Source organism: Dendrobates tinctorius, unplaced genomic scaffold (assembly GCF_039654945.1).
Source record: "Dendrobates tinctorius isolate UK_male_01 unplaced genomic scaffold, ASM3965494v1 ptg000134l, whole genome shotgun sequence".
NCBI classification, from domain to species: Eukaryota; Metazoa; Chordata; class Amphibia; order Anura; family Dendrobatidae; genus Dendrobates; species Dendrobates tinctorius.
In genome coordinates this window covers 20,111,993-20,256,171 of record NW_027361802.1, presented here as the reverse complement: position 1 = coordinate 20,256,171, position 144,179 = coordinate 20,111,993, and the positions used below count along the sequence as shown (strand labels likewise).

Here is a 144,179-nt window from a genome sequence, read left to right as displayed (position 1 = left end):
CTGCACACACTTTTGGACACTGGACACTTTTGGATTGTGTGAGGCCCACTGATATCTCAGCGCTATGTGACAGGCTCAATGGCACTGCTGTGACAAAAGTGACTAGAGGATAAGGGAGATTTTGAATATCTGCACACACTTTTGGACACTGGACACTTTTGGATTGTGTGAGGCCCACTGATATCTCAGCGCTATGTGACAGGCTCGATGGCACTGCTGTGACAAAAGTGACTAGAGGATAACGGAGATTTTGAATATCTGCACACACTTTTGGACAGTGGACACTTTTGGATTATGTGAGGCCCACTGTTATCTCAGCGCTATGTGACAGGCTCGATGGCACTGCTGTGACCTAAGTGACTAGAGGATAAGGGAGATTTTGAATATCTGCACACACTTTTGGACACTGGACACTTTTGGATTGTGTGAGGCCCACTGATATCTGAGTGCTATGTGACAGGCTCGATGGCACTGCTGTGACAAAAGTGACTAGAGGATAAGGGAGATTTTGAATATCTGCACACACTTTTGGACACTGGACACTTTTGGATTGTGTGAGGCCCACTGATATCTCAGCGCTATGTGACAGGCTCGATGGCACTGCTGTGACAAAAGTGACTAGAGGATAAGGGAGATTTTGAATATCTGCACACACTTTTGGACAGTGGACACTTTTGGATTGTGTGAGGCCCACTGTTATCTCAGCGCTATGTGACAGGCTCGATGGCACTGCTGTGACCTAAGTGACTAGAGGATAAGGGAGATTTTGAATATCTGCACACACTTTTGGACACTGGACACTTTTGGATTGTGTGAGGCCCACTGATATCTCAGCGCTATGTGACAGGCTCGATGGCACTGCTGTGACAAAAGTGACTAGAGGATAAGGGAGATTTTGAATATCTGCACACACTTTTGGACACTGGATCCTTTTGGATTGTGTGAGGCCCACTGATATCTGAGAGCTATGTGACAGGCTCGATGGCACTGCTGTGACAAAAGTGACTAGAGGATAAGGGAGATTTTGAATATCTGCACACACTTTTGGACACTGGACACTTTTGGATTGTGTGAGGCCCACTGATATCTGAGCGCTATGTGACAGGCTCGATGGCACTGCTGTGACAAAAGTGACTAGAGGATAAGGGAGATTTTGAATATCTGCACACACTTTTGGAAACTGGACACTTTTGGATTGTGTGAGGCCCACTGATATCTCAGCGCTATGTGACAGGCTCGATGGCACTGCTGTGACAAAAGTGACTAGAGGATAAGGGAGATTTTGAATATCTGCACACACTTTTGGACACTGGACACTTTTGGATTGTGTGAGGCCCACTGATATCTCAGCGCTATGTGACAGGCTCGATGGCACTGCTGTGACAAAAGTGACTAGAGGATAAGGGAGATTTTGAATATCTGCACACACTTTTGGACAGTGGACACTTTTGGATTGTGTGAGGCCCACTGTTATCTCAGCGCTATGTGACAGGCTCGATGGCACTGCTGTGACCTAAGTGACTAGAGGATAAGGGAGATTTTGAATATCTGCACACACTTTTGGACACTGGACACTTTTGGATTGTGTGAGGCCCACTGATATCTCAGCGCTATGTGACAGGCTCGATGGCACTGCTGTGACAAAAGTGACTAGAGGATAAGGGAGATTTTGAAAATCTGCACACACTTTTGGACACTGGATACTTTTGGATTGTGTGAGGCCCACTGATATCTCAGCGCTATGTGACAGGCTCGATGGCACTGCTGTGACAAAAGTGACTAGAGGATAAGGGAGATTTTGAATATCTGCACACACTTTTGGACAGTGGACACTTTTGGATTGTGTGAGGCCCACTGTTATCTCAGCGCTATGTGACAGGCTCGATGGCACTGCTGTGACAAAAGTGACTAGAGGATAAGGGAGATTTTGAATATCTGCACACACTTTTGGACAGTGGACACTTTTGGATTGTGTGAGGCCCACTGTTATCTCAGCGCTATGTGACAGGCTCGATGGCACTGCTGTGACAAAAGTGACTAGAGGATAAGGGAGATTTTGAATATCTGCACACACTTTTGGACACTGGACACTTTTGGATTGTGTGAGGCCCACTGATATCTCAGCGCTATGTGACAGGCTCGATGGCACTACTGTGACAAAAGTGACTAGAGGATAAGGGAGATTTTGAATATCTGCACACACTTTTGGACACTGGACACTTTTGGATTGTGTGAGGCCCACTGATATCTCAGCGCTATGTGACAGGCTCGATGGCACTGCTGTGACAAAAGTGACTAGAGGATAAGGGAGATTTTGAATATCTGCACACACTTTTGGACACTGGACACTTTTGGATTGTGTGAGGCCCACTGATATCTCAGCGCTATGTGACAGGCTCGATGGCACTGCTGTGACAAAAGTGACTAGAGGATAAGAAAGATTTTGAATATCTGCACATACTTTTGGACACTGGACACTTTTGGATTGTGTGAGGCCCACTGATATCTGAGCGCTATGTGACAGGCTCGATGGCACTGCTGTGACAAAAGTGACTAGAGGATAAGGGAGATTTTGAATATCTGCACACACTTTTGGACACTGGACACTTTTGGATTGTGTGAGGCCCACTGATATCTCAGCTCTATGTGACAGGCTCGATGGCACTGCTGTGACAAAAGTGACTAGAGGATAAGGGAGATTTTGAATATCTGCACACACTTTTGGACAGTGGACACTTTTGGATTGTGTGAGGCCCACTGTTATCTCAGCGCTATGTGACAGGCTCGATGGCACTGCTGTGACCTAAGTGACTAGAGGATAAGGGAGATTTTGAATATCTGCACACACTTTTGGACACTGGACACTTTTGGATTGTGTGAGGCCCACTGATATCTCAGCGCTATGTGACAGGCTCGATGGCACTGCTGTGACAAAAGTGACTAGAGGATAAGGGAGATTTTGAATATCTGCACACACTTTTGGACACTGGACACTTTTGGATTGTGTGAGGCCCACTGATATCTCAGCGCTATGTGACAGGCTCGATGGCACTGCTGTGACCTAAGTGACTAGAGGATAAGTGAGATTTTGAATGTCTGCACACACTTTTGGACACTGGACACTTTTGGATTGTGTGAGGCCCACTGATATCTGAGCGCTATGTGACAGGCTCGATGGCACTGCTGTGACAAAAGTGACTAGAGGATAAGGGAGATTTTGAATATCTGCACACACTTTTGGACACTGGACACTTTTGGATTGTGTGAGGCCCACTGATATCTCAGCGCTATGTGACAGGCTCGATGGCACTGCTGTGACCTAAGTGACTAGAGGATAAGTGAGATTTTGAATGTCTGCACACACTTTTGGACACTGGACACTTTTGGATTGTGTGAGGCCCAATGAATATCTGAGCGCTATGTGACAGGCTCGATGGCACAGCTGTGACCTAAGTGACTAGAGGATAAGTGAGATTTTGAATGTCTGCACACACTTTTGGACACTGGACACTTTTGGATTGTGTGAGGCCCAATGAATATCTGAGCGCTATGTGACAGGCTCGATGGCACAGCTGTGACCAAAGTGACTAGAGGATAAGAGAGATTGGATTGCTTTTAAAAAAGCAGTTTGCGGAGCAGTGCGAAAACAGCAATGCCAGCCTGTCAGGAAGCCTTAAAAGGCAGCCCAACAACCAACACCACTGATAAACCACTATATAGCCTCCCCTTGCACTGCACACACAGTAACTGGTGTGTTGTGCAGGCCAAATTGCTATCAGCAGCAGAAGCAGTTTTTTTTTCTTCTCAGCAGGACAAAAAAAAAAATTGGGATTGCTTAAGCAGTTTGAGGCCCAATGAATATCTGAGCGCTATGTGACAGGCTCGATGGCGCAGCTGTGACCAAAGTGACTAGAGGATAAGGGAGATTGGATTGCTTTTAAAAAAGCAGTTTGCGGAGCAGTGGGTAAACAGCAATGCCAGCCTGTCAGGAAGCCTTAGAAGGCAGCCCAACAACCAACACCACTGATACACCACTATATAGCCTCCCCTTGCACTGCACACACAGTGACTGGTGTGTTGTGCAGGCCAAATTGCTATCAGCAGCAGAAGCAGTTTTTTTTTCTTCTCAGCAGGACAAAAAAAAAAAATTGGGATTGCTTAAGCAGTTTGAGGCCCAATGAATATCTGAGCGCTATGTGACAGGCTCGATGGCGCAGCTGTGACCAAAGTGACTAGAGGATAAGGGAGATTGGATTGCTTTTAAAAAAGCAGTTTGCGGAGCAGTGGGTAAACAGCAATGCCAGCCTGTCAGGAAGCCTTAGAAGGCAGCCCAACAACCAACACCACTGATACACCACTATATAGCCTCCCCTTGCACTGCACACACAGTGACTGGTGTGTTGTGCAGGCCAAATCGCTAGCAGCAGAAGCAGTTTTTTTGTCTTCTTCCCTGCCTAACGCTTTCCCTACAGAATCAGCAGCAACCTCTCCCTATGCTAAGATCGGCAGAAGTAAGATGGCGGTCGGCGTGCACGCCCTTTTATACCCCCTGTGACGCCCACCAAAGCAAGCCAATCACTTGCATGCCCTTCTGAAAGATGGTGGTGACCCGTGCCTATGTCATCACGTTGCCCACAGTGTCCGTGGATCATGATTGGCTGAAAAAGAGCGCAAAACAAACTTTTGAAACGCGACTTTGGCGCGTAAGTCGCCGACCTCGTGGCCGACCTCATCCTAGGGTCGGGTTTCGTTTCATGAAACCCGACTTTGCCAAAAGTCGGCGACTTTTGAATTTTTTCGACCCGTTTCGCTCAACTCTAGTCGTGAACAACAAAACGTCTTGATGAATTGGGCCCAAAGTGTTTAGTGTCATGGAAAAAAAGAGTCATCTCACCTATGTGGAATTCAATCTTTAAAGAGATGTCCAGTACCAAAATAGACACAAAACTTGCAGGCTACATCAATAACGCCTTTTAAAATCCGTAACACACTGACAATATATTACAATGATATTGTTTTTAGTCTTAGCATGAGCTAAATAAAATATTAACTGTTAAATGTCCCCTTGAACCAATGACCAGGATTTAGAGGAAATCACATTAAGAAGTAGACTATTGACAGCTTCCTAATCCTGAGCGCAATTAGTAATGACATTCGCAGCATATTATGGGAAAGTAACCACTATTCATATATACTGCGTTCCAAATTATTATGCAAATTGGATTTAAGTGTCATAAAGATGTATTTTTTTATTTTCTCTTAGGATCACTGAAATCAATCTCAAAAATGTGCGATAATTAGTTTGCCAGGTGAGCCCAATTAAAGGAAAACTACTTGAGGAGGATGTTCCACATTATTAAGCAGGCGACAGATTTCAAGCAATATGGGAAAGAAAAAGGATCTCTCTACTACTGAAAAGCGTCAAATAGTGCAATGCCTTGGACAAGGCATGAAAATGTTACATATCTCAAAAACTTGTGTGATCTTAAGAGTGAAATTTGTGACTGATACAGAACACAGACGGGTTTGTGCAGATAAAGGCAGAATGAGGAAGGATTCTGCCAGGCAAATTCATTGGAATAAAAGATCAGGTGCTGAAATACTATTACATAGTAGCAAACAAGTATTTGAAGCTTCTTCTGACTCTGGAGTGCTGTGAACCTCAAAGTGTAAGATCCATCAGAGGCTTACAGTTGTGTATAACCCTACATTCTGGCCTCCCTTAAACAGTGTGGAAAAGAAGCAATGGTTGCAGTGGCCCATATATAAATGAAGTCTGATTATAAAACAGTCTTCTTTACTGATGAGTGCCGTGCAACTCTGAATGGTCTAGATGGAGGGAGTGGTGGATGGTTGGTAGATGGCCACCATGTCCCATTGGCTGTGACATCAGCCATGAGGTGGTGGAGTCATGTGTGGGTCAGAATAATGAGGAGAGAGCTGATAGGCCTTTGTAGAACCCCTGAAGGTGTGAAAATAACCTCAATAAAGTATATAGATTTTATTACTGACCACTTTCTTCCATGGTACAAAAGAAGAACCTTGCCATAAGTAGCAAAATCATCTTCATGGATGAGAATGCTCCATCTCATGCCGGAAAGAATACCTTTGAGTCATTGGCTGCTATGGGCATAAAAGGAGAGAAACTCATGGTGTGTCCACCATCCTCCCCTGACCTCAATCCTATTGAAAACCTTTGGAGTAAATTGAAAAGAAAAGAATGATCTATGAGTGTGGAAGGCAGTTCACATAAAAACATGAGCTCTGGGAGGCTATTCTAACATCTTGTAAAGAAATTCAAGCAAAAACTATCCAAAAACTCACAAAGGCAGTAGATTCAAGAATTGTGAAGGTGATATCAAAGAAGGGATCTTGTATTAACATGTAACTTGGCCTGTTAAGATGTTTTTGATTGAAAAAGCTTTTGATTTCAGTACAAGTGACTACCGAATAGCTGCTCGGGAACACGGATACCTGGAGCGCTCCCGATGATCAGTTGTTCAGCGCTGCAGCTGCATGTGTCGCGGCTATGTCACAGCAGTCGCAACACATGCATGGAGAGCCTGTGTCTTGGACTGTCCATGCATGTGTTGTGACTATCACACAGCCGCGACACATGCAGCTGCAGTGCCGAACAGCTAATCAGCAGGAGAGATCCAGGTATCCGGGTTCCCGAGGCAGCTATTCGGTAAGCACTATAGCTATTCGGATAAGGAGTTATCCGAAGCTATTCGCTCATCCCTAATCAGGCCACATTTCAGAATCTAAATTGTTTGCGCTAATAGTGTGGGCCAGACCCAAGGCCACATTTCAGAATCTAAGTCCTTGCTGCTAATAGTGTGGTCCAGATACCAGGCCACATTTCTGAGTCTAAATCCTTTCTGCTAATAGTGTGGTCCAGACACCAGCCCACATTTCTAAATCTGAATCCTTTCTGCTAATAGTGTGGTCCAGGTATAGGGAAGGTGACCTGACGGACGGACTTGTCTGTAGGTGTGGGGAGGAGGACCCCCATATAGTGATTGGGCCAGAACCAAGGGGACCGCCATCAGAGTTATTGAAGGAATCACATCAGGAGGATTACAAAGGGAGACATGCGACTGAAGTTGTCAGGGCAACAGGGGGCGGGGCTAGGGTAAAAGGAGCAGGGGACGCGCTGAAGTGGAAGTTAGGGAAGAGAGAGAGTGAAGGCAGGACGCAGGGTGACTTGCAGGGGCACCGAGAGGAGCCTGCGAGGACAAAGCTGGACATTTACCGACAAGAGAGACGTGAGAGACTGTTCCCAGAGACTGCTCCCCGCTCCCGTTCTGAGAGAATCATCCCCGCTACCCCCCGCCTTGGCGAGAGAGGAACTTTACCTCAGGTTGTGGCCGTGAGTACCCGTAACCAGGCCACAGAGGCCTGGGCACTTCCCCCCAGCCTTCCCCCATCACGCCGACCCGGCCGTCACCGACCTGAAGATACGCCACCTCGTCACAGGCGAGATAAAAAGCTCGCTACCCTGGCTTTGGGAGAGACTCCTTGATAAAGGACAGCTACAGGTCATCTGGGGAACTGCGTCATCATCGCGCGCCACCTCCATCATTTTCTTCAGGGCCTGTTGCGCCCCAACGGCATCGCTTTCTTCAGGGCCTGTTGCGCCCCAACGGCATCGCTTTCTTTAGGGCCTGTTGCGCCCCAGCGACAGCACTTTTTTCAGGGCCTGTTGCGCCCCAACGGCATTGCTTTCTTCAGGGCCTGTTGCGCCCCAGCGGCAGCGTTTCCTTCAGGGCCTGTTGCGCCCCAGCGGCAGCGCTTTCTTCAGGGCCTGTTGCGCCCCAACGGCCTCACTTTCTTCAGGGCCTGTTGCGCCCAAACGGCATCACTTTCTTCAGGGCCTGTTGCGCCCCAACGGTATTGCTTTCTTCAGGGCCTGTTGCGCCCCACCGTCATCACTTTCTTCAGGGCCTGTTGAGCCCCATTCCTTCCCGGGGAAGCGAGACTTCAGGACAGCCGTCTCAGCGACCTCAACGCGGTCACGCTCACGAAACCAGCAGTCCCTGGAAGGCTAAGTGGCATTAGAATTTGGATAAGATTGTTGAGTCCCTGCGTGGACTGTTTGTTTTGTTCTTAATTGTATGTTTGTTCAGACAAGCCCAGTGGCTAAAGCTAGATAAAAGTTATTTTGCAAACCATCAGTCGTCTAGTGTCTCGTCACTGCATCCTGCGAACCTGCTCAACCCTACACTTGGCGTAGTCGGCAGGATGCAGTGACGAGACACTACTCTACTTCTGCCCAAACTACCGGACACTTTGCTACCAAATCTCCGGGACGCCGCTCAGAGCCGAAAACCACAACTAGGGGTGGTGGAAGTCCCGAAGATTTGGTAGCAAAGTGTCCGGTAGTTTGGGCAGAAATAGAGGGCCGGGCCGTCCGGTGTCTGGTGGACACGGGGTCACAAGTAACCACTATGCCCGCAGCGTACTTTCAACGAAACTTTCCGGATGCAGCAAGGCCTCAGTGGGGGCCCATGATTAGACTAGTAGCCGCCAACCAACTGCCAGTCCTGGTTGCCGAGGTAGTATGGGTGCAGGTGACATTGTGCGGTAAACCCCTCGGCCGCAGAGGGGTGGTGCTGACTCAAGGAGAAGCTGATCAACAACACCCCGTCACCCTAGGCATGAATATTTTAAAAGAGTTTGGTAACCTGTTGCTTAATGATCCCACACAAAGGACACTGAAGCAGTGGGGTTCTCGCACAGCTCAGGGACCGGTATTCCAGCAGCTGGTGCGAGGTGCGCGGGTGCATCGGGACTGCCAGGAGGGTGAGGCTCTGGGCCAGGTCATCACGTCAGCGGCACCCCTGCTTGTGCTGCCTCCTGGACAGACAGTGGTGGCCCTGCCAATTCGGGCCCCGATACCTTTGGAGGGCGTAGAGGTGCAGGTGGAGCCGTGTCACTCAGAGCACTTACCTCCTGGCATACTGGTGGCCCGTTCCCTCGCTACGGTGCGAAAAGGAACTGTCCTGGTCCGCTGCGTTAACCTTGAAGACCGAGATACCATTCTGAAAGCACGGACTGTACCGGCCAAACTAGTAAAGCCTTTGGAAGAAGTGCTGCCCGCTCCTGCGGTTCAATTACGAGTACACCCCGAGGATCCTTGGGAGGTAACAATACGAGCCTTACAGGCCCACGAAGTCTCGACACAAGAGAAGGGCCGAAATATTTTGGAGCAGATGCGGGCCAAGCTTTCTGGACTAACTGCGGCCCAACTTTCACAAGTAAAAGCATTGCTGGGACAGTACCATGAAGTATTTGCTAGCCATGAGGACGACTTTGGGTGTACCACCGCCATCACTCATGAGATCCCCACAGCAGGAGCGGCCCCTATCCGAGAACGATATCGACAGATCCCTCCACAACTCTATCAAGAGATGAAAACTTTGCTGGCTCAGATGCTGCAAAAAGGGGTGATACGGGAAAGTCAAAGCCCTTGGGCGGCCCCCATCGTGTTGGTCCGGAAGAAAGATGGTACACTACAATTCTGTGTAGATTATCGTAAATTGAATGCTTGCACTATTAAAGACTCATACCCACTGCCCCGCATAGAAGAATCTCTGTCTGCATTGGGCAAAGCAACATATTTTTCAACCCTGGACTTGGCCAGTGGGTACTGGCAGGTGCCCATGTCAGAAGAGGACAGAGCTAAGACGGCGTTCATAATGCCCATGGGACTGTTTGAGTTTAATCGAATGCCATTCGGGCTGGCCAACGCCCCCGGGACCTTTCAGCGATTTATGAAGCGATGTCTAGGGGATCTCAATTTTGAGGCCACGTTGATCTACCTGGACGACATCATTGTCTATGCCGCCTCCTTCGAGGACCACCTGAAGCGGTTGGGACAGGTACTCAGCCGGCTGCAAAAGTACGGGTTGAAGGTGAAGCCTCAGGAATGCCACCTATTTCGCTCTCAGATTGAGTATCTGGATCATGTCATTTCGGCAGAGGGTGTGAGGCCATCCCGGGAGAAGATTGCTGCTATTCAGGAATGGCCTACCCCCGAGACGGTGAAAGACGTGCAGGCTTTTCTGGGGTTAGCTGGATATTACCGTCGTTTCGTAAAGAATTTTGCATGTCGAGCTCGAGCCCTGCATGACCTGCTGAAGGGGGCTCCCGCTGGGGCCAATGGGTGAAAAATCCAGTGGCAACACCCTCAGGAAGAGGCCTTCTGAGATCTCAAGGCTGCACTCTCGGATGCCCCAGTGTTGGCTTATGCCGATTTCTCTCAGCCGTTCATCCTGCACACTGACAGGAGTCTTCACGGGCTAGGGGCTGTGTTGTCACAGGTTCAGGATGGCCGGGAGAGGGTGATCGCATATGGAAGCCGTTCACTCCATGACTCCGAGCGTAACCCTGACAATTACAGCTCTTTTAAGCTCGAGCTCCTCGCAGTGGTGTGGGCTATGACGGAGAGATTCGCAGAGTACCTAGCGGGCTCCGAGGTGGTAGTGCGAACTGACAACAACCCACTGGCTCATTTGGAAAACGCCAAGTTGGGGGCTTTGGAGCAGCGATGGGTGGCCCGAATGGCGAAGTACAATTACAAGATTATTTACAAAAGTGGGGCCGAGAATGTTCATGCAGATGCTCTCTCCAGGATTCGACATACAACTCCCGGACAGAATCGAGACGAAGAATTAGAAGGAGAGGAAATACCATTCGCTCTTACCGCTGCCGTGCTCACCAATGTTGATGCAAAAGTATCTTCCCCAGAGGCCCACAGGGGCATCCTGGAACAATCTCGGGATAAGTGGATACAACAGCAACAAGAAGATAAAGAAGTTGGACCTCTCCGGACATGGGTCGCCGCTGGTCAATTACCCACTGATACTCAACGACAAACTTTGACCCAAGACCTGTCGCTGATGCTGCGACAATGGGAGAGACTGATTATCCGAAAGGGACTACTGTACCGTAAAATCACTTCGCAAACAACCTCAATGACTGTTTGGCAGGTGGTTACGCCCGGAGCTCAACTACACGAACTGGCTCGAGAGGCTCACGAAAAAGGGGCCCACTTTGGAGTCAAAAAGACTTTGCAATGGTTACAACAGAAAGTTTTTCACCCACGCTTGTCGGCTGTTGTGGACGAAGTTTGCCGTACCTGCCACTTATGTGAATTGGCCAAACCGCCTGCTCAGAGGGCCGCAACACAGACGATTGTGACTTCAGCACCCTTTGAGCTCCTGATGGTGGATTATCTGCACATTGGTCCCGCATTCCAGGGATACGAACACTGCCTCGTCATGGTGGATCATTTCACCAAGTTCGCTGTGGTCACCCCTACTCGAGACCAGACCGCGGAGTCAGCCGCCTCCTCAATTTGCAGAAACTTTATACAAGTGTACGGCTGTCCTCAACGTATACATTCCGACCAGGGAGCATGTTTTTTGGGGAAAGTTATGGAGGAACTACATCATCTTTATGGGATTGATAAATCCCGGACCACACCATATCACCCGCAAGGGAATGGGGCTTGTGAGTGATTTAATCGGACATTGATTCAAATGCTACGCACTCTGGAGAGTGACAAGAAAGCTCGTTGGCCTGAACATGTTTCTGAATTAGTATGGGTTTATAATAATCGGGTACATCGAGTTACGGGCTATACTCCTTATTTCCTGCTGTTCGGACGAGAGGGTAAAGGGATCACGGAGGTAGAGTCGGCCCTGGACCGGAGTGTCGTCTTGGGTCCGAAATCATCGCCACAGGCTGCAAACTCTTCACCGAATTGTACATACCAAACTTCAAGACTGGGAACACCCAGGGAAGAATACAACCTCCCCTCCCCATCTCCAAAGCGGGGACCGTGTGCTTGTACTAGATCAACGCCCCCAGAATAAACTGGAGTCACGTTGGGAAGAGAGTCCTTATCGGGTACTACGCCGTATCCATCCAGAAGGACCTGTGTACGAAATACGGCCCGAGCAGGATGAAACACTGCCCACCCGCATTGTGCATCGTAATATGTTACGCCCGTGCATTTCCACCGACCCGAAGCAACTGGAACCCGACCCGAAGACATCCGAACCGTAGTCCATATGCTGGGACTCGGACGACGAGGATTTCCCTCCAGTTCCCAAGGGCCCTCCACCCAATAATGAGCCAGTTGACACAATTAACCCACCGGCATCTTGCAGCCCACCGACGTCCACCACCCCAGAAGATTCCACCCCAGTCGAACTTAGACGCTCCGAGCGGTCAACAGCCGGCAAACCCCCCGAACGGTATGAACAAGACCAGTTCGTATGGCAACGAATATTGACACCTTTACAGGCCAATCTCAATAGACAAACTCCCTCGCCCGAGGACTGGCGAGCTTACAGGGTGGGGGAATGTGGGGAGGAGGACCCCCATATAGTGATTGGGCCAGAACCAAGGGGACCGCCATCAGAGTTATTGAAGGAATCACATCAGGAGGATTACAAAGGGAGACATGCGACTGAAGTTGTCAGGGCAACAGGGGGCAGGGCTAGGGTAAAAGGAGCTGGGGACACGCTGAAGTGGCAGTTGGGGAAGAGAGAGAGTGAAGGCAGGACGCAGGGTGACTTGCAGGGGCACCGAGAGGAGCCTGCGAGGAGAAAGCTGGACATTTACTGACAAGAGAGACGTGAGAGACTGTTCCCAGAGACTGCTCCCCGCTCCCGTTCTGAGAGAATCATCCCCGCTACCCCCCGCCTTGGCGAGAGAGGAACTTTACCTCAGGTTGTGGCCGTGAGTACCCGTAACCAGGCCACAGAGGCCTGGGCACTTCCCCCCAGCCTTCCCCCATCACGCCGACCCGGCCGTCACCAGCCTGAAGATACACCACCTCGTCAAAGGCGAGATAAAAGGCTCGCTACCCTGGCTTTGGGAGAGACTCCTTGATAAAGGACGGCTACAGGTCATCTGGGGAACTGCGTCATCACCGCGCGCCACCTCCATCATTTTCTTCAGGGCCTGTTGCGCCCCAACGGCATTGGTTTCTTCAGGGCCTGTTGCGCCCCAACGGCATCGCTTTCTTCAGGGCCTGTTGCGCCCCAGCGACAGCGCTTTCTTCAGGGCCTGTTGTGCCACAACGGCATCGCTTTCTTCAGGGCCTGTTGCGCCCCAGCGGCAGCGTTTCCTTCAGGGCCTGTTGCGCCCCAGCGGCAGCGCTTTCTTCAGGGCCTGTTGCACCCCAACGGCCTCGCTTTCTTCAGGGCCTGTTGCGCCCCAACGGCATCGCTTTCTTCAGGGCCTGTTGCGCCCCAACGGTATTGCTTTCTTCAGGGCCTGTTGCGCCCCACCGTCATCACTTTCTTCAGGGCCTGTTGAGCCCCATTCCTTCCCGGGGAAGCGAGACTTCAGGACAGCTGTCTCAGCGACCTCAACGCGGCCACGCTCACGAAACCAGCAGTCCCTGGAAGGCTAAGTGGCATTAGAATTTGGATAAGATTGTTGAGTCCCTGCGTGGACTGTTTGTTTTGTTCTTAATTGTATGTTTGTTCAGACAAGCCCAGTGGCTAAAGCTAGATAAAAGTTATTTTGCAAACCATCAGTCGTCTAGTGTCTCGTCACTGCATCCTGCGAACCTGCTCAACCCTACATAGGGAGAAGGGACGGTTGGTGCACTATAGATGGACGTTTGTCATAATAGAAGGGAAACAGCTGGGGAAAATGGAATAGGAGCGAAGTACCTAAGTTTGACCACAAGATGGCAGGGGGGAGCGTGAGAACAGGACTTGACAGCAGCTTAAGGCTACAAAAACGCTTAGACATGGGGGGCAGAGAGATAGGAACCCAGGAGGGAAATTCCCGAGGAGGGAGATAAATAGGACAGGAGAGGGTTCCAGAGGGTTCCAGTCCCGGGAGGAGCTCAGGAGGAGAAGAGACAGTGAAGGAGAACGAACAGCAGTGGAGAGCTCGACCAGGGGACTGAGGAGAAAAGAAGTCAAGGGGGTGGCCACGACATGAAGAACCGCAGAACAGATGAGGCCCCGGGGGTACCAAATTGACGACCACCTCAGACTGGTGAAGCGCTGGCGGTAGATAGGCCTAGGGCAGCCCCAGTGAAAGAGCCGCGAGGAATGTCACTACGACAGAAGGAAGGTGCAGGTACCCGGGCCTGAATACGGAGAGCTGTAAAGGTGCTGCGGTGTATTGCTACGGTCGTCAGGAGGACGGCCAATAAACTTGGACCTGTTGTACCCGAAAATCTGCCTCCGTCTCGTCTCTGTGTCGTCTGTGCGCGGTAAGCAGAGGACCACCCTCCAGTCTGGCCCTTACTACACAGACAACAGGCCTCATTTCTAAATCTGAATCCTTTCTGCTAATAGTGTGGTCCAGACACCAGGCCGCATTTCAAAATCTGAATCCTTTCTGCTAATAGTGTGGTCCAGACACACTATATTAGCAAATAAATACTGATTGTTAATTTAGTGATAGGTAACTGACAGGACTGAGCCTAGGGTTGTGAAACAGTTGGTTAAAAGAGGACAAGGCTGCATACAACATGCGTGGGAAAAAGCAAGGTCATGGTGTAAGGGGGAATAACTTGGTGTTCAAATTATATGTGGATTAGGTGGTAATGTTACTGAAAGCTCTACTGAACACACACTGTCTCGTCCTAACTAAAGACAGCTGACAACATCTTTTACAGGACGGACTACTAGACTCACTTTCTTTGGCAGCCGCACAGCAGTACGCCTTGTAGATGATGGACAGAAAAAGCATGTGCTCCAGTGGATGGCAAGCGCTGCATAAGGTGGCCTCACCTTTTTTCCCCCATATGCCAAACTCTCTAAACGCACAACTGAATGTGGGGGAACACAGATGGCCGAGTCTACAGAGCTGTTCCCACATTCTATTCCATGGACATCAGAGGTCTGCTTCAACAGAACTAAGAGGAGGAAAGCATGTCCACCGATGCCCAAATTTTTTTTTCAGTTGGATCTGGGGTCGGATGAAGTAGGGTCAGAGCAGAATCCAGTCCCTCACCACCAGAGGTTAACCCACAGGGTTGGAGGTGATACTGATGAGACTCAGATACATGAGGCACACACGTACTGTACTGTGCTGTCAGGGCATAAAGAGGAGGAGGTTGACTTTCAGGGTGATGGCACTTTAGTGGTGTGTGGCAATAATGTTTGAAAATGTGGAGATTCCAAGTTGGGTCTCTATCTGGTGGGTTGCCTGTAGTGGAAGGGGTGTCAGAGCCCCATTATACTATTTCTACTTTGGGAAAATTGATACCACTCTAATGTTGTGTGGCAATAATTTTTGGAAATGTGGAGACTCCAAGTTGGGTCTCCATCTGGTGGGTTGCTTGTAGTGGAAGGGGCGTCAGCGTCCCTTTATACTATTTCTACACTGAGGAAATTGATGTCACTTTATCAGGCTGGTAAGATTCATGGATACTGGATTCTTACCAGCCTACAATATCAGCCCGCAGTACTCTGTTTTACCCTGGTTGGTAAACAAAAATAAGGGGAGCCCACAAAAAAAATGATGTGGGATTCCCCCTATTTTTTTTAACAAGCCAAGGATAAAGCAGACAGCTGCAGCCTGGTATTATTAGGCTCGCAAGACCCATGGATATTGGCCTCCCCAGTCTGAAAATACCAGCCCACAGCCACCCCACAATTGGCACATCCATAAAGATGCACCAATTATGGCACTTTACCCGTCTCTTCAGACGTGCCCTGGTGCGGTGGCAAGTGGGGTGATAGTTCGGAGGGTTGATGTCACCTTTATATTGTATGTGACATCAAGCCCAGAGGTTAGTAATGGAGTGGCATTTCCATGACATAAATTGACATGCTGTGGCTCATAAAACCACGCTGCTGGTGAGTTTTACGCGGCGTCAAATAGAAGCACAGTGGGCATGGGATTTCTATAAATCGCATCCACTGTGCTTCTAATGCTAATGCTTACTGATCAATGTTTAAGCTAGAAATGCTGGTTAATTCCCTGTCCCAGGCCTTGTCCCATGCATCCATGCTGCGCAATTATACTATTTGTACTCTGGGTCAATTGATGCCACTTTTCCTGGTGTCTGCCCCTAATTTTAGCTATTTTGACAGATTTTTTGCCCCCCCTGAAGATGTTGTCTATGCTTTTGATTTTGACTCCCATTGAATTCAATGGGGTTCGGATATATTCGTCGAATCATTCGTTGAGTTGTTCAGTGAACATCGGGACATTCGCTAATCCAAACTGAACCGAACTTTGAAAGGTTAGCTCATCACTAAATGTGACCTCTTCTTGCTGCAAATTCCACATATTACCATTTTCAGTTCTTTTCAACCTTTAAAATGTTTGGAAACTATGTTGTGCAAGTTTTGAACAGTGCATTTTGAGTTCATTTTTTGTTTTGAAAAGAATATTGTTATCATTGGGAGGTTTGTCCAATAAAATGTGATTTCTACTCTAACGGTTCATGATTTGAACATGATATTGACCATTTAGGAAAATCAGAGAAAAATAGCATTTGCATAATAATTTGGAACGTGGCGTATTTGTCTATGTTTCTGTCTAAATTTTGTGCAGATGTTACATATGTAAGATATTTTGTCACATAGTATTTCAAATCCCAAATAAAGACTCACATTGCAAATTGCATAAAATATGAAGTTAAAGCAAATCTGTCACCCCCTGGGACATATATGACCTATTCATATGGGCATACAGGTAATAGAAATGTTAAACTACTCCTACCTGTATGCCTCATGTTAACCCCTTCATGGCCCAGCCTATTTTGACCTTAATGACCTGGCCATTTTTTGCAACTCTGACCAGTGTCCCTTTATGAGGTAATAACTCAGGAACGCTTGAACGGATCCTAGCGATTCTGAGAATGTTTTTTCGTGACATATTGGGCTTCATGTTAGTGGAAAATTTAGGTTGATAATTTTTGCGTTTATTTGTGGAAAAAATCAGAAATTTGGCAAAAATTTAGAAAATTTTGCAATTTTCAAATTTTGAATTTTTATTCTGTTAAACCAGAGAGTTATGTGACACAAAGTGGTTACTAAATAACATTTCCCACATGTCTACTTTACATCAGCACAATTTTGGAAACAAATTTTTTTTTGTTAGGAAGTTATAAGGGTTAAAAGTTGACCAGTGATTTCTCATTTTTACAGCAAAATTTACAAAACCATTTTTTTTAGGGACCACCTCACATTTGAAGTCACTTTGAGGGGTCTATATGGCAGAAAATACCCAAAAGTGACACCATTCTAAAAACTGCACCCCTCAAGCTACTCAAAACTACATTCAAGAAGATTATTAACCCTTCAGGTGTTTCACAGGAACTAAAGCAACATGGAAAGAAAAAATGGACATTTTAATTTTTACAACAAAAATTTTCTTTTAGCATCAATATTTTAATTTTCACATGGGCAACAGGATAAGGCCGGTTTCACATTCGCGCTTTTGAGCGCAGCGACGGCCTGCGCACGGCCGCCGCTAAGCCCCGCCCCCTGCCCCGCCTCCACCAGTATCTCCGCCTCCGGGCGCATGACGTTGCATGCGTTGTGCGTCCCCTATCTTCATCACAGAGGGCGCAGGCCGTGCACAGTCTGCGCACAGTCTGGTTTGGTGGCGCATGCGTCCTTTTGACGGTGCGCCGAGCACAACCAAAATGCAACAGGTTGCGTTTGGCGCTGCTCGGCGCACCGTCAAAAGGACGCATGCGCCGCCAAACGCAGACTGTGCGCAGACTGCGCACGGCCTGCGCCCTCTGTGATGAAGATAGGGGATGCACGACGCATGCAACGTCATGCGCCCGGAGGCGGAGATACTGGTGGAGGCGGGGCAGGGGCGGGGCTTAGCGGCAGCCGTGCGCAGGCCGTCGCTGCGCTCAAAAGCGCGAATGTGAAACCGGCCTAATATGGATCCTCAAATTTGTTGGGCAAATTCTCCTGAGTACACGATACCTCATATGTGGACATAAACCACTGTTTGAGTACATGGCAGGGCTCAGAAGGGAAGGAGCGCCATTTGACTTTTTGAATGGAAAACATGCTGGAATAATTAGCGGTTGCCATGTCACGTTTGGAGAGGCCCTGTGTGCCTAAACATTGGAGCTTGCCCACAAGTGACCCCATTTTGGAAACTAGACCCCGCAAGGAATTTATCTACATGCATAATGATCACTTTGAACCCCCCAGGTGCTTCACAAGTTGATCGGTAAAAAAAAGTACTTTTTTTTCACAAAAATTTTCTTTTAGCCTCAGTTTTTTCATTTTCACATGGGCAACAGGAAAAAATGGATGCTAAAATTTGTTGGGCAGTTTCTCCTGAGTACACCGATACCTCATATGTGGTCATAAACCACTGTTTGGGCACACGGCAGGGTCCGGAAGGGAAGGAGCGCTATTTGACTTTTTGAATGGAAAATTAGCTCCAATCGTTATCGGACACCATGTCGCGTTTGGAGAGCCCCTGTGTGCCTAAACAGTTTAATCCCCCCACAAGTAACACCATTTTGGAAAATAGACCCCTTATGGAACTTATCTAGATGTGTGGTGAGCACTTTGAACCCCCAGGTGCTTCACAGAAGTTTATAACGCAGAGCAGTGAAAATAAAAAATCATTTTTTTCCTCAAAAATTATTGTTTAGCACGCTACTTTTTATTTTCACAAGGGTAACAGGAGAAATTGGACCACAAAAGTTGTTGTGCAATTTATTCTGAGTACACCGATACCCCATATGTGGGGGGAACCAATGTTTGGGTGCACGGCAGGGCTCAGAAGGGAAGGAGCGCCATTTGACTTTTTGAAATGAAAATTACCTCTAATCATTAGCGGACACCATGTCGTGTTTGGAGAGCCCCTGTGTGCCTAAACATTGGAGCACCCCCACAAATGACCCCATTTTGGAAACTAGACCCCCTAAGGAACTTATCTAGATGCATAGTGAGCACTTTGAACCCCCAAGTGATTCACAAAAGATTATAACGCAGTGCCGTGAAAATAAAAAATATTTTCTTTTCCTCAAAAAATTATTTTTTAGTGCGCAATTTTTTATTTTCACAAGGGTACCGGGAGAAACTGGACCCCAAAAGTTGTTGTCCAGTTTGTCCTGAGTACGCTGGTACCCCATATGTGGGGGGGACCACTGTTTGGGCACACGTCGGGGCTCGGAAGAGAAGTAGTGACATTTTGAAATGCTGACTTTGATGGAATGGTCTGCGGGCATCATGTTACATTTGCAGAGCCCCTGATGCACCTAAACTGTGGAAACTCCCCACAAATGACCCCATTTTGGAAACTAGACCCCCTAAGGAACTTATCTAGATGTGTGGTGAGCACCTTGAACCCCCAAGCGCTTCACAGAAGTTAATAACGCAGAGCCATGAAAACAAAAAATCATTTTTTTTCCTAAAAAAAATGATTTTTAGCCAGAAATTTTTTTTCTACAAGGGTAGCAGGATAAATTGGACCATAAAAGTTGTTGTCCAGTTTGTTCTGAGTACGCTGGTACCCCATATGTGGGTGGGGACCACTGTTTGGGCACACGTCGGGGCTCAGAAGGGAAGTAGTGACATTATGAAATGCTGACTTTGATGGAATGGTCTTCGGGCGTCATGTTACATTTGCAGAGCCCCTGATGTACCTAAACTGTGGAAAGGAAAAAAGAGAAATTCCAGCGCCAGAAATGGAACATTAAAAATCCATTTTATTGTGCCAATGCATATAAAAAAATTCCAGCAGGTACAGCATATCAGTCGGATGACTGCAAAACTGTTCTACCCTAACCCCAACACACCCCTAACCACAGCCCTAACCCCAACACATCCCTAACCCTAATCCCAACCCTAACCATTACCCTAACCCCAACACACCCCTAACCCTATCCCTAACCCTAATTCCAACCCTAACCCTAATTCCAACCCTAATTCCAACCTAAACCTAGTTCTAACCCTAACCCTAATTCCAACCCTAACCCTAATTCCACTCTAACCCTAATTCCACCCTAACCCTAATTCCAACCCTAACCCTAATTCCAACCCTAACCCTATTTCCAACCCTAACCCTAGCCCTAACCCTAGCCCTAACCCTCTTTCCAACCCTAACCCTAACGGAAAAATAAAAATAAAAATAATTTCTTTATTTTATTAGTTGTTCCTGCCTATGGGGGTGATAAATGGGGGGGTTATTTACTTTTCATTCTATTTTGATCACTGTGATAAACTCTCACAGTGATCAAAATAGAATGAATAAATCTGCAGTCAGCAGGCGCACTGCGCATGCGCCCGCCATTTTCCAAGATGGCAGCACCCATGAAGCAGGACCACAGGACACCGGGAGCAGGAGAGGGACATCGGAGGTACCAGGGGGGTGAGGGGGGGTCGGAAGGTGGGGGAGCCTAGAGAAGGGGGAGGGGAGCAGATGATGACGGCGGCGGCACATTGCCGCCATCAGTCGGTATCGGGGCTGGGGGGTCAGATCGCGGTCTCCAGCCATGTCCAATGCTACTGCAGCATTGGCCATGGCTGGATTGAAATATTTCATCAATTTTCATTGATGAAATATTACTATCGCTATGATTGGCTGTTTCACTTCTAACAGCCAATCAGAGCGATCGTAGCCACGTGGGCGCAAAGCCACGCCCCCTATGGTGAAGAACAAAGCCCCCTGTATCTGCGGGTCGGGTGACCTTTCAGTGACCCCGGTCACCAGACCCGCAGGGGGGCTTTAAAGTCATGACTAGTGTTGAGCATTCCGATACCGCAAGTATCGGGTATCGGCCGATATTAGCGGTATCGGAATTCCGATACTGACTTCCGATACTAATGTCATATCGGATTCCGGAATCGGAATCGGAAGTTCCCATCATGCTATGAGCCTGCTTGCTTTGATTAAGCCAATGGGAATCCTCCGAAGTGTGGGCACATCCTGTTAGGCATGTAGGCATGTTAACTATTGGCATGGCTGTGATTGGCTGCCAAAATGATGTCATGATGCACTATAAAAAGCGCTGCAGCCGCCATTTCTGGTTCACTCTGCTGTGAATTCAGTTAGGGACAGGCTGCTGTTGAAGACTGTGAGGGACAGTTAGAAATAGCGATCATCAAACATATCTATTGCTCTACCCAGGCTACATAATCCACCACAGTAGCATTTTTTTAGCCCAGCAGCGCTGTTTTAATAGCTGTCTGCAAGGGCTGTGTGAGTGCAGCTCACGCTGTGGAGTGGGTCCTGCAGCCACGTCAGGCTGTAGGCCACCCAGTGTGATCACTGCTGCCTCATACATCTTTTAATTTTTGAGCTGCATTTTTTACATAATTTCTATCTAGTGTGCTTCCATCCGTATCCATATACGTTGGTTGCAAACACTAGTAGTAGACAGCGGAGCCTTTCTGCAGCCTTTCAGTGCTAGTGTCCACTTTGCTGCACTGTTCACGGCTGTCTGAGAGGTCTCTGACTGTGTGTGAGTGCAGCTCACGCTGAGTAGTGTGTCCTGCAGCTACGTCTGGCTGTAGGACGCTCAGCGTGCGTCAGTGCCTCACACATATTTGTATTTGAGTGCAGCTCATTTTTTCTTCTATTAGTGTGCATCCATCCGTCTCCATCTACGGTGGTTGCAAACACTATATAGGAGTACACAGCGGAGCCTTTCTGCAGCCTGTCAGTGCCAGTGCCCACTTAGCTGCACTGTTGACGGCTGTCTGAGAGGTCTCTGACTGTGTGTGAGTGCAGCTCACGCTGAGTAGAGTGTCCTGCAGCTACGTCTGGTTGTAGGACGCTCAACGTGCGTCACTGCCTCACACATATTTGTCTTTGAGTGCAGCTCATTTTTTCTTCTCCTATTAGTGTGCATCCATCCGTATCCATCAACATTGGTTGGTTGCAAACACTATATAGGAGTAGATAGAGGAGCCTTTTTTTCTGGCTTGTGCCCTGCCGGCGCAGCCAGATTAGTATTACCCAATTTTTTTGGAGCCTCATCTTTTGCATTGTAGGTTACCTGCCTGCATTGTAATAGCTCCAAAAAGTTGGTGATACTATCAGTTTCAATTCTTTGTTCACATACTTTGAGTTTGTTTCCAACAAAGAAACCACAAAAAAAGTTCACCAAACACTACATTTGGAACTTGTGTAGGCCACATCAGCTCCTATTAAAGTGTAGTCCACACACACACACACTTCATAAAATTAGTGTTTCTTGTACCTGTAACCAGCTGTTCAGGAATAAGCACACTAAGGCCCCCCTTTGTACTTTTCTGCCTATCTTAAGCAGTCTTGCAAGATGAAGAAGGCAGGGAGTAAGGCGCGTGGGCGTGGGCGTGGAGTTTCAGCAGGGAGAGGACGTGGGGATTCTGCAGGGAGAGGATGTGGGGATTCTGCAGGTAGAGGACGTGGGGATTCTGGGCCAGGCATGGGATAAAAGGCGCCCTTACTCGGCAAACCATCCCCGAGCACAGTCTCTGAATGCTGGCATTGCCAAACTTCTGGCAGTTGAAATGCTGTCATTCAGGCTGGTGGACACTGACACCTTCCGGGACTTAATGGCATTGGCAGTCCCCCAATACAACGTGCCCAGCCGCTTTTATTTCAGCAGGCGAGCCGTCCCTGCCCTGCAGAAACATGTTGAGGGCAAAATAAAACATGCGCTACTAAACGCCGTTAGTAGCAAGGTCCACCTGACCACCGATGCGTGGACCAGTAACCATGGACAGGGACGATACCTTTCCCTCACTGCCCACTGGGTCAATGTTGTGGAGCCGGGTACAGATCTGGAGAGTGGCGCTGTACGTGTTCTTCCAACGCCACGGATTGCAGGACTCCAGTCTGTACACATAGACTCCTCCTCCTACTCAAGTTCCTCAGAAACAGCAGAGCAGGAGCCTGTTACGACCGATATGAGCACAGCCGTGGCCAAACGTCAACAGGCTGTACTCAAATTAATTTCTTTGGGGAATCGAAGCCATACAGCGCAGGAGCTCTGGAATGCTATCAAGCTGGAGAGCGATGTGTGGTTTGGGCCAGCGAATCTCCAGCCGGGCTTGGTAGTGTGTGACAATGGCCGAAATCTGGTGGCAGCTCTTGGCCTAGGCAACCTCACACACATCCCATGTCTGGTACATGTGCTTAACTTGGTCGTGCAGAGCTTTCTGAGGGACTATCCGGATCTTGATGCACTGTTGCACAAGGTCCGCATAGAGTGCGCTCACTTGCGGCGTTCCAGCACGGCAAGATCGCGCCTCGCTGCTCTGCAGCGACGATTTGGCCTTCCGGAACATCGCATCATATGTGACCTACCCACCCGGTGGAATTCAACGTTACATATGTTGGAGCGGTTGTGTGAGCAGCAGGCAGCAGTCATGGAGTACCAGCTGCATCAGGCGCAAACAAGTCGCACTGTGCGCCGTTCACACTTCAGCACCATTGAGTGGGCCTCTATGAAGGACATCTGCCTCGTTTTGCGTGCCTTCGATGAATCCACGCGGATGGCGAGTGCAGATGATGCACTAGTCAGCATGACTGTCCCCCTTATCTGCCTGCTTCAACAAACACTGCAAGCACTAAGGGATGAGGTTTCGGAAGAGGTGGAGGATGAGGAGTCCCAAATGCCATCTGCTTCTGGACAGTCTGCGCTACGTGTTTCCTCACAAAGGCCTAGGCAGGGGACACTTTGTGAGGAGGATGAGGAGGAGTCGATGGAGGAGGAAGACATCTCTCCAGAGGAGGGAGGTACACAAACCTCTACTCAGTATGTACAGCGAGGGTGAGGTGATGCAGAGCAGGCCGAGGTCACGCCTCAAACAGGGGACAGCGGTTCTTTGGCAGTTGGGAGTCTGCAGCACATGGATGATTTCATGCTGCAGTGCCTGAGAAACGACCGCCGCATCGCCCACATTCTCGTCTCGGCTGATTATTGGGTGTACACCCTCCTAGATCCTCGCTACCGGGACAGCGTACAAAGGCTCATACCAACGTTGAACCGGGAGCGTAAACTGCGGGAGTACGAAGAGTCACTGGTGCAGTCCATAATGTTTTCCATTCCACCCGACAGCATTGTTGCTAGTGCTTTACAAAGCAGCTCTGTGCGTCGAGGCAGTGGAGGAAACTCTGCACAAAGAGGGAGCAGAGGCAGCGCCGCAGCACAAGGCAAGACCACTATGGCCCAAATGTGGCAAAGTTTTGTGTGTCCACCACAATTGTCTACACCATCAGCGACGCCTCGAGTCAGCAGGAGGCAACGCTTCCGTCAGATGGTGTCAGACTACATGTCTTGCCCTGTCACTGTACTCCCAGATGGCTCTTCCCCCTTCAAGTTTTGGGTCTCTAAGCTGGATACATGGCCAGAGCTTAGCCAGTATGCATTGGAGGTGCTGGCTTGCCCTGCTGCCAGTGTATTATCGGAACGTGTCTTTAGTGCCGCAGGTGGTGTACTAACAGACCGTCGCACGCGACTATCTTCCGATAATGTTGACCGGCTGACTTTTCTGAAAATGAACAAGGCCTGGATCTCCAAAGACTTTGCCATTCCTCTTACACACTAAATTAGTGGTTGGCAACTGTATCCAGGTCTGCTGGTGTGTTCATTTTTCTACCACCTGAACTATAATCCCTGTGCTTCAACACAGCCAGTTGTCGCTCAGATGTGTCGTCTGCACAGAGAAACACACTAGCTCCTGTGTTAGTGGGGTTCAGTAACGCCAGCTGATCCCCTGCTGTGTGGACGGCAAAGTCACCAGCTCCATCAACATTCAAACCACTACTGATTTTTAACCGTGCCCAACTTAGGTCTCTGGCTCCACTGTCTCTACTATTTCCCCTGACCTCCAACCCCGCCATCTACATCTCTGAAGTGGCGTCAGCACAATCTACACTTGTTCCTGTGTTCCTGTGGCTCAGTCCCATCAGTTTATCCCCTGATGTGTGTCCGGCAAGGTCTCCTGCTCTGTCCACATTCCCATAACCAGTAGTGGGAATGAGGACAGAGCTGGCGAACTTGCCGGACAAACATCAGGGGATCAACTGACGGGACTGAGCACCAGTAACACAGGAACAAGTGTAGATTGTGCTGACGCCACTTCAGAGATGTAGCTGGCGGGGTTGAAGGCCAGGGTAAATAGTAGAGACAGTGGAGCCAGAGGCCTAAGTGGAGCATGGTTAGAATCAGTAGTAGTCAACAACCTCCATAAAAACCGCTGCCCATTCGCCTCTGCATGCGGCATGCGTAATCCTGGGCTCCAACAGTGTCAGTTGGTGTTCAGAAGTGTCGTCTCCACAGAGCCAAACACATTCGTTCAAGTGTTAGTGGGGTTCAGCACTGCCAGCTGTTCCCCTGCTGTGGAGATGGCAAGTCTCCTGCTGCCTTCACCTGCCAAAATCCAGTAGGCCCCAGCCTGCTCCACGCCTAATCCTGGGCTCCAACAGCGTCAGTTGGTGTTCAGAAGTGTCGTCTCCACAGAGCCAAACACATTCGTTCGAGTGTTAGTGGGGTTCAGCACTGCCAGCTGTTCCCCTGCTGTGGAGATGGCAAGTCTCCTGCTGCCTTCACCTGCCAAAATCCAGTAGGCCCCAGCCTGCTCCACGCCTAATCCTGGGCTCCAACAGCGTCAGTTGGTGTCCAGAAGTGTCATCTCCACAGAGCCAAACACATTCGTTCGAGTGTTATTGGGGTTCAGCACTTCCAGCTGTTCCCCTGCTGTGGAGATGGCAAGTCTCCTGCTGCCTTCACCTGCCAAAATCCAGTAGGCCCCAGCCTGCTCCACGCCTAATCCTGGGCTCCAACAGCGTCAGTTGGTGTCCAGAAGTGTCGTCTCCACAGAGCCAAACACATTCGTTCGAGTGTTAGTGGGGTTCAGCACTGCCAGCTGTTCCCCTGCTGTGGAGATGGCAAGTCTCCTGCTGCCTTCACCTGCCAAAATCCAGTAGGCCCCAGCCTGCTCCACGCCTAATCCTGGGCTCCAACAGCGTCAGTTGGTGTCCAGAAGTGTCGTCTCCACAGAGCCAAACACATTCGTTCGAGTGTTAGTGGGGTTCAGCACTGCCAGCTGTTCCCCTGCTGTGGAGATGGCAAGTCTCCTGCTGCCTTCACCTGCCAAAATCCAGTAGGCCCCAGCCTGCTCCACGCCTAATCCTGGGCTCCAACAGCATCAGTTGGTGTCCAGAAGTGTCGTCTCCACAGAGCCAAACACATTCGTTCGAGTGTTAGTGGGGTTCAGCACTTCCAGCTGTTCCCCTGCTGTGGAGATGGCAAGTCTCCTGCTGCCTTCACCTGCCAAAAGCAACAGGCCCCAGCCTGCTCCTCGCCTAATCCTGGGCTCCAACAGCGTCAGTTGGTGTTCAGAAGTGTCGTCTCCACAGAGCCAAACACATTCGTTCGAGTGTTAGTGGGGTTCAGCACTGCCAGCTGTTCCCCTGCTGTGGAGATGGCAAGTCTCCTGCTGCCTTCACCTGCCAAAAGCAACAGGCCCCAGCCTGCTCCTCGCCTAATCCTGGGCTCCAACAGCGTCAGTTGGTGTTCAGAAGTGTCGTCTCCACAGAGCCAAACACATTTGTTCGAGTGTTAGTGGGGTTCAGCACTGCCGGCTGTTCCCCTGCTGTGGAGATGGCAAGTCTCCTGCTGCCTTCACCTGCCAAAATCCAGTAGGCCCCAGCCTGCTCCTCGCCTAATCCTGGGCTCCAACAGCGTCAGTTGGTGTTCAGAAGTGTCGTCTCCACAGAGCCAAACACATTTGTTCGAGTGTTAGTGGGGTTCAGCACTGCCAGCTGTTCCCCTGCTGTGGAGATGGCAGTCTCTCCTGCTGTCTCCACATTCCAAAGACAGTAGGCCTCTGCCTACACCCTCCTATTTCCTGGGCTTCAACACAGCCAGTTGTAGCTCGGAAGTGCCGTCCACACGGAAAGAGATACTTGCTCCCGTGTCTCAGTGGGGTTCAGTAACGTCAGCTGATCCCCTGCTGTGTGGATGGCAGTCTCTCCTGCTGTCACCACATTCCAAAGACAGTAGGCCTCTGCCTACACCCTCCTATTTCATGGGCTTCAACACAGCCAGTTGTAGCTCGGAAGTGCCGTCCACACGGAAAGAGATACTTGCTCCCGTGTCTCAGTGGGGTTCAGTAACGTCAGCTGATCCCCTGCTGTGTGGATGGCAGTCTCTCCTGCTGTCACCACATTCCAAAGACAGTAGGCCTCTGCCTACACCCTCCTATTTCATGGGCTTCAACACAGCCAGTTGTAGCTCGGAAGTGCCGTCCACACGGAAAGAGATACTTGCTCCCGTGTCTCAGTGGGGTTCAGTAACGTCTGCTGATCGCCTGCTGTGTGGATGGCAGTCTCTCCTGCTGTCTCCACATTCCAAAGACAGTAGGCCTCTGCCTACACCCTCCTATTTCCTGGGCTTCAACACAGCCAGTTGTAGCTCGGAAGTGCCGTCCACACGGAAAGAGACACTTGCTCCCGTGTCTCAGTGGGGTTCAGTAACGTCAGCTGATCCCCTGCTGTGTGGATGGCAAAGTCTCCTGCTGCCTACACAGTCGTACCACTACTGATTTTTAACCGTGCTCCAATTAGGCCTGTGGCTCCACTGTCTCTCGTATTTCCCCTGTCCTCCAACCCTGCCAGTTACAGCTCCGAAGTGGCGTCTGCACAATCCACACTTGTTCCTGTGTTACAGGTGTTCAGTCGGGTCAGTTAATCCCCTGATGTGTGTCCGGCAATGTCGCCTGCTCTGTCCACTAGTTATGGGAATGTGGACAGAGCAGGCGACATTGCCGGACACACATCAGGGGATTAACTGACCGGACTGAACACCTGTAACACAGGAACAAGTGTGGATTGTGCAGACGCCACTTCGGAGCTGTAACTGGCGGGGTTGGAGGACAGGGGAAATACGAAAATCAGTGAAGCCACAGGCCTAAGTGGAGCTTGGTTAAAATTAGTAGAAGTCTACAACCGATCTTAAAATTTCTTCAATGCAGCCTCAGCCTGCTCCGTGCTTGTCCCTGGGCTTCAACACAGCCAGTTGTTGCTCGGAAGTGCCGTCTTCACAGAGTAAAACACTAGCTCCTGTGTTTGTGGGGTTCAGTAACGTCAGCTGTTCCCCTGCTGTTTTGATGGCAATCTGTCCTGCTGCCTCCCAATTGACAGCACATCAGGCCTCAGCCTGCTAAGTGCTTGTCCCTGGGCTCCAACATCGCCAGTTGCTGCTCATAACTGACTTTGGCACGGGTACTCCCTCCTGCCCAGCTTGGTTCCAGCCCTGCCTGCTGTTTCCGGGAAGTGTCAATGTCAGTTTGCCACCCCAAGTTGCCATGTCGTGTTGCGGTTGGGTTAGCCGAGGCTAGGGTGCCAGCAGTTTAGGTGCTTCCTATGTGGACTGCGGGTTTTGGTAAGAAAGGCTTGTTCCGTAGTGCCAGTAGGACAAGCACCCCCTGTAGGACTGTGTGATTCGGTAACTGCGGCCAGCTTGCGGCATGCCAACTTTGCTTTTCAGGGGTAACTTCTGCTACCCCTCCGGGTTCCAGCACCGTCAGCTGGTTCTCGTCAGAGCCTTTGGCCTAGGTGCCTCCATCTCGGTATCCGAGTTCCGGCAACGTCTGCTGGTCCTTGGTAGTGCTTTGTAGCACAGGTACCTCCTGCTTAGTAACCGGGTTCCAGCACCGTCAGCTGGTCCTCGGTTGTGCCATTGGCTCTTATTCCTTCTGCTGCCCCTCCGGGTGCCAGCACTGTCAGCTGGTCCTCGCTATTTCCATTTGTTCTTGCAGCTTATGCTACCCCTCCGGGTTCCAGCACCGTCAGCTGGTTCTCGTCAGAGCCTTTGGCCTAGGTGCCTCCATCTCGGTATCCGAGTTCCGGCAACGTCTGCTGGTCCTTGGTAGTGCTTTGTAGCACAGGTACCTCCTGCTTAGTAACCGGGTTCCAGCACCGTCAGCTGGTCCTCGGTTGTGCCATTGGCTCTTGTCCCTTCTGCTGCCCCTCCGGGTGCCAGTACTGTCAGCTTGTTCAAGAGGACAAAGAACAGGAAGACAACCACCAAGATGCAGAACAACAAGAGAGAGAAGACAAAGAAGCATAAAAAAACAAAGCAGAAGAACATTAAGCATAAGACTAATACTCTGAGCAAATGATATTATCTTATTTATAAGCAGAAGAAGACTAAGCAGTGTATGGGGGTGAGTCCGTTCCTCCTCGTGGTGCCCCTGGAAAAGGCCTGCTGCTGCAGGCCAAACTGAACGCGGACAAATCCTGTTGTAAATCTTTTGTGACAGGCAGAACGGAAGGTGTAAACTTCTAACTTTTCTAGATAACAACTACAGGAATGCCTGACACAAACAAGAATATGATGAAGAAGAATAGGAAGAAGATGAAGAAGTTGAATATGTAGAATAATAATTGTTGAATAAGAAGAATATGAAGAATGTAAAAAAAGGAAGTAGAAGAATTTAAAAAAAGGAAGAAGAAGAAGAATGTAAAAAAAGGAATAAGAAGAAGAATGTAAAAAAAGGAAGTAGAAGAATGTAAAAAAAGGAAGAAGAAGAAGAAGAAGAATGTAAAAAAAGGAATAAGAAGAACAAGAAGAAGGTAAAAAAAGGAAGAAGAAGAAGAAAGAAGAAAGAAGAAGAAGACATACATGTCTGGCAAAATATAAATGAGGCTAACATAGTCAATATCTTTGTAACTCCTAACGTCTTTAAAAAAAAAGTTTAATTCCTGCTATTCCATTTGATTGGGCTAAACCTCTATGGCTTTAATGTCTCCTCCACCTCCCACAATACATTCTACATTATTCTTAGTTGTTTTTCTTCATGTAGAATTAACCTACAAGGAAAGAAAGGGGTTTTTTTAATTCCGATATTTTGGCCCCATTGACTTGCATTGGTTCCCGGTATCGGAATCGGCGATACCGATACTTTTTTTAAGATCGGCCGATCCATTCCGATCCGATATTTTCAAGTATCGGCTGGTATCGCTCAACTCTAGTCATGACGCAACATAGGCATCATGGGTCGTTTTTGCACGACTTTTCTTGACGCCTATGTGGCATCAAAGGTCGTGAAGGGGTTAATTGTCTTGTATTGGAAAAATCTTATATTCTTTCCTTATGCTAATGATTTCTGGAAGAAATTCCTGCCTCTTGTCTTCGTTATAATACTACCCCCCTCCTATGCACGTCAGTAGTGGAGCCAGAATCCTGCACCTGCGCCCTGCACTCCCTCTGCAATACATACCTTTTCCTCCCTTCTATGTGCACTGTATTCAGGGATCTTCTGCGCTGCGCTCCAGTAACCTCTGGCGTGCGCACCGATAAGGTGCTCTCCCCACTTCCTACCTGCATAGTAATCACTGTGCTCTGTGTACATATGGTTCCTAGCGATGACTGTGCAGGGAGGAAATGGGGAGAGCATATTACCGGCATGCACACCAGAGGTCACAGTGACTCAATAGAAGAGAGGAAAAGGTACGTATTGTGGAGGGAGTGCAGGATGCAGAGGCAGGACTCCAGAGCCGTAACTGACGATGATAGGGGGAGGGTAATATTATAATGAAGACAGGAGACAGAGATTTCTTCCAAGCACTGCATGTCCCAGAGCCTGGAAGAAATCATTAGCATAAGGAAAGAATATAACATTTCTCAACAACAAGACCATTAATATGAGGCATACAGGTAGGACTAGTGTAACATTTCTTTTACCTGTATGCCCATATTAATAGGTTATATATGTCCCGGTTGAGGTGACAGATTCCCTTTAAGCGTATTATCTGCATTTTGTAATTATATGAACTAATAATGTTCCCCTGGGGTATTCAACATCCAAAACATTTCTAAAAAGAATAATATAAAAAGTGCATAAGAGAATATGATTGTATGTAATGTATAGTAAGAATTGTATTGCAGCAATGTAAATATGGTTATTATATAAGATACTGTAACAACCCTGCTGGCAATGCTGCATGGCCTACCATTCTCCACTCACCAACTATCTCACTGCTCCAGGCCATGCTGTGATTTCTGTCTGCTGCCAGCTCCATGCTCTGTCTCATGTCTGCTCTTTGCATGTTTTCTGGCTGTGTGTATAGGGGGGGCAGCGCCTGAACTCTCTGGCTCTTATGGAGTCAGGGTGCACCTGTCTAATGTCTCCCTGACCAATTACCAAGAGCCCTCTAGTATTTAGGGCTGCTCCACCCACTGAACCTGGCCTGTGCAATGTGTTAACTCAGTTAGGATCTTGCTACTGAGCCTGCCAGGTCCTTTTCTGTGTATCTCCTTCTCTGGAGGTCTTTCTCCTAGCCTTGCTTGGTTATCTCTGTCTGCACTCCAGGAGGCAGAATATCCTGGTCTCTGTGACTTTGTCCTAGCTTTGTCTTGTTCCTGTCTTGCTGCCCTCCAGGAGGCAATATTTCCTGGTCCCTGTGCTATTACTCATTGCCTTGTTTTGAATTGGTCTCTGTGTCTTGTTCTAAGTCTTGCTTTTTATCTGAGTATACTTCGGTCCCTGTACCTTGTCTCGTACTGTTTCCCTGTCTGAACTCTGTCCTACCTTTGTCTCACTGTCTCCTTGTCTGTGGCTCCTTTCCTTGCTGTGTCTTTCCTTGTGCCCTCCCTGTCTGTGCTCTGTACCCTTGCAAGCTCTGCCTGCTATGCACCCTTGCAAGCTCTGCCTGCTCTGTACCCTTGCAAGCTCTGCCTGCTCTGTACCCTTGCAAGCTCTGCATGCTCTGTACCCTTGCAAGCTATGCTGGCTCTGTACCCTTGCAAGCTATGCTGGCTCTGTACCCTTGCAAGTTCTGCCTCCTCTGTACCCTTGCGGCTCTGCCTGTACTCCACACCTTTGCGGCCCTCCTCCTGTGTGAACAGGTCCAACCTGTCCCATCATACTCCACTCCTTCCTATCAGTACCTGTACCTGCACCTCCTGTGTGAACAGGTCCAAACCTGTTCCGTCATATTCCTCTACTTCCAGCCTGCTCCAGTACCTGCACCTGCTGTGTGCACAGGTCCCTACCTGTTCCTTCACACACCACACCTGCCTGGTGTCTCAGCCGTACCTGCTTGCCCTGTGTCTCAGCCGTGGCTGCCTGTGTTTCAGTCGTGCTTGCCTGCCAGTCTCTCAGTCATGCCCGCCTGCCAGTGTCTCAGCCATGCCCAACTGCCAATGTCTCAGCCGTGCCTGCCTGCCAGTGTCTCAGCCATGCCTGCCTGGGTATCAGCCGTTCCTGCCGTGCCTACCTGCCTGCCTGTCAGTCGCACCTGTCCAAGTGACTTGTTCCCGAGTGGGATCAGCAGCCACAGCCAGACACCACCCTGGAGTGGCACCAGGCAGCTACCTGCGGCACAAGCCTCACCTCACCATCAGAGGCTCCAGCGAAGACTGAGGTAGCTGTCGTAGTCATGCCCCTTCCAGTGTAGTCTGGTTTGTGGCACAGTGGGGCCACAACCTCTTGGCTCGTGCCAATCTGCCAAGACGCGAGCGTGACAGGTACATTATACCCCTATGTAGAATCGAAAGTGTATGCACTTGGCACAATGGCCCTACCGAAAGAAAAATCACAAAAAACATGACAGAATAAATTCACAGACTTCTGTCAATACTGCATGGATTCTGCTGTCACATCATAGAGCCGATGTTGAAAGTTTTTTCTGGCCACATGGATTGGCCACCATACAATTTATAGGGGTATTCCAATCAGATACATTCATGGCATATAGGAATTTTTGATGAGTCTATTTGGCAGAATAAAAAGACAATGTCCAATTTAGGTGAAAAAAAGTCAAGGTTCCACATATTTTGCCAGAGATGCGATGTTTCGACCAGCTATAGGTCTTTTTCAAGCATACAAAATGGTGTAACATGCCAGGTTTAAAAAGAGCACATGATTACAGAGAAGCCTATCAGAGTGTAATTACAACGCATATAATATCAGAAGAGGAAGAAGAGGGGCTTTACTCTAGAATCCAGTCATTAGCCTGCATCCTGGTCGTCCAGGTAACCTCAGGCAAATCCGACGCTTGCAGAATCACATGTCCATATTATGTCATTTCATCAGCCAATAATGGTGTCTCCAATGTGCATGCGTCCATGTCGTCCAATCCAGATCACGACACCGACATCATCTGATGGTCACAGGGTAACTACATCATCAGCAAGCAGTCACATGACCGCAACTCCACATAGAGGCTTTTATGTATATGGGAATCAGCAAAATAATTGCAATGTCTCTTTGAACTGAAACCAATATTATATTTAATGCTACATAATGAATATTTAAAATTGCTATAATTAATATCCGCAATACAGAGAAGGGAAAGTGGAAAGAGGAACAAAGGGAGGCAAAAGAAGGTTACATTTCTAAAATAATGGCATTACCATCTCATTGGTCTCTGTCCTCAATCACTGCCCTGTATAAGACAAAAACATGTTAAAAACACTCACAATGACTCAGCTTTGACCATTATCCAAAAAGGCATCCATGTAAATTACATTCAGTATTTAACCCCTTGGTCGTGTCACCAACATAAAGCAGAGATTACATAAACCACATAACTACTAGTGTTCTGTCTCCAACATAATTAATGACTCCTGAACTGTCTATTTTGCTACCATACAATGATTGCTGTATGTATAGAATGTTCAGATTTCCATAGTTTAATGTTTAGTGTTTTTGGCTCCATCTAGTGGCCAAAGTCATAACTGCATGTTATTATGCATTGTATTTCCTGATTCATTTTCCCTCCAATCCACAATGTATCTTGGGTAAGTTTGCAAAGTACCATGGTCTATTCCAGCCCCCTTTTTCTCTTCAGTCTGCCATTTTCTATCAAGTCTGCATACTGGAAGCACCTCATCCCTCTTCTCCCCCTGTGTTAGCATCGCCGGTAGGTGACATATTCCCTCTATTTATTCCTATCTCCCACATTAGCCAGCTTAGTTAGTTCCCCTGCTCAGCTATCATTGCAGTTATGTATGTTGCATATGTATGTATTCTTATGAACTTATCACTGATTGTGTTCATGTGTTTTTGTTGTAATTTCACCATCTATATACCTACGTTCAATAAACCACAGATTCAACTGCAGTCTCCCTTATTAGACCCTGGTATAGCGGTTTAGCTGCTTGTTAAGCTATATGAATCCCGTTCATTTAGCTGAAGACAGGACAACTAGAACATGTATAGCGAACAGTGATTGTGCATATTTTACCAGTTCGAGCATGTGAAAACGAATCTCCTTTACCGCAACAGGTGCATCCCAAACATGGGAAGTTCACCTTTTTAGGGGTACTCAAAGTAGTCTGTACTAACCTCTCAAAGGAACCCACATTCAATTTCACCAATTTATCCTTCTTATTAGAGATAAGATATAACGGGGGACTTGAAGTCCTCAATCATAGGCTGATCTTTAGTTAAAAGTGACCAGTGCTTTCTAAGAATACCACAATCCATGCAAACACACATACATGTGCGTAGCACCATAGGATATAATGGGTACGTGTGGCGTCCATGAAAAATAAAGGAGGCCACACGTACCAGAGACACATACATGTGAAGAGGGCTTAAAGCTTAGAACCTGCTTGTGCGTCATGCTCCTTGCCTTGGTAACCGACCAGGATGGGACTGCAGGGTTGCCGGTAACCTAGGCAATGAGCTCTACACTATAAAATTAAAAATCCTTCCATTCTTGAGAACAGAGAGGATGTCTAATAAGGGGTAAATTACAAAGTTTCATATTTTTACAAGCACTTTCAATTTTTTTTCCATTCGAGAACTTGAGATAACCCCTTTAAGGAATCTATAACTGCAGCTTTTTCTTCTTGTCTACCGAAGCTAAAAAAAAGAACTCCAGATCCTACAAGAAAGATGAAATCCATAGACTTAAAAAAGAAACACTGTGGATTAATTTATCTAAGCGCACTAAGACCACATGAGGTTAATGAAGAAATGTTACTAAGAGCCACTTTTATAATGAATTTATTCCCAGTGCCTCATTTGTGTTAATTACAGTGACCTTTAATTACTTTTATAGCTTTTTCTCTTCAGGTTTGGATACTCTGATATCTTTTTATATTTGTAATGTCACATTATTTTGATTGCAATTATTTAGAGAAATGCTCTTGTTGTTATGGTTTGACTTACTGTCTAATCAAACCAAAGCGTAAGTGGATTTATACCTGCACTAAAATGTAATGTTTTTCTGGCAATTTACTATGTCCTACAAAGTCAGTATGATTTTGTGTTGATAAGGATGGATTTACAAATGTTTTGGGTGGGATTCGAGCATCAGAGAAATGTTCGCAGATTGATGAGCATTGCATGTTCCTTACAATTGATGGCAGGGGCCTACACAAAAATCCTGGGGCTCATAGCAAAGGTATGAATTTCGGCCTCCCATGGGCATGCCTCCTGCCATGACAACAGCCAATAGGGTTCCCATGTTTACATCACAAGAACTCAAAGGGGGTGATACTGCTGTGGACCCCTTGTATAACCATTTAGTTGCTGTGTTCACCACAGCATGTAAATAGTTAACCACATTGTTCACCACAGAACTAAGTTCTCCTGACTTACGCTGTACATGTACAAGGGTCCATTCGGCATTGAACCTCCTATTATTTGCATGGTCTTCTTGATGGTACATGTGTGTGGCCCTCTCCATTAAATTTTGCATGAGTTATGTAAAGAGAGGAGCTCAATTGTGGATATACCATATATTCTAGGATTAAAGGAGTGTTATGAAACTAATATAGATTTTAACCCATTCACGACATGGGGTTTTTCCTTTTTTGAGCTTTTGGTTTTTCCTCTCCTTCTTCCCAGAGCCATAACTTTTTTATTGGTCTGTCAATACAGCCATGTGAGGGCTTGTTTTTTGCAGACCGAATTGTAATTTTGAACGACACCATTGATTTTACTATATATTGTACTGGAAACAGGAAAAAAATTCCAAGTGCGGTGAAATTGCAAAAAAAGTGCAACTCCACAGTTGTCTTTTTTCTTTTTTTACCGCGTTCGCTAAATGCTAAAACTAACCTGACATTGTGATTCTACAGGTCATTACAAGTACACAGATATCAAATATTTATAGGTTCTTTTTTATTTAAGTGGTGGAAAAAAATCCAAAGTTTGTAAAAAAACAAATAAAAGGTGCCATTTTCCAAGACCCGTAGCGTCTCCATTATTCGTGATCTGGTGCTAGTTGAGGGCTTATTTTTTGCATGCTGAGCTGGTATTTTAATTAATACTATTTTGGGGTAGATATGATGTTTTTAACGCCTGTTATTGCATTTTAATGCAATTGCGACGACCAAAAAAAACATAATTCTGGTGTTTTGATTTTTTTTCTCATTGCGACATTTACCCATCGGGTTAATTCTTTTTAGATTTTGATAGATCGGGCATTTCTGAGCGCGGCAATACCAAATATGTGTATTTTTTATTTTAAATGGAACGGCAGGTGCATGCAGATTAATATTTTTAAAAACTTTTTTTACACTTGTTTATTTTTTTTTTATTTATGTTAATTTAAAAAGTCCCTATCATTCTCTCTCTAATTTAACTGCTTTTTTATATTAATTCCATTTTGATGACATTTTGTTCGACAAAACCCAGTGCATGCTGGGATACTCTGTCATTGCCACAGACTCTGGCCCCATTCTGAAATGAAGCATCATCAGTGTCATCCAATTCAGGGGTTCGGCAAGTGCCAACTCAACTGAGCATGCGCCAGTTGTCCGATGAATACTCAGCATGAGGTCCTTTGTCAAAGTGCAATTTTCTTTTCATTGTTCAGTGATACTACGCTTCCTCTCCGGCTCTAATGATAAGTGACAAGTAGGCAAGAGAGTGCACTTCCAACACACATTAAAAGGAGAGAACCCAGAGAGATGTAAAAGCAGAGACCAGTCACATACTGGAAACAGACATCACTTCAGATGTCATTTTTGGGAGCCGAGCTTGTCTCTGTTCTGGGGTCAGAGGCTGTGGCAGTGACCACAGTCTCTTTTGCCCTCTGATGACATCCCGTTTGAGTATTTGAGTATCCCAAGATGCAATGGGCAATCTTAAACTGAATATCATCAAAATGTAAGTAGGTAAAAAAATAAAGCAGATGTAGGGCAGTCTCACACGTCCGGATAATTCTAGTACCGGAAAAAATGGTACCAGAGCTATCCATATCTGTGTGTCCATGTTGATATGTGGTACATCTGTGTGGCACACGTGTGGCAACCGTGTGCCACATGTGTGCAGTACGTGTGCCGCATCAGGACCACAGGGACGACCGCCTGGTGTGCATGTGTTCAGTACATTTTGCGGACCGTGCGCTCCCACAAACACTGACATGCCTCCGTGTTTTGCACATGGACCGTGTGTCCATGAAAACATGCTGACATGTGCAGAGAACCATTCATGTTAATGGGTGTACGTGTGTCAGTGTCTCCGGTAGGTGAGGAAACTATCATTACACGTATCGGAGCCACTGACATGTGAAACCGGCCATAGAGAGTAGGGACTTTTTAATTAAAGTGAATTAGAAAATCAATTAGATTATTACAATAAATAGACATTTAGGATTAAAATCAATATTAGTTTTGGACCACCCCTTTAAGCATACACCCTTAAACTAAGTGTACTATCTAAACAAATCTTCCTTAGAATTAGGTGAACCCAAAATTCAGTTTTTTGCATTAGGGACGGACTGTGTGGCAACTGCAGGTAAAATGTAATATGATGTAATCTCCTTTCAAAATGAACTTATTAAATGGAACCTGTCAGGAGGATTGTGCACAGTAGCCTACAGACAGTGTCAGGTCAGCACCGTTATACTGATTAAAATGATACCTTGGTTGATGAAATCCATCTTGGAATTGTGTGAGGGAGAGCTAGGGCCCTAGTTGTGGCTGAGAATATCGGGTTTTGCACGGCCTGGTCTCCCATCACATGCAAATAACATCCCACAGTCAGTGTGCCAGTTTATCCATTCTCCGCACCTACAGGGTCTTCTCTATGTTGCTTTAGACTTCCTTCAGTCATTCGAGCACAGAGAAACTCAGTCCAGTTGCAACTTAAAATGTAGAACTTTACTTCTTTCTTTGCACATCACATTCCTTTTAGATACAACTTCACCTTAAGATTCCATACAGTCCACATTCTCCACTTTCCCTGCACTTCTTCCTACGGCCTTCAGTACATGGCCGGGTAATACAGTGTCCTCCCTGTTCAGACTTACTACGCTTAGGAGTTCCCTCGCTCGTTTCACCCAGGATACGAGGCCATCAGCCCATGAAGTAAGCTGCCACATTATAGAGCCACCTGCATCCCCATACTGATGTGGCCTCAGCTGTAGTCTCTCTTCCAGCACTGCTGTCACACTGCTGTCAAGGCTGAATTCCTGGCCCATTGGGCCCTGGATGGCTGGGTTCCTTCTTCAAATGTTACAGAGCAACTGGGTAGCTCGGGCTCCAAGCCCAACCGAGCTGTATTGGCTCTCTAGCCCCTCTGCCTCTAACCAGGAAACTGTGCCTGTAACTATATACAGACCTACTGCTACCAAACTATAGTGTGCCCCCTCTAGTGGCTTAACTATAGCACTGCACTTTCTCTATGTTAACAACATTATATATTCCTATAAACATATATATACATAAAGGAAATATTTACATAAAGGAAGGGAGTGGAGTATCACACGGTCCCGGTACACCCCTTAAAATCTTTATTTTCAGTTTTAAGTTAATGATATGCTCGTGCTCCAGAGTGGCCTGTGGGGGGGTCGTTATTTGGTGCTTAGCTGTTCATATGTATGGCCTATGACATGTCACTGATCCCTCAGTGACCTGCCCCCGATTTCATATACTGAATACTATATGTATTGATCAAAAAACTCACCTTCAGCAGGCTGGCATCTGCGGCGGTGCCTGCACTCTAGCAGGATCACATGTATAATGTGCATTAAATTATTTTATTTGCTGATATAAATTTATTCAGGAAAAAAAATGCTGTCTCAAAATGGCACCGGCCACACCTGCACAGTAGCATCTATTGGCGATCCGATAGATGCTACTGTGCAGGCGCCGCCGGTGCCATCATGCTAGAGAAAAAAAATTAGTCTCCAGAAGATGGCGCCGGCGCCGCCTGTGCAGTAGCATCTATCGGATCGCTGATAGATGCTACTGTGCAGGCATACCAGGCGCCAATTTCAGACAGATTTTTTTTCCTGAATAAATTTATATAATCAAATAAAATAATTTAATCCACATTATACATGTGATCCTGCTTCAGCGCAGGCACCGCCGCCGGCACCTGCCTGCTGAAGGTGATTGTTTTTCAATATATAATATTCAGTATGTAAAATAGGGAGCAGGTCACTGAGGGATCAGTGACTTGTCATAACCCATACAAGTGCATACCTAATCAGAGCACCACATGAAGGGCCCCACAGGCCGCCTCGAAACACGAGAATCTCATTAACTGAAAACTGAAAATATAGATTAAACAACAACCACAAGACGGATTTCATCATCCAAGGTATCATTTTAATCAGTATAACAGCGTAGGTTACTCAGCACAATCCTGCTGACAGGTTCCCTTTAAGTCTACAGTGGAAGTTGCTATTTGACGCAGCTCAATATTTTTCCTTGCAGAGATTGCGTGTCAACAGTCTCACCCTCTCCCTATGTTGTCCATATGCTTCTGACTCCTCTACTTTAGTGAAACCGTCTTCACCAAGTTAACTAATAATCTATTACCTCACTGGTAGATACAGACAGAAAAAAGCTCCAGTGCAAAAACAATATATGTGACTTTTGCAGTCCAATAACTCATCAAATTTCACCTATTTTGGAAGTTTTGAAATGGGCCCCCTTACCTTTTGGGTCCATGTGCGGCTACACAACTTGCATCAATGATATGTCTGCATCTGTATTACCTGGCAAATCCTCAAGGCTTACTCTGTGCCCCACCTTCTTGACCTGTCATATGCTTTCAACAAATTTCACTATTACAAACTCTGTCATCTCATGGCATTAAAGACTTTGCAAATTGAATGTATTATCCTCCTACCATTTCACTAAATCCCATCACTGGACCTAGTAATCATACATATTGGCCACAAAATTTCCCCAGTCCCACAAATTCACTGCCTTAGTGTAACTTTTGCGCTCTCTTTCAAACCAACAAGCCAAGCCATTACCAACTCCAACTCACATTTCATGAATCCCTCCTTTCTTTGGAGTATGGCCTCATCATCTCACGCCTAGAGCCAGCAACATCCTTACTATTTAACACTCTCACATTCCTTTCATCCACCCTCAACTCAGGTAATCCATCGCTCCCTCACTACTCTTCTGCTCTCCCTTCACTATCCACTTAATTCCCAGAGAATTCAGCTAAAAATTCCAGGCCACCAATACCAGGTCTCAGTTATAAGGCTATGGGCACACGTCCGGAATTCCCGCATATTTTATGCATTTTTGCCGCTTTTTTTCGCCGTGAAAACATAGCGCAAACGCTGCAAAGACGCATAAAATAAGCAAGCCATTGTATTCAATGGCATTCCACACATGCTGTGCTAATGCTGCGCATTTTTCCGCAGAAAAATCGCATTGCGGAAAAATATGCATCATGCTCTTTGTGCGGAATCGCGGGAATTCCCGCACACATTGGAATGCATTGCTCAAAGTAAGAGGAAAATGTGCGGATAGTACCCACGGTCTGGAGGAGAGGAGATTCTCCTCAAGGCTCTGGGTACCATATCCCTCTAAAAAATAGAATTAAAATAAAAAATCTTGTGATTCTCACCTTCCGGCATCCTTCGCAGCGTCCACAGGCCTCAGCGATGCTCCCGCCAACTCCAGCTTCCAGCGATTCCTTGCAACAATGATTTTTGATGACATAGTGATCTCGTAAGACCGCTATGGTATCGCGAGACCACTACGTCATCAAAGGTCATTGTCGCAAGGCATCGCTGGGAACGAGACTTGCCAGGAGCATCGCGAGGATCGGAACACTGCATGGGACACCGGAAGGTGAGAATAACTCGATATTTCATTTTTTTTATTATTTTAAACTTTATATCTTTTTACTACTGATGCTGCATAGGCAGCCTCAATAGTAAAAAGTTGGTCACACTTGTCAAACACTATGTTTGACGAGTGTGACCAACCTGTCAATCAGTTTTCCAAGCGATGCTTGCAAAACGCTAGTTTATAGCGGGAAATACGTGGGAATTATGCATGCGGAATTCTAGCGTATTTCCCGTTGCAGGGAGTTGCTGAATTCTCGCGGAAATTTCTGTGGGAATTCCGAACGTGTGCACATAGCCTCAATCTCTCTCTTTATCCTGTTTTAAAATGCTTCATGCACAATCAACTCCAAGATTTCTCACGTGCATCTCTCTAGAACATTCTAACCCAACTGGTCAGCAACAATCTTTGAAATCATCAAAAGCAATCTAAAACTGCAACGCTTTGAAAAAACTACAACCAACAATAACCTTGCTGCCACCAGACTGCCATATGAGCAGCTTTTACCCACTGTCACTTGGTCCTCTTTCCCTTGGAGATTGCAAGTCTTTGAGTAAAATGTCCTCTCTCCCTGTGTACCAGTTACTCATTTTACTTAGCTACATTTGTTTTGTTATTTGTACTTAATGTCCACCTTATGTTATATACTGATTGTAACATCAACGTCGCTTCACGCTTCCCATCCACCCCTCTCCCGTCAGTGATGCCGACTCACTCACTGCCCCTCCCCTCATCCTGCATGTTCTCCACCTCCTGCTACTTTCCGGGGTCTGCGCATGCCTGGCAGATCTTCGGCCACTGCACTTAGGGCGCGCACACCCCCAATCTCTTGAAAAGACAATGTGCACTGTCCAAAAGGCTCCCCAGACACTTATTATTAAAGGCACCGCCACCTGTTGGGAGGTGCCTGCCTTGTTAAGTTAGTTAATTTGCACGCTTGCTAGTTCTTAGGTTCCTTGCTTGTAGGCACCTGGCAGAACCCACTAGTTCCTGCTATTATCTGCCACTACCGCTTGTTCTTGTTCATTCCTGTCTATCCCAGCTTGTGCCTGTAATGCTCGCGCCCTGACTGGTTGGCGCAAGTGCGGGGATGTGGCCCCACTGTGTCAGAAACCAGACTACTCTGGAAGGGGCATGACTAAGCAGCTACCTTGGTGTTCACTGGAGCCTCTGATGGTGAGGTCAGGCTTGTGCGGCAGGTATCTGCCAAGTACCAAGCCAGGGTGATGTCTGGCTGTGGCTGCTGATCCCAGTGACGGACTGGACACTGATAGCAGGGGCGGGCAGGTACAGACAGTCACGACTGGTACTCTGGCAGGCACGGCTGGCACTCTGGCAAGACAGGCGGGCATGGCTGGCACTCTGGCAGGACAGGCGGGCAAGGCAGGCACTTTGGCAGGACAGGCGGGCACGGCTGAGACACTGACAGGTGGGCACGACTGAGACACTGGCAGGCATGGATGGGTACGAGTGGTATGAGGGGACTGGTGGGGAGCTGTTCACACTGGAGGTGCAGGAACTGGTTCGGGAAGGACAGGAACATAGACAGGTATGAAGGGTATGAGGAAACAGGTTGGGAGCTGTTCACACTGGAGGTGCAGGAACTGGTTTGGGAAGGACGGGAACATAGACAGGTATGAAGGGTATGAGGAAATAGATTGGGACCTGTTCACACTGGAGAAGCCAGTACTGACTAAAAACTAGTACAGACGGGTAGGACAAGGATCCGCAAGATACGGAATGGAAGGAAAGCAGAACCGCAGGGTTTCAGAGCAGAGAAGAACCGCAAGAAGCTGAGCAGGATAGAACCACAAGCTGTGGAGTGGAGCTGCAGTTTTCAGCAAGAGGTTCTGAAGCAGCAGGAGCCACAGGAGGGGAGCAGAGTGAAGCCGCAAGGTATGCAGAGAGGAGCTGCAGCAAGAGGTTTTGCAGCAGCAGAAGTGGAGCACAAGCAGAGCCGCAAGAGTGCGGAGCAAAGGCAGAGCTGCAAGTGTGCGGAGCACAGGCAGATGGCGAGGACACAAGCATAGACATGGCAGGGAAAGGAGCCACACACAAGGAGACTAACAGACAGAGGTAGGACTGAGTTCAGACAAGGTCAGGAACAGGATCAGATACAGAAATGGGACACAGTACACACAAGGACGGACACGGGAACAAATCCTGGACAAAGACACAGGCCTGAGTATGCAGCCCTCAGGTAGGCGGAGACATAAGTCACAAGCACATGGAAACAGATCTGGGTATGCAGCCCCCAGAGAAGGCAGAAACAGGACAAGACCTGGCATCTCAGCAGCAGGCCACTGATTGAGGGAAATAGTTGCTCAGGCATCCTCCTATGGATGAGGATGCCTTAAATACCAGAGGCCTCTTGGCAATTGGCTGGGAAACCATAAGCAGGTGCACACTGATTCTATAAGAACCATAGAGTACCGTCGCCGCCCCCCTATGCACACAGTCAGGAAGTATGCAGAGAGCAGGCAGAAGACAAGAGGCATACAGCATGGAGCCAGCAGCAGACAGAACTCACAGCATGGCCCGGAGTAGTGTTCATGCCCTGATGAAGTGAGCTGGGACTGGCTCAGGAAACGCGTTGGCAATAAAGATATTTTGAATTCTACCACAGCAGCGCAGTCTCTTATTGCACTACTAGCCTTCTCTTTGTACCAAGTCCTTGGACCTCATGCAGACTGCTGCAGCTGTTTTATGCGATTATAGGTGTTGTGACTCTCACAACCCTATCAGGTGAGCCTAACACTTACTGTGCACTCATCTACTTTCCATACAGACCTACGCATTGGAAGCGCCCTGTCTCCCCTTTTCTAATCTGTATACCAGACATACCTGCCTGCACCTATACCAGCCTGCCCCTGCTGTGCCAGTCTGTATACCAGCCGTACCTGCCATGCCAGTCTATATACCAGTTGTTCATGCCTGCATTTGCCGTATCAGCCTGTATACCATCCATACCTGCCTGCATCTGCTGTGCCAGTCTGTACACCTGCCATACCTGTCTACGTCTGCCTTGTCTTCCAGTATTCCTGTCATGCCTGACTGTACTTGTCAAAGTCCATTCATTCCTGGGCGTTCCCACTAAACGCCCCTTTGCGGGCCAGCTGCCAAGTGTAAAAGGTCTGTCCTGGAGTAGCACCACCTGGCACCAAGTCTATCCCTACTGTCAGGGTCCTGACAGCGCCGGCGTACAGCCTCTGCCAAGCAGGGACTCACCCGCACCGTAGGGACCCCTGGGGACAAGAACAGCCAGAAAATAAAGATGCACAGGACCTGAATGTAGAAGTTTAGCAAGCCGGCACAGGACCTACGGTCATGTGAACGGTCATGTGACTGCAAGGGAGCGGGGCTTAGCATCCTGCTTTCAAAGAAGGTAGAAAACTCAAAGTCGGGCAAAGGGGGGTCATGCACAGTACAGGCAAGCGAGGTACAGGAGGGATAAACAAACGGGAGGTCAGACAAAGCCAAAGGTCATACACAAGATATCAGTAAAGTACCAGGGATGAGACAGAGCAGATAGTCAGGGCCAAGCAGAGATCAAAACCAAACAGACGTAGAAGGTACCAGGCAGAATCCAAAGCAAAATCCAGAGAACAGACCGAGTCGTACACAGAGAATCAAGCAACCAGAACACAGCACTAACACACTCAGGGGTCACCACACAATGCCAAGGGCGAAAGTATAACTGACGGGGGATGGGAGCTTCCTGAGGCTATAAGAAGCCTCCCCAGAACCAATAAGAGGCCACCATAATAGGTCCCAGGTGTGCAGGTGAGAGTCTGCACTGAGGTCAGAACATTAACCCCAGCAGTGTCGGTCACCCAGCACTGGTATCATGACACCTACTATCTGGGGCTCTAATGAAAAGTCAGGTGCTTGCTGTTTAGACCAGCAGGACAAAATCTTTTCCTGCGGGCAGTGACCACCCACTTGGACCCGCTGACATCTGCAGCCGCAGCCGCTCCTGTCCAAGCTGCTGCAATCTCAGCCGTGACTCACCAGCCTACCTGCTATTTTCCAGGTTCTAGACCCCATGTATCGGCTCCACCACGTTATGACGGTGATCCATTATCACAGTGGATTCTCTAATCAATGCACTCTGCACTTTGAGCTTTTGGCACATCGGTTCGCTTCAGATCAGGCCAAAGTGGCATTGATTACGTCCCATTGCTCTTCAGATTGTGCCGGAGTAACCTCAAAGTGGGCCAGTACACCAGCCGATTTCGTACCCTGTCCTTCGAACTCGCCTGGAACAATGAGGCACTGGTAGCTGCCTCTTAGGAGGGCCTTTCTGGAGAAATTAAGGACAAGATGGCTGGTCACGATATTCCCACCTTGCTGGAAGAACTGTTATCCCTGGCTACTCGGTTCGACATCAGGTTAAGGGACTCGGGAGTGCTCCAAGGAGTTGACCAACGATAGGAGATCTGTGCGCTTGGCTCCTACCTTTCAAAGGCCAATCATGCCGCTGACCTGAGCCTAGACACCCTCCTCTGAGTCCATAAAAATCAACAGGGTGAAGCTGGGCAGGCATCGTCAGGCGGACTGTCTTGCCAAGGGGAGGTGCTTTTATTGTGATAGTCTTGAACATTTAATCTGTTCCTGCCCTGAAAAACTAGGAAACTCCAAAGCCTAGGGTCTGTTGGAGAGGCTACGCTGGGCGACAACTACTCCTTTCCTCCACTGACTCTATCAGGATTAATTTCCTGTAGCAACATCCGTTTCATTGAATTGGTGTATCTAGACTCTAGTTCTGCAGGAAATTTCATTGAACGGGCTATTGTGGAGCCGTATCAGATCCCCTTCCAACGTCTATTGAATCGTTGGTGGCTTTGGTGGTATTGTCCGTAGATAGGAAATCTCTGTCCGAGGCAGTTAGTTAACAAGCCTGTGGAACTTTGGGTAGGAATGTTGCACTCGGAGAAGATTTCTCTTTATGTATTATTAGGTCTGTCTCATCCTCTTCACAAGACTGTCTTGGATTGGAGATCATGAGAAATACTCCATTGGGGCCAAGCCTGTAATGAGAGATGTTTTGTCCCCATTTGTCCTGCTCAACCTCCAGCTACTCCATCAAATTTACCTGCCTTGCCACCCATGTATTGGACTTACGCAGATGTCTTCAATAAAAAGGAGGTAGAGACACTACCACCACATAGGCCGTACAATTTCCCTATAGACCTCCTAGCTCTTCTCCTCCATGAGGCCGGATCTACCATTTGTCCCAGGCTGAGAACTGAGCTAAGTCTAAATATATCAAAGAGAACCTAGCCAGAGGATTTATCCGGAACTCATCCTCCCCGGATAGAGCAGGATTCTTCTTTGTAAAGAAAAAGGACTGATCACTTAGTTCCTGTATAGATTATAGAGGTCTCAACCAGATAAGGATCAAAAATAAATATCTTCTGCTCCTCATATCAGAGCAGTTTGATCATCTCAAAGGTTCGAGAGTCTTTACTAAACTTAACCTGATCCGAATACGCCAGGGGGACGAGTGGAAAACTGCCTTTAACATCCAGGATGGTCACTATGAGTATCACGAAATTCTGCTTGGGCTCTGTAATGCCCCAGCAGTCTTCCAAGAACTGGTGAATTATATCTTCCGGGACCTTCTCTACTTGTGTATGGTGGTTTACCTGGACGACATATTGGTGTTCTCTCCCTATCTACCCACACAGGAGGGATGTCCGCCAGGTTTTACAGAGATTGAGGAAGAACAGTTTGTGTGCCAAGTTTGAAAGTGCATCTCTGAGTAAACCTCTCTCCCATTCATAGGGTACATGATCTCTGAGACTGGATTGAGGATGGATCCCACGAAGGTGTCAGCCATCCTGAAGTGACTTCATCCTGATGGATTGAAAGCAATCCAGTGGTTACTCCGATTTGCTATTTACTACCTCCAGTTCACTCCACATTTTTCCTCTCTGACCACCTCAATTTCGGCCCTGACCTGCAAGGAAGCTATCCCCAGGGTGTCCACTTCAGAGACTGAAAGTGCTTTTGTCTCCTTAAAACTGGTCTTCTCCTCTGCTCCAGTGCTGCAGTGACCTGACAACAATAAGCAATTCTTTTTGGAGGTGGATGCTTCTGTGGCGCCCCTGAGGGTTCAGTCGCCACAGAGGTACTGCACCTCCTCCTGAGGTGTAGTATCCCACTCTCCAGGTAAGATGGAGACACCTGACCAGCCTCCAACACCTGCATCCCACACAAACACACTTGGAACACGAAGAGTGCTGGGAGGTGGGTGGAGCTTAGACTGCATATGAGAGCGGGAGAATATTAGGACTAGGTCAGTCTGTGAGAGGAGATCCCGAGAGAGGGATGAAGTGAAGGAAGTGCTGCTGCAGACTCCTGTGACCTGGAGCTGCTGGCACAGGAAAGAGCCATAGAAAGCCTGATTCTTCAGAAGGACGATAGTTTAGTATGGAATGTAAGGAGAAGAGAACTAAGGACTAGGGTCAAAGCAGAGCCCTTCCTGAAGTTTGCAGCGTATGGCCAGGGTCCGGTCCCTGAGGCTGTTTGTGAAACTAATGTTCCAGCAGCAGACACAGGAGGAATAGGAGCTGTGATCACTCTATTCCCACAAAAGACTCGAAGACACGGTGGCAACCTATGTGTGAGCCGGGACATGATAGATGGAGTTCCCGAAGCAGGCTACAGTCACTTGTCATGCGAGTAGAGTTCTAAGGAACATCTGAGAGGAGGAACTTGGGTTTAACACACAACTACAAGTACTTCATTATAAGCGCTAGTGAGGAGACGTTCAGAACAGGCACACGAAAGGGAGAGCTGGAAAGGTTAATTCCATCTGCCTGAGAGTTGGCTGAGCCCCTGATCTGGAGACCGCAGCATTGAAGCGGGCACCTGTCTGTGCCAAGAATGTGAGTAAAAGAACTGGAACTGCATTCATCTGTCTCATTGCCTTCTTCCTGCGCCAACCCACTCAGCACTGCTACATCTCTGTGCCTAACACTGCACCATCTACTTCTTCTCACTATCTCCTCATTTGACAACCTCATCTACTCTGCCCTGGGACTACAGCCCTACCTGTGCAGGGCTACAACATCATTGCTGCACCACACCATCCGTCCCAGAGAAGCAACCCTGCAGCGCTGGTCAAACTGACCAGAAACCACAGGTGGCGTCACGAATCATCTTAATGACTTTATCCCCATCACTCTACCCCTTTTACATTGACCGCCTGAGGCCATGGACCGGGTCACCGCCACTGTGACATCTCCCATTGTAATCGACGGGCCCGGCGCCGAGTACCCCACGGCCTCTGGGGTCGAGTCACTTCTTCCTCTGGAGTCAGAGCTGTACTCACTCAGAAGTCTTCTTCCGGCCATATGGTGACCTGAGGTTTCTTCTCCAAAGTCTTCTCAGCTCCAGAATGCAACTACTCGATAGGCAATCGAGATCTGTTGGCATTTAAACTGGCTCTGGAGGATTGGCGCTTTTTGTTTGAAGGAGCGATGCATCCAGTAATTATTTACAATGATCACAAGAACTTAGCCTATCTGTAGTTCACTGGTTTCACTCATCTAAATTTGCTGGTCATGCCAGACAGAAGAAAACGTCTCTTCTCATTTCTCAGCATTATTGATGGCCTTCCCTGTGCAAATACATTGCGGATTTTATTTTGGTCTGTCCCTCTTGCGCCAAGAATAAGACTCTGAAACCGCTTCCAACTGGTTGGTTACTTCCTCTCCCTGTACAATCAGTTCCCTGGCAGCACATCGCAATCGATTTCATTACCGATCTCCCAGTATCATCCAGCTATACCGTCATTTGGGTAGTTGTTTATGGTTTCTCTAAAATGGCCCATTTCACTTCGCTCTCTGGTCTCCCATCAGCTCATCTGCTTGCTGAGAGGTTCGTCTAACATATCTTCCACCACCTCCATGGGTTACCTCTCCTTATAGTCTCTGATAGAGGCATCCAGTTTATATCTTGCTTTTGGAGGGCTATCGGCAAACTACTTAGTGTCACTTTGGACTTCTCTTCAGCCTACCATCCACAATCCAATGGCCAAGTAGAGTGGGTCAATCAGATCTTAACTAACTTCCTATGGCATTTTGTCAATGCCCATCACATTGACTTGTTCAGTCTCCTGCTTTGGGTCGAATTCTCATATAACAACCATGTGAGTGAATCTTCAGCTAAATCTCCCTTTTTCATTGTGTATGGCCAACAGCCCAATATTCCATTCTCTGTGTCTACTATCACCAACATTCCTGATGCTGAAACTCTCATCAGGGGCTTCTCTAAATCTGGGAGGACATCAAGACCACATTATTGAAATCTTCCAAACAGATTGAAAAGACATGCGGACAATAAACATCTAGAGCCGCCTCTGTTTTGTCCTAGGGATAAGGTTTGGCTTTCTTCAAAGTTTGTCTGTCTCAAGCTACTTTCGTTTAAGTTGGGTCCTCCATTAATTGGTCCATTTGAGGTTTTCATACAGATTAATCCTGTAGCTTACAAGCTCAAGCTCCTGGTCTCTTGCGGATACCCAATTTCTTTTCACATGTCTCTCCTCAAGTTTATCGTCTTCAGCTCCTTCTTCAAGGACCAGGGTACCATTCCTGCTCCAGACAGTTCTGAACATGTTTTCGAGGTAGAGAATATCATGACCATGAAAAGGCTAAGAGGAAAAACCTTTATTTTGTAGATTGGAAGGAGTTCAGTCCTGAGGAGAGGTTGTGGCCCCTCTCCTCCTGGAGAGATTTTTTTTGCAGGCTTGAAGAAGAGGGGTGTAAAGGAGGGGTACTGTAGCATCAGGTCCCTGCACACTTTCCATTCTCTTCTCCCCCGGCAGGGACATTGACTTACTCAGCTCCCCAGCCCCCAGCCCGTGAGTTCTCCTCCTGCTGCTTCCTAAGGTCTGCAAATGCCTGGCTGCTCCCTGGGCATTTCACTTAGGGCGCACTCTCGGTCTCTTAAGTACACAGTGCACCTTCCAAAAGTATCCTAAGCCAATGTCTGGGAGACACATTATTTAAGGCACCTGTCGTGAGGTGCACACATTATTTAAGGCACCTGTCGTGAGGTGTCTGAGCAATGTGTTAAGCCAGTTAGTCTGCACACTTGCTAGTTCTCAAGTCCCCTGTTAGTACCTGCCAGTACCGGCTGCCAGTAGCTACCAATACCCGCTTTTCTTGCTTGTTCCTGCCTGTCCCTGCTTGTGCCTTTCAGCATCTGCCACCTGCCTGCCGTTCCAGTCTATATACCAGCCGAAACTGCTTAAACTTTCATTGCTAGCCTGTATACCAGCCGTACCTGCCTGCACCTGCGGTGTCAGTCTGTATTCCAGCCGTACCTGCCTGCACCTGCTGTGCCAGTCTGTATACCATCCATGCCTGACTGTACCTGCTATGTCAGTCATTATACCAGACGTACCTGCATGCACCTGCCGTGCCAGTCTGTATACCAGCTGTACCTGTCTACATCTGCCTTGACATCAATTATTCATGCCTGTATGTGTCAAAGTCCATCCATTTCTGGCCATTCCCACTATCTGCCCCTTTGGGGGCCAGCTGCCGTATCAATCTGGAGCCAAGTCTAACCCCCCATCTGGGGCTCTAGCGGAGAGTCAGGTACTTGCCTAGTCATGCCCTTCAGGCTTTTCTCGGTCCATGGCACAGTGGTTCCACAATTCCCCCATGTTACACTGATGTATGTTATGCACTGTAAACCCTATTTACCCCTCTACAGTTGAAACCAGAAGTTTGCATACACTACATAAAAAGACACATATGCACGTTTTTCTCAATATCTGATATGAAATCAGAATAAACCTTTCCCATTTTAGGTCAATTAGGATTACCATAATTATTAATATTTGCCAAATGCCAGAATAATGAGAGAGAGAGAGACAATGTTTTAAGGCATTTTTATTACTTATTGCAATGTCAAAAGTTTACATACACTAAGATTACTATGCCTTTAAACAATTCTGGACTGCCGATATGATAATGTCATGTGTTTGGAAGCTACTGATAGGTCTTTTGGCAACATCTGAGATAATTAGAGACATGCCTGTGGATGTATTTTAATGCACACCTGAAACACACTGCTTCTTTGTGTAGCATCATTGGAAAGTCTCAAGAAATCAGCCAAGATATCAGAAAGAATTGTGGACTTGCGCAAGTCTGGCTAATCCTTGGGTACAATTTCAAGATACCTGAAGGGGCCTCGTTCACATGTACAAACAATTATATGCAAGTACAAACAAGATGGGAATGTCCAGCAATGATACCGCTCAGGTAGGAGATGGGTTCTATGTCCCAGAGATGAACGTATAAAGATGATGGTGGAAGCTGGTAAGATTGTGTCAATGATCATGATACTGAAGCAGATACAATTTGCCAAAGAACAGATCAATTGGCCTAAAGAGAAATGGAGAAACATTTTTTTGGACTGATGAAAGTAAAATTGTTCTTTTTGGGTCCAAGGGCCGCAGACAGTTACTCAGACGACCCCTAAACTCTGCATTCAAGCCACGGTACACTCTGAAAACAGTGAAGCATGGTGGTGCAAGTATCATCATTTGGGCATGCTTCTCTTACTATGATTTGCCGCATACCAGGGATCATGGACCAGTTTGCATATATAAAAATACTTGAATAGGTCACGTTGCCATACGATGAAGAGGATACGCCCTTGAAATGGTTGTTTCAACAAGACAACGACCCTAAACACACTAGTAAACAAGCAAAATCTGGGAGCATAAGCAAAATTCTGGTACACTCATTACTGACTTCAAAAATGAATGGGTTAAATGGAAGGGATCAAAGGTCTTAACTGGAGGTCAGTGGTTACTGACGTTCCCATAATCCAGCATATTTCATAATCAGATATCAGATTCCATTGGAACTGGATAAAATAAATCTCATTGGAGAACTTACTGCTCCATTCCAAAACACTGTGCAAAATTTAGGCTAGTGCACCATCTAGTGATAGAATTCTTAAGTGATTTTTGTGCTGTAGTTGTAGCTGTAGCTGTTTTAATTGGGTTTTTAATAAACAAAGCATTTAAGTGACAATATAATCATTACATAACTGGGGATAAGAAAAGGGGATGAAGGGGGAAGAAAGAAAGGGGAGGAATAAAGGGATGATTCATGGTTTAAAATGCAACAAACTCAAATAGAAGGAGGAAAGGAGAGGAAAAGGTAATGATGGATGGGAGGAAGGAGTGAAGGAGCAGGGGAAGGAGTCAATGAATACTGCAAGCATGGTCAAAAAATGACCTATAAGCATTTACATACGAGCAAATAAACAATTGTATATAAAAGTGGCAATAAGTGATATAAATAAGAAAATTGCAGCTGAGAGGTAAGCGACTAGGAGTAAAATGTAAGCTTCAATATATTTAAGTCAGGAAGGAAGGAAATTTTTTGTTCTGAAGGGAATGGGGATATCTTGAAATGTGCTGCAGTTGTTCAGCATGCTTATATTATATGCCCTTCTAATCCCCATTATAGGGATATGTTAGTGATTTATTTGATGCCATTCTGCCGCTCTAATAAGGTGACACTTGTGGCGCATTAGGTGGCGCTAGGTGAATAATAATATTATAGGTCTATTCATGAATGCCTGCTACTTTGTGCTTAGCAAAGAAAAATATTATGTACTAATATCTGCATACTTCATCTGTGAGGTCCTTCCTGGACCTGAGCGTTCTTGAGTGTTATGAGTGATGGACATCTTGCACTTTTCTATTTCTCACTGGTATTTGACTATGTGATTTTAATTTTTGTACTAATAAAAATTGTATTGTTTATGCATATATTGCCTTTTGCAAAATTCACACATGGGAAGAGCATACTGCCCAATGTAAATGAACATCAGAAAGAATTAGATTAAAAAGATCCTTTTATTAAACATCACATAAAACCACAAAATCATAGTAATAGTGAATGAAGTAATCAGTGTTTGGGAAACAAAAATAGATTCCCCAGAACTAATTCAAAGCCTAGGCAAAAATAAAGTGCACCATAAGGGAAATTCCCCAAGAGAAGGGGGGCAGTAAGGTGCCCGTATCAAATCATCACCCTGTACATACAATCTCAAATCTGGGCCCCTCATAGTACAATACAGTGTCTCTGACGGTGGGGGGGCCCACTCGCCGTCAGACACACCAGCGTACTTTGAGGGGCCCTGTGCCAGTACCGTCGACCACGAGTGTGCCCCCCCCCTGCTTGGTCATGGCCACAGCACTTGCAAGTTGCAATACTTACCTCTCCCTGCTCCACCGCTGTGTAGGTCTGGGCAGTTAAATCCTTCACAGGGACGGCTACTAGAAATTTGGTGTATTGATCGATGATGGTTAAGATGTAGCTCTGCCCTGTCCTGCTGGCCTCTACCTTCAGATGATCAATGGCTACCATTTATAATGGACGTCAACTTACAAGCGGATGCAGTGGTGCTTTATGATCACCTTTCACAGATGTGATAGTCACAGACATGTGACATTCCTGCCACCATTTTTCAATGTCTCCTCTCATGCCAATCCAATAGAATCACCTACGGTCTGTGGCTTCTGTCTTTTGCACTCCAAAATGACCAGACACATCATGATAGGCAGTGAGGACCATGTCTACATCTCTCCCTGTGATCACAATTTGATGGAGACGAGTAACGGTAATGTGATCCACGCTACTGCGATAAAGCAATCCTTACTTCACAAAGAACCATTTTCACTGTCTCCACAGACACAGTAATTGAGGGTCTGCATCGCCTCTGCAACATCTACCGGGAGGTTTTCCCACGATGAGTAATTCCCAAATTTCTGCTAACACTCGACTTTCCATCTGTACTTGTATCCATTTAGTTTCCAGTAGCGGAGAAACTGGACTGGCTTACTGAGATTGAAATATATACGAAGATTTAAAAGTACAACACTGTATACTGTTGTACGCTTCGACTACCTTTCCCTTTTTTTACTTGTTAAATTCTGGTGTAATACATACTGAGCATGTGAGTGTCTGTGTCTGACTCCGGAAGTATAGACAGAAATTTACAATTACCCCTAGACTGGATACACCTGGTACTGCTGATACAGTACCTTTGTTCAAAATTTTGTATTACGGTATCATCCATAGTGTGTGAGCATATGTGGTTTACGCCTTCTATATATATGGTGAATCAGAGATACCAATTTTTACCCTATACTCGATACAGCTTGTATCTTGTTATACAGTACCTTTGTTCGACATTTAGTATTACGGTCAAATCCATACTGAGTAAGTGTCTGAGACTGACTATGGGACTATGTATACAGAGATTTCAATTGTACCCTATAATATATATATACTTGCTATCTTGTTATCTAGTACCTTTCTTACAACATTTTTTATTATGGTCAAACCCAGACTGAGTGAGCGTCTGAGGGTGACTCCGGAAATATACACCGAGATTTCAAATTTGGCAAACACTGTATACAGCTGTACGCTTGTGATACATTACCCATTTACAGCTTTCCATATTGTTGTGTAATCCATACTGGGCCTGAGAGCGTTTGTGTCTGCCTCCTGAAATGTATACGGAGATTCAGAATGTTTACACTAGACTATATATACCTTGTATCTGGTGATACTGCTTGTCATGATCACGTGTGTCAGGACGCAGATGTTACCGCAAGGCGGACCCATAACACACGTGACCCTGGATACACCGCCTCCAGTGGGGCGCATTTAAATAATAAAAACGTGCAGGTGGATACGCCGCCTCCACCTGGCGAATTTAGGTATTACACGTTATACATACAATATCTGGAAACACCGCCTCCAGTAAGGCGCATTTAAATAATAAAAACGTGCAGGTGGATACGCCGCCTCCACCTGGCGAATTTGGGTATTACACGTTATACATATAATAATCAAATGATAAAGGGGGAACCTGGGAAACTTTAACAATGGTGGGCCCTGCAATAGGGAAAGGGAATTGGAGACCTCCTGAGCTCCCCTGAGCCAGTGTCCCTGCACTTCTAACGTTCCCTATGCCGGTTTCGCACCGGGCGCCGCACGCCCTAGCTCGCCCTGACCCTAAACCCTCACTAGGGAATAGGTCGGTGCGGAAACTAATCCCACCACTGCACTAATAACACACATGAGGAAAGAGACAATACAGGGGAAACACCACTTAGCTTTGCTCTGTTGCGTGCGCTCCTAGCAACAGAGCCCTCCACCTGAGTGCATCTTCTCCTCCACCCAGATCCATCACCATAACAGGATCCTTCACCTTAGTGCAACCTTGGAGCAGAGTCCAACACCAGTTGCAGCTGCTTAGAACCAGTCCCAAGGATGAGTTCAGCTGCTGACACAAAGTCGAGCATGCTTGAGTCCAGCTCAGCGGCCAAGTCCCACATGGTGAGTGCCACTCTCCATAGTCACCACTCCACCAGCCCATGCAGACACTTCCCGCTGACACCATCACTGCGACTCCACCACGCCATGCCAGCCCTTCGTCCAGACACCATAGCTGAAACACATCCCCCCTGGCTAAGCTGCGCAGGACTCCTCACCAGCTCCATCCTTCATCCAGACTCTGCAAAAACAGAGTGAACACAAACTCACAATATCACAGGCAGTGATTGCACACCTCTAGCACACCTTTATAGGGTGTAACACCTGATACATGATTAAGTGCACAAAACCTAAAGTGCAATATCAAAACCACCACCGGGGACAGTCAAGACACCTTGGAACTTTCCAAAGTAAAAAAAGTTCACCCAGTGATTTAAAACTGTCAGATCACTTCAGATCATGACAGTGTTGAGCCTGTTAGCATCTGTGTGACTCTTGAAATATATACGGAGATTTACTGTTATCCCTAGACTGTATAGAGCTGTACGCTTACGATACAGTACCATATATCTGCTCGTATTTTGGGTCAATTTTCTAAAACATGAGGAAGTATGGTGGAAGAGGACGCCGACGTGGGGGCCTACCTGGTACTGATGGTGGTGGTGGTGCATCTGCTGGTAGTGCCAAAAACACAATAGCAGCTAAGGCAGGAGGTGTTGAGCCTGCGTCATGGTGTAGCTCTGGAAGGCCTGTAAGGCTCCATTTTCTGGGAGTAGGTAGACTGCTTTTAAAGCCGGAGCATCAGGAACTGTTTTTGGCTTACATTGCTGGAACAACCTCCAGCTCTATTGCCTCCTCTTCTGAAGTTTAAAAAAATGCAAGCACTGAGTGGTAAGTGCAGGCTTCTGGTCAGGAGCAACCACTTTCCTTGTGTCCTTCACCCACACCAAAAGTGAAGGATGCGGCAGCACACACTTAGATTACTCCATGGAGCTCTTTTCACATACCATGCCTGGGTTAAAAATGGGGCCCATCATATACTGGAGCATTCAAAATGGGGGACATCTGACACTGGAGCATCATCCATGAGGCCCATCATATACTGGAGCATTCTAAATGAGGCAGATCAGACACTGGAGCAGCATCTATGGGGCACATGATACACTGGAGCATTAGAAATGGGGCCCATTATATATGGAGCATTATTAGGGCCCATAAAACACTGTAGCGTCATCCATGAGGCCCATCATACACTGGAGCACCATCCATGAGGCCCATCATATACTGGAGCATTCTAAATGAGGCAGATCAGACACTGGAGCAGCATCTATGGGGCACATGATACACTGGAGCATTAGAAATGGGGCCCATTATATATGGAGCATTATTAGGGCCCATAAAACACTGTAGCGTCATCCATGAGGCCCATCATACACTGGAGCACCATCCATGAGGCCCATCATATACTGGAGCCTTCTAAATGAAGCAGATCAGACACTGGAGCAGCATCTAAGGGGCACATGATAAACTGGAGCATTAGAAATGGGGCCCATTATATATGGAGCATTATTAGGGCCCATCAAACACTGGAGCATCATCCATGAGGCCCATCATACACTGGAGCATTATCCATGAGGTCCATCATATACTGGAGCATTCCAAATGGGGCAGATCAGACACTGCAGCAACATCTATAGGGCACATGATACACTGGAGCATTAGAATGGGGCCCATTATATATGGAGCATTATTAGGGCCCATAAAACATTGGAGCATCATCCATGAGGCCCATCATATACTGGAGAATTCCAAATGGGGCAGATCAGACACTGGAGCAGCATTTATGGGGCCTATTAGACACTGGAGTATTAGAGATGGAGCCCATTATATATGGAGCATTATTAGGGCCCATCATACACTGGAGCATCATCCATGAGGCCCATCATATACTGGAGCATTCCAAATGGGGCAGATCAGACACTGGAGCAGCATCTATGGGGCACATGATACACTGGAGCATTAGAAATGGGGCCCATTATATATTGAGCATTATTAGGGCCCATCATACACTGGAGCCTCATCCATGAGGCCCATCATATACTGGAGCATTCCACATGGGGGACATCAGACACTGGGGCAGCATTTATGGGGCCCATTATACACTGGAGCATTAGAAACAGAGCCCATTATATGTGGAACATTATTTGGGCCTATAACACACTGGAGTATCGTCCATGGGGACCATCATATGCTGTAGCATTATGTGGCGCTCATCATATACTGTATGGAACATTATATGTGGCCAATTATTCTGTATGGAGAAATATATGGGGCTCATTATTCTGCATGGCGCACAATGTGGTGGCCATAATACTGTATGGAGTAATACACTGTCCTTTTTTTGAGCTATTGTACAATTTAAAATAGATCAGTCATATCATCTAAGCCGTGAAGTATTTGTCATTGTACTATACCTATATTTCTGTGCCGTATCGGAGCATCATGAGTTGTGGTATGTGTTAAAGGGGCGCAGAGACACTCTTTGTCCCAGGGCACACGAAAACCTGGAGCCAGCCCTACCCCCCCACAACTTTAGCCAAATAACCCCGTTTTCAATGCGTAACTATTATTATGAAGTAAATTAAGGTTGAAAAGCTTCATTAATAAGAACTGATGTTTTTAGCATTGAAATGGGCACTGTTGGTGTGTTTACTGTCCTCCACTCCCTGCCGACTTTGCTTCTCCATTGACTTGCATTGGGTTTCGTGTTTCAGTCGGCCTCCGACTTTTCCCTATAGTCGGCCGTTTTCATTCGACACGACTTTTGAGAAAGTCGGGTTTCATGAAACCCGACTCGACCCTAAAAAAGGCAAATTCGCTCATGTCTAGTGGTGACGTGTTTCTAATACTGACCACAAATACTGAACGTGTGACCGTGGCCTCAGACTGAAGACTCGCTCACACTAAGGTATAAATCGGACAAGAGCAATCCAATACCAAAGGGACCAATGTTATTCAATGAGGTTGTGCAGGTCTGTGTATTTTTTCTCAGCTATATTCACCGTGAGTGTAAAATCGGTTAGGTGCAAGAGAAAAATTGGATGCCATTCATAGCAACCGATATTTATGGGTACATTGCAATTCTGTAACATAGGAAACTGTAAATGCTCCTGTAAATGATTAATAGCTGCTGATTAAAAAAACAGATTGCACATGGACAACACACAGATGACACATGAGAGAAAATAGTTCCACTTTTACAGATGAGAATGGAACCGATTATTTATACACTAGTGTGACCCCATCCTTATTCTCAATATGACGTGATCAGCCATGGAATGCCCCCGTAACATTAACCCCTGGCACACTGTGATCAAACATGATCGCAGTGTACCAGGGGATTAGTGAAGAAACGCGCAGGGAGGGGGCTCCCTGGACCCTCGGAACAGCGCGATGTGATCGCACTGTTCTGAGGGCCTTCTCCCTGCAGGCCCCCGGATCCCATATGGCTGCAAGGATCTTCGGGGTCCTGCAGGGAGGCGACTTTCTCAGCGCCTGCTGAGAGCAGGCGCTGAGAAAGCCTCCTCAGTGCCTGTCAGATTGCAGTGCAGTGTGTGAGATCAGCGAAGTGTCAGATCAGCGATCTGACACTTTATTATATTGTCCCAGGTGGGGAAATCACTGCAAAGTTAAAAAAAAAAAAAAAAAAAAAAAAATTCTAAATAAATAAAAAAAAATATTCCCTAATAAATACTTTTTTTTTGTAAATTAAAAAAAAAGAAACAATAAAAGTAGACAGTTAGGCCCATATATATTTGGACAGAGACAACATTGTTGTAATTTTGGTTCTGGACTTTACCACAATGAATTTTAAACAAAACAATTCAGATGCAGCTGAAGTTCAGACTTTCAGCTTTCATTTGAGGGTATCCACATTAAAATTGGATGAAGGGTTTAGGAGTTTCAGCTCCTTAACATGTGCCACCCTGTTTTTAAAGGGACCAAAAGTAATTGGACAGATTAGATAATTGTAAATAAAATGTTCATTTCTAGTGCTTGGCTGAAAACCCTTTGTTGGCAATGACGGCCTGAAGTCTTGGACTCATGGACATCACCAGATGCTGTTTCCTCCTTTTTGATGCTCTGCCAGGCCTTCACTGCAGTGGTTTTCAGTAGGGGTGCAGTGATCATATTGACACCACAGGTGCGTCACAGAACTTTATACCACTGGGCAGTGAAGAAAATTTTTTACCACAAAGATTGTGTGTTAGCCCAAAATTTTACATTTTCACACTGGGAAATAGGTAAAAATGGCACCAAAATTTCTCCTACAATTTTAGCTGATTATAGAAATACCCCATATGTGGCTGTACAGTACTACTTAGCCACACGGCGAGACTCAGAAGGAACGGAGCGCTCGTCTCCACGAGCGCAGATTTTCCTAGAATAGTTTGCTGTCTCTATATACAGAGCCCCCAAGTGCTAAAAAAGCAGAATCCCCCAAGCAACCCCATTTTGGAAATTATACCTCTTTAGAAATCTACAGGTGTAGTGAAGATTCTGACTTTGATTTTGTGTGTTTTCCAGAAACAAGCAGTAGTGGATGTAGCCAAGTGAAAATTGCAAACAACCATTATGGTGACCAGTACGATATACCCATCTTATGCTTCTGGAGTCACGCACCTGTAAATTAGGTGGGTTCTCATCACTACAGAAATGCCAAACATGTGGATGCTAAATGTGGTTTAGGTATACTGTAGGGCTCAGAAGGGAAGGGGCATTTGAATTTGGCAGCACTGAATTTCTTTTGAGGGACAAGGAGCCATTTTGCTTTTCCAGGGCCTTTGTGCTACCAGTACCGTGTAAGCCCCCTATATTTCCGTTAACAGACAACAGACCGGAGTAGGTATATTTTTTTGGTGGACTGAGTTGAAGCTTTTGTTAGGAACATTTTACAGAACATTTAGGATCACATTTATTCAGTGCTAACGCTGAGCACTTACTTTGGAGTTTCCATCTAAATCCATGAGTGACATGATTCAGATGAAACCCCTGAAGGATCCATTCACTATAAGGCAGCAGAGTTACCCTGGACTCCATCTGGCCTGTGTGTATCTTTTTCAGAAGTGCACAAAACAGCGGTTGACCGCGCTTTTATACTCCCCTAAAAAGACATCACAGGCTAGACGGTGTCCACAGTGCCTCCATCTGCCTCATTATAGGGAATCTTCTGCCGGGGGTTCCGTCTGAATCATATATTTCAGAGATTTACATGGAAACCCCAGTATAAACGCTCAATGTAGACTGCAGGATAAACGTGCGCCGAGCCTTACTGCGATCTTTGAGCGGAAAAATGAAAAAGTCAACAGAATGTGAAGAATTGGTTTTATTTTTTACGCTGTTCCTCGTGAGGTATAAGTGACTAGGCGACTTTATTCTTTGGGTGGGTCGGTGCGATTACAGCGATACATTGGGTTTTTATGTTTGGCTGTGGTCACATACTAAAATATGCTTTTTGTATTGCCATATTTAGACAGCTACAGTTCTGGCCAAAAGTATTGACACCCCTGCAATTCTGTCAGATAATACTCAGTTTCTTCCTGAAAATGATGGCAAACACAAATTCTTTGGTATTATCTTCATTTAATTTGTCTTAGGCCGGTTTCACATTCTCGCTTTTGAGCGCAGCGACGGCCTGCGCACGGCCGCCGCTAAGCCCCGCTTCCACCGGTATCTCCGCCTCCAGGCGCATGACGTTGCATGCGTCGTGCGTCCCCTATCTTCATCACAGAGGGCGCAGGCCGTGCGCAGTCTGCGCAGTCTGCGTTTGGCGGCGCATGCATCCTTTTGACGGTGTGCCGAGCACAACCAAAATGCACCAGGTTGCGTTTGGCGCTGCTCGGCGCAACGTCAAAAGGACGCATGCGCCGCCATACGCAGACTGTGCGCAGACTGCGCACGGCCTGCGCCCTCTGTGATGAAGATAGGGGACGCACGATGCATGCAACGTCATGCGCCCGGAGGCGGAGATACCGGTGGAGGCGGGGCTTAGCGGCGGCCGTGCGCAGGCCGTCGCTGCGCTCAAAAGCGCGAATGTGAAACCGGCCTTAAATGAAAAAACACAAAAAGAATTGTCCTAAAGCCAAATTGGATATAATTCCACACAAAACATAAAAAAAGAGGGTGGACAAAAGTATTAGCACTGTTCGAAAAATCATGTGATGCTTCTCTAATTTGTGTAATTAACAGCACCTGTAACTGACCTGTGGCACCTAACAGGTGTTGGCAATAGCTAAATCACACTTGCAGCCAGTTGACATGGATTAAAGTTGACTCAACCTCTGTCCTGTGTCCTTGTGTGTACCACCTTGAGCATGGAGAAAAGAAAGAAGACCAAAGAACTGTCTGAGGACTTGAGAAACCAACTTGTGAGTAAGCATGAGCAATCTCAAGGCTACAAGTCCATCTCCAAAGACCTGAAAGTTCCTGTGTCTACCGTGCGCAGTGACATCAAGAAGTTTAAAGCCCCTGGCACTGTGGCTAACCTCCCTAGACGTGGACGGAAAAGAAAAATTGACAAGAGATTTCAACGCAAGATTGTGCGGATGTTGGATAAAGAACCTCGACTAACATCCAAACAAGTTCAAGCTGCCCTGCAGTCCGAGGGTACAACAGTGTCAACCCGTACTATCCGTCGGCGTCTGAATGAAAAGGGACTGTATGGTAGGAGACCCAGGAAGACCCCACTTCTTACCCCGAGACAGAAAAAAAGCCAGGCTGGAGTTTGCCAAAACTTACCTGAAAAAGCCTAAAACGTTTTGGAAGAATGTTCTCTGGTCAGATGAGACAAAAGTAGAGCTTTTTGGGCAAAGGCATCAACATAGAGTTTACAGAAGAAAAAAAAAGGCATTCAAAGAAAAGAACACGGTCCCTACAGTCAAACATGGCGGAGGTTCCCTGATGTTTTGGGGTTGCTTTGCTGCCTCTGGCACTGGACTGCTTGACCGTGTGCATGGCATTATGAAGTATGAAGACTACCAACAAATTTTGCAGCATAATGTAGGACCCAGTGTGAGAAAGCTGGGTCTCCCTCAGAGGTCATGGGTCTTCCAGCAGGACAATGACCCAAAACACACTTCAAAAAGCAATAGAAAATGGTTTGAGAGAAAGCACTGGAGACTTCTAAGGTGGCCAGCAATGAGTCCAGACCTGAATCCCATAGAACACCTGTGGAAAGATCTAAAAATGGCAGTTTGGAGAAGGCACCCTTCAAATATCAGGGACCTGGAGCAGTTTGCCAAAGAAGAATGGTCTAAAATTCCAGCAGAGCATTGTAAGAAACTCATTGATGGTTACCAGGAGCGGTTGGTCGCAGTTATTTTGGCTAAAGGTTGTGCAACCAAGTATTAGTCTGAGGGTGCCAATACTTTTGTCTGGCCCATTTTTGGAGTTTTGTGTGAAATGATCAATGTTTGCTTTTTGCTTCATTCTCTTTTGTGTTTTTTCATTTAAGACAAATTAAATGAAGGTAATAATACCAAAGAATTTGTGTTTGCAATCATTTTCAGGAAGAAACTGAGTATTATCTGACAGAATTGCAGGGGTGTCAATACTTTTGGCCACAACTATCATTTTTCCATATTGCGGCTGACAGTCATGTAAGGGCTTGTGTTTTGTGGGGCGAGTTGATGTTTCTATTGGTACCATTTTCGGGCACATGACATTTTTTGCTCCCTTTCTATTCCAATTTTTGTGAGGTAGAATTAAAAACCATCAATTCAGGAATGTGGTTTTTTTTCATACTGCTCTGCGTGTGGTAAAATTGATAAGGCAACTTTATTTGGGTCAGTATGATTACAAGGATACACTTCTATAGTATTTTTATGTATTGGCGCTTTTACACAACAACTATTTTATAGAAAAAAATACAAATTTTGCATCGCTGAGAACTATAACTAAGTTTTCCGCTGACAGAGCTGTATGGCGGCTCGTTTTTTGCGTGAAGAGATGACGTTTTCAGCTGTACCATTTTTATTTACATTCGTCTTTTTTATCGCGTATTATTCCACTTTTTGTTCGGCGGTACGATGATAAAGCAGTTTCTTACGGTGGTCACTGAAGGGGTTAACTAGTGGGTCAGGTTTATAGTGTGGGTCGTTCCAGACGCAGCGATACCATATGTGTACTTTTTTAAAAAAAAATTTTAAAGAAAAAATAATTTATTGGATTAGTTTTTTTTTTCTTATTTTTCTTTGAGTATTTTTTTTACATTGCCTCATTATGGGACATCATCCTTATACTGACAGATCGCTGAGCTGATACTCTGCAATGCTTCTGCACTGCAGAGTATCATATCTTATAGCATCTGAAAGGCAGAAAAGGAGGCAATGTCAGCTCCGGCTTTTAGCAGGCGCTCACACGCCACCTTGTTGCGGCCGGGTGTCACAATGGAGACCATCAGCACAACACGATTGCATCTATGTCATGGACACTATTGGCACCAGCACCGATTGCTGCAAGGTGTCAGCTCTCACATAGACGCATGAGGCCGCGTCATACAAATACTTCATTTTGCGGGAGCGGAGCAGTATAGGTACAGGGGAAGAGTCTTGAGGAGATCATTTGCATATTCCCAGTGCCTTCTGGGATAAGTGAAGAGTCTCCGCGAGCTCAACGATCACTGGGTTTTGGCCGTTGCAGCTGAAAAGAGGAAATCGGAAAACCAGGGGAAGAGTCTTGAGGAGATCATTTGCATATTCCCAGTGCCTTCTGGGATAAGTGAAGAGTCTCCGCGAGCTCAACGATCACTGGGTTTTGGCCGTTGCAGCTGAAAAGAGGAAATCGGAAAACCAGGGGAAGAGTCTTGAGGAGATCATTTGCATATTCCCAGTGCCTTCTGGGATAAGTGAAGAGTCTCCGCGAGCTCAACGATCACTGGGTTTTGGCCGTTGCAGCTGAAAAGAGGAAATCGGAAAACCAGGGGAAGAGTCTTGAGGAGATCATTTGCATATTCCCAGTGCCTTCTGGGATAAGTGAAGAGTCTCCGCGAGCTCAACGATCACTGGGTTTTGGCCATTGCAGCTGAAAAGAGGAAATCGGAAAACCAGGGGAAGAGTCTTGAGGAGATCATTTGCATATTCCCAGTGCCTTCTGGGATAAGTGAAGAGTCTCCGCGAGCTCAACGATCACTGGGTTTTGGCCGTTGCAGCTGAAAAGAGGAAATCGGAAAAACCGCGCGCCTATCGGCGTGCGAATTTGGGCTCATCTTTCATCGTTTTTAAGAAATCTCAAAATGGAAGAGGCCAGGAGCCATTTGGTGAGCTGCATTTCTTGCTACATGTTCACAGACTTACCAGTGGAAAAGCCAAACTTCACATGCCACAAATGCAAGCTTGTGTCCCTGTTGGAGGAAAAGTTGCAAAATCTCGAAGAGAGGTTAGCTACGTTGAAGATCATTAAGGAAGGTGAAGAGTTCTTGGACAGAGCAGAATTATCTCTTCATGTTACAGAAAGAGAAGAAATTCGAAGTGCACCTGAAGAAACAGAGGAATGGAGACATGTGACCCAGAGAAGCAGGAGGATCAGGAGGCAGTCAGCACCCATACTGCTCAGAAACCAGTACCAGGCTCTCACGCAGGAAAACAATGAAGAAATACATCAGGATAAGACTTTGCCAACAAGCAGCAACCTTGTACGCCTTCAGAGTCCTCCTGGATGGAGAAAGAAAAATGTTGTGAAGAAGAAACGGAGAGTGGTGGTCATGGGGGATTCCCTGTTGAGAGGAACTGAGGCCGCTATCTGCAGACCGGATATAACTTCAAGAGAAATGTGTTGTCTTCCAGGTGCAAAAATTAAAGATGTGTCTGACAGGATATCAGGACTCTTCAGACCTACAGATGACTACCCATTCCTGCTACTACATGTGGGGACAAATGACACCGCAAGAAACGACCTGGAAACCATCTGCAGAGACTTTGAAGACTTAGGCAAGAAAGTGAAAGAACTGGGAGCGCAGGTGGTCTTCTCTTCCATCCTCCCAGTGGATGGCCATGGAACAAGGAGGTGGAATAAGATTCTGCAGGTGAACAACTGGCTACGTCGATGGTGCCGTCAGCAACGATTTGGATTTCTGGATCACGGAGTGAACTACTTATACGATGGACTACTTGCTAGAGATGGGGTGCACCTTACGAAGACTGGTAAGCATGTATTTGGAAGTCGCCTTGCTACACTTGTAAGGAGAGCTTTAAACTAGAACAACATGGGAAGGGAAGCAAAAGACCAGAAAAAGCCATACACCTGACAAATGCTATTGAGAACTCTGCTATTAGAAGTGGAAAGGAAGAACAAAGACGAAAGAATCTAATTAATAAAAATATTGGAGAAAGAGAAACCAATCACAAACTAAAATGTTTCTATACTAATGCACAAAGCATGGGCAACAAACAAGGAGAATTGGAACTACTAACACAGGAAAAGAAATATGATGTCATTGGAATCACTGAAACTTGGTGGGACAATACACATGATTGGAATACAAGACTAGAAGGATACAACTTATTTGCAAGAAACAGACTTGATAAACGAGGAGGGGGTGTCGCATTGTATGTTAGAAACGCGTATATCTGCACAGAGATTGAAGCTTCAGAGACTGGGAGTTCTGTGGAAACTGTTTGGGTAAGAATACAAGGACAGAACAATGGAAAGGACACCATTGTAGGCATTTACTACAGGCCGCCTGTGCAAGCTGAAGCTATGGATGAACTCTTTATGCATCAAATGGCCAAGTTCTCCAAAAAATATGACATAGTTGTCATGGGAGATTTCAACTATCCAGACATTTGTTGGGAATCTCTCTCAGGCAAAACTAACAGGTCAAGGAAATTCTTATCCTCTCTTGCTGACAACTTTATCTTCCAAAAGGTAAGGGAGAAAACAAGGGGAACTGCTACCTTGGATCTAATCCTTATAAACAGGGAGGAAATGGTTGAGGAGGTAAAAGTGGCTGGGACCCTAGGAGGTAGCGACCATGCTATTTTAGAATTTTGGATAACTAGAGGCGGAAGACCTGTGAAGACTCAGACGTCAAGGTTAGATTTCAGAAAGGCAGATTTTAAGGGATTCAGAAAGAGAATTGGAGGGATCCAGTGGCTGGATATCCTTAAAGACAAAAATGTCCAGGAAGGATGGGAAATCTTGAAAAATGAAATTCTCAAAGCACAGTTGTTAACAATTCCGAAAAGAGGGAAGAATAGGAAGCAGTTAAGGAAACCAGGATGGATGAACACAGAACTTAAGCACATGCTAAAAAGGAAGAAAAAAATGTTTATAAAATGGAAAGAGGGAGGCATATCTAAAGAAGAATATAATGCTGTCTGCAGAACCTGCAGGGCACAAATCAGATTAGCTAAAGCTGAAAATGAATTGAGGCTTGCAAGAGATGTCAAAAGCAATAATAAAGGATTTTGGGGATATGTCAAAAGTAAAAGAAAAGTCAAAGATGCTATAGGATTTTTACAGGATGAAAATGATGAAATGGTAAGACAGGATGTTGAGAAGGCTGAACTTTTAAATTCCTATTTTGCATCTGTTTTCTCTCAGAAAGGAAATGTAACATCAACTGTTATTCACTGTCCTATTAAGGGAATAGAAGAATCCAGGATATCTATAAACAGAAAGATAGTGAGGAAACACTTAGCTAGCCTAAATGAATTCAAGTCTCCAGGTCCAGATGAATTACACCCCAGAGTACTGAAGGAGATAGCAGAAGAAATTTTTGAACCCCTCTCTATAATCTTTGAAAATTCTTGGAGAACAGGAGAAGTGCCAGAAGACTGGAGAAGAGCAAATGTTGTTCCTATCTTCAAAAAGGGGAAGAAGGTGGACCCAGGTAACTATAGGCCGGTGAGTCTGACTTCTATACCAGGAAAGATCTTTGAACAAATTATTAAACAACATGTATGTCAATACCTGGATAAGAATGAAGTGATTAAACAGAGTCAGCATGGGTTTGTAACTAATAAGTCATGTCAGACTAACTTAATTTCCTTCTATGACGGTATCACTGATTGGGTGGATCAAGGAAATGCTGTAGATATAGTATATCTTGACTTCAGCAAAGCATTTGACAAAGTCTCTCATACAATCCTTATTGAAAAAATGATTAAGTATGGAATGGACAAGGCAACTGTTAGGTGGATTCATAACTGGCTTAGTGATCGGACCCAAAGAGTGGTCGTAAATGGCTGCATATCCAGTTGGAAGAATGTCTCAAGTGGGGTACCACAGGGCTCTGTCCTGGGCCCTGTATTGTTCAACATCTTTATCAACGATTTAGATGAAGGAATTGAGGGTAAACTGATTAAATTTGCTGATGACACAAAGCTAGGAGGGATAGCTAATACTAGAGAAGAGAGAGAGAGGATTCAAAAAGATTTAAATAAACTGGAGAAGTGGGCAGCAACTAACAGAATGGTTTTTAACAGGGAGAAATGCAAAGTACTACATCTGGGCAATAAAAATGGAAAAAGCATATATAGAATGGGAAGAATAGGGCTAAGTGACAGCACATGTGAAAAAGACTTGGGTATACTAATAGATCACAGACTGAATATGAGTCAACAGTGTGATGCAGCAGCAAAAAAGGCAAATGCAATTCTAGGATGTATTAACAGAAGCATACAGTCTAGATCACGTGAAGTCATTATTTCCCTCTACTCCTCTTTGGTCAGACCTCATCTGGAATATTGTGTCCAGTTTTGGGCACCACATTTTAAAAAAGACATCAACAAACTGGAGCAAGTTCAGAAAAGAGCGACCAGAATGGTGACCGGTCTGCAAACCCTGTCTTATGAGGAAAGGTTGCAGGATTTGGGAATGTTTAGTTTGCAAAAGAGAAGACTGAGAGGAGACTTAATAGCTGTCTACAAATATCTAAAGGGCTGTCACATTGTAGAAGGATCAACTTTATTCTCATTTGCACAAGGAAAGACTAGAAGCAATGGGATGAAACTGAATGGGAGGAGACACAGATTAGATATTAGAAAAAACTTTTTGACAGTTAGAGTGATCAATGAGTGGAACAGGCTGCCACGAGAAGTGGTGAGTTCTCCTTCAATGGAAGTCTTCAAACAGAGGCTGGACAGACATCTGACTGGGATGATTTAGCGAATCTTGCTTTGAGCAGGGGGTTGGACCAGATGGCCCAGGAGGTCCCTTCCAACTCTACGATTCTATGATTCAGTGCATGTCGGGAAGGGGTAAATACTTCTCAAAACTTTGGCACTTAATGTGCATTTTTTTCTCAATTTTTTTTTTGTGACCCTTTTGACTATTCACAAGAAAACTTTTGATGGTTCTGCGATCGCGCCCCAATAACTTAATTTCAAGAGTGCTGCATTCCTCTGTATGACATGCACACTGAGTGTAATTGTATACATACAAAATGTCATTCAAAACATCACAATTCTTCCATAAGAAACAAGCCATCATATAGCTTTATGGATGGGGAAAGAAAATCTTACATCTTGGAAGAGAAAAAAAAATTAAGCGCAAAAATAAAAATTAGTAACAATGGGTAGCAGTTTAAATACATACAGAGCTCCAGAATCCCTACATAATGTTCAGGTCAGCTAGGGGGCGCGAACTGCATGTATATAGCATGCTGTAAGCGCCCTCTAGTGGTAACAGACAAAAGGTTACGTTTCTAACTAGATTTACGCAAGGAATTTAGAGCTTTTTATTAAATTAGTATTTGACCCCTATATGTTGTGAAATTAATCAGCACATAAGTGGACACTAAAATAACATTGGGTTAGAAAACAGAGAATGGCTTCAGGATAAGACCAAAGGCAGGATATATAGCTTTTGGGATTTTTTCCCCCTGATTTTGGATGGCAATTGATTTATTAATGACTTCAGGATCATCTGCTTTAATAATGTGTGCGTGTGTCATAAGGCTGTTGCATCATAAGAATACAAGATCCATTTAAAGACCATTTATTATATGCAAAAAGTTAAATACAACCAAGGTCTGATTGTCAAATAATTAAAAAAAAACATTTCATTAATGTTAAAAGTTTTGAGTTTTTTTTCAGTCACTTAAAATATTTTGATCAAGAAGATTTATTAGATGAAGAGCCGATGAAAATTAAGACACTGATTAAAGTTGGATGTTGTCAGACGCTGAACAAAACAAAGAAACATGTAAAGTAGTATAAAAAGTCAAGTACAGGCACAGGAAAACCAAATGACCTCCTATTAGGTGGACGCGGGTAACAAACATGGAATGGATTCATTTTCTTCCAGGGATAAAGTATTAGAAGGCATTTTGCATAATGTTACACAAATACTGGATCATAACCGCCTAACAGAAAACCCTAGTCTTGTTTCCGACCAGCACCACAATGCGGGTTTCATTGGACCAGCGTTGAAGTCCTTTTGGCTGAAGAACAAGGACGGCTTTTCTATTAGACAGTTTTGATAACTTCCTCCCGCTGACTCTTTGCATAGCTTGGGTGCTCTTCAGATGAAGACGTGCACTGTATCGCGGGATTTCTAGAGGAACCATTGCGCAGATGACTAGTCAGAGTCTTCATCATCAAGGTATTCTTCTGCGTTGCTGGACGATCGTACAATGTCTACAAAAACAAAGGGGGAGAATGAACAGATTCATAACATCGCGAGATATATACTAAGCGGAGGACTCATGAAATCGACATGGTTTCTCCTTCTCTATAGTAAAACTGGTAGATTTTGTCCACGTGTTGGCAACATGACCGACATAAACCTGACGGTAATAGGTAAAAAATAGAGAATGCTTCTGGCCACCGAGTAGACATACTGATTCACCTGTGTTCCACAATGCTGGGTGCAGATTCCGAGTGCTGCACTTCTACCTACAAAGACCCTATGGTTCTGAACAGGATTTTCACAAGGGAAGGATGCCATGCTCCTGGCATTAAAGAGACAAAGGCCAACTTCAGTGGTTTATATAACGTTAGTCCTGCCCGCCATGGTTCATTTTCATTTTGTCCTCCACTTATTCCAAATATCATAACTTTCTTATTTCCCTGTCACGCAACCATACAATGTCTTGTTTACTGTGGAACAAGTAGTTTTAAATGACAGCATTTATTTCACCACTAGATGGAGGCCCAATGCTATCGCATCTGGAGGGCGGTAATGTCACGATGGGGGCAGGCTTTGCAGCATTGAGAATCTCTCCCCCCATGTGCTCACCCACCTATCCACTCTCTCTTCCCCCATGTGCTGACTTCTCCCATCTGTGCTCTCTTCTTTGACCTGTCTACCCCATGTGCTATCCCCCTTGTCTGCTGTCTCTCTCCTTCCTGTGCTGTGTTCTCCCCTCATGTGCTGTCTCACCCCTGTGCACTTCCTCTCTCCCTCATCTGCTGTCTTCTCCTCTGTCATTTCTGTGCGAGTGTGTTCCGCTGGTGGTACCGCACAAGAGGCTGAGTGAACGAGTGTGAGCGCGTATGGCATATAGAGTGTGTGTGTGTGTGTTGCGTACGGCATATTGTGTGTGTGTGCGCGCGGTGTGACCGTGTTCCGCTGGTGGTACCGCGCAATAGGTTGGTACCAGCAGCAGTTTCCATATTGAGACAGTCATCACTTGGGTGTCCCAATATGGCGGTCGGTGAACTTCCTCCGTTTGGAATTCTGGGATACGGTGACATCTGGACAGAACAGGAAATGAAAACATTACAAGACAATTATATAAATAGATATAATGTACTGAAAAAATGCCAAGCCTGGTGAAAAGAAAAACAATTCCATAATATGTTAGTTTTTTTTTTTTTTTGCAGTGTTGTAAAAAATTACCTGAAAACAGGATTTCACAGCTCAGTATAATTATGGCAAAACCAATCTTGCCAATTTTTTTTTTTTTCCTTTATCATTTTAGCGGTGGAAAAAAAAAATCCATAACTTGTATATTAACCCCTTCACGACATGCGACATACTAGTACGGTGCATGTCGCGTCTCCCTCTTTGATGTGGGCTCCGGCGGTGAGCCCACATCTTTTCCGGCACATGTCAGCTATTTTGAACAGCTGACATGTACCCGGAACAGCCGCGGGTAGAACCACTATCCACACATGGCTATTAACCCATTAATTGCCACTGTAAAACTCTGACAGCGGCATTAAACACGCACTTCCGGCAATTGCGCTGGAAAACCGCCCACCGCTGATCCCCATCACGTACGTGATCGCAGGTCACCAATGGGTTGGCATGACAACCAGAGATCTCCTGCAGACCTCTATGGTTGTGAATGCCGGATTGATATGAGTAACTGGCTGGCAGCAAGTCAGCAATTCTGCTACACACAGGCGATTTGATCATCGATGGCCTGTATGTAGCAGAGCCGATCGGGTTATGGCGTCTTCTAGTCTCCCATGGAGACTATTGAAGCATTCCAAAAGTGAAAAAAAAAAAAAAAGGTTTTAAAAATATTACAAAAAATAAAAGAAGATATAAAAGTTTAAAATCACCCCCCTTTCACCTCATTCAAAATAAAACAAACAAAAAAAAAAAAAATTCGAACACACATTTGGTATCGCCACGTTCAGAATTGCCCGATCAATATGACAAAAGAATCCAATCGCTAAATGGTGTAACGAGAAAAAAGTCACCACAACATTGCAATAACGTGCAATAACAGGCGATCAAAAGATTGTACCTTTACTAATAGGATATCATTAACTCCTTTTCCAACATCGGGCATAATAGTACGCCGATGTCGGACACCCTCCCTTTGATGTGGGCTCCGGCAGTAAGCCCACATCTTTCCCGGGACATGTCAGCTGTTTTGAACAGATTACACTGACATGTGCCCGCAATAGCCACGGGTGGAATCGCGATCCACCCGCGGCTATTAACCAGTTAAATGCCGATATCAAACTGACAGCGACATTTAACAAGCGCTTACGGCTATCACGCCGGAAATACAAACACCGGTGACCCGCGTCACGTGATTGACGGTCACCGGTGAGTCGGCATGACAACCAGAGGTCTCCTGGAGTCCTCTATGGTTGTCAGTGCCGGATTGCTGTGAGCGCCACCCAGTGGTCGGCGCTCATAGCAAGTCAGCAATTCCATTACATAGAGGCGATCTGACCATCGCCTCTCTGTAGCAGAACCAATTGAGCTATGGCAGCTTCTAGTCTCCTATGGAGACTATTGAAGGATGCCAAAAGTTAAAGAAAAATGTTTTTAAAAAATATAAAAAAAAATTAAAAAATATAAAAGTTCAAATCATCCCCCTTTCACCCGATTCAAAATAAAATAAAAATAAAATCAAACATACACATATTTGGTATCACCTCGTTGAGAATCACCCGATCTATCAATGAAAAAAAAAGGATTAACCTGATCGCTGAATGGCGTAGTGAGACAAAAAAGTCAAAACACCAGAATTACGTTTTGTTTTGTCGACGCGACATTGCCTTAAAATGCAATAACAGGCACCACAGAACTTTGGAGGTTGAAAGAGGAAGAAAATGTTAACAATGATACCCACCTTTCTATGAACATAAATCATTGTGAAATGCTCACGTACCTTGTCCCTGTCTCTTTTTAAGCAGTGAGGCACATTGTGCATTAGTGGCCATATCCAAGGCCAATTTTTTCTCATTATTCCGTAAATCTGTCCTTGCTCCTATAAAAACAATTAATGCATATCAGAGGTTTAAATCAATCCGAGCTCCACTCATTCTCACTTTACACTTAGCTTTTTAACCCTTTTCTCTGCCAGTGAATTTTTCAGCATTTTGCCACTGTTGGCCAATTTTTACATTTTGGAAAAAGTACAGAAAAAAATTCATACCAAACCCTCAGACATATAATTGGAAAATAAATCACAAGAAAAAGGGGGAACCAAACCCAGAGTACCAAACAGAGTGGGTTTTTACTGTATATATATGGTAAATCAAAGTATAAATAAAATAAAATACCACATTTAATTTGTACTACTGCAAAAATGGACCTTAATAAAAAAAATTGGACAATCGGAAAGAACCAACAAAAAAAAACACAAGAAAAAGCTGACTAAAAGTCCAGAGTATATAAAATATAAATTTTTATTAATATGCCAGGATAAATATGATGTGAGGTCAAAAATTCATACGTTAATAAATTTAGTAAAATTACAATGCATACAGTGGGGAAAAAAAGTATTTAGTCAGTCAGCAATAGTGCAAGTTCCACCACTTAAAAAGATGAGAGGCGTCTGTAATTTACATCATAGGTAGACCTCAACTATGGGAGACAAACTGAGAAAAAAAAATCCAGAAAATCACATTGTCTGTTTTTTTTTTCATTTTATTTGCATATTATGGTGGAAAATAAGTATTTGGTCAGAAACAAAATTTCATCTCAATACTTTGTGATATATCCTTTGTTGGCAATGACAGAGGTCAAACGTTTTCTGTAAGTCTTCACAAGGTTGCCACACACTGTTGTTGGTATGTTGGCCCATTCCTCCATGCAGATCTCCTCTAGAGCAGTGATGTTTTTGGCTTTTCGCTTGGCAACACGGACTTTCAACTCCCTCCAAAGGTTTTCTATAGGGTTGAGATCTGGAGACTGGCTAGGCCACTCCAGGACCTTGAAATGCTTCTTACGAAGCCACTCCTTCGTTGCCCTGGCGGTGTGCTTTGGATCATTGTCATATTGAAAGACCCAGCCACGTTTCATCTTCAATGCCCTTGCTGATGGAAGGAGGTTTGCACTCAAAATCTCACGATACATGGCCCCATTCATTCTTTCATGTACCCGGATCAGTCGTCCTGGCCCCTTTGCAGAGAAACAGCCCCAAAGCATGATGTTTCCACCACCATGCTTTACAGTAGGTATGGTGTTTGATGGATGCAACTCAGTATTCTTTTTCCTCCAAACACGACAAGTTGTGTTTCTACCAAACAGTTCCAGTTTGGTTTCATCAGACCATAGGACATTCTCCCAAAACTCCTCTGGATCATCCAAATGCTCTCTAGCAAACTTCAGACGGGCCCGGATATGTACAGGCTTAAGCAGTGGGACACGTCTGGCACTGCAGGATCTGAGTCCATGGTGGCGTAGTGTGTTACTTATGGTAGGCCTTGTTACATTGGTCCCAGCTCTCTGCAGTTCATTCACTAGGTCCCCCCGCGTGGTTCTGGGATTTTTGCTCACCGTTCTTGTGATCATTCTGACCCCACGGGGTGGGATTTTGCGTGGAGCACCAGATCGAGGGAGATTATCAGTGGTCTTGTATGTCTTCCATTTTCTAATTATTGCTCCCACAGTTGATTTCTTCACTCCAAGCTGGTTGGCTATTGCAGATTCAGTCTTCCCAGCCTGGTGCAGGGCTACAATTTTGTTTCTGGTGTCCTTTGACAGCTCTTTGGTCTTCACCATAGTGGAGTTTGGAGTCAGACTGTTTGAGGATGTGCACAGGTATCTTTTTATACGGATAACAAGTTTAAACAGGTGCCATTACTGCAGGTAATGAGTGGAGGAAAGAGGAGACTCTTAAAGAAGAAGTTACAGGTCTGTGAGAGCCAGAAATCTTAATTGCTTGTTTCTGACCAAATACTTATTTTCCACCATAATATGCAAATAAAATGAAAAAAAAACAGACAATGTGATTTTCTGGATTTTTTTTTCTCAGTTTGTCTCCCATAGTTGAGGTCTACCTATGATGTAAATTACAGACGCCTCTCATCTTTTTAAGTGGTGGAACTTGCACTATTGCTGACTGACTAAATACTTTTTTCCCCACTGTATCTGTATGCTGCAAAAGAAAGGGGCGCACACTTATCGAGATTATATAAGATAGATGTGGATATATCTCCGTGTAAAACTATGCAAAAATATCAAAAACTGTCAATATATATGCAAAATGTGCGATATACAGTTACAAAAATATTATACATAATGCATATGATAAAAAATAAGGAAAATCTCATATAAAAATAGTAAATTGCAAATAGTGTAAAAAATACACAGCCAAGTGTCTGTGTCCGAAAACGCTAAATACACTGGATAAAATAATAATAAAGTGCAAATGAAGAAATACACCACCAGGTGTCAGTATATCCACATCAGGTATTCAGTGACCAGGAATGAACATATGAAAGACAAGTTAAACATTATATAATCACTAGATTAAGGCCCGGATGCTATGGCATCGGAGGATAGTGACACACCTCTTGCCATGTTAACCCTCAACACACACACCTCCTCAACACACACTCCTGTCACCTTTCACCATCTCCACTCACTCTTTCACTCCACATACGACCCTTTCTCTCACTCCGTCTCTCATACTCACGCCGTCATCGCCGCTGCTCCACGATCCCCGACATCTTCTTCCGCCGACGCCATTCTGGATCCAGACGTTGTCCACGCCGGCGACATATTCTTGCGGCGGGGACAACGTCTGGATCCAGGATGGCGCCGGCGGAAGATGATGTCGGGGATCGTGCAGCAGCGGCGATGACGGCGTGAGTATGAGAGACGGAGTGAGAGAAAGGGTCGTATGTGGAGTGAAAGAGTGAGTGGACGTGAGTGGAGATGGTGAAAGGTGAGAGGAGTGTGTGTTGAGGAGGTGTGGTGTGTTGAGGGTTAACATGGCCAAGAGGTGTGCTGTGACGTCACCAGTTACAACTGGACGGAAGTTGTTACAACCCGGAAGCTGCTTAGCGCATTTTTTTATTATAGATAGTAGTAACAAGCAACTTACAAGATAGTACGATATGTTCCTGGTCTCCTGGATGGGCGCCCTCCCCTATGCGCGTTTCGGCACCCTGCCTTCGTCAGGGTGTATTTCTGCATTTGCACTTTATTATTATTTTATCCAGTGTATTTAGCGTTTTCGGACACACTGACACTTGGCTGTGTATTTTTTACACTATTTGCACGTTACTATTTTTATATGCGATTTTCCTTATTTTTTTATCATATGCACTATATAATATTTTTTTTAACTGTATATCTCACATTTTGCATATATATTATTGACACTTTTGGATATTTTTGCATAGTTCTACACGGAGATATATCCACATCTATCTTATATAATCTGGATAAGTGCGCCCCTTTTGCAGCATACAGATATGCATTGTAATTTTATTAAATTTATTAACGTATTAATTTTTGATCTCACATCATTTTTAACCTGGTATATTAATAAAAAGTTATATTTTATATACTCTGGACTTTGACTTGTGTTTTTTTATATAATTGTAAAAGTAGATACCTGGCAGACTGATGTAGAACTGCATTAAGATGCTAATGTGGATAAAGTTCAAAGTGGCAGTTTGACAAACTGTATAGTAATTTTTCATAAAAATGCTTAAAAGTTCTTATTTGTGGCTAAAAGTCTAACCATAGCAGAAAAATAGATGCACTACAACTTATTCTTTATTTTGCGAACACACCTCTAACACTTAACAAGTGGTAAATGGACTTCTGAAGATACTTAAACAGTGAATAGGTAGTGCCAAAAATAGCAGATTAGGCAAAAATGAATAGAAATCACAGAATGGAATCTCTAAGAGTTTCCTTTGGATGGAACTACCATAATATCCTGTTGGTGAATAAACTTTAAAGCACTATGAAGGGCCCATTATCCTGTATGGAGAAGTATGTGGAGCCTATTATACTGTACCAAGCAAGGGCTTTGTGGAGATTACAGTTGTAGAATCATACTGTGATGGTGCGGGGGGGGTCACGATTCTTTGCGGAGTAACTGTGTGGGGGGGGAGGGGAGAGTCGGGTCATCATACTGTGCAATAATAACAACCTCACAACCATTAATATGTTTAAGCCCTTAATGACCACCGATCGGAAAAGAGTCAGAAAACCTCCGGGGTCTTTGCTAACGGGGGTAGCCGAGACCCCGGATTACATGATCAGGGACAGATCACAGGATCACTGTTATTCACTGAATAATGGTGATCACAAAAAAAAAAAAAAAAAAATTGTGCCCGCTGTTTCAATAATAATAATAATCATCATCTTTATTTATATAGCGCCAATATATTCCGCAGCGCTTTACAGTTTAACAGTTTCAAAACACAAGTCATAAGTAACAATGTTAACAATACAATAATTAAATATGCGTTTTTTTTTTCCGCAGCGGCTTCAAAACGCATGGAAGAAGCCAAAACCGCGGAAAAATCGGCAAAATTAATTAGCATGCTGCATTTTTTATCGCGATGAGGTTTTTTCACGGTAAAAAAACGCATCAATGTGCACAAAAAGTGCAAAATGCATAGAAATGACTGGGAAGCTTATTTTTAGCGGTTTTATAGTGAAAACCGCAGTAAAAACCGCTAAAAAACCGCTGTGTGTGAACACAGCCTTACACATAGAATGATTTTGATTTGTGAGCGTGCTTGGCCGCTCTGAACAAATGTGTTTTGAGGGAGCGCCTAAAACTGTGCAAATTGTGGATAGTCCTAATTTCTTGGGGTAGAGCATTCCAGATTGGCGCAGCGTGGGAGAAGTCTTGGAGTCGGGAGTGGGAGGTACGGATTAGTGCAGAGGTTAGTCAAAAGTCGTTTGCAGAGCGCAGCAGTCGGTTAGGCCGATAGACAGAAATGAGGGAGGAGATGTAGGGGGTGCAGCACTATGGAGAGCTTTGTGGGTGAAAACAAGTACTTTGAATTGGATCCTATAATGAATGGGCAGCCAATGTAAGGACTGGCGAAGAGCAGACGCTTCTGAGTACCAATTAGCCAGGTAGATGACCCTGGCTGCTGCATTAAGTATGGACTGGAGAGGGGATAGTCGAGTAACGGGGAGGCCAATTAATAGAGCGTTGCAGTAATCCAGGCGGGAGTGGATCAATGCTACAGTGAGGGATATTGTTGTTTCCATGGTGAGAAAAGGGCGGATTCTAGAGATGTTCTTTAGGTGAAAGCGGCAAGAGATTGTATATGGGATGTGAAGGAGAGATTGGTGTCAAATATAACACCCAGACAGCGGGCCTGCTGCCGGAGTGTTATTATAGTGCCACTCACAGAGAGGGAAATGTCAGATTTAGGGAGGTTAGTAGACGGCGGGAGCAGAAGAAGTTCAGTTTTGGAGAGGTTGAGTTTTAGATAGAGAGCAGACATGATGTTGGAGACTGCGGACAATTACTGGCATTCTGTAGTACAGCGGGGCTAACGTCGGGGAATGACGTATATAGTTGTGTGTCATAAGCATAAAGATGGTACTGAAAGCCAAATCTGCTGATAGTCTGTCCAATTGGGGCCATGTAGAGAGAGAAGAGAAGGGGGCCAAGGACTGAGCCCTGAGGTACCCCGACAGCGAGAGGAAGAGGAGATGACGTGAAGCCAGAGAACAAAACACTGAAGGAGCGGTCAGAAAGATAGGAAGAGAACCAGGAGAGAGCAGTGTCCTTAATGCCTAGTGACTGGAGCCTAAAGAGTAGGAGACGGTGGTCAACAGTGTCAAAAGCTGCAGATAGGTCAAGAAGAATGAGCAGAGAGTAGTCACCGTTACGTTTTGCTGTCAGAAGTTCATTGGTCACTTTGATGAGTGCAGTTTCAGTCGAATGTAGGTGGCGGAAGCCGGACTGTGAAGGGTCTAGAAGGGAGTGAGTGGAGAGGTAATGGGTAAGCTGGGAGTAAACTTGGTGCTCCAAAAGTTTAGAGATGAAGGGGAGATTGGAGACTGGTCTGTAGTTGTTTGTGCAGGAAGGGTCAAGAGTGGTTTTCTTAAGTAATGGCGTAACGATGGCATGTTTGAAGGAGGATGGGAAAATGCCCGAGGAGAGGGAGAAATTAAAGATTGCAGTTAGGCGAGTTGTGACGACTGGAGAGACTGGAGGAGATGTGAGGGAATGGGGTCTGTAGTGCATGTGGTCGGACGAGAGGTAGAGAGGAGTCTGGAGACTTCTTCTGTGATGGGATCAAATGTGGAAAGTGAGCCAGGGGAGATGCAGGAAGGAATGGGAGTCACAGAACTTGGTGGTTGGGAGCAGATTTCCTGACGGATATTATCCATTTTTTCTGTAACGTGGGAGGCCAGGTCATCAGCACAAATGTCTGATAGGGGCTTGTGCTTTTGGCCTGAGGAGGGAGTAAAAGGTGTCAAAGAGTTTCTTGGGGTTGGTGGCTAGTGAGGAGATCAGGGTGATTAAGTAGGACTGTTTGGCAAGGTGAAGGGCAGCGTTATAGGCTCTTTACATGAATTTGAAGTAGATGAAGTCTTCTGGTGTGTGGGTTTTTCTCCACAGGCGTTCAGCACTCCTGGAGTGATTTCTTTCTTTTCTGACATGATATACAGGTGATTCTTAAAAAATTAGAATATCATCAAAAAGTTAATTTATTTCAGTCTTCAATACAAAAAGTGAAACTCATCTATTATATAGAGTCATTACAAATAGTGGTCTAATTCAAGTGTTTATCATCAACAATAACAGAAATAATGGCTTACAGCAAATGAAAACCCAAAAGTCATTATCTCAGTAAATTAGAATACTTTAAAACACCAGCTTGAAAAATGATTTTAAAATCCAAAATGTTGGCCTACTGAAATGTATGTTCAGTAAATGCACTCAATACTTGGTCAGGGCTCCTTTTGCATCAATGTGGCATGGCATGGAGGCGATCAGTCTGTGGCACTGCTGAGGTGTTATGAAAGCCCAGGTTTCTTTGATAGCAGCCTTCAGCTCGTCTGCATTGTTGGGTCTGGTGTCTCATCTTCCTCTTGACAATACCCCATAGATTCTCTATGGGGTTAAGATCAGGCGAGTTTGCTAGCCAATCAAGCACAGTGATACTGCTGTTTTTAAACCAGGTATTGGTAATTTCGGCAGTGTGGACAGGTGACAAGTCCTGCTGGAGAATTAAATTTCGATCTCCAAAAATCTTGCCAGCAGAGGGAAGTATGAAGTGCTCTAAAATGTTCTGGTTGACCACCGCGCTGACTTTGGTCTTGATAAAACACAGTGGACCTACACCAGCAGATGACATGACTCCCCAAACCATCACTGATTGTCAAAACTTCACACTAGACCTCAAGCAGCTTGTATTGTGTGCCTCTCCACTCTTCCTTCAGACTCTGGGACCTTGATTTCCAAATGAAATGCAAAATTTACTTTTATCTGAAAACAACACCTTGGACCACTGAGCAACAGTCAAGTTTTTCTCCTTGGCCCAGGTAAGATGCTTCTGGCACATTGGTGATGAGTGGCTTGACACGAGGAATGCGACACTTGTAGCCCATGTCCTGGAAACATCTGTGTGTGGTGGCTCTTGAAGCAATGACTCCAGCAGCAGTCCACTCCTTGTGAATCTCCCCCAAATTTTTGAATGGTCTATTCTTAACAATCCTTTCAAGGCTGCAGTTATCCCGGTTGCTTGTGCACCTTTTTCTACCACACTTTTTTATTCCACTCATCGCTCCATTAATATGCTTGGATACAGCACTCTGAACAGCCAGCTTCTTTAGCAATGACCTTTTGTGGCTTACCCTCCTTGTGGAGAGTGTCAATGACTTCCTTCTGGACATCTGTCAAGTCAGCAGTCTTCCCCATGATTGTGGAGCCTACTAAAAACAGACTAAGGGACCTATTTAAACGCTTAGGAAGCCTTTGCAGGTGCTTTTTCTTAATTATTCTAGTTTACCGAGATGACTTTTGGGTTTTCATTGGCTGCAAGCCATAATCATTAACAGAAATAAACACTTGAAATAGATCATTCTATTTGTAATGACTCTATAATATAAGAGTTTCAATTTTTTTTTTATTGATGAACTGAAATAAATTAACTTTTTGATGATATTCTAATTTAGTGAGAAGCACTTGTATATTATTTCAATATTTTATTCTAAGATCTATTCATTATAATCTACTTTGTTCATGGGACAACAACTTTAAGTTTGTTTACTTATGAAAAAGTTTGTAATAACATTTGATGAAGGAAAAACATCCTGAATTGCAGACCTTTTTTTTATTCCAGAAATATGAAGGTTGGCCTGCAACTTTGTTCAAGCTTTTAATTTTGGCCCTCTGTGTATTTGAGTTTGACCGCCCTACGCTAAGGGCATTGGAAGATGCAAATCACATGACTGATAAGTGTATAGATGCCAAGTAGCGGTCATGTGTTTCACATTCAACTCTCTTTCTTAGGGTACCGTTACACTTAGCGATGCACCAGCGATCCAGATCACGATATGACCCGGTAAGGATCGCTGGTGCATCGCTAAGTGGTCGCTAGTGAGCTGCCAAACAGGAAGATCTCACCAGCGACATAGCAGCGGTCGGGGGTCGCTACTTACCTGTCAAACGAGGCGATCCTGACGTCCTCCCGCCCGAGTTCACGCGTTGCTTGTCACCACAGCAGGAAGTGGCCGACGAGAAACGGCCCAGGACGTTCTCGCGCGATCAGCGATAACCAGCGGGGGAGCCGGTCGGAGGCAAGTATCACACATAGCGATATCGCTAGCAATATCGCTGCTGCGTCACAAAACCAGTGACGTTACAGCGATATTGCTAGCGATATCGCTTAGTGTGTCGGGGCCTTAACCTGATGCAGGTTTCTATTAACAATAAGATAACTCCTTTGATGAGGACTTCTTAAAAAAAGCAACAAGCTCACCTTTTAAGAGCAACAATTCTACGATGTCGGCATATCCTTTCCATGCAGCAGCATGCAGAGAAGTGTCACCAAGCTTGTTCTAACAGATGAAAGCAAACCATAAGCCTCAGTTTCTCTACTTAACAACTCACACGGATAAAAGCGAGCACACCCAGTCTAAACAGTATGATTCCCTATGTCTTCAAAATGTATCCCTGAGACACTCACAAGATCTGCTCTACTCATACAATAATATTTCTCCTAACCAAAAGGGCGAGATGTACGTTACCAAGAGCAGATTTTGGAAAAGGCTGAAGACGCCAGAACTACTGAGAATACAGTGATTGAAGAGAGAAGACCCTCAGCTCAGGTCCATGACATGCATTTGATTTGGGGTTTGTGACTGGATGTGTCACTTCTGTGTCTTTATAGAGAATAGATCTCCAGTATGTACATAACACCACATCATACTCATACATCTTGCTATTGCATATACAAAAGACGGGATCACATACCTGTTGGTTGAGTTCAATGTTTGGCTGTGACAGCAAGACTTCTACAACATCTAGAAGATGAAAAAGTAAAATGCATAAGAGTGACCAAATACACATCAGTCAAGAGATTATAGTGCACTTTTTAAGAGCACCGTATTACGGTGAATGGTCTACCAAAAGTAAAGGGCCAATTGCATGAATGCTGCTAAGAAACAAACCAATGCACCCACAGCTACGAGTTGGCTTTTTTCATGAGAGGCTTCCTCCCTCGACAATGACTGACGCTGATGGCCTACCTGGTGCATCTCCCTGTACACCCTCTTTGCTTGTGAAGTAGCACTTATATCTGACCAGCTTCTCCATCCTTCTATAGAGCACACTCCAATAATCAGTGAGCTGCCACCATTACAAGCGCCATGCCCTTCCTAAACTAAACCTCCTTCTCTTCGCTATATTTTTCTAATCGCATGGTAATCGCAAAGAAAGTAAAACGATATGTACAAAGTAGAGTTTAAAATGAAATCATGTGTATTATATAATTATTTTACACTTCAATCTATTGGGCTACACTTTTAATACCTTTTCAATAAAGTTTGTAATGCAATGCGACATTACATGAATTTAACATAGAAAAAATGTTTTACAAGTCACGGAAAAGCAACAATTTGACCAACTTCTTAAATCTTGTACACTTCAATCCAACAAAAAGGAATCTGGAGAAGTCATTTTCAGTCACATATTCCAGTTCCAAACAAAAGCAAAATATAACAAATGGCATATGAAGACAGCAGCTACAAATACCTCTATGTCCCCCGTGACATGCCCAATATAAGGCAGTGCTTCCAGCTTTATCCAAGCCGTTGACTCCAACTCGGTTCTCTAAGCACTCTCTTAGCCAGCTAAGGTTACCTGGAATGTAGAAAGGAAGATGTAATTGGAAGGCAAACCAGAAGATATCACCCTCCTTATAAACATTACAAATGTCACAAATGTTGATTATCAGATAATTACTAATACACGGTGGACATAAAAAGTCTACACAGCCCTGTTAAAATGCCAGGTTTTTGCAGTGGAAGAAGTTCTGAAACGATTTTTCTTGGTATGGAAATTTTTTTGGAAATTTTTGGGGTAGAAAAAGTAAAAGAAAGAACTAAAATAATTTGGTTACATAAATAGTCACACACAAACTATGAGACACAATCCTTTCAGCATGGCACAACTAGAATTGGCAATCCTTGCCCACTCTTTCTTGACGTAGTGCTCCAAATCTGTCGGATTGCAAGAGTTATCTCCTGCATAAAGCTCTCTTTAGGTCAACCCACAGATTTTCAATCGGATTCAAGTCTGGGCTCTGGCTGGGACAATACAAGTCTTTGTTCTTCTGGTGAAGCCATTCTTTTGTTGATGTAGCAGTAGGTTCAGGGTAATTTTCATACTGAAAGGTGAAATTCAACTTCAGGTTTTATTTTAGCAAAGGCCTGAAGGTTTTCATGCAAAATTGAATATTTGGAGCTGTTCATAATCCTCTCCACCTTGACTAAAGCCCCACTTCCAGCTACAGAAAAACTGAAGCAGAATATAGCCTCCACCATACCTCACTCCGGGTATGGACTTCCTTTGGTGAAGCGCAGTATTGGCTTTGCACCAAAAATAATAATTTCAATATTATAGCCAAAAGGTTCAACTTTGATCCCAACAGAGCATAACACTTTCTCAAATTCTTTTGGTGGACTTGACATAGATTTTGACAAAATATAGCCAGGCTTAGACATTTGTCTTTTTAAAAATTGCTTGTTTTTCCACCATAACCCCAGGTCAGACAGATTGCTTGGGAGATTGTTTTCACATGAAGTACACAACCAGTACTTGCCAGAAATTCCTACAGTTCCTTTAAAGTTACTGTAGTCTTCTTTGCAGCCTCCAATATCAGTTTTCTTCATGCCTTTGCATCAATTTTTGAAGACCATCCAGCACTGGGTAATATCACTTTTCTGCTAATTTAAGCCAATTCTTGATATACCATGGAACACAGTGAAGACTATCTTAATGTCTCTGAAATATTTTTGTTCCCTCCTGCCGACTGATAACCGCTTGCATTTGCAGCGTTGAAGCGGTTTACTTAACATGGCTTTTGCTGTAAATTACAATTTCAAAATATTAGGAAAATCCTGCGAGGACAGCTAAGTGTTATATGTGGTTTATCAGAAACACTTTAAATGGTAGCAAGTATGTACTCACCTCCAATTTAACATGAGTTTAAGGGCTCTCACGCGACAATGCACAAACTGGCCACGGCTCTCATGACCAGAGTATGACAGATTAATTTTTTTCTTTTAACCTATCACGCTCTGATTGGGAGATCTGCAGCCAGTCCGTGCTCGGACCAATTTGCACGTGTCTCTGCATGAGTCCTAAGTGTGAGAAGCTAATTCTGCACACAACCACATCCCCAATTAGAAGTCCACATTTATGCAAATATTTTATTTTATTTTCATTGTCCCCTCCCTCCAAACTGATTTCTGTTTGTTTCTCAAATCGATTTGTACAGAATATAAGTAACATTAAGATAAAAAAAAGTTATGAAATTCTTCCTCTTGGTATAATTTTTAATTACATGTCAAAAACTTAGCATTTTAACTGGGAAACGTGGACTTTTATATCCGCTTTATCTGTTTGGAGCAATACTGGTGAACATTCAACTACAATTCAAATGCTTTTTTGTGTACTAATTTTGTCACTTTTAAGATTTCTACCCGCTGTCCGTTATATGTTGCTAATATTCAGAGGCTAAAACCCTGTAACAAAAAAAAAAAAAAAAAGACCTGCTCACAGCTGAAAAGTAGTTGTCTGTGCGAGCTAAACAGACTGTACTCCAGAATAAGACAATTCACATGCACTGACATACTGTAGTAAACTAGAAGCAAAGGAGAAAGATTGGTGCCTCTGATTAGAGGCTGGACTTTACACTCTACTTAAAGGGCCTTTTACACTAAGCAACGCACCAGCGATAACGATAGCGATCCGACCAGGCATAGATCGCTGTTGTGTCGTTACGTGATCGCTAGATAGCTTTCAAACAGTCCACTGTTTGTCGCTGCTACCTTTCACACTTAACGAGATCGCTAGCGTGATCGCTGTCGCGTCACAATATCGGTGTCGCTTGAGCGATATCATTAGCGATCTCGCTTAGTGTAAAACCCCCTTAAGAACAACATGGCCAGCAGTTCGGGAAGGATAGGGCTGTCCGGCCTTATTTACCACACGTACAGAGGAGTGTTGCCAGAAATAGCCATGCAGTATGTACCCCACCAGCATAAGCGTCATAATGCTGCAAGGCCAATAATGCGGAGAAAATATTGGGATTTTTCCTTTTCCTTTATGGAGCATAGTATGGCAATCAATCTATTTAGGCAATATAGAATTGATTTTGAAATTTTCTTCATACGGAAAATGTAAAGTTTCTCAGACAGCTAATTAATAGAATTTGATAAAAGAGAATCTGTCAGAATCTGTCACAGGAAGCCGAATAAAATGATATCTTGGATCCAATGTCTTATTTCAGAGAAATCCACATTTTTCTTAATACACAAATGAGCTATTAAGATCTAAGGGCCGGACAAAGATCTCCAAGAATCTGCCTCCAAAACATATTTTAAATTAAATGGGGAGTTACCAGTGTGATATGTAATAGCTGCTCTCCTTGCAGAGCTGTGCGTGATTACAACTAACACAGTAAAGCATTTGTGTATTTTTTTTTTTTTTTTTTTTGTTAGGGAGGAGTGGTAACCAAAAAAAAAAATTTATTTTTTCTGATTACGTTTACTGATTAGGCTAATTAACCCTATATTTTGATAGATCAAACTTCTAAATGCAGCAATACAAAATATGTTTATTTTTTTATATTTATTGGGAAAAAAGGAGATTGATTTGAAATTTAGCTTTGTACTTCATTTTTTAGTCCCCTAAGGGGACTTTAACCTGCAGTCCTCTGGTTGTTTATACACAGTATTGCAGTATATCGTATAAATCTTGGCCTCATTTGAACCTCAGCATTCAGAAGAAGAGTACCAAGAAGGTGGTGATGAGGTCATCCAGTAGGCCCCCAGGTTCAATAGTAACTCATTGGCACACCATGCACTCAGGGCACTGGTGTGAGCCGGTAAGCACAATCAGCGGCATGTAATCCATTTAAATGCTGTTGTCAGAGATTGACAACAGCATTTAAATGGATGACAGCAGCGTCCGGAGCTCATTTCCCGCCTTGGCTGTTAAGAGACAAATGCCAGCTATTTAATATAGCCAGTATCTGCTGCATGTGGAAAGCTCAACTTCTCAGCCTTCACCAATGTACTGTATGTGATATTGTGTTAAAGAATGAAAGGAGTTTTCTAGTTGCAGAAAAACTCTGTCCCATGGAGTAGTTTGTTTAAAAAAAATAAAATATATATATATTCTTTACGCATTCTCCCTAGGTCCAGGGTCGAGTCTCCGACACTGCTCCCGTTGTCCGATACGGTCTGCAGCTCTGAAGTCTCTTCAATAACACTGCAGTTTTGCCCATGTAGCTGGCACAAGCCCATTAGAGCGACTGAAATCATACATTGGCTGCAGTGCTCTTGATGTGACAAGAGCATTGCAGATGATAACGGACACCTTGAACAGCAGCACAGACTCGGTGCTAAACCCGGAGAGGCCGAGGAACAAAAACCTTTCACAAGGTTAATGGTGACTATCTGGTACTCAGTAATCATCCAATGAAAACGATCAATACTAAAATTGCATGTGAGTAGATGAATTAGATGAGATAAAACAAAGTTTGTACGGAGTTAGCATTAATGGGACCTGTCGGCAAGTTTTCACATATGGAAGGAGAAGTCCAAGTGTATTAACCCTAGTACACGCCCAGCCTGATTTGCACCAAAAAAAAAACAAAAAAAAAACAAAAAAAACTTCATTTCCAGAAGCGTCTTCTAATATGTTTATTCAGAAAGGGGTGACAGGAACCCTTTAAAAAGAAAACAAAAGTCCTGGTAAGTAGATAACACTCACCTCTTTTAGCTGCTTCATGCAGTGGATTATCAATGGATTCAGCCTGTTCTGCAACTGGAAAGAAAAGAGCTCCATTTTTCATTTCGACACATATGTGCAAGCAGCCAAATATCTTATCAAGAAATATTTCGTTACACCATTTCTTTATATACACATTGGTATTTTTTGCTAAATTATCTTGCTAGTCTTGGAAACCTGGTTATTGGTGACATAACATTAGTGCCATCGTGCTGCCCCATTGACTTAATGATCCAGAATTCTGCAGGTCTGCAGCAGAATTTGCTCGCGTTACAATTGAAAATTGTTTAAATCTAATTAATTTTGCATTTTAAAGTGCAAAATCTATAGTAAATCTACAGTCGTGAGCAAAAAGTTTTAAAATTGATACAAATTTTGGTTTTGACAACGTCTGGTGCTTTAGGCTATGTTCACACACTGCTTTCTTTACTGCAGCCAAAAGCCGCTTACAAAAGGGTTTTGCTGCAAATTTGTCATCTATCTACAGTACATGTTTAATAAAGTTCGTTTCATTCGTCAAAAATTCGTGGTTGCGTTTTTAAAGTCTCATTGCCTCCTATGGTGAAAAAACGCTGAAAGAATTGATGTTACGGTTTAAAAAGAAAAAAAAAAAAAAAAAAAAACAGTTTTCCAATTCAGTCAGAAAAAATAAAATAGTGCATGAGATTACTGGAGAACAATTATAAGCAATCCATAAGAATTTGACCCTTATTTTTCAAAGCTTCTGCAATTTGTGGTGGCGTGCCGGACACTGAGCCGTTTGTCACCTTTGCTTTGTGACATGGCGCTCCAACATGCTGTAAAACACTGTTTATCACTAAACTGCTCCTAGATCGCTGGCAGAAATTGATCTTGGAGGATGTTTAGATGCCAATCTTTCTTCATGGCAGTATTCTTGGGCAAAACTGTGAGCGAGTCCACTCCCTTGGATGAAAAGTATGAACGGTGTCATGATGCTTTACTGTTGGCATGGCGCACCTCAGTACTCTGCAGTCCAATCTCTGTACTTCCTGCAGAGTTATTTTCTCTGATGAAGCCCCCTTCAGACTGTTTGGGAATCTGGAAGAATGAATGTCGGATGAAGTAGTGAGCACTCTCATGAGTCCTGTGTCATGCCAACAGTAACGTATTCCAAGACCTTTCATGTGTGGGAGCTTTTCATCATCCAGGAAGTGGTATCACTTGCAATTTTGTAGTATTAAGAAAAATTGATAGCTATGTATCAACAAAAAAAAAATAGGTAAAGTTAGGCTGGATTATACTACAGTGTTGTATTTGGATCGTTGGCTACATAGACATGAAATAAGTACTGTTGCCATATCCATTTGCACCATAACCAGGTCTGTTGCATTTGGCCAACCAGCAGGATTATTATCAGCAAGTAGAGGCATAGACGTCCATTTGTATAGCTAGATGATATATCTGGAATTATTACAGTCACATCTAAAAAGAACACTCCAATAATGAGATCATCACGACTGTGAGGAGGAATACATTTTATTCTGCCCATTTCTACATTTTAAAAAGCTGACATTAAGACTTCCTCTTTAACTCAAAAGATATGAGCCAAAAATCAAGGCTTCCTATACCCTCCCTAGGTTCTCCTGGTGTCAAACTGCTTGCTCTGCAAATCGTTCTTCGTGGGAAGAAAAAAAAAAAAAACACCACACTGTTTTCCTCCTTTTCCTTTATAACTTGCAGCTCAGTGTATGTCCAAAGTCTCAGGCCATCCACATTGCATTTGGGCCACGTTAGTGGATCCTTCAGGGCTTCTGGCTGAAGCCATGAAAAACTTGATTCGGGTGTAATCTCTAAGAGGCCATTCACTTTAATAAGGCAAATGAGTCATTATGTCCTCCACCTTGCCTCCGTTTTGGCAGTGACTGTGCCTTATTGAGGCTTGGAGCACCGAAAACAATCCCACACAACTCAACCTTCAAACTTAGCAAACACATCAATGCCCTAAACAAACAGGGGAGAGCTTTGGTCTATATGAGGGCGCTATATAAGCAGACAAAAGAAAAAAATGCTGATTACAATGTAATGTCTATTGCTAGTAGTACATCACCTAGATTTCAACATTTGACCAAACTACAACGCATCTGTGAAAAGCGAGCTGTCAAAGTGTCGGGACGTATGGAAAGCCAACGGCTCCCAGGAGGAATAAGGTTAATTTTCTCCTGGCAGTCAGGATTTCAGTAACATGACCGGACAGCACTGTAACGCTACTAACCTGCAGATTAACCCCATGTCTGCACATTAATAGCATTTGGGACATTAAGTTTATTTATCCCGGCGGTCAGCGGCTTTCAGTAACTACGCCCCGATACTGACTGACTGACAGCCTGCTCTGCACTGATGGACTGCTGAGTGATATCCTCCCGGTAGCCAGGCTTTCAGCGCAGTGGCCGCACAGCTTTACAACACCATAACCTGCAGAGTAACCTCATATCGGCAGGTGAATAGCATTTGGGATATGACAAGTTCCCTAGAAAATTAGAAAAATTATTTAGAAGTCAGACAAATACCCTTATTTTAAATCCTATAACCTACAGAAAAGCAGGGGACATAAAATCTGCAGTTCTTGACCAGCCCCAGTCTCATGAAGGTGGCACAGAAGAATCTTACCATAATTACTTGGTATGAGTCCAGTTTTTCCTTTACAGGTGCCCTTCCACCAATTTGTATCACTCTGTGAAAAAGAGAACACTTTTCAGACAAGTACTCTATATACACGAATGAAGACCAATGCCAGGAGAGAAAAACCCTGTAAGGCTGCTTTCAGACAAGTTTAACATTTCAGTGCTGGTGTTATGGACGCACCCCTGAGACGTCCAGTAGGTCATCAGAAACGGAGCCAGACCACTAATGCTCCGATTCTGATGAACGACAAGTGGTCAATGGATTGCGTCTGTAATACAGGTGCAAAAAAGAAGTGTATTTGCAGTGTGACAGCAGCCTTATGTTGGGTAAGCTAACAAGGTGCAATGATTTATAGATGTTATATATATCGAGCTAGATTATAAACATTTCCACATATTTCAATATTATACTGGATATTTTTACGCATTTACCACAATAGATGGAGCATTCCAGTGCTCACATAGTGCCATTTTCTCATTATAGCATATTATTAGCTGCTCAAGTAACACACAAATGGCCAAAGTCTACTAGATCGACAGTCATGAAGGTTCTTGAAGATGACCAAGAGGAACAAATCCTTTTAGCGCGCTGTGGATTCTACAATTTAACTACTTTTTTTTAAATGGATTTTTATCAAGTTTATTGGGGGGGGGGTGGATTTAAACATTATTAATTGCAGGTACATTTCAGCCATTTCCAATGAAGCCCAGCCTTCGTGGCCACAACCTGTCACTTTATTGCTTAAATTACGGCTGTATACAGATGGCTTATCACAGCAATCAGGGACCTACTGAAGGTGTCTACAGTGTTCATCTTTGCATTCCTATGTATTGTACCTCCAGTCAAAACATCTTTGCCAAATGGAAGACCGCTCACGATGAGAGTTGAGCTGAACTCACTTGACATTTACACACACACTAATATATGACATATACAGTACAGACCAAAAATTTGGACACCTTCTCATTCAAAGAGTTTTCTTTACTTTCATGACTATGAAAATTGTAGATTCACTCTGAAGGCATCAAAACTATGAATTTACACATGTGGAATTATATAATTAACAAAAAAGTGTGAAACAACTGAAAATATGTCTTATATTCTAGGTTCTTCAAAGTAGCCACCTTTTGCTTTGATTATGGCTTTGCACACTCTTGGCATTCTCTTGATGAGCTTCAAGAGGTAGTCTCCGAAAAAGGACTTCCAACAGTCTTGAAGGAGTTCCTAGAGATGCTTAGCACTTGTTGGCCCTTTTGCCTTCACTCTGCGGTCCAGCTCACCCCAAACCATCTCAATTGGGTTCAGGTCTGGTGACTGTGGAGGCCAGGTCATCTGGCGTAGCACCCCATCTCTCTCCTTCTTGGTCAAATAGCCCTTACACAGCCTGGAGGTGTGTTTGGGATCATTGTCCTGTTGAAAAATAAATGATGGTCCAACTAAACGCAAACCAGATGGAATAGCATGCCGCGGCAAGATGCTGTGGTAGCCATGCTGGTTCAGTATGCCTTCAATTTTGAATAAATCCCCAACAGCGTCACCAGCAAAGCACCCCCACACTATCATACCTCCTCCTCCATGCTTCACGGTGGGAACCAGGCATGTAGAGTCCATCCGTTCACCTTTTCTGCATCGCACAAAGACATGGTGGTTGGAACTGAAGATCTCAAATTTGGACTCATCAGACCAAAGCACAGATTTTCACTGGTCTAATGTCCATTCCTTGTGTTCTTTAGCCCAAACAAGTCTCTTCTGCTTGTTGCCTGTCCTTAGCAGTGGTTTCCTAGCAGCTATTTTACCATGAAGGCCTGCTGCACAAAGTCTCCTCTTAACAGTTGTTGTAGAGATGTGTCTGCTGCTAGAACTCTGTGTGGCATTGACCTGGTCTCTAATCTGAGCTGCTGTTAACCTGCGATTTCTGAGGCTGGTGACTCGGATGAACTTATCCTCCACAGCAGAGGTGACTCTTGGTCTTCCTTTCCTGGGGCGGTCCTCATGTGAGCCAGTTTCTTTGTAGCGCTTGATGGTTTTTGCCACTGCACTTGGGGACACTTTCAACGTTTTCCCAATTTTTCGGACTGACTGACCTTCATTTCTTAAAATAATGATGGCCACTCATTTTTCTTTACTTAGAATTTTGTATTATGGCAAGAAAAAAGCAGCTAACAGTCTATTCAGTAGGACTATCAGCTGTGTATCCACCAGACTTCTGCACAACACAACTGATGGTCCCAACCCCATTTATAAGGCAAGAAATCCCACTTATTAAACCTGACAGGGCACATCCTGTGAAGTGAAAACCATTTCCGGTGACTACCTCTTGAAGCTCATCAAGAGAATGCCAAGAGTGTGCAAAGCAGTAATCAAAGCAAAAGGTGGCTACTTTGAAGAACCTAGAATATAAGACATATTTTCACTTGTTTCACACTTTTTTGTTAATTATATAATTGCACATGTGTAAATTCATAGTTTTGATGCCTTCAGAGTGAATCTACAATTTTCATAGTCATGAAAATAAAGGGAACTCTTTGAATGAGAAGGTGTATCCAAACTTTTTGTCTGTACTGTACATAAATATATATATACACATACATACATGTATATATATATATATATATATATATATATATATATATATATATATATATATATATATATATATATACACACACACACACACACTCCGTGTCCTGCTCCATATACTTTTAATATATACGCTCAAAAAAATAAAGGCAACACTTAAACAACAGAATATAACTCCAAGTAGGTCAAACTTCTGTGAAATCAAACTGTCCACTTAGGAAGCAACACTGATTGACAATCAATTTCACATGCTGTTGTGCGAATGGAATAGACAGCAGATGGAAATTATTGGCAATTATCAAGACACACTCAATAAAGGAGTGGTTCTGCAGGTGGGCACCACAGACCACATCTCAGGACCAATGCTTTCTGGCTGACGTTTTGGTCACTTTTGAATGTTGGTTGTGCTTTCACACTCATGGTAGCATGAGAGACTCTACAACCCACATAAGTGGCTCAGGTAGTGCAGCTCATCCAGGATGGCACATCAATGCGAGCTGTGTCAAGAAGGTTTGCTATGTCTGTCAGCGTAGTGTCCAGAGGCTGGAGGCGCTACAGGAGACACGCCAGTACACCTGGAGATGTGGAGGGGGCCGTAGGAGGGCAACCTCAGCCTTTGTGCAAGGAGGAACAGAAGGAGCACTGCCAGAGCCCTGGAAAATGACCTCCACCAGGCCACAAATGTGCATGTGTCTGCACAAACTGTTAGAAACCATCTCCATGAGGATGGTCTGAGGGCCCGACATCCACAGATGGGGGTTGTGCTCATAGCCCAACACCGTGCAGGACGCTTGGCATTTGCCACAGAACACCAGGATTGGCAAATTCACCACTGGCGCCCTGTGCTCTTCACAGATGAAAGCAGGTTCACACTGAACACATCACAGACGTGAAAGAGTCTGGAGGCGCCGTGGAGAGCGATCTGCTGCCTGCAACATCCTTCAGCATGACCGGTTTCGCAGTGGTTCAGTAATGGTGTGGAGTGGCATTTCTTTGGAGGGCCGCACAGCCCTCCATGTGCTCGCCAGAGGTAGCCTGACTGCCATTAGGTACAGAGATGAGATCCTCAGACCCCTTGTGAGACCATATGCTGGTGTGGTTGGCACTGGGTTCCTCCTAATGCAGGACAATGCCAGACCTCATGTGGCTGGAGTGTGTCATCAGTTCCTGCAAGATGAAGGCATTGAAGCTGTGGAGTGGCCCGCCCGTTCCCCAGACCTGAATCCAACTGAGCACATCTGGGACATCATGTCTTGCTCCATCCACCAACGTCACGTTGCACCACAGACTGTCCAGGAGTTGACCGATGCTTTAGTCCAGGTCTGGGAGAAGATCCCTCAGGAGACCATCCGCCGCCTCATCAGGAGCATGCCCAGGCGTTGTACAGTAGGGAGGTCATACAGGCACGTGGAGGCCGCACACAATACTGAGCCTCATTTTGACTTGTTTTAAGGACATTACATTCCACTTTAATTTTGTATGGGACTCAAAATCCAGACCTCCATTGGTTAATAAATTTGATTTCCATTGATGATTTGTGTGATTTTGTTGTCAGCACATTCAACTTTGTACAGAACAAAGTATTCAATGAAAATATTTCATTCAGATCTAGGTTGTGTTATTTGAGTGTTCTCTTTATTTTTTTTGAGCTGTGAATATATAACAATTCTTCCTCCAGATACATTATATACAGTATATCCCCACATACAGTATGTTTTCTCCACCCACATGTTATATATATTCCCCACATACATACATTATATATGCACACACACACATAGTATGTGCATATATTTTCTTACTCATCAGTAAAAATCTAGGAAATGAGTCAGGCGGAGATTGTGGGTCAATGACACACTTACCATATCTGAAATGTAAAGAATATCCCCTTCATCAAAGTATAGTTCATCAGGCTGAAAATAGAACAGACAATACATATAAGCTAATACAACTGGAAACTGGAGGTGAAATTATCTAATTGCCGCTGCCCAGTAGAATCTATTCTGAGAAACATCGCATTTGTTAGACCAGCATACAGTCATTCTTTCCCATCACTCCAACATGGTGGTTTTGTGACTGAGGAAGCCACAATCCGTTCTTATTCTATATTAACACTTAAGACGCCATCACTCCTCTGACCTGTGGCCCATTTTACGCAACTAAACTCTTACAATACTTAGCCTAATCATTTCATAAAGTGGGAGAAAAGTGATGAGAATGCAGATGGTGCATACCGTTCTAGGTTCAAATGTGTACAGCGCCCGGAAAACTTTCACTTGCCCTGCAAAAAGAAAGCAAAATACAAAATTATCAATAGTAGCAGTCATTCAATCATGGAAGTCATTTGCAACTACTTTGCAAGTTTTAAAGGGGATCTGTCACCTCATTTTTCCCCTATGAAATGCAGCCACCGGCATCAGGGGCTTATCTACAGCATTCTGTAATGCTGTAGATAAGCCCCCGGATGTAACCTGAAAGATAAGAAAAACAAGTTAGATTATACTCACCGGGTGGGTGGTCCAGTCTGATGGGTGTCGCAGGTCCGGGTCCTCCCATCTTCTAGCGATGTCGTCCTCCTCCTTGCTTCTGTCTCGGCTTCTGAGCAGGCGTATTATATCTGCCCTATTGAGGGCAGAGTAATGTACTGCAGTGCGCAGGCACCGGACCTCTCTGATCTTTCCCGGCGCCTGCGCACTGCAGTACTCTGCTCTGCCCTCAATAGGGCAGATATAATACGCCTGCACAGGAGCCGTGGCAGAAGTAAGGAGGAGGACGTCATCGCTAGAAGATGGGAGGTCCCGCGACACCCATCGGACCGGACCGCCGGGTGAGTATAATCTAACTCCTTTCTCAGGTTACATCGGGGGCTTATCTACAGCATTAGAGAATGCTGTAGATAAGCCCCTGATGGCGGTGGCCGAATCTCATAGGGGATAAAATAAGGTGACAGTTTCCCTTTAATTTAATGGCAAGAGGACAAGTTGTATAGCAAAAAGACGCCAGCACAAGACCTATGGGGATATACCGCTAGCAAATAAATACGTCAGGGCGTCTTACTACTTGTAAATGAGGGCTTTTCCATAAAAGAGCATTTCCCTCTTAGGCTATGTGCACACATTACAGATTTGCCTGCAGAATTTTCTGCATGGAATCTGCATCTCTTGGCAGAAAACGCAGATAAAAATCCACGTTTTTTTTTTTTGTGGATTGGCATGTCTTTTTAGCCCTGCGGATTTTATTAATTCAATGGGTGTAAAACGCATGCAGATCCGCAAAAAGAAATGACATGCTGCTGAAAATAAACCGCTGCGGATTCCGTGCGGAATTTTCCGCAGCATGTACACAGCTTTTTTTTTCCTATTGAATAACATTGGTTGGTCACACACTTGCGGTTCTGCTGCAAATCTGCAACGTGCGCACATACCCCCTTACTATTTGATAATTTTATTCTGTTCTTACCAATAAGAATTGCACAAATATTCCCTAAAACGATCCTGCTGAGCTAAGGACCGACTTTTGCTGCAACAAAACAATAATTGAAGTGTTAAAGGGATTTTACAGTCCTAGACAACCCCTTCTTAGTCAATTCAGAGCCCCATCGAAAATAAAAAATGAACGTGCCGCAGCTGGGCTGCTCCAGAAGGATAAGATAGATTCTAAGAAGCCTGAATGGATTAAAGCAGTGGTAGTCTAGTAGTAGACAACTCCTTTAAAAATATCCCTTTTTTACGGCACTAACCAAAAAGCAATTTAACTATTACTGTATTTTTTCTTTTAGGATATGTGCATGCACTGAGTATTTGAATGCAGAAAATTCTACATCTCTTGGCAGGAAAAACACAGCAGCAATCACTCCCATTTTAGGCTAGTTTCACATGAGCGTCCGCCTATGGGTGCATGCGGCCTGCGTACCCTATCTTTAGCACTGGGTACGCAGGCCATGCGCAGGTATGCTTTTGCCACCGCAGGCGTCCTTTTGACAGTGCGGCGACCTGCGCCAATCGCAACGTAGGCTTTAGCAGCAGCCACTCCCAGCTCACCGCTATCCACAAGACCTGGCGTCTCTGAACAGGGGCGACATCAGTAACGTTACTGCTCTAAACAGTCGCCGAGTCTCGAGGAGTGCAGCGAAACCCAGTGCCTCTACAGAGCACTAACGTCACTGCTCTTCAGGCCTTCTTGCTCATCTGTGCTCCGGACTACATTGGATTTGGTGGACTACGTCAGACCTGCATGGGAACTTTTTCTTGCTAATAAAATTGTGAACCAGTGGAAGTGTAAGGCTATGTTTATTTAAATAAAGAGTGCATGCATTTTTTTTTCTTTTTACTTACTGGGTTAGTAACTGGGGTGTCTGATAGACACCTCTCCATTACCAACACCAGAGATTGAGGTCAGCTGTGTTTTTGGACAATTCACAGCTGATTTCAACCTTAAGCACTGTTACCCCAATTGCCACACCAGGGCAATTGAGAAGAGAAGGGAAAAGCGCCAGAATTTGGACATCTACAGTTGTGGCCATAAGTATTGACACCCCTGCAATTCTGTCAGATAATTCTCAGTTTCTTCCTGAAAATGATTGCAATCACAAATTCTTTGGTATTATTATCTTCATTTAATTTGTCTTAAATGAAAAAACACAAAAGAGAATGAAGCAAAAAGCAAAACATTGATCATTTCACACAAAACTCCAAAAATGGGCCAGACAAAAGTATTGGCACCCTCAGCCTAATACTTGGTTGCACAACCTTTAGCCAAAATAACTGCGACCAACCACTTCCGGTAACCATCAATGAGTTTCTTACAATGCTCTGCTGGAATTTTAGACCATTCTTCTTTGGCAAACTGCTCCAGGTCCCTGATATTTGAAGGATGCCTTCTCCAAACTGCCATTTTTAGATCTCTCCACAGGTGTTCTATGGGATTCAGGTCTGGACTCATTGCTGGCCACCTTAGAAGTCTGCAGTGCTTTCTCTCAAACAATTTTCTAGTGCTTTTTGAAGTGTGTTTTGGGTCATTGTCCTGCTGGAAGACCCATGACCTCTGAGGGAGACCCAGCTTTCTCACACTGGGTCCTACATTATGCTGCAAAATTTGTTGGTAGTCTTCAGACTTCATAATGCCATGCACACGGTCAAGCAGTCCAGTGCCAGAGGCAGCAAAGCAACCCCAAAACATCAGGGAACCTCCGCCATGTTTGACTGTAGGGACCGTGTTCTTTTCTTTGAATGCCTCTTTTTTTCTCCTGCAAACTCTATGTTGATGCCTTTGCCCAAAAAGCTCTACTTTTGTCTCATCTGACCAGAGAACATTCTTCCAAAACGTTTTAGGCTTTTTCAGGTAAGTTTTAGCAAACTCCAGCCTGGCTTTTTTATGTCTCGGGGTAAGAAGTGGGGTCTTCCTGGGTCTCCTACCATACAGTCCCTTTTCATTCAGACGCCGACGGATAGTACGGGGTTGACACTGTTGTACCCTCGGACTGCAGGGCAGCTTGAACTTGTTTGGATGTTAGTCGAGGTTCTTTATCCAACATCCGCACAATCTTGCGTTGAAATCTCGTCACTTTTTCTTTTCCGTCCACATCTAGGGAGGTTAGCCACAGTGCCATGGGCTTTAAACTTCTTGATGACACTGCGCACGGTAGACACAGGAACATTCAGGTCTTTGGAGATGGACTTGTAGCCTTGAGATTGCTCATGCTTCCTCACAATTTGGTTTCTCAAGTCCTCAGACAGTTCTTTGGTCTTCTTTCTTTTCTCCATGCTCAATGTGGTACACACAAGGACACAGGACAGAGGTTGAGTCAACTTTAATCCATGTCAACTGGCTGCACGTGTGATTTAGTTATTGCCAACACCTATTAGGTGCCACAGGTAAGTTACAGGTGCTGTTAATTACAAAAATTAGAGAAGCATCACATGATTTTTCGAACAGTGCCAATACTTTTGTCCACCCTCTTTTTTTATGCTTGGTGTGGAACTATATCCAATTTGGCTTTAGGACAATTCTGTGTTTTTTAATTTAAGACAAATTAAACAAAGATAATAACAAAGAATTTGTGTTTGCAATCATTTTCAGGAAGAAACTGAGTATTATCTGACAAAATTGCAGGGGTATCAATACTTTTGGCCACAACTGTAATGTGATGCGCCACATTTTGGGGCAGCTGCAGGCTAGTTTTTAGGCTGGGACGGGCCCAATAACAAGAGACCTTCCCAGCCTGATATCAGCTCACAGCTGTCTGCCTTATCTTTGGTGGTTATCAAAAATGGAGGGGAACCCACGTTTTTTTCCCCCCATTTAATTACAAAAAAACAGTCCAATAAGCTCCACAGGGTGCAATTACATAATGTCTGTGGGATTGTGCAACTTTTAGTCTATCGATACCTATTATAAATCTCTATAGATCTGGCAGAAAAAAGGACTACTCCAGTGATTAATGTAAAAATCCTTTATTGGTACATCAACTCAAAGTGATATACATATTACAACCACTTAAAAGAAAAAAATGTGTAGGATGCAAAAAACAGTCCCAGGGCACAATATAAAAACATTGTTGTCAATGGTAACTAAACCTTACAGCAAAATACCATCCATATCTACCTGAAGACTTCTGAATCAAACCCACCACATTGGTTGTAAATTTAAGATGGAAAGGTATACACACACAGAAAATACATAATAGATGGTAGTGTGAAGCATAGAATAAATAGATATACCATCATGTATATATAAAAACAAAAGACAGTAAACAGTGTGTGTGCAAATAATGCTCCAAGGTGTGACACTGTGGAAATCCGGAGGGAGAACTGAGCCAGTGCATACAAATGAGAAGACCAAGGTGAAAAATAAAATAACCACACAACCATTAATATGTTCAACCCGTTAACGACTGCCAATATGCATTAAAACAGCTGCTGGTAAAAGGCTACATATCGCTGTAACGCACCCCCCAGAGTCTGAAAATCTCCTGGTTCTTTGCTACCGGGGGTAGCAGAGACCCCTCCTCAAGAACATGATCAGGGACGGATTTTCCGATGTCCGATCACGTGATCGCTGTTATTCAGTGAATAAGAGCAATCACACAAAAAAAAAAAAGGGTGCCCATTGTTTCAATGATTTCTTTCTCTTCTGACATGTTAAACATGTCAGAGGGGAGAGAAATGATGTCCCGTGAGATCCCCTCCAGTATTACCGCCATCCCCCAGAAAGAAAAAAAAAAAATCTGACAGTCAGTGCCTGGCAACAATAGGGAATTTTTCCTATTGGTTTCTTTGATCACTATCACAGTGATCAAAATAATAATAATAAAAAAATAAAAAAAAAGTGTAAATCAAATCTCCCTTTATCACTTTATCACCCCCTTAGTTAGATAAAAATTACAAAATAAATTATTTTTTCCACTCTGCAGTTGGGCTTAGGGTTATGGCTAGGGCTGTGGTAACGGTTGCATTAGGGTAAAAAAAAATTAAAAAAAAAAAAAAAACATGATATGAAGGCTAGTGTTGAGCGCAAATACTCGCTACTTGAGTTTGCATCGGGTGCTCGGGTATGTATGCAGTATCGCGGATCCCTGCATTTTTATGGATCTAACAGCCACAAAACATTAGGAGTAGGGACTCGAGCACCCGCAAGATTTGGTGTGTACCCGAGCACCCGATGCAAGCTAGAGTAGCGAGCACTTAATACTAATGACGACATATTCAATATGATAACCTAAGGTTATCAAATACTATGTCATACCTGTGGGTTCAACATGCTCACTATACTTCTGGATAAAATCCTTGAGGGGTGCGGTTTCCAAAAAGGGGTCACTTGTGTGTGGGGGGGGGGGTTTCCACTGTTTAGGCACATCAGGGGTCTCCAAACATGACATTGTGTCCGCTAATTATTCCAGCAAATTTTACATTCAAAAAGTCAAACAGCGCTCCTTCCTTTCCGAGCCTTGCGCTCAAACAGATTTCTCCCACAAATATGGTATAGGCGTAGTCAGGAAAAGTTGCACATCACATTTTGGGGTCCCTTTTCTCCTGTTACCCTTGTGAAGATAAAAAAAAGTTTGTGTCTACATTAAATTTTTTCACAAAAAAATGATATGTTCATTTTTTTTCTTCCACAGTGCTTCAGTTCCTGTGAAGTACCTGCAGGGTTATCTTGAATGTGGTTTTGATCACCTTGAAGGGGTGCAGTTTTTAGAATGGTGTCACATTTGGGTATTTTCTGTCACACAAACCCCTCAAAGTGACTTCAAATGTGAGGTGGTCCTTAAAAAAATGCTTTTGTAAATTGTGTTGTAAAAATAAGATCGCTGATCAACTTTTAAACCCTTATAACTTGCTAACAAAAAAATTAACATTTTTCTGACTATAAGACGCACACCGTACCAGAAGACGCACCCCAAATTTTCAGAAGAAAAATAAGGAAAAAAATTAATGCATCAAATGAGAGTCCGTCTTACAGTCCAAATTATTCAGCTTACCGGGGGTATGGTAGGGTGTGTTAGGAAGCACTGGTGGAGCAGGGTCACAGGAGGTCTTCGGTGGTCTCGCAATGATCTGACTTACCCCAAGCTGGTGCAGCAGGTTTGGTGGTGCAGGGGGCACGTCTATCCCAGGCTGATGCGCAGCAGTTTTGGAGATGCTCGGTGGTACAGGGGCTCCGCCGACATTTTGTGAAAGCCCAGAGCCCCCGCACTTCCATTGCTGTGGTCTCCATGAAAATGGCCACCGGAGGCGGCGCATGCACAGAATGAGAACTCGTCTCCTGAGATCTCAATCTACACATGTGCCACTTCTGGCAGCCATTTTGCTGAGGCCAACGCATTACAGCAAAGGAAGTGCAGGGGCTCCAGGCTTTCACAAAATGTCGGCGGAGCCCCTGCACCACCGAGTATCTCCAAAACTGCCGCACACCAGCCTGGGAAGGATGTGTAGGGGCTCCGGGATTTCACAAAATGAAGGAGGAGCCCCTGCACTACCGAGCATGTGCAAAACTGCCGCGCATCAGCCTGGGATGAGACTCCTGGTAAGTTACATCCTGACTATAAGACGCAGCCCTGATTTTTCTCCAAAATTTTTGGGGAACAAAATGTGTCTTATGGTCTGAAAAATACGGTATGTTTCAAAAATTGTGCTGATGTAAAGTATACATGTGGGAAATGTTATTTATTAACCATTTTGTGTGACGTAAGTCTCTGATTTAAGAGCATAAAAATTAAAAGATTGAAAATTTCAAAATATTCTACAGATTTCAGGGTTTTTTTCACAAATAAACACATATCGAACAAATTTTACTACTATCCTGAAGAATAATATGTCACGAGAAAATAGTCTCAGAATCAGCGGGATCCGTTGAAGCGTTTCAGAGTTATTACCTCAAAGTGACAGTGGTCAGAATTGTAAAAATTGACCCGGTCATTAAGGGGTTATTACACCGGTAAACAAGCAGAATAGTAACCATATGAATGTGCCCAAGGGATGCCCAGGGGTATGTAACTCTCACATTAACACTTTTAGGCTACTATTTATTTGGCCTATCTATATAGCATTCACTTTTGTCTAAAAACGAATGGGAAAAAACAAAAATAAACCCAAAAAAAAACACAGCAAAACCTAATACCGTATAAACGTGAGTATAAGCTGAGATTTTCAGCCCATTTTTTTTTTTTTAATCTATGGAGCATCTTCTTGGGCCACCATTAACCCTTCTGCAGCATTTTATGGGGGTATTAATCTATGGAGCATCTTCTTGGGCCACCATTAACCCTTGTGCAGCACCCCCCCTGGCTTATACTCGAGTCAAAAAGTTTTCCCAGTTTTTTGTGGCAAAATTAGGGGTCTCGACTTATACTTGGGTCGGCTTATACTCGAGTATATACGGTACCTGCATTTTTACACCTACATATTGCTCTCTATGGGTGAAATGCTGCAGTCTGCAAAAAAATGCAGCAGTTTTCCCAAGTCAGTCAGGAGAAATAAAAAAAACGATGTGTGTGCATGAGATTTCTGAAATCTCATAGCTTTTGCTGGTACTGTAAAACGCAGGTTAAAATTTGCACTAAAAAAAATGCAGCAAAAACGCAACATGTGAACGTAGCCTTACGGATCAGATGATTTTAAAAGACTTAAAAAGGGCTATAGGTTTTTTTGGGGTTATAAAGTTTCCCCAATAATAAATTAATGAGCTTCCCCAGAGTTCAACTGCAGTATGTGTGCAGACCGGCCATCCACTGTAGCATTACTGCCTGTATAAGAAGTCCTGGGTACTCATGAGCAGATCCTTGAACTGTCCCTATTGTATAACCATTGTTCAGCCTTTCCCATTTGTTCCATAGACCTTGAATACCGAGAGAGTGCGCACATGTGACCATCAGTCTACATGTGCAGGTTCCGGAAGTTGTGCTCCGCCAGGATTACTTTCATCACCTATACTGTAGACCGTTACAGAAATTTTTCACAGACCCATTATTAAGTAGCTATTCTTCTTACCTCCCAGATATATACATGAATGTTCACCTCAACATCTACCGTAAGTGTTCTCAATAAGAAGTGACGAATAAGGCATTGACAGACATCGTTGGCAGCAGTTTCTCTCCCATAGGGACGAACATCGGGCATAATTGAAGAGAGGTGCTCATTTTCTATCTTTAGTAACACACCGCTCCTCCGCCTCCCTCTTTAGAATGGGGCAGAGCACTCCTAAGGATTTGCACTTCAAACCAGTGGTGTGGTCGTGAGTATGTGCATTCTCCTATGCGCCTTTGCATCAGAATCATGGAAGTAGTGCTGAGACACAAACCGGCTGGAACCAGCAATCAGACCAGCCATAGGAGGAGATCTCTAAAGCGTATGCTCCCTGTCTAGGACACTGGTCATTATGATGTAGCAGGTAACTAGCAGTAAAGTATAGAAAATCCCTCCATTATTGAGAAAGGAGTGGATTTGAATAAGAAGTACTGTAAGTGGCACAGTTGCTTGTTTCTACAATCACTTTGCAGTTTTACCCATTAATGAACATGGGGCCAATCCCTGTAGAAACATGATTATATAAACATGATTATATGCATAAGTGTCAGCGGAGTAGAATTTCAACTTGGAACAAATGCATTTCCTATAGAGTTGTTGAGAAGACATCAATTATGCAACGTACGCCTGAAAATGCAGGAAGAAACTGTACAAAACCCAGGAATCCTGCTGAGCTGCCTGTCCGTACACGCTGAATGACTAGTGCCCAACTTCTGCTGTAACACCATGACAGGAAGTGAAGGAAACGAGTTGAGACATCTTTCCTGCACCTAAAGGTGGTTCCGCCCTGCGCAATACTTGGTAAGTAACGTCTGTATCCGAGCCGTCATGCCCACTTCTACGTCCCACCATGTCAATCACGTGGAATCCAGTGCAATGGATTGTGCTACTGTGAATTGATCACTGCCCCTCCTCTGTGGTGAAGACTCAACACATGTCTATAAAGAGATGGTGTCATCTCATGATTGGCAGGAAAGGGAGGGGACTCATCACTCATCAGAGGTCTCCGACACTTCTATTAAGCTTATGTGAACCCGCCCTCATAATGCTAATTTCATGATCCGTGTACAGACCATAAAGGCCAAACTGACCCAAACTTAAAGACACATGAGACCAAGTTTGATCCAGGAGACCCGCCACCATACTGGGCATTATGGTCCATACATGGGCCGTGAAATATGCTAAAGTGAACTTGGCTTGAGGTGAAAAGGGATTAGAAAGAAGGGACAGCTCTTTTTCTAAAAAACACACCATTTTGTGTCAGTGGGTTGTACATGGTATTGCAGTCTATATTGTCCAGTCACAAGATACTGATGACCTATTCCTAAGGTAGGCCAAAAATATCAAGTCGGTGGGGATCTGACAATCACCAACTGCACAACTCAATCCATTCAACATGTAGTGGCTGCTGCCAAGTACTGCAGAACGACAGAAAAAACTGACGACACATCCTAGTCTGAATAGGTGCATACCAAAAAATAGCTTACATATCAAAATAAGGTAATGGTTGCACTCAATTGCATTAAGGCATCTCAAATATGAAATATATGAAGTTTGAATAGCATAATGGCTTCGAATTTAGAAAAAAACATATGAGATACTTAGCACAAGATTTGGCCAAAAGATGTGAGCCCATTCACCAACGTCAAGGTGATCTCATTGAACGGGTCCCTATTCTAACTGCCTCATGTGAACTACTGGCTAATAACAAGATAAAGCCTATATTTATTGGAGGATAGGAACCAAAAAGGGATTGGATCAGCCATAAAGTCGGCCATTTTGGATCCAACTTTATTTTTTCCAATGGGAAGAGAGTCATGTGACTCAAAGTTATTGAGAATTTCACAAGAAAAACAATGGTGTGCTTGATTTTAACGTAACTTTATTCTTTCATGAGTTATTTACAAGTTTATGACCACTTATAAAATGTGTTCAAAGCGCTGCCCATTGTGTTGGATTGTCAATGCAACCCTCTTCTCCCACTCTTGACACACTGATAGCAACACCGCAGAAGAAATGCTAGCACAGGCTTCCAGTATCCGTTGTTTCCGATGCTGCACATCTCGTATCTTCACAGCATAGACAATTGCCTTCAGATGACAACAAAGATAAAAGTCTAAGGGGGTCAGATCGGGAGACCTTGGTGGCCATTCAACTGGCCCACGACGACCAATCCACTTTCCAGGATCCTGCTCATGTAGGAATGCTCGGACCTGACACCCATAATTGATGGTATGGTGTGGTATATGGGGTACAAAGATAATGGGGCCATTCTTCATCAATGGAAACCTCAATGCCACTGGATATCTGAAATTGCTACATGATGATGTGTTGCCCTCTTTATGCACTGAAGATGGCATGTTCCCTGAGTTTTTCCAGCAAGATGGTGCACCACCACATTATGGGTGTCAGGTCCGAGCATTCCTACAAGGAATCTCACCCCCTTAGACTAGCATTTCTTCTGTGGTGTTGCTATCAGTGTGTCAAGAGTGGGAGAAGAGGGTTGCATTGACAATCCAACACAATGGGCAACACTTTGAACACATTTTATAAGTGGCCACCATGGTCACCACCCATCTTGAAAAGTTTCCCTCCTCCCCTATACTAATGTGCCACAAACAGGAAGTTGATATGACCAACCAGTCCCATTTTATTTAGGTGTAGCCATATACATGGCGCACCCTGTACTTATCTTTTATATTCTATAATTGAGATATACAAACTTCGTGCTATTGTAACCCCACCTTCTGCTTATTTTGTTCTAATTGTGGATATTTTTCAGTTATTGATTTTATAGTTAATTTGCTCATTAGTAATAGAGAGTTGGTATTTTATCATAATATTGTTGTTGCGTGCCATATCTATAGGTTTACGAATTCCAGTGGATACGCAACGCTTGGGTTAAATTACATATTACTGCATTTAATTATTAGCTAAATACATGTACAGTAAGCTACATGTCCTGCACTGATTCTAGATCTCAATGACGTCTACCTATATATCCATTCTATCTATTCTTCTCGGAGGGATCACGCTGTGAATTTACTGTTCTTGGCTGATGAAATGTCAGCTTTCCTGTGAGACGTGTGCGTAAAAATTGCGCGGCACACGCATGGTCCAAGTGCCGTGAGATTTTTTTCTTGCATCCACTGACTTTCATTGGTGAGTTTCGGCCGTTTCACGCGCCCATATGCACCATGGTGTGATCTTTTCCTCACTCCAATACCAGGTGAGGAAAAACTCGCAGATGAGCACAACCTCAATAAATAATATCACCAGATTTTAAAAGCAGATGTGAGTCCACCCTTAGGCTATGTGCCCACGTTGTGTGTTAAAACGCACACTAAAAACCGGACTCCTTCCCAGAAATCGCGCGTTTTTTTCCACGCGATTTCACCGCGATTCTGTTCGCGATTTTCTCAAGCACTTTCCAAGCGATTTGAAGCATCGCTTGGAAAGTGATTGACAGGTTGGTCACACTCGTCAAACACAGTGTTTGACAAGTGTGAGCAGCTTTTTACTATTGAAGCCGCCTATGCGGCCTCAATAGTAAAAGATAGAATGTTAAAAATGCTAAAAAAAAAAAAAAAAAAAAAGAAAAATCGGGGTATATTTACCTTCCGGCGTCCCGCGCTGCCATCCCGGGCCTCAGCGTTCCCAGTAATGCCTTGCGAGACCTGTGATGACGTTGGTCTCGCGTTACTATAGCGATCTCGCGAGACTGCTAGAGTCACGCGAGACTACGTCATCACAGGACCTTGCCGCAAGGCATTACTGGGAACGCTTAGGTCGGGAATGCAGCGCGGGACATCGGAAGGTTAATATACCCCGATTTTTTATTTTTTATTGGTGCCCAGGGCCTGGAGGACAGTCTCCTCTCCTCCACACCGTGGGTACCAACCGCACATGAGACGCTTAACTTCCCGCATGGTGGGCATAGCCACATGCGGGAAGTAAGCGGTTCTCATGCATTCCTATGGGTGTGGAATCGCGGCAATTCTTTGCGATTCCGCACAAAAGAATGAGCATGCTGCGATTTTTTCCGCGATGCGATTCTGCCGCGGAAAAAAGCGCAGCATTAGCACAGCATGTGCGGAATGCCATAGGAATGCATGGGGGGCATTCTGTACACGATTTTTAAACATTTTCGCGCCGAAAATCGCGGCAAAAACGCTTAAAAAATCGCATCGTGGGCACACAGCCTCACTGTGTCTCTGCTCAGTGTGAAGTAGGTGTTCCTCAGTACTGCCCACTATAAACTACATTTCCCACAACCACCTGCTCCTTCTCCAGGCTCCATGCACCACAGATCACAGATACTCCTCTGATCTGCTATTGGCCCCCAGGAAAGAACCATCAAAAGAAGACCTGGTGCTGTGCACAGCTGTCCCAATAAATGTAATTCTTGTCTGTCTGCACCACCATGTGAAGGTTTCTAATGATCCAATTCTGGATGCGTTTCCCGATGCATTTTCTAATGGTTCTGTCAGATCTGACAGCAAGAATGACAGTCTCCTTCCCTAACTGAGCTGTTGGCTGTAGCGCGCTGCTCCCCCCAGCTGCGCTGTGTGCGCTAGAGCGCGCTGCTCCCTCCCCAGCTGCGCTGTGCGCTAGAGCATGCTGCTCCCTCCCCAGCTACGCTAGAGCGCTGCTCCCTCCCCAGCTGCGCGCTGTAGCGCGCTGCTCCCTCCCCAGCTGCGCTGTGTGCTGCAGCGCGCTGCTCCCTCCCCAGCTGCGCTGTGCTGTAGCGTGTTGCTTCCTCCCCAGCTGCGCTGTGTGCTGTAGTGCGTTGCTTCCTCCCCAACTGCGCTGTGTGCTGTAGCGCGTTGCTTCCTCCCCAACTGCGCTGTGTGCTGTAGCGCGTTGCTTCCTCCCCAGCTGCGCTGTGTGCTGTAGCGCGCTGCTCCCTCCCCAGATGCGCTGTGTGCTGTAGCGCGCCGCTTCCTCACCAGCTGCGCTGTGTGTGCTGTAGCGCACTGCTCCCTCACCAGCTGCGCTGTGTGCTGTAGCGCGCCGCTTCCTTACCAGCTGCGCAGTGTGTGCTGTAGCGCACTGCTCCCTCACCAGCTGCGCTCTGTGTGCTGTTCCCATCCTATGTTACATACACTATTCTGCTCTACACCTGTGCTGCCATCTACTTTTGACAGGATGAGCTCCATTGTAAAGCAGTTGAGGGCGACTCCATTTCAATACCAACACACACATCTGTATTGTACAGTAAGGCTAAGTTCATACTAGGTATTTAAGCTTTTTGTATGTTTTTTATGCAAATTTTCAACTGTGTTTTACAGTACCAGCAAAGTCTATGAGATTTCAGACACCTCAGGTACACAGCTTGGTTTTTTTCTACCAAGATTTTGTGCTTTTCATGTTTTTTAGCACAATAGAGCATGTCACTTCTTTCAGCGTTTTTCACCCTTTGAAATGAACGGTGGGAGAAAAAAATGCACCAAAAACAATAGGACTTTTTTTTCCCAAAACTAAACTTTATCAGCATGCACAAGAGACAAATCTATCATGCCAAAACCGCAGAAAATATGCACAAAAAACATACTGACATGTGACCACTGCATATGACATATCGTTCCCAGCTAAACAGTAAGCACGGTAACTTCTGGGACTTAAGCAGCGCTAAGAGATGAATTTCAGGGCTTTGTGTTGCAATTATACTTTGGGAGTGGAAAACCCCTTTAACCCCTTTACCCCAAGGGTGGTTTGCACGTTCATGACCGGGCCAATTTTCTTACAATTCTGACCACTGTCCCTTTATGAGGTAATAAGTCTGGAATGCTTCCATGGATCCCGATGATTCTGACATTGTTTTCTCGTGACATATTGTACTTCATTGTTAGTGTTAAAATTTCATTCAAATAAACTTGTTTATTTGTGAAAAAAACGGAAATTTGGCGAAAATTTTGCAGTTTTCCAACTTTGAATTTTTATGCCCTTAAATCACAGAGATATGGCACAGAAAAAACTTAATAAATAACATTTCACATATGCTTACTTTACATCAGCACAATTTGGGAACCAAAATTTTTTTGTTAGGAAGTTATAAGGGTTAAAAGTTGACCAGCGATTTCTCATTTTTACAACACCATTTTATTTTTACAGACCACATCACATTTGAAGTCACTTTGAGGGGTCTATATGATAGAAAATACCCAAAAGTGACACCAGACACCATTCCAAAAACTGCACCCCTCAAGGTGCTCAAAACCCATTCAAGAAGTTTATTAACCCTTCAATTGCTTCACAGGAATTTTTTGAATGTTTAAAAAAAAAATGAACATTTAACTTTTTTTTAACAAAAAAATTACTTCAGGTACAATTTTTTTTATTTTACCAAGGGTAACAGGAGAAATTAGACTGCAAAAGTTATTGTGCAATTTCTCCTGAGTATGCTGATACCTGATATGTGGGGGGGAATCACTGTTTCAGCACATGGCAGAGCTCAGAAGGGAAGGAGCGCCGTTTGACTTTTTCAATGCAAAATTGGCTGTAATTCAGATCGGACGCCATGTCACGTTTGGAGAGCCCCTGATGTGCCTAAACAGTGGAAACACCCCACAAGTGACCCCATTTTGGAAACTAGACCCCCCAAGGACCTTATCTAGATGTGTGGTGAGCACTTTGAACCCCCAATGGCTTCACAGAAGTTTATAACGGCCGGGTGTGAAAATAAAAAAAATCATATATTTTCCACAAACATGATCTTTTTGCCCCCATTTTTTTATTTTCCTAAGGTAACAGGAGAAAATGGACCCCAAAAGTTGTTTTGCAATTTGTCCTGATTAGGCTGATACCCCATATGTGGGGGTAAAACACTGTTTGGGTGCATGGCAGAGCTTGGAAGGGAAGGAGCACCATTTGACTTTTTCAACGCAGAATTAGCTGGAATTGAGATCAGACGCCATGTTGCGTTTAGAGAGCACCTGATGTGCCCAAACAGTGGAAACCCCCAATTCTAACTGCAACCCTAACCCCAACACACCCCTAACCCTAATCTCAGCCCTAACCCTAATGGGAAAATGGAAATAAATACATTTTTTTAATTTTATTATTTTTCCCTAACTAAGGCCGGTTTCACATTAGCACTTTTTCAGCGCACGCACGGCCGGGGGTAGCTCCGCCCCCGAGCCGGCTCTCTGCCCGGCGTGCCCGCCCCTTGCTTGTAGCGCCGCCTACTAGCGCTAGTTGCGCTTTGACCTGCGCTGCGCACTTTTGACGGTGCGCCGTGCGCGCCAAAATCAAACTTTTCGGATTTTGGCGCGCACGGCGCACCGTCAAAAGTGCGCAGCGCAGGTCAAAGCGCAACTAGCGCACGGCCTGCGCACGATCTGCGCACCCTATGCTAAAGATAGGGTGCGCCGATCGCAGGCGCCGCTGTCCGCTAGTAGGCGGCGCTACAAGCAAGGGGCGGTCACGCCGGGCAGAGAGCCGGCTCGGGGGCGGAGCTACCCCCGGCCGTGCGTGCGCTTAAAAAGCGCTAATGTGAAACCGGCCTAAGGGGGTGATAACGGGGGGTTTGATTTACTATTTATGGCGGGTTTTTATGTTTGGCAGCTGTCGCATGCTAAGACACTTTTTATTGTAAAAATAGTTTTTGCATCACTACATTTTGAGTGCTATAATTTTTCCATAGTTTGACCCACCGAGTCATGTGAGGTCTTATTTTTTGCGGGACGAGTTGACATTTTTATTGGTACCATTTTCGGGCACATGACATTTTTTGATCGCTTTTTATTCTGATTTTTGGGACGCAGAATGAACTAAAACCAGCGTTTCATGAATTTCTTTTGGGGGGGTGCGTTTACACCGTTCCGCGTGCGGTAAAATTGCTAAAGCAGTTTTATTCTTCGGGTCAGTACGATTACAGCGATACCTCATTTATGTCTTTTATGTTTTGGCGCTTTTATGCAATGAAAACAATTTTATATAAAAAATAATTATTTTTGTATCGCTTTATTCTGCGAGCTATAACTTATTTTTTTGCTGATGACGCTGTGTGGCGGCTCGTTTTTTGCAGGACAAGATGACGTTTTCAGCGGTACCATGGTAATTTATATCCCTCTTTTTGATCGCACATTGTTGCACTTTTTGTTCGGCACTATGATAATAAAGCATTATTTCTTGCTTTTTAATTTTTATTTTTAAGGGGTTCGCTAAAGGGGTTAACTAATGGGACAGTTTTATAGGGCGGGTCGTTACGGACGCGGCGATACTAGATATGTCTACTTTTGTTTTTTTATTTCCAAAAAATGAATTAGGGAATTTTTATTTATTTTTTTTTAATTTAGCAATTTTTTCTAAATTATTTTTACCCTTTTTTTTAATTCTTTTTTTAACTTTATTATACTGTCCCAGGGGGGACATCACTGTCATGTGACAGATCGTTGATCTATCACATCACAGATCGCTGTGACAGATCAGTGATCTGTCACAGGCAGTGTTGGAGGCTTCCTCATGCCGGTGCTTTGCAGGCATGAGGAAGCCGGCTCCCTGCAGGCCCCCGCCGCCATATTGGATCCGGGGACCTGCAGGGAAGGAGACCCCCGAAGCAGCGCTACACATCGCGCTGCTCTGGGGGGCTCAGGGAGGCACGGAGGGAGCCCCCTCCCTGCCGATGCTTCCCTAAACCCCCGGTACACTGCGTTCGTGTTTGATCGCAGTGTACCAGAGGTTAACGTGTCAGGGGCGGTCCTTGACCTCCCCTGACACAGTGCCGGGTGTCAGCTGTGATAATCAGCTGACACCCGGCCGCGATCAGCAGCACTCACCCCGTGAGCTCCGCTGATCGCGCTAGACGTACTATCCAGTCCATGGGCATAGGGGTCCAGGTACCATGCACGGGAAAGTATTAAGTTACGTACCGGTAACGGTATTTTTCGGAAGCCCATGACAGCACCACGAGAGAGGGGATCCGCCCTTCAGGAACAAGAAACCTACAGATACAAAAGGGCGGCACCTCTCCCACGCATCAGTTGGATTACAGAGCTTGAGAGGCTATCATGGTTAGTGGCACAGCATATATACAATATATACAATCTATACATCCTATTTACAATTTATATGTAATCTTTACTCCAAAATAAGGTGAATCCGTGAAATAGCTTTCTAAGAGGAAGGAGTGCACCCCTATACGTGAACAAGGGAGGGAACTAAGGGTGCTGTCATGGGCTTCCGAAAAATACAGTTACCAGTACATAACTTAATACTTTATTCGGACTCCCATGACAGCACCACGAGAGAATTACAGAGATGTAAACTAACTTAGGGAGGGACTACAGTCTGCAGCACCCTTAGCCCAAAGGTGAGATCCGAGGAGGCACCTATATCTAACCGATAGTGGTTAAAAAAGGTGGAAGGAGATGACCAGGTGGCCGCCTTACATATCTGGTCAATTGACACTCCAGATCTCTCCGCCCAAGATGACGCCATGGCACGAGTGGAATGCGCCCTCAAATTCTGTGGAGCCGGACTGCCCCGTTGTGTAAGCAAGAGAGATAGCCTCCCTAATCCACTTTGCGTTTTGATACCCTAAACCCTTTCTTAGGACCTTGAAAGGATAAAAGTAATGTGTTCTCTTTCCTCCAAGGATCAGTAGCTGATATTTTAGTAGGCATCTTTTAACATCTAACGCATGAAGCTTCTGCTCTTTAGGGTTGGTAGGATTAGGGAGGAAGGAAGGGAGCACTCTCTCTTGTGTCCTGTAAAAGTGTGACGCTACCTTGGGCAAGTATGCTGGGTCTGGTTTTGGGATTACGCTATCATGTAAAAACTCTGTATAAGGGGGCAACCTAGAAAGTGCCTGTATATCACTTATCCTACGTGCGGATGTTATTGCTACCAAAAAAAGCTGTCTTAAGGGATATAATCATTAACGAGGCCGAATTCAGAGGTTCGAATGGCTTCTCTGTCATAGCTGTAAGGACTAAATTCAAGTCCCATGGTATACCTTTATCCCTGTGTATGGGTCTAGATCTTCTAGCAGCTTTGATGAGTCTAGTCACCCAATAGTTGCTGGCAATATCACAGGTAAATAGGGCCCCCAAGGCTGAAACCTGCACTTTTAAGGTACTTGTGGAAAGACCCAACTCGAGACCCCTCTGAAGGAATTCTAGAATCTGTTTCGTGGGTATTCCTTCCACCCCTGAGACTAAACTCAGAGGTGGACAGGAATCGCCTCCAGGTTCTAGCGTAGATGTTTGTAGTAATCCGCTTCCTGCTCTTCAGGAGGGTATCAATTAAATTTTGGGAGAAACCTCTATTCTTCAACAGTGCCCTCTCAAACTCCATGCCGTCAAATGGAGTCCTGCTACTTGTGGATGGTTGACTGGCCCCTGGTAGAGAAGATTCAGAAGGTTAGGCAGTACCCAGGGATTGCATACTGACATGGTCCTCAACCATGCGAACCAGGTCCTCATGGGCCAGAATGGGGCAATTAATATGACCCTTGCTCGATCTTCCCTGATCTTTCTCACCACCAGAGGTAAGGGGGCTAACGGTGGAAGGGCATATGCCAGAGAGAAGTCCCATTTTATCAGGAAGGCATCCACTGCCAGTGGATTTTCCCTGGGGTTCAGAGAGCAGAAGTTTTTTACTTATCTGTTTTCTTTGCTGGTAAAGAGGTCTACCTCCGGCTGACCCCATCTGCAGACAATCTGGTTGTAAACGTCTGTGTTTATCGCCCATTCTCCTTGCCTTAGGACCCTGCAGCTTAGAAAGTCTGCCTTCATGTTGTCTTTCCCTCTGATATGGAGTGCAGTTAAAGATTGAAAATTTCTCTCGGCTATTTGAAATAGACATTCTGTTATCCGCATCAGGGCCCCGGAGCGTGTTCCCCCTTGGTGGTTGATATAGGCTACTGCTAGCTGGTTGTCCGAGAGGATCCTCACATGATGACCCTGTAGGTACATAATGAGTTTTTTAACTGCCAACTCAATCGCCAACAGCTCCCTCTGGTTAGACAAGGTCTCAGCTTTGGAGTCCCTATGTCCCCCATATGGGCCCCCCAACCCGAGTGGCTAGCATCTGTGGTTATTATGCAGGTTATCTGCGTCACCCAGGGCACCCCTGAGGATAAGTTGTTCTTATCAAGCCACCAACTAAGAGATGTAAGAGTCAAGGGGCTCAAAGATATCTGACCTTGTAGAGACCCCTCTAAGACCCTGTCGCTAATTAGGACGTCCCTCTGAAGGGATCTAGTGTGAAACTGCACCCACCTGACTGCTGGCATACATGAGGTCAGAGCCTAACAAAGACATGGCTTGCCTGAGGTTCATGGAAGGTTTCTCAATCGCCCGAAGTACCTGCTGTTCTATATATTCTAACTTATCTGATGGCAGAAGATACTGCTGGGTTTCTGAATTTAACAGTAAGCCTAGGAACTTTTGGACTCTTAGGGGCTGAAATCGGGATTTCTCGTAATTTATTATCCATCCGAGGTGCTCTAATCTGGACTTAACCCTTTCTATCTGGGATAGACAATGGTCCACCGAATTCCCTACAATCAAAAAATCGTCTAGGTACGGGACAATCAGGATATCAACCTCCCGTAGATGAGCCATGACTTCAGCCACTATCTTCGTAAATACCCGGGGCGCTGCTGAGAGACCAAAAGGGAGAGCCCTAAACTGAAAATGACGGATTAGACCGTCCATTGAAACTGCCACTCTCAGGAACTGCTGGAAGTCTGCGTGGATAGGCACATGGTAGTATGCGTCTTTCAAATCCACGACTGCCATAAAACACCCTTTAAACAACATCTTTATTGCTGAACTGATAGACTCCATCTTAATTAATTCTTGGTTAACCGAACCTTTAAGGGAACGTAAATTAATAATGGTCCTAAATGATTTATCCGGCTTTTGGATCAGAAACAGGGGAGATTAGAAGCCTCTACCTCTCTCAAATTTCGGAACCTCCACCAGGACCTTCTTTAAGCATAGACTCAAGATTTCTGCTTCTAAAGCAGTTTGCTCGAGTGGCGAAGATCGTAAGGGAGTTAGTTTAAAGGTATCCCGAGGAACAAAACTAAACTCCAGCTTGAGTCCGGTGGATATTACGTTCCGCACCCAGTCACTATTGGTGATCTGCAGCCATGCTGGGAGGAAGGCTGACAGTCTACCCCCCACGGGAATCGCTAGTCGTTGGCCAGACTTCTTTCGCTCTCTTGAAGAACGCCTGAACATAAAGCCCGTACCTCTCCTCCTTCTATCCTCCCATCTGGGACGGTCTCGATTAGGTGATGGGTTGCGCCTTCTTCCCTAACCGAATTTCCTTCTATTGAACGAACGTCGGTAGGATGCGGACCACAGATTAGGGAACTTCTTGTCATCCCCGGCTTTCTCCAGCAGCTCATTCAGGACTGTTCCGAACAAATATTCCCCTTCGCACGGGATAGTGCAGAGTTTCGACCTGGATTGAATGTCTCCCAGCCAGCACTTTTGCCACAGGGCTCTACGAGCTGCACTGGAAAGTCCTGCTGCCCTAGCCGCCATTCTAACCGCATCCGCTGAGGCGTCCGCTAGGAAGGCTGCGGCCCCCTGGATTACTGGTAGGGCCCCTAAAATTGTCTGTCTAGGTGTCCCTTGGTTTAATTGAGACTCCAATAGGTCTAACCAGATCATCATGGACCTGGCCGTACATGTTGAGGCTACTGCTGGTTTTAAGGAACCGGCTGCCATCTCCCAGGTTCCTTTAAGGAAGGCATCTGCCTTCCTGTCTAGGGGGTCTTTAAGGGTCCCCATGTCCTTGAAGGGTAGTGAGGAACTCTATGATGCCTTGGCGATTGCCACATCTAATTTAGGGGCTTTGTCCCAAGTGTTGACCGCAGGATCATCAAAGGGGTATCTACGTTTGAGGGCTGGTGGTAGCAAACTCCTCTTATCTGGTCTTTTCCATTCTCTACGAAATAGATCCTGAATCTTTTCATTCAAAGGGAAGACCCTTCGATTTTTCTGATCCAGCCCCCCGAACAGGACATCCTGCATGGATAATTGTGGTTTAGGCTCCTCCACTTCCATAGTCCCTCTCACCGCCTTTACCAACTTGTCCACCCGGTCTAGCGGCAGACAAAACCGACCGGAATCCTCTTCCTCCGAGGAGAACGAGGGGGATGAGCCAGGGTCCCTAACCCTCGAGCTCCCCGGTTTGGACAGGGATTTCAGGGTTTCTCTCATCTCTGCCCTGACTATGTCTTTTAGGCTTGCGGCTATTTTAGGCGATTCTTCCGCCACCGTCTGCTGGATACAGGGGGGGACACAACTTTTTTGGGCATGAGTCCGATAATGGGCATGCACAGAGAGCACATTTCCCGTGTTTTGTCTTACTCGTGGACTTCTTCCCCTGAGAATAAAAACAGATGGTGGCCCCGTCACTGAGTGAACATTCACGTAGATCACTTACCAGTGCAGCAATTAAGTACCGGAGAATTAGGGGGATCTTTTTCAGTCGATGCGCTCGTCCTGGAGGAGCTTTTATGACTGGATTGGTCACTCCGTTTGGCATGCTCCTTACTGTCTCGGGATTCTTTCTTCTTTTGCTTGACCTGCCGAAGGTCCTCTAGAGGCGGCAGTGATGATTGTCGCTGCTGCTGCTGCTCTTGTTCGCTCTCCATCATTGCGTGCAATAATGTGGCCAAAAGCATGGAACCCCCCTGGGCCCTGCTTAAATACCCCTCCTCCGGTCAGCAGATATGCCGCGCCCCACCCGATTGGTCTCCCATTCCCAGCTGGCGCCGCTGTCGGCCCAGTGAGCCAGCGCTTACCGGCGCCTGTTCCGATGGGCGCCGCCATCTTGGAATCTTCTCGCCTGCGCAGTGGCGCCGCTGACCCTGAAGCGCCCCGAGGCTCCGCCCCCGACATCACCCCTGCGCCGCACACACTTCCTGTGTAACCGGAAATCACGCGTGACGCCCGGCGCATCCTCCTACAGGGCTCCCCAGTCCCGGACACCATGCAGCTGCGCCGGTCACACCGACCCCAGCCACCACTCCGCCGGAGCAGGGAGACCTCCGGGGGTATATTCACTGGCGGTGGCCTTCTTCCACGGAGGCGGATATCCTCCGGACACCGCTCCCTGCTGTAAACGCCACTGCCATGCAGCCCAACTAGGACCACCGTGGCGTCTCCAGGAGCTCCGCACCTGGCCGAGGTAGGAGACCCCCCCCCCCCCCGCTACCTGTACCGGCCGGTCGGCCTGGGATCCATCCGGATTCCATCTGTAGGATCCCGTCCCCTCAGGAACAGGAAACCAACTGATGCGTGGGAGAGGTGCCACCCTATTGTATCTGTAGGTTTCCTGTTCCTGAAGGGCGGATCCCCTCTCTCGTGGTGCTGTCATGGGAGTCCGAATAAAGTACGTCTCATGTCACAAAGGGGTTAACCAACACCTCTTTTATAACATGTAACATTTGTACATTCTTTACTATACAATTAAATTGGTATTATGGGAAAGGATAGTCTTATGTGGCACAAGTCTTTTTGGTGACATGCCATAGTCCAGGGGTCCCCAACCTGTAGCTCGGGAGCCACATGTGGCTCGCTGTCCCATGAATTGTGGCTTGCGGGTGTTTTCAGCTTGGTGCATTAGCTCCAGGTCTAGTGAACAGGTATGAGGAGCACATGTCATAATGGTGCATTGTGTGAATATCCCTGCACAGAAGAGCAGATCTGGATGCCCATATACTGGTTTTAGGGGTTTAGATTTAGCTTAAGTACTAGCTTGGCCCGTGCGAAATTTTCGCACATTGGTCATACGGGGCGCAGGCAATTTTTAGAAAAAGCAAGCTGGTCAAATGTTAATCTATTTCATGAGCTGATGAACACAGACAGGTAGTTAAATATGTAGATTGGTAATACAATAAATTGGTTTGATAAGTAGAAGCCAAAAAATGTCTTCCGGTTGAGGTGCCACCTGCAGGTCATTGTGTCTTTCTGCAGGTTTATGAAAATGAATGTTTAAACTGTATTTATTTAGTGATAAAATCATGAATGTGTGGTTTGTTTGGCTATTTTCTTGCTGAAGGGAGCAAGTTTACCTTTCAAATGGTGTATCATTTGTGTGGGTGGGGTGAAGTAATCACCGAAAAAGGAGTGCATGTATACAAATGTGTTTGCATATGTGACTCACATGCAGTGAAGTGTGCAATCCTCCAATGTGCCTGAAATAGGGGGGCAAGCACTTGAGCAAGCAGGAAAGACCCAAAAGCAAATGTTTGGATTTGTTTGTTATGTCTGTCAGCAGCTTTGGGGTAGTGTGCTGCTACCTGCAGGTAATTTGACCTTTCAAATGGTGTATCATTTGTTTGTGTGGGTGGAGTATGAACGGAGCAAGGGTGCAATTCAATAGGCAGTGCATGTTTACAAATGTGTTTGCATATGTGCCTCACCTGCAGTGAAGTGTGCAATCCTCCAATTTGGCTAAAATAAGCCCCCAAGTTAAATGTTTGGATTTGTTTGTGATGTCTGTAAGCAGCTTTGTGATAGTGTGCTTTGTGGTTGTGTGGTGCCACCTGCAGGTCATTTTTCCTTACTGCAGGGTTATGAAAATTAATGTTTAAACTGTATTTTCTGATCAAATCGTGGATGTGTAGTTTGTTTGGCTATTTTCTTGCTGAAGGGGGCAAGTTTACCTTTCAAATGGTGTATCATTCGTGTGAGTGAGTGCAGTATGAACGGAGATACAAAGTGATCACCGAAAAATAGTGTTTAGAAATAATAGAATAGATGGCACACTGGAGACAGGACGATACTACCTGTGAGAGGCGGTGCCTGAAGCTGGATGTGACAGTGTGTTGGGAGTACTGGATGGGAAAATACTGAATGGGGGTATTGTGGGGGATCACTGGATCTTGTTGTACTTGTACATTATGATATACAGTGGATTCTCATAACTCTCATATTATAATGCATAATGTCTGATTAGTGGCATGCAGGTTGTCCCTACGTGATAAGCCACTGTGTGTAGCACCTGCTATTTATGTGCATACGCCATAGGACCTAGGTAATGCTCTATGTGAGGTGTTCCACAGGATCCACCACGTTGTGGTCTTTGACGGATGCACGAATATGGGGTCTAAATATGGCTTCACTCAATCATGTACTTGTCTTTTCAAGATATTTTGTACAATCAACATAAAGGTATTAGATATAGAGAGTACTAATTTGCCATATTCAGGATGTAACCAAGGGTCTAAGATCCCTTATCCCCACAGTATAATACTGTGGTACCCCTGGTAGTTTATACGCCACCGGGCTGTCTTAACACCTTACACTTGATTTTGTTTTTCGATTTTCTGCGTTTTTTTAATCTTTGATCTGTAATTCCTGTATTAAAAGCTATCTTTTAATTCCAATATACTAAAAATATACAACGCCATCTATCTAGTGTAGACTACTCGGTAGGAGGTAGAACAAGCAACATGTTGTAGCGCTCTATGGGTTATATACCGGGCTGTTATAAGGAAGCAGCCAGACAGGAAAACCTGAGTGATATATTAGAAGGGGGGCCCTCCAGACGGTGGTCTGCAGCCACGTAGAGGTATGGGAAGGCTTAGCCACGGCCACTGTGAGAAGCCGTACGAGACTGGCTGCTAGGAATACTCTACCTGACGGCACAGACTAACAACCAGGTAATTTACCTTCATTTATGTCTGAGCACTGGCAGTAAAAGTGTACGTGTAATTACAATTACCTCTGTAGAGATCATTAGCAGAGGCCGCCAAATACAACTACGGCAAGGGTGTCTGCTACCTATGGTAGAGCCTGCTTTCTACTCTGCACACTGGTCTGTTGAATTTATCACATCAGTCATGTCTTCCATTGGGTCCGAGTGCAGCTCCGTCTGCATAGCCGGTGGGTGCAGGAGCTGCCCGCTATTTACATGCAACAGTCTGGTCCGTAAATGGGAAAATAAACCATGTGGGCAAGCACACGGGCCATCACTGGACACCGCACACAGAGCAAAATATGTTCTCCAGTCTCCCCCAGTGGTCACAGGAGGACTCCCCCAGTCCTCCATCACACTTATAGTTGAGGACAGCACAGTGGCTCAGTGGTTAGGAATTTATATGTTCTCCCCGAGTTTATGTGGGTTTCCTCCAGGTTCTCCGATTTCCTCCCACACTCTAAAGACATAGGGATAGGGAATTTAAATTATGATCCCCAATGGGGACAGAGATGATGTCTGTAGAGCGCTGCGGAATTAATGGCGCTATATTAGCGTGTAAAATAAATAGTCAACGCAAAAATAACTTTCTGCCATCACAGACTAGGGGAGCTCAGCGTTCTGCTTTTCATACCAGAATGGAAGCGCTCCGCCGTCTCACGCATTACTGCAATGGCTGACTTCCCAGTCCATATAGCATCCTGGCACTGTGCAATAAAGGGAAATGAAAAAAAAAAAAAACATTTCCCCACCACTAGCACTGTGACCAACTCCAACCATGTGAAGAAGACTTCTTCTCAAGTCTCTAGCACAGATTCTGTCCCCTCCATAAGTCATTAATAGAGTGGCAGAACAGATGCCTCGGTGTTCGACTCCCTAGGGGTTCTAGCGATCAGTGGAGGTCCCAGTGGTGGCACCTCAGTAATAGACATTATCTGGTGAATGACTATTGTGGTAAACCACTTCTAAACCTTCCACTCTAGTTAAAACAAAGAAAAGAACAATTATAGTCTGGATAAAAGGTGATTGACTCCTAGAAAATTACCAGAAAGGCTGCAGGAGGGAGTGGGGAGCCATACCGGCGTCATGTCTTTTCATCAGAACTACAGATTGCCATTATTCAGGTTACAGTAATGACAACATAACTGCTCAAAGAACGTTTGATAAGCCAGAGACAGGAGTTTGCAGGAGGGGGGCCGCTTGCTGAGACCCCCATAAATTGCTATGAGGAAGGAGCAGAAGCGCTCAGCTGAGTACTGCAGTCCTGAAGAAGGGCTCGATAGACGGCCTAAGCGCCCATCGGCAGTCTCCACTGAGCACTTCAGCAATTGTGGATTCTCAGCTCCTGGACCCCTGATAATCAGAATGACTAGCATGCCTCTGAAAAGTCTCTGGAAATGACCATTAATGTTTAAAATCGCCGCTTTTCATTTACAAAAATAAAATGATCACTAAACCCCCAAAACCAGACATTTTTCCCACAATTTGTAGTAGCACAATATCAACTCAATACATAAAGACTAGTGACTTCAGCTATTCAGATTGAAGCTCCACATCTGTCACAGCCCGAGCACAGACCATGAGGCCCACACTGTCCGAGGGTCTCCTCACCCGAACCAGACACCGTCATATTCGGGTGAGGCGACCCGCGGACAGTCAGTGCAGCATGGTCTGTGATCGGGCTGTGACAGATGTGAGAATACGGCATTAGACAGAAATACAAATACTTGGGTTTTCTTTCATGTTCAAAATTTAACAATAATATAATTTCAGTAAATGAATGATGGGTAGAATACACGGAGGCCTGTCAGGATGAATGGCTGTTCAGGCGACACAGTGATGCCTCACAGCTGCTCTCAGAACTACACCCATTCTGGTTCCTGAGTGAGGGGACCTCACTATGACCTCTATACCCCCAATACGGCATTTGGGCGGGGGCTGTCATCTTTATATGAGGCTAGGTATACCGCCATATGGGGCACTGATACAGAAGAGCTCCGGATCGGATGAAAAGCTGGAGTGTTCCCTGTATATGGAGCTGTGCACGGGGATCGGTACTCTCCGGTCACTCGTGTACGTGCAGGTAGGAAGAGCCGTAGAAAGGAGATGAAGCTCCGGCCAAGAGAGAGTCCACCTGCTGTTATGGTGTAACATGCTACATAAGGGTCAGAGAACAGCAACTCCCAAACCCAAGGGACGCAAGAAGAGCCTCAAAAAGGGATGGACCGTAAACGTGGCTAATAGTAGGAAAGGGGATAAAAATGCTGGCTCAATTACCGTGAGTGTAGCATTGCCCTCGAGCGGACTTCGCCAGTCTAGGGGTAAATGAATGTACGTGAAGACGACGGCCGGGGCCCACAGGAGCGTTGGCACAGGAGCAGCGGGGAGTGAGCAGCTCTTATAAATCCCCGGCTCATTGTCTCATGGATTCCGGCCTGTATTAGTCCAGATAAATGAACTGTGGCATGCCAGACCCCCGTGCCTCATCAGGACCCCCAATCAGGCTCCAGCAAACAGCCAGCTACTTCTGACGTTATGTAACCTACATGGAAATGTGGTGGAAGCCCGATATGGCCACGATTTAGCGCTGGACGGTGATATTTGGGCACTACTAAATAGAAGCACTGTTCTAGGGACATGCAGCGAGTATTATATGCATTATGCAGTGGGTATGCTGTTGGTGGCATTACATGGAGTCAGTATCCGGGCACTATGCAGTGGGTATTATGTAGTGGGCATGCTGTATGGTGGCACTATCTGGGCATTACATGGAGTCAGTGTCCGGGCACTCTGCAGTGGGTATTATGCAGCAGGTATGGTGGCACTATCTGGGCATTATATGGAGTCAGTGTCCGGGCACTCTGCAGTGGGTATTATGCAGCGGGTATGGTGGCACTATCTGGGCATTATATGGAGTCAGCGTCCGGGCACTATGCAGTGGGTATTATGCAGCAGGAATGGTGGCACTATCTGGGCATTATATGGAGTCACTGTCTTGGCACTATGCAGTGGGTATTATGCAGCAGGTATGGTGGCACTATCTGGGCATTATATGGAGTCACTGTCTGGGCACTATGCAGTGGGTATTATGCAGCAGGTATGGTGGCACTATCTGGGCATTATATGGAGTCACTGTCTGGGCACTATGCAGTGGGTATTATGCAGCGGGTATGGTGGCACTATCTGGGCATTATATGGAGTCAGTATCCGGGCACTCTGCAGTGGGTATTATGCAGCAGGTATGGTGGCACTATCTGGGCATTATATGGAGTCACTGTCTGGGCACTATGCAGTGGGTATTATGCAGCAGGTATGGTGGCACTATCTGGGCATTATATGGAGTCAGCGTCCGGGCACTATGCAGTGGGTATTATGCAGCAGGTATGGTGGCACTATCTGGGCATTATATGGAGTCACTGTCTTAGCACTATGCAGTGGGTATTATGCAGCAGGTATGGTGGCACTATCTGGGCATTATATGGAGTCACTGTCTGGGCACTATGCAGTGGGTATTATGCAGCAGGTATGGTGGCACTATCTGGGCATTATATGGAGTCAGTGTCCGGGCACTCTGCAGTGGGTATTATGCAGCAGGTATGGTGGCACTATCTGGGCATTATATGGAGTCACTGTCTGGGCACTATGCAGTGGGTATTATGCAGCAGGTATGGTGGCACTATCTGGGCATTATATGGAGTCAGTATCCGGGCACTATGCAGTGGGTATTATGCAGCAGGTATGGTGGCACTATCTGGGCATTATATGGAGTCACTGTCTGGGCACTCTGCAGTGGGTATTATGCAGCGGGTATGGTGTCACTATCTGGGCATTATATGGAGTCACTGTCTGGGCACTATGCAGTGGGTATTATGCAGCGGGTATGGTGGCACTATCTGGGCATTATATGGAGTCAGCGTCCGGGCACTATGCAGTGGGTATTATGCAGCAGGTATGGTGGCACTATCTGGGCATTATATGGAGTCAGTGTCCGGGCACTCTGCAGTGGGTATTATGCAGCAGGTATGGTGGCACTATCTGGGCATTATATGGAGTCAGTATCCGGGCACTATGCAGTGGGTATTATGCAGCAGGTATGGTGGCACTATCTGGGCATTATATGGAGTCACTATCTGGGCACTCTGCAGTGGGTATTATGCAGCGGGTATGGTGGCACTATCTGGGCATTATATGGAGTCACTGTCTGGGCACTATGCAGTGGGTATTATGCAGCGGGTATGGTGGCACTATCTGGGCATTATATGGAGTCAGCGTCCGGGCACTATGCAGTGGGTATTATGCAGCAGGTATGGTGGCACTATCTGGGCATTATATGGAGTCAGTGTCCGGGCACTCTGCAGTGGGTATTATGCAGCGGGTATGGTGGCACTATCTGGGCATTATATGGAGTCAGCGTCCGGGCACTATGCAGTGGGTATTATGCAGCAGGTATGGTGGCACTATCTGGGCATTATATGGAGTCACTGTCTGGGCACTATGCAGTGGGTATTATGCAGCAGGTATGGTGGCACTATCTGGGCATTATATGGAGTCAGTGTCCGGGCACTCTGCAGTGGGTATTATGCAGCGGGTATGGTGGCACTATCTGGGCATTATATGGAGTCACCGTCTGGGCACTATGCAGTGGGTATTATGCAGCGGGTATGGTGGCACTATCTGGGCATTATATGGAGTCAGCGTCCGGGCACTATGCAGTGGGTCTTATGCAGCAGGTATGGTGGCACTATCTGGGCATTATATGGAGTCAGCGTCCAGGCACTATGCAGTGGGTATTATGCAGCAGGTATGGTGGCACTATCTGGGCATTATATGGAGTCAGTGTCCGGGCACTCTGCAGTGGGTATTATGCAGCGGGTATGGTGGCACTATCTGGGCATTATATGGAGTCAGTGTCCGGGCACTCTGCAGTGGGTATTATGCAGCAGGTATGGTGGCACTATCTGGGCATTATATGGAGTCAGTGTCCGGGCACTCTGCAGTGGGTATTATGCAGCGGGTATGGTGGCACTATCTGGGCATTACATGGAGTCAGTGTCCGGGCACTATGCAGTGGGTATTATGCAGCGGGTATGGTGGCACTATCTGGGCATTACATGGAGTCAGCGTCCGGGCACTATGCAGTGGGTATTATGCAGCAGGTATGGTGGCACTATCTGGGCATTATATGGAGTCACTGTCTGGGCACTATGCAGTGGGTATTATGCAGCGGGTATGGTGGCACTATCTGGGCATTACATGGAGTCAGTGTCCGGGCACTATGCAGTGGGTATTATGCAGCGGGTATGGTGGCGCTATCTGGCATTATATGGAGTCACTGTCTGGGCACTATGCAGTGGTTATTATGCAGCGGGTATGGTGGCACTATCTGGGCATTATATGGAGTCAGCGTCCGGGCACTATGCAGTGGGTATTATGCAGCAGGTATGGTGGCACTATCTGGGCATTATATGGAGTCAGTGTCCGGGCACTCTGCAGTGGGTATTATGCAGCGGGTATGGTGGCACTATCTGGGCATTATATGGAGTCAGCGTCCGGGCACTATGCAGTGGGTATTATGCAGCAGGTATGGTGGCACTATCTGGGCATTATATGGAGTCACTGTCTTGGCACTATGCAGTGGGTATTATGCAGCAGGTATGGTGGCACTATCTGGGCATTATATGGAGTCACTGTCTGGGCACTATGCAGTGGGTATTATGCAGCAGGTATGGTGGCACTATCTGGGCATTATATGGAGTCAGTGTCCGGGCACTCTGCAGTGGGTATTATGCAGCGGGTATGGTGGCACTATCTGGGCATTATATGGAGTCAGGGTCCAGGCACTATGCAGTGGGTATTATGCAGCAGGTATGGTGGCACTATCTGGGCATTATATGGAGTCAGTGTCCGGGCACTCTGCAGTGGGTATTATGCAGCAGGTATGGTGGCACTATCTGGGCATTATATGGAGTCAGCGTCCGGGCACTATGCAGTGGGTATTATGCAGCAGGTAAGGTGGCACTATCTGGGCATTATATGGAGTCAGTGTCCGGGCACTCTGCAGTGGGTATTATGCAGCAGGTATGGTGGCACTATCTGGGCATTATATGGAGTCAGTGTCCGGGCACTCTGCAGTGGGTATTATGCAGCGGGTATGGTGGCACTATCTGGGCATTATATGGAGTCAGGGTCCAGGCACTATGCAGTGGGTATTATGCAGCGGGTATGGTGGCACTATCTGGGCATTACATGGAGTCAGTGTCCGGGCACTATGCAGTGGGTATTATGCAGCAGGTAAGGTGGCACTATCTGGGCATTATATGGAGTCAGTGTCCGGGCACTCTGCAGTGGGTATTATGCAGCAGGTATGGTGGCACTATCTGGGCATTATATGGAGTCAGGGTCCAGGCACTATGCAGTGGGTATTATGCAGCAGGTATGGTGGCACTATCTGGGCATTATATGGAGTCAGTGTCCGGGCACTCTGCAGTGGGTATTATGCAGCAGGTATGGTGGCACTATCTGGGCATTACATGGAGTCAGTGTCCGGGCACTATGCAGTGGGTATTATGCAGCGGGTATGGTGGCACTATCTGGGCATTATATGGAGTCAGCGTCCGGGCACTATGCAGTGGGTATTATGCAGCAGGTATGGTGGCACTATCTGGGCATTATATGGAGTCAGCGTCCGGGCACTATGCAGTGGGTATTATGCAGCGGGTATGGTGGCACTATCTGGGCATTACATGGAGTCAGTGTCCGGGCACTATGCAGTGGGTATTATGCAGCGGGTATGGTGGCACTATCTGGGCATTACATGGAGTCAGTGTCCGGGCACTATGCAGTGGGTATTATGCAGCGGGTATGGTGGCACTATCTGGGCATTATATGGAGTCAGCATCCGGGCACTATGCAGTGGGTATTATGCAGCAGGTATGGTGGCACTATCTGGGCATTATATGGAGTCACTGTCTGGGCACTCTGCAGTGGGTATTATGCAGCGGGTATGGTGGCACTATCTGGGCATTACATGGAGTCAGTGTCCGGGCACTATGCAGTGGGTATTATGCAGCGGGTATGGTGGCACTATCTGGGCATTACATGGAGTCAGTGTCCGGGCACTATGCAGTGGGTATTATGCAGCGGGTATGGTGGCACTATCTGGGCATTATATGGAGTCAGTATTCGGGCACTCTGCAGTGGGTATTATGCAGCGGGTATGGTGGCACTATCTGGGCATTACATGGAGTCAGTGTCCGGGCACTATGCAGTGGGTATTATGCAGCAGGTATGGTGGCACTATCTGGGCATTATATGGAGTCACTGTCCGGGCACTCTGAAGTGGGTATTATGCAGTGGGTATGGTGGCACTATCTGGGCATTACATGGAGTCAGCGTCCGGGCACTCTGCAGTGGGTATTATGCAGCGGGTATGGTGGCACTATCTGGGCATTACATGGAGTCAGGGTCCAGGCACTATGCAGTGGGTATTATGCAGCGGGTATGGTGGCACTATCTGGGCATTATATGGAGTCAGTATTCGGGCACTATGCAGTGGGTATTATGCAGCGGGTATGGTGGCACTATCTGGGCATTACATGGAGTCAGGGTCCAGGCACTATGCAGTGGGTATTATGCAGCGGGTATGGTGGCACTATCTGGGCATTATATGGAGTCAGTGTCCGGGCACTATGCAGTGGGTATTATGCAGCGGGTATGGTGGCACTATCTGGGCATTACATGGAGTCAGTGTCCGGGCACTATGCAGTGGGTATTATGCAGCGGGTATGGTGGCACTATCTGGGCATTACATGGAGTCAGGGTCCAGGCACTATGCAGTGGGTATTATGCAGCGGGTATGGTGGCACTATCTGGGCATTACATGGAGTCAGTGTCCGGGCACTATGCAGTGGGTATTATGCAGCGGGGATGGTGGCACTATCTGGGCATTATATGGAGTCAGTGTCCGGGCACTATGCAGTGGGTATTATGCAGCGGGTATGGTGGCACTATCTGGGCATTATATGGAGTCAGTATTCGGGCACTATGCAGTGGGTATTATGCAGCGGGTATGGTGGCACTATCTGGGCATTATATGGAGTCAGTATTCGGGCACTATGCAGTGGGTATTATGCAGCGGGTATGGTGGCACTATCTGGGCATTATATGGAGTCAGTGTCCGGGCACTATGCAGTGGGTATTATGCAGCGGGGATGGTGGCACTATCTGGGCATTATATGGAGTCAGTGTCCGGGCACTATGCAGTGGGTATTATGCAGCGGGGATGGTGGCACTATCTGGGCATTATATGGAGTCAGTGTCCGGGCACTCTGCAGTGGGTATTATGCAGCAGGTATGGTGGCACTATCTGGGCATTATATGGAGTCAGTGTCCGGGCACTCTGCAGTGGGTATTATGCAGCGGGTATGGTGGCACTATCTGGGCATTATATGGAGTCAGTGTCCGGGCACTATGCAGTGGGTATTATGCAGCGGGGATGGTGGCACTATCTGGGCATTATATGGAGTCAGTGTCCGGGCACTCTGCAGTGGGTATTATGCAGCAGGTATGGTGGCACTATCTGGGCATTATATGGAGTCAGTGTCCGGGCACTCTGCAGTGGGTATTATGCAGCGGGTATGGTGGCACTATCTGGGCATTATATGGAGTCAGTGTCCGGGCACTCTGCAGTGGGTATTATGCAGCAGGTATGGTGGCACTATCTGGGCATTATATGGAGTCAGTGTCCGGGCACTCTGCAGTGGGTATTATGCAGCGGGTATGGTGGCACTATCTGGGCATTATATGGAGTCAGTATTCGGGCACTATGCAGTGGGTATTATGCAGCGGGTATGGTGGCACTATCTGGGCATTATATGGAGTCAGTATTCGGGCACTATGCAGTGGGTATTATGCAGCGGGGATGGTGGCACTATCTGGGCATTATATGGAGTCAGTATTCGGGCACTCTGCAGCGGCCGGTCTCCATCATCCACCCTATGGCGGCAGTATGGGGGCACAGTAACAGCACTTCGCTGCCCTGCCCATTGCCACACACCCATGACTCTGCGCCAGGCTGCGGTGCCACCACGACCTCAGGGCAGGTAGCAGTCATCGCTGCTCGGGGAGTGGCTGCCTGCAGGACTACATGGGGTTAATGACAGGAAGTCCAGAGCCACCATCACCCTACATGACAGGCTCCCGTACAATGCACGGCGCCGCCCGGTGACCGCAGCGTGCAGCACAGGCTCCTCTCCCGGCGGCTCCGGAGCGCGGCACACAGCCCCGGGGGCCAGCGTGCGGGGCAGGGCTCGGCCTCTCACCTGGCTTCACCGGCTTAGGTGGCGGCTTGGACATGGCTGGTGCAGGCTGCGGAGGGACCGAGGACGAGGGTGTCACTATCCGGGCTGAGAATGAGGAAGTGATCGCTCCACGGCGGGAGGAGGGGCTGCTGCCGGGACCGCCTTCATCCACGCAAGCACAAGCAGGAGCGTCCACACAGGCTGCACACCAAAACACTACACGCGTGTACACAGGGGGCACACTGCAAACATTACACGGGTGTACACAGGCAGCACACTGCAAACACTACACGGGTGTACACAGGGAGCACACTGCAAACGCTACACGGGTGTACACAGGCAGCACACTGCAAACACTACACGGGTGTACACAGGGAGCACACTGCAAACACTACACGGGTGTATACAGGGGGCACACTGCAAACACTACACGGGTGTACACAGGGGGCACACTGCAAACATCACACGGGTGTACACAGGCAACACACTGCAAACACTACACGGGTGTACACAGGGAGCACACTGCAAACGCTACACGGGTGTACACAGGGAGCACACTGCAAACACTACACGGGTGTACACAGGGAGCACACTGCAAACGCTACACGGGTGTACACAGGGGGCACACTGCAAACACTACACGGGTGTACACAGGGGGCACACTGCAAACATCACACGGGTGTACACAGGCAACACACTGCAAACACTACACGGGTGTACACAGGCAACACACTGCAAACACTACACGGGTGTACACAGGGAGCACACTGCAAACGCTACACGGGTGTACACAGGGGGCACACTGCAAACATCACACGGGTGTACACAGGCAACACACTGCAAACACTACACGGGTGTACACAGGGGGCACACTGCAAACATCACACGGGTGTACACAGGCAACACACTGCAAACACTACACGGGTGTACACAGGGAGCACACTGCAAACGCTACACGGGTGTACACAGGCAGCACACTGCAAACACTACACGGGTGTATACAGGCAGCACACTGCAAACGCTACACGGGTGTACACAGGGAACACACTGCAAACACTACACGGGTGTATACAGGCAGCACACTGCAAACACTACACGGGTGTATACAGGCAGCACACTGCAAACACTACACGGGTGTATACAGGCAGCACACTGCAAACACTACACGGGTGTATACAGGCAGCACACTGCAAACACTACACGGGTGTACACAGGCAGCACACTGCAAACACTACACGGGTGTATACAGGCAGCACACTGCAAACACTACACGGGTGTACACAGGCAGCACACTGCAAACGCTACACGGGTGTACACAGGCAGCACACTGCAAACGCTACACGGGTGTATACAGGGAGCACACTGCAAACACTACACGGGTGTACACAGGGAGCACACTGCAAACACTACACGGGTGTACACAGGGAGCACACTGCAAACACTACACGGGTGTATACAGGCAGCACACTGCAAACACTACACGGGTGTACACAGGCAGCACACTGCAAACACTACACGGGTGTATACAGGCAGCACACTGCAAACACTACACGGGTGTACACAGGCAGCACACTGCAAACACTACACGGGTGTACACAGGCAGCACACTGCAAACATCACACGGGTGTACACAGGCAACACACTGCAAACACTACACGGGTGTACACAGGGAGCACACTGCAAACGCTACACGGGTGTACACAGGCAGCACACTGCAAACACTACACGGGTGTACACAGGCAGCACACTGCAAACACTACACGGGTGTATACAGGCAGCACACTGCAAACACTACACGGGTGTACACAGGCAGCACACTGCAAACACTACACGGGTGTATACAGGCAGCACACTGCAAACACTACACGGGTGTATACAGGCAGCACACTGCAAACACTACACGGGTGTACACAGGCAGCACACTGCAAACACTACACGGGTGTATACAGGCAGCACACTGCAAACACTACACGGGTGTACACAGGCAGCACACTGCAAACACTACACGGGTGTATACAGGGAGCACACTGCAAACACTACACGGGTGTACACAGGGAGCACACTGCAAACACTACACGGGTGTACACAGGCAGCACACTGCAAACACTACACGGGTGTATACAGGCAGCACACTGCAAACACTACACGGGTGTACACAGGCAGCACACTGCAAACGCTACACGGGTGTACACAGGCAGCACACTGCAAACGCTACACGGGTGTATACAGGGAGCACACTGCAAACACTACACGGGTGTACACAGGGAGCACACTGCAAACACTACACGGGTGTACACAGGCAGCACACTGCAAACACTACACGGGTGTATACAGGCAGCACACTGCAAACACTACACGGGTGTACACAGGCAGCACACTGCAAACACTACACGGGTGTACACAGGCAGCACACTGCAAACATCACACGGGTGTACACAGGCAACACACTGCAAACACTACACGGGTGTACACAGGGAGCACACTGCAAACATCACACGGGTGTACACAGGCAACACACTGCAAACACTACACGGGTGTACACAGGGAGCACACTGCAAACGCTACACGGGTGTACACAGGGAGCACACTGCAAACACTACACGGGTGTACACAGGGAGCACACTGCAAACGCTACACGGGTGTACACAGGGGGCACACTGCAAACATCACACGGGTGTACACAGGCAACACACTGCAAACACTACACGGGTGTACACAGGCAACACACTGCAAACACTACACGGGTGTATACAGGCAGCACACTGCAAACACTACACGGGTGTATACAGGCAGCACACTGCAAACACTACACGGGTGTACACAGGCAGCACACTGCAAACGCTACACGGGTGTACACAGGCAGCACACTGCAAACATCACACGGGTGTACACAGGCAACACACTGCAAACACTACACGGGTGTACACAGGGAGCACACTGCAAACGCTACACGGGTGTACACAGGGAGCACACTGCAAACGCTACACGGGTGTACACAGGCAGCACACTGCAAACACTACACGGGTGTATACAGGCAGCACACTGCAAACACTACACGGGTGTACACAGGCAGCACACTGCAAACACTACACGGGTGTATACAGGCAGCACACTGCAAACACTACACGGGTGTATACAGGCAGCACACTGCAAACACTACACGGGTGTATACAGGCAGCACACTGCAAACACTACACGGGTGTATACAGGCAGCACACTGCAAACACTACACGGGTGTATACAGGGAGCACACTGCAAACACTACACGGGTGTACACAGGCAGCACACTGCAAACGCTACACGGGTGTATACAGGGAGCACACTGCAAACGCTACACGGGTGTACACAGGGAACACACTGCAAACGCTACACGGGTGTACACAGGGAGCACACTGCAAACGCTACACGGGTGTACACAGGGAACACACTGCAAACACTACACGGGTGTACACAGGGAGCACACTGCAAACACTACACGGGTGTACACAGAGAGCACACTGCAAACACTACACGGGTGTACACAGGGAACACACTGCAAACACTACACGGGTGTATACAGGGAGCACACTGCAAACACTACACGGGTGTACACAGGGAACACACTGCAAACACTACACGGGTGTACACAGGGAGCACACTGCAAACACTACACGGGTGTACACAGAGAGCACACTGCAAACACTACACGGGTGTACACAGGGAACACACTGCAAACACTACACGGGTGTATACAGGGAGCACACTGCAAACACTACACGGGTGTATACAGAGAGCACACTGCAAACACTACACGGGTGTATACAGAGAGCACACTGCAAACACTACACGGGTGTACACAGGCAGCACACTGCAAACGCTACACGGGTGTATACAGAGAGCACACTGCAAACACTACACGGGTGTACACAGGCAGCACACTGCAAACGCTACACGGGTGTATACAGGGAGCACACTGCAAACGCTACACGGGTGTACACAGGGAGCACACTGCAAACGCTACACGGGTGTACACAGGGAGCACACTGCAAACACTACACGGGTGTACACAGGGAGCACACTGCAAACACTACACGAGTGTACACAGGGAGCACACTGCAAACACTACACGAGTGTACACAGGGAGCACAAAATATGCCAATTCTTTCTGATTACAGATCTAATTTGTTGGTCCATAGGACCATACCGAAAACAGAATGTAAATCTTTTTTCTTAGTAGATTTACGTTGCGAATACATCATACCTCTCTTTGTATTAGCTGAGGTACGAGAGGATGCTGCCTTACTTTTGTGTATTACTGAACCAGAGAGGAATTATAGCGTTCCACAAGTGGGTAATATACCATTTATAGGAGTGCCATCTGAATATATGCCCCCTATTTCCCCTGGGAATTCCATAGATATATTTGGGGTAGATAAAAAGAGAGGTATGATGTATTCACAACGTAAATCTACTAAGAAAGAAAAAAGATTTACATTCTGTTTTCGGTATGGTCCTATGGACCAACAAATTAGATCTGTAATCAGAAAGAATTGGCATATTTTGGAACAGGATAGAGAACTAAGTGATGTAGTGTCAAGATGACCGTTAATTTCATGTAAACTCAGTACAAGAATTAGGGATATATTGGTCCATAATCAAATAGTAACCAGACGAGACACTTGGCTGGAGCGAGGTATCCCTAAGGGAAATTTTAAATGTGGGCATTGCTCATATTGTAAATATCATTGTGTTGATCGTACATTACAGATGGGCGCAGTTAAACATACTGTGATGGATTTTATCACATGCAAGACGGATAATGTAGTTTATGTAATTTTTTGTACGTGCCGTTTTTACTATATAGGTAAAACGATAAGACCCCTATTTGTTCGGTTTCGTGAACACTTTAAATCGATTACAACAGGAAAGGGTGTTCCGCGTTTGATTGACCACGTTAGGAGTGTACATGGAATGAATCCTTCTGTCCTTTCTTTTGCGGGGATTGAAAAAGTAGTACTACCCCCACAAGGGGGGAATCTCAACAAATTATTATTAAGAAGGGAGTCTAAATGGATCCTTAACCCCTTCCTGACATCCGACGTACTATCCCGTCCACGGTACCCGGGCCCGTATGACCGTGGACGGGATAGTACGTCTACCGCGATCAGCGGCGCCCACGTGGTGAGCGCCGCTGATCGCGTCCGTGTGTCAGTTGATTATCACAGCTGACACCCGGCATAATGTGTCAGGGGCGGTCACGGACCGCCCCCGACACGTTAACCCCTTGCACACCGCGATCAAACACGATCGCGGTGTACCGGGGGTTAAAGGGAAGCATTGGCAGGGAGGGGGCTCCCTCCGTGCTTCCCTGAGCCCCCCACGGCAGCGCAATGTGCAGCGCTGCTGCGGGGGGCTCCTTTCCTCCAGGCCCCCGAATCCAAGATGGCGACGGGGGCCTGAGGAAGCTGGCTTCCTCAGTGCCTGCAAAGCGCAGGCATGAGGAAGTCTTCTTCAATGCCTGTGACAGATTGCTGATCTGTCACAGTGATCTGTGATGTGACAGATCAGCGATCTGTCACAGGACAGTGATGTCCCACCTGGGACTATTTAATAAAGTAAAAAAAAGTGTAAAAATAATTTTAAAAAAATCGCCAAATATATTAGAAAAAAAAAAAAATATTCCCCCAATAAATCCATTTTTTGGAAATAAAAAAAAAAACAATAAAAGTACACATATTAGGTATCGCCGCGTCCGTAACGACCCGCCCTATAAAACTGTCCCATTAGTTAACCCCTTTAGCGAACCCCTTAAAAAATAAAAATAAAAAACGAAGCAAAAAATAATGATTTATAATCATACCGCCAAACAAAAAGTGTAATAACGCGCGATCAAAAAGACGCATATAAATATCCATGGTACCGCTGAAAACGTCATCTTGTCCCGCAAAAAACGAGCCGCCACACAGCATCATCAGTGAAAAAATAAAAAAGTTATAGCTCGCTGAATAAAGCGATGCAAAAATAATTATTTTTTATATAAAATAGTTTTCATTGCATAAAACCGACAAAAACATAAAAAAAGACCTAAATGAGGTATCGCTGTAACCGTACTGACCCGAAGAATAAAACCTCTTTATCAATTTTACCGCACGCGGAACGGTGTAAACGCACCCCCCCCAAAAGAAATTCATGAAACGCTGGTTTTTGTTCATTCTGCGTCCCAAAAATCGGAATAAAAAGCGATCAAAAAATTCCAGGTGCCCGAAAATGGTACCAATGAAAACGTCAACTCGTCCCGCAAAAAATAAGACCTCACATGACCCGGTGGGTCAAAATACGGAAAAATTATAGCTCTCAATATGTGGTGATGCAAAAACTATTTTTACAATAAAAAGCGTCTTTTAGCGTGCGACAGCCGCCAAACATAAAAACCGCCATAAATAGTAAATCAAACCCCCCATTATCACCCCCTTAGTTAGGGAAAAATAATAAAATAAAAAAAATGTATTTATTTCCATTTTTCCATTAGGGTTAGGGTTAGGGTTTGGGCTAGGGGTGTGTTGGGGTAGGGTTAGGGCTAGGGTTAGGGTTAGGGTTAGGGGCGTGTTGGTGTTCGGGTTGGAGTTAGAATTGGGGGTTTCCACTGTTTGGGCACATCAGGGGCTCTCCAAATGCAACATGGCGTCTGATCTCAATTCCAGCCAATTCTGAGTTGAAAAAGTCAAATGGTGCTCCTTCCCTTCCAAGCTCTGCTATGCGCCCAAACAGTGTTTTACCCCCACATGTAGGGTATCAGCCTACTCAGGACAAATTGCAAAACAATTTTTGGGGTCCAATTTCTCCTGTTACCCTTAGGAAAATAAAAAATTGGGGGCAAAAATATCATTTTTGAGGAAAAAAATGATTTTTTTATTTTCACGTCTGAATGTTATAAACTTCTGTGAAGCACTTGGGGGTTCAAAGTGCTCACCACACATCTAGATAAGTTCCGTGGGGGGTCTAGTGTCCAAAATGGGGTCACTTGTGGGGAGTTTCAATAGTTTAGGTACATCAGGGGCTCTCCAAACGCACATGACACCCGCAGACCATTCCATCAAAGTCTGCATTCCAAAACGTCACTGCTTCCCTTCCGAGCCCCGACGTGTGTCCATACAGTAGTTTTCTCCCACATATGGGGTGTCAGCGTACTCAGGACAAATTGGACAACAACTTTTGGGGGTCCAATTTCTCCTGTTACCCTTGGGAAAATGAAAAAATTGGGGACTAATTGATCATGTTTGTGGAAAAAAATACGATTTTTTGATTTTCATGCCCGGGCATTATAAACTTCTGTGAAGCCCTTGGGGGTTCAAAGCGCTCACCACACATCGAGATAAGTTCCTTAGGGGGTCTCGTTTCCAAAATGGGGTCACTTGTGGGGGTTTCCACTGTTTAGGTACATTAGGGGCTCTCCAAAGTCAACATGACACCCGCAGACCATTCCATCAAAGTCTGCATTCCAAAACGACACTACTTCCCTTCCGAGCCCTGACGTGTGTCCATACAGTAGTTTTATCCCACATATGGGGTGTCAGCGTACTCAGGACAAATTGGACAACAACTTTTGGGGTTCAATTTCTCCTGTTACCCTTGGGAAAATAAAAAAATTGGGGACTAATTGATCATGTTTGTGGAAAAAATACGATTTTTTTATTTTCATGCCCTGGCATTATAAACTTCTGTGAAGCCCTTGGGGGTTCAAAGTGCTCACCACACATCTAGATAAGTTCCTTGGGGGGTCTAGTTTACAAAATGGTGTCATTTGTGGGGGGTTTCCACTGTTTAGGTACATTAGGGGCTCTCCAAAGGCAACATGACACCCGCAGACCATTCCATCAAAGTCTGCATTCCAAAACGTCACTACTTCCCTTCCGAGCCCCGACGTGTGCCCATACAGTAGTTTTCTCCCACGTATGGGGTATCAGCATACTCAGGACAAATTGGACAACAACTTTTGGGGTCCAATTTCTCCTGGTACCCTTGGGAAAATAAAAAAATGGTGACTAAAAGATCATGTTTGTGGAAAAAATACGAATTTTTTATTTTCACTCCCGGGCGTTGTAAATTTCTGTGAAGCACTGGGGGTGTCAAAGTGCTCACCACACATCTAGATAAGTTCCTTAGGGGGTCTAGTTTCCAAAATGGTGTCATTTGTGGGGGGGTTCCACTGTTTTGGTACATCAGGAGTTTTCCAAACGCGACATGGTGTCCGATCTCAATTCCAGCCAAAAACGTCAAATGGCGCTGCTTCCCTTCCGAGCTCTGCCATGCCACCAAATAGTGGTTTACCCCCACATGTGGGGTATCAGCGTACTCAGGACAAATTGCACAATAACTTTTAGGGTCCTGTTACCCTTGGAAAAATAAGAATTGAGGGTGAAAAGATCATTTTTGTGGAAAAAATATGATTTTTTAATTGTATGGCTTTATGTTATAAACTTCTGTGAAGCCCATGGGGGTTCAAAGTTCTCACCACACATCTAGATAAGTTCCTTAGGGGGTCTAGTTTCCAAAATGGTGTCATTTGTGGGGGGGTTTCCACTGTTTTGGTACATCAGGAGTTTTCCAAACGCGACATGGTGTCCGATCTCAATTCCAGCCAAAAATGTCAAATGGCGCTGCTTCCCTTCCGAGCTCTGCCATGCGCCCAAATAGTGGTTTACCCCCACATGTGGGGTATCAGCGTACTCAGGACAAATTGCACAATAACTTTTAGGGTCCTGTTACCCTTGGAAAAATAAGAATTGAGGGTGAAAAGATCATTTTTGTGGAAAAAATATGATTTTTTAATTGTATGGCTTTATGTTATAAACTTCTGTGAAGCCCTTGTGGGTTCAAAGTTCTCACCACATATCTAGATAAGTTCCTTGGGGGGTCTAGTTTCCAAAATGGGGTCACTTGTAGGGGGTTTCCACTGTTTAGGTACATCAGGGACTCTCCAAACGTGACATGGCGTCCAATCTGAATTCCAGCCAATTTTGCATTGAAAAAGTCAAACGGCGCTCCTTCCATTCTGAGCTCTGCCATGCGCCGAAACAGTCGTTCCCCACCACATATCAGGTATCTGCGTACTCAGGACAAATTGCACAATAACTTTTGCAGTTCAATTTCTCCTGTTACCCTTGGTAAAATAAAAAAAATTGAACCTGAAGTATTTTTTTTATGAAAAAAAGTTAGATGTTCATTTTTTTTTAAATATTCAAAAAAATTCCTGTGATGCACCTAAAGGGTTAATAAACTTCTTGAATGTGGTTTTGAGCACCTTAAGGGGTGCAGTTTTTAGAATGGTATCACTTTTGGGTATTTTCTATCATATAGACCACTCAAAGTGGCTTCAAATGTGATGTGGTCCTAAAAATAAAATGGTGTTGTAAAAATGAGAAATCGCTGGTCAACTTTTAACCCTTATAACTTCCTAACAAAAAAAAATTTTGGTTCCAAAATTGTGCTGATGTAAAGTAAACATGTGGGAAATCTTAGTTATCAAGTTTTTTGTGTGCCGTATCTCTGTGATTTAAGAGCAAAAAAATTCAAAGTTGGAAAATTGCGAAATTTTCAAAATTTTCGCCAAATTTCCGTTTTTCTCACAAATAAACGCAAGTTATTTGAATGAAATTTTACCACTAACATGAAGTACAATATGTCACGAGAAAACAATGTCAGAATCACCGGGATCCATGGAAGCGTTCCAGAGTTATGACCTCATAAAGGTACAGTGGTCAGAATTGTAAAAATTGGCCCGGTCATGAACGTGCAAACCACCCTTGGGGGTGAAGGGGTTAAAACACGAGCTATGGGTCCAACGGGCTTTAATGATAGAGTCGATATGGCTATTTTCCTTTGATAACAGATATCCATAAATAGAGGGTCCTGAGTAAATAATGTTGATTAGAAGTAATATATAGATTGGATCTTTTTTCCATATACGTGAGAGGAGTATATGTATTCTCATTGAGTTACATATACATCGTAATGTCACTTACATGATTAGTATGTAACAGCCATTTAACAAATTAATTAGTATGTTGAAATATTTATTTAGATAATTACAAGTTGCATATACGTTTATTATAAATGTTTGATATTTTGTAGCCATTTAGTCTTATATTATTTGCATCTATTGAAGTGTTGATTGGGCGGAATTTTCTCAGGTACATGTGATACAGTTATTGATATTAGTAGACATAATTACTGTTTAATTGTTCCACAGAAAAGAAGGACAAATAATTATAATAAATTATAGAAAAAATAGCATATAAAAGTGGCAAGGGAATTTTGTAGTTTATCTATATGAGGAATTTTATTCTGCAGTTTAGTTGCATCAATGAGAATATTATTGAGCAGAAATGTATTCTAGTATATGCATTATAGCTGTTTATCTATGAGCATAAATTTCTGTTTAATTGTTCCACAAAAAAAGATAAGAAATTATAATAAATTACAGGCCAGTATGTATGAAAAAATAGTATAAAGTAACGGTATTGTAATCTTGTTATCAATCTATATGAGGAATTTTTACCCCGCAGCTTAGTGGTTAATGAAAAATGTGTGTTTCATGGTGTATTTTGTGAATTGTATTGTGCACATGATTTTATTTCACCTATCACTTATGTATCAGCCGTAGCAGGAGGGCAGATGAGATGAGGCGAGTAGTATATGAGCCCGTCATTTCCTCCTGCTCTTTGACCCGTGGAAGCGCTAGAGCAGCGCGAAACGGCCGTTGTCAGCTTGTGAACACTCTTGCCACTCTACTCTGACCTGACATGTGACAATGTGTCAATAAAGGAGCTATATTTTATCCTGTCGAGTGCGATCTTTTTCTGCATATGGATTCAATTATTTGTTTACTATGACGTCAAGCACCCAGGAGCATTGGATGACAGCTTGCTGCCAGACGCACACCATCAGCTGATATATGGTAATAGCGGTGCCGTCCGCGACTTCTTTTTTTTGATTCATTAAGAAGCCCGCACTGGTTTAATGATTGAGGCGCCTGCTGCACTCCACCACTCCCCCTCAAGGTCGGAGTGAAAAACGCCAATTTTGATGAATTGGACCATATACAGTACATAGAATGAATTCCTTACAATGCAAGGTCAGCAAAATACTTTAAAAGAGGCACCTCTTACCGTGTATGCCATTATCAGCATCCTCCCAGTCGGGATACGTCACAGTAACAAAAATGTCACACGGGAATTTAAAGAAAACCTGTCATCCGGATGAGGCACGTAAACTAGATGTAGGGGCACAAAGGCGCTTTCCTACTGGTTTAATAGGTATCTTCACTGTAGAAACCACAGTTTGGTTTTTCATTAATTATCTTTACAAGTTTGTGTGCAAAGCTGTTCGTGCGTTGGGTCGGGCCTGTGCGGAGCGAATTCAGCTCTTCTCCTGCCACTCAACTGCGTCTATCAGTATCTTGTTACTGTTTTAAATTTATCACCGGTGCAGTCCTATCCACGGGCTGCGCTTCCGAACATCCACCTCGCAGTGGGCTTCAGTAAAATGGCACCGGTGTCGGCGCATGTGTACATTGATCACCCAGTGGTTTTCATTAAAATAGTGCAGGAGGTACTCCACCCATCTAAATGTTTGTTTTCTTTTTTTATCACAACAATGGACCTGTTTGTTATTTGAATAACTTTTCAATTAAAATATAAGGTTGAAAAAATAATGGCTCCGGAGGTGGCGCATGTGCAGATTGAGATATTGTCTCACCATTTTCCAGAAGGCCACTGCAAGGTCAATGTGCAAAATTGTCTCTCGCGGTGAAAAATGCGGACACAAGAGACAGCTGAGGGGCCGGAGCAGAGCTGAAGACCCTCTCCACAGGCCCTCCCCAATGCACAAACAGCTTATTGCACACAAACTTCTAAAGATAAAGAATAGCCAGGCTGCGGTTTCTACAGTAAGGGTGTGTGCACACGCTGCGGATTCAGCTGCGGATCCGGCCCTGCGGATCCGCAGCAGATCTGCAAGCAATGTACAGTACCATGTTAGCCAATGGGATTTAAAAACTGCAGTGCACATGCTGCAGATTTTTCCTTGCGGATTTTCTGCGGTTTTAAATCCGCAGCATGTCAATTCTTTCTGTGGATTCCGCAGCGGTTTGACACCTGTTCCATTGTCCAGGTGTCAAACCGCTGGCAAATCCGCAGGTCACTTACCTGCGGTTTTACCTGCAAATCCGCACGGAAAAATCCGCAGGTGAATCCGCACTGTGTGCTCTCACCCTAAAGATACCTATTAAACCAATAGGACAGCGCCTTTGTGCCCCTACATTAAGTGTAGCGTGTCTGATTCTCTTTAGGGTGTGTGCACACTCTGCGGATTCTGCTGCGGTTCCGCAGCGGATTTGGCCACTGCGGATCCGCAGCAGTTTTTGCGGTGGTGTACAGTACCATAATATCCTATGGATATTAAAAACCGCTGTGCAGACGGTGCAGATTTTTCCGCGCAGTTTTCCTGCGGTTTCTAAACTGCAGAAAGAATTGACATGTCAATTCTTTCTGCGGATTCCGCTGCGGTTTGCCATCTCCTCCATTGTGGAAATGAAAAACCGCAGGTCTTTTGACCTGCGGATTTTACAAAATCCGCGCGGCCAAATCCGCACCCCAATCCGCAGCGTGTGCACATACCCTTAAGCAGACATGATCAGTCTGCATCTATGTTGGTTACAGCTCATTCACGCGTCAGTTTTTGTGCGCACAAGCAAAATGAATGTCATCCAAGTGCTGTCCGATTTTTTTTTCTTTTCAGTTGCTGACCCGTAGCCTTGCATTGCCAATCTTTGATTCACACTTGTATCAATATCGGACATGTCTCTGTGATTTTGCATGGATCACTTGGTCTTAGGGAAAAAATCTGACATAGAACATGCCCATAAGACTGCCATAGGTACAAGTGCTATCCACTGGATAGCATTTGTAGGTGAAAAACTGAAGTGTGAATGAGCCCTAATACCCAGGTTATACCATGACATGCCTGATCAAAATACATGTCAGTCATACACAGGTAAGGTGTTAAGATTTCTCAGTATAAGCCCACGCTTTATCAGCATGCCAGAACTGCAACCCCTGGCAAAAATTATGTAATCACCGGCCTTGGAGGATGTTCATTCAGTTGTTCAATTTTATAGACAAAAGCAGATCACAGACATGGCACAAAACTAAATTCAATTCAAATGGCAACTTTCTGGCTTTAAGAAACACTAAAAGAAATAAAGAACAAAAAATGTGGTAGTCAGTAATGGTTACTTTTTTAGACCAAGCAGAGGGGAAAAATTATGGAATCACTCAATTCTGAGGGAAAAAATTATGGAATCATGAAAAACAAACCAACAAAAAAACACTCCAACACATCACTAGTATTTTGTGGCTTTTATAACAGCTTGCAGTCTCTGAGGCATGGACTTTATGAGTGTCAAACAGTACTCTTCATCAATCTGGCTCCAACTTTCTCTGATTGCTGTTGCTAGATCAGCTTTGCAGGTTGGAGCCTTGTCATGGACCATTTTCTTCAACTCCCACCAAAGATTTTCAATTGGATTATTATTATTTATTTATATAGCGCCATTAATTCCATGGTGCTGTACATGAGAAGAGGGTTACATACAAAGTTATAGATGTCGGTACATACAAAGTTATAGATATCGTTAACAGTAAACAAATTTACAATGACAGACTGGTGCAGAGGGGAGAGGACCCTGTCCTTGCGGACTTACATTCTAGGGGACTAGGGGATAGTGGGGAAGAGACAGAAGGTCGGGGGTGCAGCACCTCTGGTGGTGATGAGGCGGCAGCTCGGGCGGTGTGTGATGTATACGCCATCACACACCCTTCTGAACGCTGATCTTGCTCCCTACCTTGCTGTAGAGGTTGACATCCTAAAATTCAACAGCAAATGACATCGTGGTTCACCATCGGCTGGCCCTATTGTGCCCTATGCTGGCCATTCCAAATTTATATTGCTGACCTCTCAATCAGCACACATCCAGCTTATGATTAGCCTATATCAGAACCCAGTCCCCATACTGAGTCACGGTATCCCAGATCATATATACACAAGTTCAGATGCTGAGACTATTAACCCAGGGCTGTGGAGTCGGAGTCATGGAGTCGGAGCTCATTTTGGTGGAGTCGGAGTCGGTATAAAATGGTCCGACTCTGACTCCTAAAATATATAATAAATTGGGTACAGTAGTTCAATGCAGAATGTGCTGAATATTTTTTCATAGGAATTTTGGAAAGTTATGAAATGTCCTATAAATGGCTGTTCTATTCCTGATCTAAGGCTACATTCACACACAGCGTTTTTGCTGCGTTATTTGAGGATACGTTTTTCAGCTGCAAAAGCAGATCAGGTTTTTAAAAAACCGCATCACCTGAAAGGTTTTTGAGATCATAGATAATGTTTTCAATAGCAAAAGCAGATTAGAAATCTGCTCTATCTATCCATTTATCCATATCTGTCTATCCATATCTGTACCAAAAAGAATGAAAGCCGGGTAGGACACAGACTAACACTGCTTTTTTTTTTTTTAGCACCAGTCGGGTACACCTTATAGCTGCCCAAAAGGACACCCGGGACAGCCATTGCTCATCTTCAGTAACACATCAACATCAACTGATAGTTGGAATAAATAGACTGCATTCACCACATCTTAAGGTGCAGGCTTTATTTTCAAGTGTAGGGGTGTGCAGCATAAGGTTCTGCAGCAGCTGAGGTGTGTAGTATGAGATTCTGTGGAACAGTATGAGGTTCTGCCCCCCCCCTAGTTTTGATCCTGGCTAAAACCATTTCTTATAGATATGGCGAACCCTCAGGTAACCCTAAATGAAGGTCAATGGACACAGGTGACTGAATTGAAGGAATTGCTTAATCACCTATTTACCGTGACTAAAAAATTACAAGCTGAGGATTTAACTCCTGGCATTTTCATAAGGGAGTGGAATAACTTGCTATTTTGCCTGTCCCAAAGAGGAG

The 144,179-nt window shown here is 45.5% G+C and overlaps 1 protein-coding gene across 1 annotated transcript; it reads right to left on the bottom strand.

Annotated features, from left to right (window-relative positions):
- Nucleotides 1–69,284: 69,284 nt before the first annotated feature.
- Nucleotides 69,285–129,357, bottom strand: OSTF1 (osteoclast stimulating factor 1). The gene is made up of 10 exons (XM_073543771.1): nucleotides 129,198–129,357; nucleotides 94,918–94,964; nucleotides 94,546–94,596; nucleotides 90,089–90,152; nucleotides 87,443–87,496; nucleotides 83,195–83,302; nucleotides 82,415–82,464; nucleotides 81,921–81,999; nucleotides 72,884–72,982; nucleotides 69,285–69,941 (listed from the first exon to the last, which is right to left on the bottom strand). The coding sequence occupies exons 1-10, from the start codon at nucleotides 129,229–129,231 to the stop codon at nucleotides 69,883–69,885; spliced, it is 645 nt and encodes a 214-aa protein (XP_073399872.1). The 5' UTR covers nucleotides 129,232–129,357; the 3' UTR covers nucleotides 69,285–69,882.
- Between the last annotated feature and the right edge of the window lie 14,822 nt (nucleotides 129,358–144,179).

Bases quoted from the DNA above. Each gene is read 5' to 3' on its own strand.
- OSTF1 (XM_073543771.1), bottom strand. From the start codon at position 129,231: ATGTCCAAGCCGCCACCTAAGCCGGTGAAGCCAG. The intron at 94,965-129,197 runs GTGAGAGGCCGA...TTCTTTTTGCAG, and splicing joins ACCTAAGCCGGTGAAGCCAG to GGCAAGTGAAAGTTTTCCGG. The intron at 82,465-83,194 runs GTATTTGTAGCT...TTCATCTTCTAG, and splicing joins ATGTCACGGGGGACATAGAG to ATGTTGTAGAAGTCTTGCTG.